This window comes from Anomaloglossus baeobatrachus, chromosome 12, assembly GCF_048569485.1.
Source record: "Anomaloglossus baeobatrachus isolate aAnoBae1 chromosome 12, aAnoBae1.hap1, whole genome shotgun sequence".
NCBI classification, from domain to species: domain Eukaryota; kingdom Metazoa; phylum Chordata; class Amphibia; order Anura; family Aromobatidae; genus Anomaloglossus; species Anomaloglossus baeobatrachus.
Genome location: NC_134364.1, coordinates 28,071,196 through 28,215,374, shown reverse-complemented (window position 1 = coordinate 28,215,374; position 144,179 = coordinate 28,071,196). Strand labels below are relative to the sequence as shown.

At 45.9% G+C, this 144,179-nt stretch overlaps 1 protein-coding gene across 1 annotated transcript; it reads left to right on the top strand.

Moving 5' to 3' along the window:
* The first annotated feature begins 33,642 nt into the window (after window positions 1-33,642).
* Window positions 33,643-140,706, top strand: GPR176 (G protein-coupled receptor 176). Its single transcript, XM_075330134.1, has 3 exons — window positions 33,643-34,399; window positions 119,267-119,519; window positions 139,097-140,706. The coding sequence occupies exons 1-3, from the start codon at window positions 34,204-34,206 to the stop codon at window positions 140,205-140,207; spliced, it is 1,560 nt and encodes a 519-aa protein (XP_075186249.1). The 5' UTR covers window positions 33,643-34,203; the 3' UTR covers window positions 140,208-140,706.
* Window positions 140,707-144,179: the final 3,473 nt, after the last annotated feature.

Sequence of the window (144,179 nt, the reverse complement as noted above, 5' to 3'; positions counted from 1 at the left end):
TACCCAAACTTCATCAGAGCATTGTGCATATAGAAAGATTGGAACAATCTCACCGGTTCTGGTGCATTCAGTTTCCACAGTTTCCCATCATTATAGGCATCTCCACAGTCCCTTTCACTCTGGATCTGGGATCCCTTTAGATTGGGATCACTGTCTTTCCCAAATTCTCCTTCTCCCGACGCGTTTCATATGTCCCATAATCATCAGGGAAGTTAGAATGAGGAGATACAGGTTCCTGTTATGAAACCTTTCATGGGTTCACAGACGGTGACAGCACGCATCATCCAGGCTGCACTAGATCCAGAGTAAAAGGGACTGTGGAGATGCCTATAATGATGGGAAACTGTCTGTGTGGAAACTGAATGCACCAGAACCGGTGAGATTGTTCCAATCTTTCTATATGCATAATGCTCTGATGAAGTTTGGGTATTTGTGAGCATTGTCACGTTTGTTCTGAACCACTGGTGCTTGTTGGTCAGAAATGTTATGTGATATTCAAACAACTGGTCACTTATTAATCTGCATTAGTCCCTCACAATTGTCTGAAAGGACTACTGCATAATTGTGTAGACAACTCATTAGTGGGGACATTTACCTAATTTCTCCCCGGTGTGTTGTCAATTTATGATTCTGCACCGAATGTTTCGGCCTGGTGGTCAGTTTTATATATTCTGTGACAGAGTGCATTGATCCCTTATAAAAAGAAGTGGGTACCATAGCACGGCAGTCTTTGTGACAGATATTTGTTTTAACAGAGGTAAAGTGAACCTCTATTTTTTTTTTTAAGAGACTTATTAAAGGTTATGTTTTAGGTATTTTTTTTGCTGTATACGGTCCTAACCGAGGCTCCACAGACTTTTTTGACTTGCTTTACATAATTACACTGAGCAACATGCCCTTGTAAAGACCATGAAAATTGGAAATAAAGGCCAATATCTTTTGGGTTTTTTTCTTTCTTTCTTATTTTTTTATTTTTTTTTTTATCTAACTTTTGATTCCAAATACCCTGGGGGGCAGTGGGAATAAAATAAGAGCAAAAACTGGACACATCCCCTGGTGACAGGTCAAGTCCTATTTGAGACCATCAGCAAAGCCCAGAAAATCTATATTTCTGTCTTGTATGCAACTCCATACATAGTACTACAGTATATTACATTACAATATAACGTTTAAAATTCATCAGAAGTATGTATTTCCTTCAATAAATCAAATTGAAAACAGTATGCCATGTGCGTAGTTATCGAAGCCCTAAGTAAAATTAAGTGTTGCTGTCAATCTCAATTGTGGGGTGCCTACCGAATGCCAAAATCCTCATACATCTATGATGTCCACTTAACAACGAGCTGTTGGGGTACCTGGAGAGGAGATTAGATGATCTGGCTACCATACGTTATGACTTTGCCACAATCCCAGGAGTAGGACCGGTTTTATGTTGCCTTGTGAGGGCCTCTTCAGGGCGTTGTTCATGTGATCTTTAGCGATCATTGTGTCCAAGATTAAAGCGGGAATGTCACTGAAGACAAGAGGACCTCCATATCGGCCTCTGGTCTCAATTTGGAGACCACATGGGTAACTCCATAATATGGCCTTCAAGGTGGGTGTCACAAAGGTCCTGCTACCGTGATTGTGTTGACTTTCGTAATAACTCTGTTCAGTATGCCAGCCATATGTTGCTCATGGTACTTTGAGCAGCCTGCACGGTCAAATTGTGTTGCCATAGCCTGCAATGTCTTCGGACTTAAAAATAAACCAAAGATGAAAATAATATAAACATATATGCTGTTGTAACTAATTAAAAGCATAATGCATATAAATAAACAGGGTACTTAGTAAACACTGTTTTTGATCAAAAAAGCGTAAAGCCATCTCACCGCAACAAAATGTACCCAATCGGTGAAGTACCTACACTCTCTAATATTAAAACCGCACCATGTGTCAACAGACCTCAATCTGAATAAGGGCAGAGAGTGGCTGGATCCCAACTGACGTCTTCAGACTTGTCTCACGTCGATCTCACCTCACATGTCATTGTTGGTAATTGCAAAGGGAGTAGAGATGAGCTGACCCGACCCGTTGAAGTTCAGGTTCAGCCAGACTTTAGATATAGTTCAGTTTGGGACCCAGACTTAACCTGAACCCCATTGGAAGTCACTGATTGGACAGTTCGGCACTCTACCCAAATGCAGCCAGCCATAAACGGAACACTCTGCGGGATATTTGTATGTTTTGGACACACTACATCCAAAAACGCTAATTTTACCCCAGTGTGAGACATTCAAACACTTGCAAGTGGCTCTCACTGGGCCAAGCATCGAGCGTATCTGAGCCCACCGATGCTCGGTCGAGTGGTCAACATACGTAAAGCATCCGAACTCAAACACTTATTTTTTTTATTTATTATTATTTTCTTTTTTATATAGAATTTTTGTATTCAGTACAAACCCTAAACTTTCAAGTTTGCTCTAACAAGGAGCTGCATGCAGTGGATCCTGATGATTAAGGCTGCTTTCACACATCAGCTTTTTCGCCGTGCGGCACAATCCGGTAAAAACCGTATTCCGTTCTTTCCCCCATAGACTTGTATTAGCGCCGGATTGTAACGCACGGCCTTGTGTTGCATCCGGCTTTTGCCGGATCCAGCGGTCGAATGGAACGCTGCTTGCAACGTTTTTTGTCTCTGGCGAAAAACCGTATGGCGCCGGATTCGGCGCCGTGCGGCGTGAGTTACATAGATTCGGCCCCCATAGGCTTTCAATCATAATCCGGCATATGACGGAATCCAACGACGGATCAGTTTTTTGAACTGCACATGCTCAGTAGCACAACGGATCCATCAAAAAACTGAAGGAACACATGGCAAAAACTGATGCAACGGATCCGTTTTTACGCCGGATCCGTTGCATCAGTTTTTTTGCCGGATTGTGCCACACGGCAAAAAACGGATGTGTGAAAGCAGCCTTAGCAATTTGACTTGTACTTTAATACCTTTCATCAAGAACAAAAAACTTTTTAATTGTTCTTCAATCACGACACTTGTGTCAAAGAATGCAGTACAAGGTGATAAAATTTTTAAATGTTCTCCATATTGGCACCAATAAAACCGTCAACACTAAGAACAAAGAAGCTCTGATACAGCGCCAAGGATGGAATAATAAGGTTATGGGTCTTAGACAAAAGTGATGCAAAGTAAATTTATATTTTCTGTTCAAAGTTCATATTCTTTTAGCCACTGAATAATAAAAAAAATTACAACAGTAGGTTTTGTGTCTTATCATAATGACCTGAAGAATCATTGGCAGGTCATCTTTACAGTACAATAAACGCAATAAAAAAGGAAATATAACAGCCTTGTTCAGAGCGCCGTAACATCCTGGTGCAAGGTTCCCAAACCGTTTGGTGCGCAGTGCCCTAACAGCCTTGTTCAGTGTCATAACAGCCTGGTACACATTGCCCTAACCACAGCCTCTTCTCTACTGGTATTTTTTTTTAAGGGGAAAACCAAAAACAATACAGCATCACAGCCCCCACATGAATCCAACACCGGAAGTGCCATCAATAGATCAATTCATGACAAGAATCAGTGCAGGAATACAGCACCAGAAGCACACTCAGTACAGGAATACATCACCAGAAACACACTCAGTACAGGAATACATCAGCAGCATAGTATAGCGATCAATTATAATGTCAGGTCAACCCCCTATATAATTTTATCCCCTGAATCTACAACTCTCAGTATGTCCTTATCAAGGATATTTAGGAAAAAAAAAAAAAAAAAAAACTGTGGAAGAAACAAGCGCAGAAATAGGGTCTTATCTGGTAGACAAGGGTATGCAAAAGTAAAGACAGGTACTCACCTGCTTCAGTTGTGACTGGCACAACTCCAATGTAAGCATATAAGCTGATGATGCAGCAGTGGTCAGCAGCAGCCCCGATGCAGAATTGGCAGATAACAGATGGCTGGGAGAAAAACGGGTTAAATGCTGCGCTAGAAACCACGATTCCGATGGATAAAATAAATCCTTTCCTTTATTGGCACAAGTCAACGCGTTTCGAAAGCATATCCACTTTCTTCATCAGGACAAGACAGTACAAGAAAAGAATGACATGTGCTGCTGCACGGCGAGAGATATAAAGCCTTGAACAAAGTGAGTGAACACGTCATCCGGATTGACGTCAAAGAACCAGTGACTCATTGCCACGTGGAGTTTTTCAGTTGAAAGAAAAAAGATGCAGCAGAGAAAGGTAGGGGAGAGAGAAAAAAAAGGGTTTATGACTGTGATTAAATATAGGGTGTGACCGATTGCACTTGCTGAAGTGTTAAATATATATGAACAAATTTAATATAACTAGGACAAAGAAAAAACAGTGACACTGAAAAAATGACATAAACTATCATGAAATATAAAAATATATAAATATGTATAAATGTAAGTGTACAAACTAAAATATAAGTGTACAATTCTTTTGCTGTGGAAAAATGTAAATAAATATGCAAATAAAATGTTGTGATGTATTAAAATAATGTGATATATTAAAAAGATGTGATAAAAAATTGTTGCGATGTAATAAAATTAATAAAGATGAAAAAGATGTATGTCAGTTAATTTATACATATATAAATATACCTATGTGGACAAAAAATTTTTTTCTTTATATGTATTACATGTGTAAAAATCAGAATTGTGTAGATATAAAAATTTATATATGTAAAAACGTTATAGAGTGTAGAAAACAATAATGCAAATGGACAAAATTGCAAAACTCCATATAGACTAGTATATTGAGTGTATATGAGAAAAAATTAATTAAATTTTCGTGTTCTCATCCATTACTTATGAGGAATAGTGAACAAAAATTCTTTTGCTTCGCTGGAAGTGTAAAACAGTGTATTAAGAGAAGCAGAACCGCTGCAATAGAGAACGTGTTAGGCAGGGGTGAAGAAAGTTCAAGCCACACCGTGAGAAAAAATGTACCGAGCATGCGTAGGCAGGCACCGCTCAATACACTACAATAGTAAGTATGGGAGGCAAGGGTGAAAAGAGTTCAAGCTCGATCGTGGGAAAAAATGTACTGAGCATGCGCAGGCAGGCACCGCTCAATATTATCTGAACCCACTGTCAGAGGTGATGCTAGGGCAAAACGTGGGAAAAAGTGAAAAAACACATACGTGAATGGAAAAGAAAGTCTGAATGAAACATTCGGATAGGTGAATCTGAAATATCAGAAAGAACAATTTAAAACAACTGTCTATAACAAATACATTAGTGCAGATGGTTGCACGCTAGCGAAACAAAGAAAGGTAGCAAGATGCAAACATGAAAAAAGAGCCGATTAAGTGCGCTCCCGACAAAATGAAAAAAAGGGGGATACATGCGTATATATATGCCTTATGATCGCGTTACACAATTTAAAAATATGCACACCCCAAACAGAAAAAAGTACATGTATAAAAAAACATGTATAATAAAAGGGCGATTTTGCAGATAAATTACCAACATGCACATGTCCATGTGCACACGCATATTGGAAAAGAGTACATTTAGAACATAGGAATTAGGGGCTATAATCATGGTGCAGCTTGCATTGCAAGCTTATTAAATGAAATATAGAGTGTACACATATAAAAACTCGCTATAAAAAGAAATATTGGCTTATAAAATTGGCTTATAAAATGGGCTGCATGCTGATATTTAAAAACAACGGTAACTAGTAAAAGATTTATTAACCAATAAGAAAATATATACATAAAAATATATAAGAGTGGACAAAATTTTGATAAAAAAATTAATTAATTAAATACAATGATAATGAAAAAAAAAAAAAAAAAAAAAAAATTTTTTTTGATAGCTGTAAAGATTCGTAATTAATAATTAATAAAAAAGATCCACAATCTCATTAAGACCATGGGGTTTTAGAGTACCAAGCTTATGTATCCAGTACGTTTCCTTTTTGCTCAATAATTCCATTCTATTTAACGCATCTGATGCGTTAAATAGAATGGAATTATTGAGCAAAAAGGAAACCCCATGGTCTTAATGAGATTGTGGATCTTTTTTATTAATTATTAATTACGAATCTTTACAGCTATCAAAAAAAAAAAAAAAAAAAAAATTTTTTTTTTTTTTTTTATTTTTTTTTTTTTTTTTTTTTTTTTTCATTATCATTGTATTTAATTAATTAATTTTTTTATCAAAATTTTGTCCACTCTTATATATTTTTATGTATATATTTTCTTATTGGTTAATAAATCTTTTACTAGTTACCGTTGTTTTTAAATATCAGCATGCAGCCCATTTTATAAGCCAATTTTATAAGCCAATATTTCTTTTTATAGCGAGTTTTTATATGTGTACACTCTATATTTCATTTAATAAGCTTGCAATGCAAGCTGCACCATGATTATAGCCCCTAATTCCTATGTTCTAAATGTACTCTTTTCCAATATGCGTGTGCACATGGACATGTGCATGTTGGTAATTTATCTGCAAAATCGCCCTTTTATTATACATGTTTTTTTATACATGTACTTTTTTCTGTTTGGGGTGTGCATATTTTTAAATTGTGTAACGCGATCATAAGGCATATATATACGCATGTATCCCCCTTTTTTTCATTTTGTCGGGAGCGCACTTAATCGGCTCTTTTTTCATGTTTGCATCTTGCTACCTTTCTTTGTTTCGCTAGCGTGCAACCATCTGCACTAATGTATTTGTTATAGACAGTTGTTTTAAATTGTTCTTTCTGATATTTCAGATTCACCTATCCGAATGTTTCATTCAGACTTTCTTTTCCATTCACGTATGTGTTTTTTCACTTTTTCCCACGTTTTGCCCTAGCATCACCTCTGACAGTGGGTTCAGATAATATTGAGCGGTGCCTGCCTGCGCATGCTCAGTACATTTTTTCCCACGATCGAGCTTGAACTCTTTTCACCCTTGCCTCGCATACTTACTATTGTAGTGTATTGAGCGGTGCCTGCCTACGCATGCTCGGTACATTTTTTCTCACGGTGTGGCTTGAACTTTCTTCACCCCTGCCTAACACGTTCTCTATTGCAGCGGTTCTGCTTCTCTTAATACACTGTTTTACACTTCCAGCGAAGCAAAAGAATTTTTGTTCACTATTCCTCATAAGTAATGGATGAGAACACGAAAATTTAATTAATTTTTTCTCATATACACTCAATATACTAGTCTATATGGAGTTTTGCAATTTTGTCCATTTGCATTATTGTTTTCTACACTCTATAACGTTTTTACATATATAAATTTTTATATCTACACAATTCTGATTTTTACACATGTAATACATATAAAGAAAAAAATTTTTTGTCCACATAGGTATATTTATATATGTATAAATTAACTGACATACATCTTTTTCATCTTTATTAATTTTATTACATCGCAACAATTTTTTATCACATCTTTTTAATATATCACATTATTTTAATACATCACAACATTTTATTTGCATATTTATTTACATTTTTCCACAGCAAAAGAATTGTACACTTATATTTTAGTTTGTACACTTACATTTATACATATTTATATATTTTTATATTTCATGATAGTTTATGTCATTTTTTCAGTGTCACTGTTTTTTCTTTGTCCTAGTTATATTAAATTTGTTCATATATATTTAACACTTCAGCAAGTGCAATCGGTCACACCCTATATTTAATCACAGTCATAAACCCTTTTTTTTCTCTCTCCCCTACCTTTCTCTGCTGCATCTTTTTTCTTTCAACTGAAAAACTCCACGTGGCAATGAGTCACTGGTTCTTTGACGTCAATCCGGATGACGTGTTCACTCACTTTGTTCAAGGCTTTATATCTCTCGCCGTGCAGCAGCACATGTCATTCTTTTCTTGTACTGTCTTGTCCTGATGAAGAAAGTGGATATGCTTTCGAAACGCGTTGACTTGTGCCAATAAAGGAAAGGATTTATTTTATCCATCGGAATCGTGGTTTCTAGCGCAGCATTTAACCCGTTTTTCTCCCAGCCATCTGTTATCTTATCAAGGATAAGGAGATACTGGGTTTTGTTATTCAAAGCCATCATCAGACTGCTGACCTTACAGGAAACCTAGTACAGATGAGACGTAGTCTGGGTCACAACCAACCATTTACATCTAGTTACATTATAGGCGACTTTGTAACAGTGTGTGACACCCCCCCCCTCCATTCTGCCTTCATGGAACTGTTCTGTATTTGGTGGGGGATCTGCGTCTTTGTTCCTCTCTGTAGGGGACCTCCCTAATTCACACATTTTCAGACTGGCCGGAGACATAACTTTAGTGACCTTCTTCATACTTTGAATTATTTGTAACTGATGTTCAAGTGGGTGGGGTGTGATCACCTCTGCCAAATAAGGGCTCATCCCAAGAAGAAGGTAGAAAGCAAGAAGCCACGTTTGGGTTTGTTTCTTTTGAGGGGAGGCGCGGTGTCTTGGACCTTTCGAGACTGGGCTAATTTCCTACGTGGTATTGTGTTGTCTTGCTCACATAGCTGGATTTTGGCAACTAGTTTAAGGACCACCAGTGTTTTATTTTATTTGGCTTTGGATTACTGAGTGGCGCCACCACATTGGTTCTTTTTGTTGTGGCTGCCTTACAGACTCACTCTGGGGAATCATACATCTGTTCAGTGAAACAAACTTCCAGTCACACAGTTTTGTTTTTTTGTTTTTTTTTGGATTGTTCACCAATCTTCTGTCCTTTGTCTGTTCTGTCACACCCCTTCGTAACATCATCTCTGATTGGAACCGTTTTTTTCTTTTCTTCTCATCTTGTTCAGATGTCTGATGACTTTTTACATCGACAGCTCATCTCTGCAGACTTCCTTTTTCTCTATTCTACTGCACACACCAGACACTATCTCCATAAAAAAAGTCTTTACAATGCTCCTGCATGAAAATATCTGCCCATGCTATGCCTCTGAAAAATAGCCCCTCACTGTACTACACAAAGTAGGACCTCCACATTGTCCCTTTTATGGCACATTGCCATCATGCTGTCCTCTCCTCTTCAAATTGGGCTACCTTTTGACACTATCCCCTCATATGATTTCCTCCCTAACCTGTCCAGTCTCTATACAGTGGCCCTCTTCACACTCCACTCCATACTGTGCCCCCACACACTACCCAATTTTTAAACTGTGCCTTCTCACACTTTTCTTCCACATACTGTAACCTCACACTATTCCTCCAGTCATACTGTCTCCTATTGAATGCATATACACAGTGAGGGAAACACAGACTGCTGTATACAGATTCCATAGGATTTACTGAGGACCTTGTATAAATGTCATATAGGAGTCAATTAAAATGTATACAGTACATCACAAAGGAAACCCTGAGACTGCTGTGTACACAGCATAAGATACACAGAATTTGCAGTATAATGTCACATAGCATCTGTAGACTGCTGTATACACATCACATAGTATACAATGAGAATCTTGTATACACATCACACAGAATGCCCTGAGAATCTGCTGTATAAACATCATAGGATACACAAACTGTTGTATACATCACATAGGGTACACTGAGATAGTTATGTTATATGCACCGTGTTAGCTTTTAGTACTGAATGCTGCTTGTGTGAATTAAATGTTCGACAGGCAGAAATCTAGGAGTAGTAAAAGTGGCATGGCCTCCACAGAGCCCTGAACTCAACATGATCGAGCCTGTGTGAGGTTACATGAAAACACAGAAGGATTTGGGGAAGCTTACATCTGGGGTACCCAGTGAATATTATAGATAAAGCATATAGAAACGCCTTTCAGAGCAATCGTAAGGACCTGCTAGCCACCGCCCCTAAAAAAGATGATGATCAAATTACACGGCTGATTGGGATGTATGATGACCAGCATTTGAAGGTAATGGCCATACTGAGGAGACATTGGGGCATTTTAAAAAGTGACCCTGATATTGGTGGGAGCATATCTGCATACCCCTCAGTAACTTTTAAGAGAGGGAAGACAATAAAAGATGAGGTTGTTCATAGCTTTTATGCTCCCCCAAGAAGAAGTGGTACCTGGTTAGACAGAAGAGATGTTGGCACCTTCAAATGCGGCTCATGTATGTATTGCAAACACATTACACCCTCGAAGGAGTTCTGTAGTGCAGTAACTGGACGTGTCTATAAAAATCGGAATTTTGCAAATTGCAAAACAGAGGGAGTAATTTACCTCTGTACTTGTACTTGTCCGAAGGACTATGTAGGAAAGACTAGAAGACAACTGAAAGTGCGGATAGGAGAACATCTGGGTGATGTGAGAAATAAGCGTGACACACCCTTGGCCCGACATGTGAATGCATATCACAACGGCGACTTGGGGTCTTTCTCCTTTAGGACCATTGAAGTGATTCCCCCATCGATTCGCCTGGGGGACTGGGATAAAAAATTGCTTCAGAGGGAGACACGCTGGATCTTCTGGTTGGAATCTACCAATCCGGGAGGCCTGAATGAACAATTAACTTTCTCCAGCTTCATTTGATCTAAAAAGGCATTCTATTTAATGGGGATATAAATTCTCTCCTGGATACATGGTAGACAGTGTTAAATCAGCCAACCTGTATATGTCAGCTTGACTACGGGGTTTTTTTTTGTGATCTTGGATTGCAAGATCATGCAGTATATATGTATATGGATGCATTCGTCCATATATACAGTATCTCTTGAATATCCCTATTGAAGTGTAACTATAGGATTGTACTTATGGGGCGTTCTATGAGAAGCTTCTATAGCCTGATCTTTGGTGGTCTGGGCCATCCAGACTTAATGGAAGTGTTGCGGAATGGTGCTGTGGAGCGCATTAAGTGTTTAACTAACATATGACCCATAGCTGACGTTACATCAATGAACGTCTATGTTGCGACTGGGGACGATTTGCGGCGGCACACACAGTGTGGTCCACCCGGATATTAATCCCTCCTCTGGGCAACAGAAGGGCCATGGAGCAGTGGAGCGCATATAGCGTTCCACGGTCAGGTGACGGCCGGCTTACGTCACATTGGAGGACGTCCTGGCTGGTGCGGCGGTGGGCCGCGGTGGAGCGCATGATGCGTTCCACCTGTGTGCTACTTCCGCTCCGGCGGACGTCACTTCCGGTGACGTGGGCGAAGGCAGGCACGGCGTCTGACCGCTGGGGGATTCCCCACCTGTACGTCATTTCCGCTCCGGCAGACGGCGTTTCCGGTGACGTAGGTATAGCGCCATTTTTAAAGAACGTTCCTTCCCCACATGTAGAGGCGGGGATTAAGAACCGAGGCAGGACGGCAGATTGTGGCTAGCTGCACATACCCCACTGTGGGAGCTCCTGAGGAACCCTGGCGGGACTTGATGCCAGGGGGAAACGCGTCGAGCAGAATAAGCGGTTCCTGTACCAAGCCTGTATACATATAGGCGTTCGGTGATTATACCTAAAGTACATGGCTGTCTGGCGATTGGTCCAAGTCTGAATAAGCTAAGTACTTGACTATATCATTGTTACGTTTACCTACAGTGATTGGGTGTTAGTGGAGTATTTGATCCATGTAATAAGAATTTTTATGCGGCTATTATTACGTGGTTGCCTTTTTGTATAATGTATTTGGGGAGCCATTGGTTGTTACCAGTGTAATACAATCTGACACTGGTGGAAGCAGGTTGCTGTTGGGCCTGAGGGAAGCCCCCTCCTGCTTTCTGGTTATTATATGCACAGCACTTTAATACATGTTCACCCTTATGCTGCTATTGAGTGAAATGTTTACATCTTAAAGCCAAACATTTGTGCATAAATCCTGGAAATTGTTTTTTAAAAACCATGGCACCCTGTTCTTATGTGATAGAGCCTGTTGTTTGACACCACACCCCTTCCCTGCAGAGTCATACTCACATATATGACAATTGAAAATAGGTTTTTATCCTTTAATCAATATTTTGCATTGTGTGGTATCATTTTTTTGACAGTGCAGAAAAAAACCCCCCTGTTTTGAGCACTCCTATACTCCCAGACTAGCTGCACGTATAAATTAGTGGAGGGAGAGGAGGGTGAGCCGACGTCTGAGCGGGGGCGCCATTACGTGATCTAGGGTGCCGACCTCCGCAGGCTAGGCAGGGAAAAGTGGTAGGGTATTGACCACTCCCATTCTGCACTGCAGCACTTTTTTTCATGTGTTTATATGTGTACATATATGTGTTTGTATGTTTTTCAAGTTGGGATATCTATTTTAAGCTAAATTAATTAAAAGTGATTTTTTAATAAGGGTTTTTCTACGGTTTACAGAAGCTTACATCCACAGAAAATCAGTGGCTCCTCTGTGCACCTATTTGTTGGTATTTTTTGGCAATGTTGTTTTACAAATGTTGTGTCATTTTTAAAGAATAATATTAAAGGTTAATTTTTCATTTTCTTTCTGGAGGCGAATTTGTTCCCTTGGGGGGCATTGCAACTTTTATCCGTCTAGGGGAAAACTTGTTCCTTTGGGGGAGGTATTCCAACTTGTATTCTTATGTAGGCAAATTTGTTCCTTTTGGGGGTTATTTGAAGTTTTGTCTGTTTTGAATTTATTCTTTTGGGGGCATTGCAACTTTTGTCGTCTAGGGGTGAATTTCTTCCTTTGGGTTGGTATTGGAACTTTTTTCCATTTGGGCTGATTTTGCTCCTCTGGAGGCAAACTTGTTCCTTTGGGAGCTATTGCAACTTTTGTTGTTCTGGGGGCAAATTTGTTACTTTGGTGGGGTATTTGAAGTTTTGTCTGTCTAGAGGCGAATTTGTTCCTTTTTGGGGGGGTATTGGAACTTTTGTCCATTTGGGGAGATTTTGCTCCTTTGGGGGGTTTTGCAGCGTTTGTTTGTCTTAAGGCGATTCTGTTCCTTTGTCCGTCTGGGGGCGAATTTGATCCTTTGGGGAGTATTGCACCTCTTGTCTGTTTGGGGGCGATTTTGCTCCTTTGAAGAGGTATTGCAACTTTTCTCCCTCTAGAGGCAAATTTGCTGCTTTGGGGGCTATTGCAGCTTTTATTTTTCTAGGGGCAAATTTGCTCCTTTGAGGGGTATTTAAAGTTTTGTCTGTCTAGGGGCAAATTTGTTCCTTTGGGGGGGTATTGCAACTTTTGTCCATCTGGGGGCGAATTTGTTCCTTTGGGGGGGCTTTTGGAAATTTTGTCCATTTGGGGGTGATTTTGCTCCTTTTGGGGGAAGGGGTATTGCAACTTTTGTCCGTCTGAATGCCAACTTGTTCCTTTGGGGGCTAGCTATTGCAACTTTTGTCCTTCTGGGGGCAAATTTGTTGCTTTTGGGGGGGGGATTTGCAACTTTTGCCTGTCTGAAGGCAAATTGTTTCTTTGGGGGGTTATTGCAACTTTTGTCTGATTGGAGGTGAATTTGCTCCCTTGGGAGGGATATTGCAACTTCTCTCCTCCTAGAGGTAAAGAAATAATAAGATTGTTTTGTTTTTATAAAATTACTACAAAATTATAAAAAAACTGCAAAAGCCTCAATTTCCTTTTAATTGCATAAAAAAATAAATAATTTTCTCTTTGAGCGTCACTGTGAATTGAACTCACAACCTCTAATTGCAGACACGAGCTAAACATATATGCTACAAACTGGAGATGTCACTGGGAGAATTTTGTATAATTGCAGCTACAGTGCAGCCTCTGACTCCACAGGTAGACTATACTGGTACATAGAAATTAATTTCTATGTGCAATGTATCTGTATGTCCCTGTATTCTAGAGGGAGATTAAAATAATTTTTTTTCCTATAAAATAATTAAAAAAAATATAAAAAGCAACTAAAATAATTATATTTTTAATGTGCTTTTAAAAAATAAACAGCAAAAATCAGAAAATAATATGGACATAATTGGTGTCCCTGTAATCGCAGCAACCTACACAACACAGCGATCAGATTAGTGTTCAGTAAATGGCATAAAAACATGACATGATTACTTTTCTCTATTAAATCCATAAAAAATGTAATGCTGAGGTCATGTTCACACGTAGCCTAAATACTGCATTTTTTTCTACTGCTTTTTTTCCTGGACATATTCCCTAGATGTCTACACCATGCAATGCAATAGCAATCTTCTCTGATTATTGCATGTTTGCTATGTTTCTTTTATGCGTGTTCCCTTTAGTGGGTTCAGCTGTGAATCCACGTTTTTAATGCTTATTTAATACTACTGAAAAGCTTTGATTCTGCGATTAAAATTGTGCTGTTTTTTTTTACCTCCTAGTCCTATATAATCAAAAGCTGCACAGGGGACGCCAGAATATAAGACATTCGCAGCCTGCTGCCAGGATCCACTGACCTGGATGCATTGGTGTCCTGCGAATCGATCAGTTCCTCTCTAGGCCCAACCATCCTGGACACAGTGGACAGGTCCAGATTTGGATCTACTCCCTACAGTCTCAGGTTTCTGCTGAATGGCTGTTACGCTTGTCTGTTGTAGTTAGCGTGGCGCGTTCACACCTACATGCATCTGATGCACAACAAAAAACACAAGAAAAAGGGGGCATCGGGGACACAAACATTGGGAGGCCCTGGAGCTAGTGAGAGGGATAGGTGGGCACCTCCTAACCTCACCTGCAGCTGTCCCTCCTTTCCTGGCTAGTCCCTATACAGTCTCCACAACTGTCTCTGGACAGGAACCAGGGACTCTCAGAAAACTCTGTAGTAATCCTGACTAGTGAGGGGCAGGTGGGGCTCACTAGACCCCACCGCTGCACTACCAACACACCAGATAGGTAAAGACAAACAGGTGGGAAAACAACCAAAAGGATATAGCCTGAGCACAGAGAACTACAACTACAAACCCTTTCTCAAAGGCCGTCAGAGACCAAATGACTTTGTATCTTCAGCAGGGATTGCTGGGATACACCACTATTTAAAGCTGAAGGGCGTGAGTACTTAGTAAGTGCAGCTGATCACTCAGCAAGGAACTGCTTTGGAAAAGCTGCAATAGCAAAACTGGCACTTAACCATTTCAGTGCCAAGTGAAATTAAATCTATTTCATTGAAGAGAGCCAGATGAAAGGCTCCAGTCCAAAGGCTGTCACTGGTCTCAACATGCAGGGAGACAAATGTGACAATGATGCTGTGCATGAACCGGAAACAGGAGTTGGAAGACAGACCCACACAGATTATAGTCACCAACCGCGAATGGCTCCGACGCTGAAAGAAGATTCACATGTAGTCCTGGCGGGCTCCACAGTGATTGGCTGGTCCCCGCAGCGACATCATTCTTTTTCCAAAAAGGTCCTGTTTGTACTGCGCATGACAGCCTCTTTTAGCACATGCACATTACAAACCTTGGAAGAAAAGTAAAAAAAAATCACAGACACTAAGGACGACAGAGAAAAACAGAACGGTTGGCAACCCAGGTGGGATCGGATGGTATTCAGAAGCCTCCAGAATAAGCCACCGTTCTTACACCAATTTCTTATGTTTTTGGACTGTGGAGAAAACCCACAGAAAAACATGGAGAACATGAAAACGTCTTTGCAGATGTTGTGAATTTTAGGGATTAATCTTCAACATACAAATTTGTTTGGCAATTTCTGGAATATCACGACTTACTAACTCAGGCCAGGGACAAGGAGGGTGCAAAATATTTAGTCTACGTATTGCCACTATATTTAGGACGTGCACCTTTCAATAGATAGGCATATTTTTAAAGTCTCTAATCAGTTACATTTACGTCTTCCCAATATCCTCTACTGAAATATTTTTCAAAATAAAAGATTATTAATTCATAGAATTTAGACACACTATCTATAGTCATTTTGCTTCTATTTTAATACAACTACTTGAAAATGTGATCAAGATTGCCACCTAGTGGGTTCTCTGCCATTTCTGTTCATAGTCATGTTGGCGATCCCATGTCTTACATGATTCATTGCTTTTAGCTATACCCAAAAGATTACCTTTCTCTTTTATTCTTCAAACTAACCTACAAAGCAAGTTTCTGAGGATGGGGTCCCACCGAGCAGTTGACGCACAGATAGCACTTTTCTGACAAGTGGCTGCCAATTAGCCAAATCATAACAGCTACTGTGGCTTTGTGCAGTATTATTAGAAATTCATTACAAATGTGTCATGCTTGCCGGGTGTAGCAAGCGTGGTGAGGTGCGTTGAGACCTACATACGTCTGAAGCACAACAAAAAACACATAAAAAGGGGAGCACAGGGGAGACAAAAACAATGGGAGGCCCTAGAACTAGTGAGACGAGTAGGTGGGCACCTCCTAACCTCACCTGCATCTGTCCCTTTTCTCCTCACCAGTCCCTATACAGTCTCCGCAACTGTCGCCGAGCAGGAATCTGAGAGCCTATAAAGTTTCTATAGTAACCCAAACTAGTGAGGGGCAGGTGGGGTTCACTAAACCTCACTGCTGCACTAACAACACACCAGGGGAACAAAGACACAAAGACAAACGGGGAAAATTAACAACCAAAAGGATGTAGCCTGAGCAGGAACTTGACTTTCAGAACCTTCCTCATCGGCGGCCAGGACACAAATGGCTTTGTATCTTCAGCAAGGAATGCTGGGATACCCTATTTGAAGCTGAAGGGCATGACTACTCAGTAAGTGCAGCTGATCACTAAGCAAGGAACTGCTTAGGAAGAGTTGCAGTAGAAAAACTGGCACTTAACCACTTCAGTGCCAAAAAAAAAATGAAACCCATTTAAATGAAAAAAGCCCTATGAGAACTCCAGACTAAAGGCTGTCACTGGTCTCACCATGCAAAGAGATGATCATGACAAAATGGCTTACTTATTTTTAAGTCGCCATTAGCAATACGGAAGCAATTTACATTGATTTGTAATACAGCGGAAAGCCTTTTATATAGTAACTGATTGTCAGTCATTTAGAAGACATACACTAGCCCTCTTTGACCTCTATATGTGATCCCAGAAAATCGATATATTAAAAATAAATGCTCTCAAAATCTGGAGACTATAACATAGCAATAAATAGCCCATGTTACACCAAGGCGACCACAATCTCAGTGTAAATTTGGACAGTATATCCAATGGAGTGGTGAAGCCACATTTAGTACTACAGCCTTGTCTCTTTTTGTGTGGGGAGTCATAACGCTCTACCAATTATCCAAAGTAGGTCCCTACCAAGGCCGCTTTCACCATAAAGCATCTCAGTCTACAGTTTCTCTGAGCGATCTGACTAGCCCTGCCCCTTCGATCAGCCCTGGGAGGAAACCGCCAAGCTCTCTCAGCCCCCTAGGAGCAACGAAGGAGCTGACCAATATGAAAAATGCAGTGAGACCGTAAATAGGAGGGACGTTAAGATGATACAGCAGTGGAATACAGAGGAAGAAAAAGAAGGAAGGAGGAACTGATGTTTTGGATCTTGATTGCGTTATTCAAAAGCCTTAAGGCCCCGTTACACACAGAGATAAATCTTTGGCAGATCTGTGGTTGCAGTGAAATCATCGACACATTGTTCCATTTGTACACAGCCACAAACCTGCCACTGATTGTCCACAATTTCACTGCAACCACAGATCTGCCACAGATTTATCTCTGTGTGTGACAGGGCCTTTACTGTTATTCGATAGCTTTACCATGGCTTATTCCCTAATGTTCTCTACTGATGTGTGCTGCCTATTCACTACATGAAAATATTTATAGGCTTTATTCACTGCTGTACAAAACAAAATTGGTTTATTTACTGTTGTTATCTATGTATGCAGTTTATTCGGTGTTGGCTTATATTTTACATGTGTGGTTCATTAGCTGCTGGTCTTGTCAGGGGATGCTAATCTGGCCCTAAGACTGTGGGCCCTGTGTTCACCCTGACCTTGGAGGTATCCTTGATGGTAGGGAGGTTTAGGTCACCACCCTGACCCTAGCTCCAGTCTGGCCCTGTCCTAATACCTCTCCCCAGACCACCAACCCAGGGCTGGGCAGGACACAAAGTAACAACCTCCTAAAGACACAGACGAGGGGATAAAACTGAAACACACTCACACCGCAAATAACCACAGAGGAGAGACAGAACGACACCGGAGGGAATAAACCAAAAGGGTAGGAGCAATTCACACCAGGGTACTCTCAAGCAGTGCAAACAATGAGCTCTGTGAGCTCCAAATAGAGCAATGCCTCGGACGCTGGGATTTGGTAACTGCAAGCAGAAACTATCTATGGTAATGGTATAGAAAACGCTCCAGAGTTAAGTAGGAGGAGACCAGGTGGAAAAGGTGATTAGCAAATCTGGTTCACTGAGAATCCAGCCACTGCTCCAGGAGCCATTAACTCCTAGTGTGCCAGAAGCAGTGGTAAATAAAACAACCGACGCCCGACAGAACAGAGACACTTGCAGAAACTAGGTTCCTTGCTGGAAGTGTGTACAGAGTCCAAACAAGTAGTGATCCGTAAACGTGGATCCGCACCATGCATGACTGTATGGTGGATTCACTGCTCATATATTTTGTGTGTGTGGTTTACTAATGCTTGTATATATCCACATACAGGCCATTAAAATTTTCAATCAAAGCTACGGAAACACAACTCTAGATTTTCTTTACTGGCAATGTTGGAAGATCCCATGGTTCCCTGTAAATAGGATTATCGTGGGCCCAGAAATTTGTGATGGCAGCCATGTTAGTACCAAAAATAAGTCAGCAAAACCGTGAATAATCGTTTGCAGAGAAGCAAGAAAGCGTACGCTCCATGTAAATTATTGCAATAATATGTGCTGTAGTATCAAGAACATCATGCTATTTGGAGGAGGTCTTTTAGACTCTTCATTGACCATGTTTTTTTATCATTTTTTTCTAAGCTCTTTAGAGCTCCCTCCTTAGTTTTCTTTGGTCCATGCTTTGTGTAGAACACACCATGATACCAGTGGCGTAACTAGAGTTTGATGGGCCCCGGTGCAAAGTTCGGACTTGGGCCCCCCCCTTCCACGTACACCGACACTTGGGGTACGGGACAATGACGCTGACACTTGGCTCTTACCCTCAGCACCCAGATTTCCCATGATTTGAAATCCCTCTATTAGCCCCCAGCTTTCCCATGTTCTGATATCCATCTTGTCCTCGGCACCCAGCTTTCCCATATCAGCGCATGGGAAACCTGGGTACTGAGATGCATATCAGAGCATGGGAAAGCTGGGTGCTGAGAGATGCATATCAGAGCATGGGAAAGCTGGGTGCTGAGAGATGCATATCAGAGCATGGGAAAGCTGGGTGCTGAGAGATGCATATCAGAGCATGGGAAAGCTGGGTGCTGAGAGATGCATAGCAGAGCATGGAAAAGCTGGGTGCTGAGGGAAAGAGCCTTTTCCCTCAGCACAAAACGTTCCCATCCCCTGCTTGTATCTTTGTCCCCCCTTGTATATAGTTCTCCAAACAGAATAATGGCCCCCCACATAGCCTTTCATATAGTATAAAGGTTCCCACATAACCCTTCATATATTAGAATGCACCTCCATAGTCCTCCATGTATTATAGTGCATTTCCCATAGTTCTCCATGTATTATAATTCACCCCACAGTTCTCCATATATTATACTGTGCCCAATAGTCCTCCATATATTATAATGCACCCCATAGTCCTCTATGTAAAAAGTAGCCCTCATAGCCCTCCAATTATTATAATTAATTGACCATAGTTCTCCATATATTATAATTCACCCCATAGTTCTCCATATATTATAATTCACCCCATAGTTCTCCATATATTATAATTTACTCCATAGTTCTCCATATATTAGAATGCACCCCATATTACTTCATATATTATACTGCACCACATAGTCCTCCATGTTTTATAATGCACCCCCATAGTCCATGTATAAGGTAGCCTTCATAGTCCTCCATATATTAGGATGTAGCCCACATAATCATATATGTATTATAATGCATTATAATGTCCCATAAAACCTTCATATTGTGTTATGCAGCCCCACACTCCTCCATGTATAATGCACCCATATAGTCCAGGTATAAGGTATCCGTCATGTTGTATAATGCAGCCCTATAGACCTCCATGTATAATGCAGGCAGCCCCCCATGCTCCATGTATAATGCAGGCAGCCCCCCATGCTCCATGTATAATGCAGGCAGCCCCCTATGCTCCATGTATAATGCAGACAGCCCCCAATGCGCCATGTATAATGCAGTCAGCCCCCATGCTCCATGTATAATGCAGCCAGCCCGCCATGCTCAGTGTATAATGCAGGCAGCCCCCCATGTACCATGTATAATGCAGACAGCCCCCAATGCGCCATGTATAATGCAGTCAGCCCCCATGCTCCATGTATAATGCAGCCAGCCCGCCATGCTCAGTGTATAATGCAGGCAGCCCCCCATGCACCATGTATAATGCAGCCAGCCCCCCATGCTCCATTTATAATTTAGCCAGCCCCCCATGCTGCATGTATAATGCAGGCAGCCCACCATGCTCCATGTGTAATGCAGGCTGCCCCCCATGTTCCATGTGTAATGCAGCCAGCCCCCCATGCTCCATGTATAATGTAGTCAGCCCCCCATGCTCCATGTATAATGCAGGCAGCTCCATGTATAATGCAGGCAGCCCCCCATGCTCTATGTATAATGCATAACAATCAAAATAAGAGATTACCGTGAAGTTGGTTATGGGGCAGTAATGAATTGATCAATACATTAGCTAAATATCTCTTTTTTTCAAAATAATCCTCAGCAGTTATGCAATATCACAAAAAATGTTTTTTCCATTTTTCATATGGCTAGTTGTGTTTTTCATTCTTTATGTATCATAAAGCAGTTATGTTTGTTTATATTTCTCTGAATTTGGTGTGCAGCTTTCACTTCATATAGACCATGTATAATGCAGGCAGCCCCCCATGCTCCATGTATAATGCAGGCAGCCCCCCCATGCTCCATGTATAATGCAGGCAGCCCTCCATGCTCCATGTATAATGCAGGCTGCCCCCCATGGCCTCTGGCCACCATGTACACATTAATTTAACACCCCCCCAAAAAAAACAAGTTCTTACCTCTCCTCGTTCCAGCACTGCTTTGTCCTCATCTGTCCCCTCCATTCCCCTGCTGTTGCGGAGGTGTCCTCCCATCCTGCGCTTTTCAGCAAAGCAGTCGCACAGGAGTGACATCAACGCGCAGGCACAGGGAGGGAGAATGATAGAGCGTGGAGCTGCACTGGCCGCTGACACCGGGCAGGCGGGACCGGGTTATATAGCGGCCGCGTGGTATGCGCCAGATCTGTGCAGCTCCTCTCACAGAAAGGAGCTAGCTGCTGATCTGCCAGGCGACCGCGGGCCCCTAAGCTGCGGGGCCCAGTCGCAGTCGCGACCTCTGCGACAGCGGTAGATACGCCCCTGCATGATACCAAACAGCACAGTGACTACTTTTCACCCTTAAAATAAGCACAATTGACTGATTACAAGTTTGTAGACACCTGTAATGCTAATTAGAGGACACACCAATGTTTAAAATGTTCCTATGCTCACATTATTTTAAATCTTTTATAAGAGTAACATGATTTTTGTCTAGGCCATTTTTATTAGTAGCTTTTTTTTTTTTTTTAATTTTCTGCTGAACCATAATTCAAACGCAATATCTGATTTTCATTAGTTAATATTTAGTCAATTTTAACTGAAAAATACAAGCAATTTTAGTGATCATTATGGGTTTTCCTCACCTTAATGCCCCCCTCACACGTCAGTGATTCTGGTACGTATGTTGCTGCTTTTATACGTACTGCAATCATGGACGCACACAGACCCATTAAAATCAATGGGTCTGCGCACACATCAATAATTTCTCACTGACCGTATTTCCGTGCGGTGCACACGTGTGTCTGTGTGTTCCGCATGGAGACAAGTCCGTTTTTCTCCAGTGTCACTGATGTCACACGGACCACACAGTGGTGTAATCTGTATGACATGTACCAAAGAAACACGTATCTTCGAAATACAATTATTTTTATACTCACCTGTCTCCAGCGATGCTGTCTCTGGCCACTGCTGTTTCCTGCTTCCAGGCCGGTTAATTATGTTCATGAATATTCACTGTACTGCGACCCGGAAGTAACAGCAGAAGGGAGACAGCAGCGGCCGGAGACATCAGCACCACGGAGAGCAGTGGCGGGGCAGGTGAGTATAGGAGTGGCTGATCTCTGTGTGCTGTCACGGATAGCACATGGAAAACACATGTGGCAAAATCACGGCACACGGAGGGACAAATGCATCTTTAACACATCAATGAAAAATGTGTGTGTTTTTTGACTGACGTGTTAAAGAGGCCTAACAGAAGGGTACCAACAAGTTTGTCCACATTTGTAACTATGTGGATCCCACAAATCCAGCTGCTTTCCTCTGCTCAGTGATTTACATTTTCTTAGCTGTGGAGCAGATGCATGGGTTGTTATAGATAGAATTGTACTCGGATTTTTTTTTATGATTTTTTTCCTACAGTAATATATTTTGCAATAGATACATAAATATAAAGCATTTGTTAAGCCTCTCCAATCCAATAATCACACTAAAATGTCAGAGGCTAAACAGATAATTTTAGTCTAGCATTATATTTCTTTGAAAATTGCACTAGCAGCTAATAGCCACTAATGCGATTACAGCAGTCACAAATACTTTAGGCTATATTTATAGCATACTGTAACGTCTACCAGGGACCACAGTCTCAGGATGGTTGTCATGGACAGGCTAGAGGCTAGCCACCAACTCAGCAGGATCCCAAGAACCCCGAAAAGCTTTAACCCCTGTACAGGGGTCTGGAATTAGGCAGCGTTCTCCTGGAACATGTGGTAAGGAAGGCTGAAGTCCAGAAAAGAGTAGTCTCAGGCACAGTCAAAACCAGGAGGTACAAAAAGGGACAAAACCAGCAGGCAAGAGCGTAGTCAAGAAATCAGGCTAAGGTCAAACTGGAGATGGTGGCGAAATACAAAACACGTCAGGCAGGAGAGTCATCAGTGAACAGGCAAAGGTCAAAAACACAGAGATCAAAAGTTCAAGAGCAGGGTGTGAACCAGACGCACAGCAGTATACTGCAAGACTATATCTGGTTGTGACCAGCAGACAGGAGGAGGTATAAGAAGGGTGTGGTGCCTTCCCATTGACCCTGGCTGAAAGGTGATAACTTAAGCTGGAAGGCACATGCCACTACAGTCAGCCAGTGGTACTGCAGGTCCCAGCGAAACTCAGCTTATTGGATGGGCGGAGCCTTTGTCCCCAGAGCCACTGGTACTGACTTCTCCTTTATCACTAGCACTGCCCACAGCAGGAATATGGCGGCGCCTTCTGATCGAAGCAGAAGTCGCAAAGCTTTTGTGATGACTACCATAAGGTGGTGCTAGAAATTACTTGTATGCAGTAGATGGAGAGGTAGTCAGGCAGGCAGAGATCATAAAGCAGGAGGGAACGACAGTACACAGGGACAGACAGAGATGTGGTCAGGATACAAGTCGAAGGTCAGGGTTCCAGGAGAGTACGTACAAGATACAGGTAGCAGGCAAGGACGTGGTCAGGAGGAAGTCCAAGGTCAAAAGCCGGGAAGTAACAACAAACAGGGGAGGACAGGCAGAGTTGGGTAAACAGCAGTCCAGAGTCGAGAAACCAGGATCTGAACACTGAGCACCACGGGAGCCAACAGCACAACTGTAAACAGGAAGTACGACTGGTGGCGTCCTGGGCTAACATGCTCCCTAATGAAGCAGAGCAATCACTGGGAACAAGAAGCATCTGCGAGAACGCCTCCCAGGATCAGCATGAAACTCAGTGCTGTGAAACAACCAGCAGAGCATTCATCCTGCAAAACACTTTACACCATAGCCAACATATACTCTGCAGGAGAGCATGGCAGAACAATACAGAATGTTCTGCACAAGGAATTGTGACAGTTGTGTAATTTTTTTTTCCCAGCCCAGGGATCAGATATCTCTAACCTAGGCCTTGACAAATGAAAATATCCAGCCATTCAAACAAGCACTCACCCACAGACCCAAACACTAAACAGACATATTTACAGACTGGTTGCCCTGGAAATGTTTCTGTTTAGGATTGTGGACAATGAGGCTTGCCACAATGTCATGGTCGCTGGCCTTCGGTACTCACTCCCCAGCCGCCAATGTTTTTTTGACCTACACGAGCATGTGTCTTATAACATCACCCGTGCCCTCACCAACACAGTTAATCAAAATGTCCACCCAAATACTAATATGTGGACAAGTGCTTGTGTCCATGGATGTTATGTTTCTTACAAGGATGGATCAAGGGCAGAGGGTCAGCTAAAAGGCAATCTGTCACCAGATTTGGCCCCTATAAACTGCGGCCACCACCGGTAAACCCTTATACAGTGTGTCCACCCATATCCTGTCCACCTCCATTAACTTGAGAACGGCGGCAGCTATAGGCATAGAAGTGGTGTCTAACTGAATAGGATAACTGAAGTGAGCACTAATATATATATTATGAGTGCAAGCCAAAAAATACATACTATACAAGGATAAGGCTGCACATCAAACTTGGATAATAGCATAATACCTCAAGCATATGGAAAAATATTGGAAAATACAATGAAAAATGCTAATTGCTAACTTGAACATGTGAATAATTCCTTAATAACAGGGTCGGTACCGCAGGACTGGCGCATAGCAAATGTGGTGCCAATATTCAAAAAGGGGACAAAAACTGAGCCGGGAAATTATAGGCCGGTAAGTTTAACCTCTACGGTTGGTAAAATCCTTGAGGGTTTCTTGAGAGATGCTATACTGGAGTATCTCAAGAAAAATAACCTTATGACAGAGTATCAACATGGGTTTATGAGGGATCGATCCTGTCAAACTAATTTGATCAGCTTCTATGAAGAGGTAAGTTCAAGCCTGGACCAGGGAAATGCAGTGGATGTTGTGTATATGGACTTTTCAAAAGCTTTTGATACGGTGCCACACAAAAGGTTGGTACATAAAATGAGAATAATGGGGATAGGGGAAAATATGTGTAACTGGGTTAAAAACTGGCTCAGTGATAGGAAACAAAGGGTGGTTATTAATGGTACGTACACGGACTGGGTCTCAGTTCATAGTGGGGTACCACAGGGGTCAGTATTGGGCCCGCTTCTTTTCAACATATTTATAAATGACCTTGTTGGGGGCATGCGGAGTAGAATTTCAATATTTGCAGATGATACTAAACTCTGCAGGGTAATCAATACAGAGGAGGATAATTTTATATTACAGGGAGATTTATGTAAATTGGAGGATTGGGCTGAGAAGTGGCAATTGAAGTTTAATGTAGATACATGTAAGGTCATGCACTTGGGTAGAGGAAATAACATTTATGATTATGTACTTAATTGTAGAACACTGGGTAAAACAGACACAGAAAAAGACGTGGTGTATGGGTGGATGGTAAACTTCACTTTAGTGGCCAGTGTCAGGCAGCTGCTGCCAGGGCTAATAAAATAATGGGATGTAATAAAAGAGGTATAAGTGTTCATGAAAAAAATATAGTTCTACCTCTGTACAAGTCACTAGTGCGACCGCACTTAGAATACTGTGTACAATTCTGGTCACCGATATATAAGAAGGACATAGCTGAACTGGAGAGGGTGCAGAGAAGAGCGACCAAGATTATTAGAGGAATGGGTGGGCTGCAATACCAAGACAGGTTATTAAACTTGGGGTTATTTAGTCTGGAAAAACGAAGGCTTAGGGGGGATCTAATCACAATGTATAAATATATGAGGGAACAGTACAGAGACCTTTCCAAAGATCTTTTTACACCTAGGCCTGCGACTGGAACACGGGGGCATCCGCTACGTCTTGAGGAAAGAAGGTTTAATCATAATCACAGACGAGGATTCTTTACTGTGCGAGCAGTGAGACTGGAACTCTCTGCTGCATGATGTTGTAATGAGTGATTCACTACTAACATTTAAGCAGAGCCTGGACGCCTTTCTTGAAAAATTTAATATTACCAGTTATGTATATTAGATTTTATGACAGGGTATTGATCCAGGGAACTAGTCTGATTGCCAGATGTGGAGTCAGGAAGGAAATTTTTTCCCCATTGGAACTTGTTTGCCACATTGGGGTTTTCTTGCCTTCCTCTGGATCAACATGTTAGGCTACAGGTTGAACTAGATTGTCTTAGAGTCTCCCTTCAACCTTAAAAACTATGATACTATGATACTATGAATAATGAATTGCATACCTGCCATGAATATTAGGAAAAAGGAGATATTTAGCAATCGCATTGATCAATGTAACTGAGCCCCAAAACCTCGTCAAGGTATATCTCTATATTGGGGTCCCTAGCTTTGTGACCCTAACTATGTGTCATCTCATTGCAATTAAAAACTGCTGTGGGTGGAGAGGGGTAACTAAGGACTTTCTTATATAGGAGATGCAATTCATTATTCACATGTTCAAGTTAGCAAGTAGCATTTTTCATTGTATTTTCCAATATTTTTCCATATGCTTGAGGCATTATACTATTATCCAAGTTTGATGTGCAGCCTTATCCTTATATAGTATGTATTTTTTGGCTTGCACTCATAATATATATATTAGTGCTCACTTCAGTTATCCTATTCAGTTATATGTATTTTTTTCTGAATGTGAACACAGCTCCGCCCCTTTCGGCCATGTTTTTTTCCATCTCTTATATAAGAAAGTCCTTAGTTACCCCTCTCCACCCACAGCAGTTTTTAATTGCAGTGAGATAACACATAGTTAGGGTCACAGTGCTAGGGACCCCAATATAGAGATATACCTTGACGAGGTTTTGGGGCTCAGTTACATTGATCAATGCGATTGCTAAATATCTCCTTTTTCCTAATATTCATGGCAGGTATGCAATTCATTATTCACATGTTCAAGTTAGCAAGTAGCATTTTTCATTGTATTTTCCAATATTTTTCCATATGCTTGAGGCATTATACTATTATCCAAGTTTGATGTGCAGCCTTATCCTTATATAGAAGTGGTGTCTAGGTATAGTAAAGTAGCCATGTGTTACGCAAGAAACCACCTATAGCGCCACCTGGTGGAAAACAATGGAGTTAGCATTTTTATTTCGAAAACGGAAAGAGATAGAGAAAAAAGTGAATTACAAAGTTGTAGGGCATCATCCATTCAATACGAATCGACACCTTACATACAGAAATGCTATGATTAGAACGTGTAAAACTCACAAGACTGCGGACGTGAAGTGATACCTCATGGAGACCTTCTTACAAGTCATTGGGTATGGTGGCTGCGTGGGGTGGCCTCCACGCTCACCTGACCTGACCCCATTGGACTTCTTTCTGTGAGACCACATCAAACAGCAGGTGTATGCGACCTCTCCACCAACATTGCAGGACCTACGACGACGTATCACAGATGCTTGTGCAAATGTGTCGCCTACCATATTGCACAACGTGCAGCAAGATACAGTATGCTGTCCAGAGTCCAGATGTGCATTGCAGCTGATGGTGGCCACTTTGAGCATCAAAGTTAAATGAGCGCCATATGCGTGACCAGCTTTCAATATTTTGGGGGGGTCATGGGTTTCATATCATAGCATTTCTGTATCCAAGGTGTCGATTCGTATTGAATTGATAATACCCTGTAACTTTGTAATTCACTTTCTTTCTCTATCTCATTCCGTTTTCGAGATAAAAAATGCTAACTCCGTTGTTTTCCACCAGGTGGCGCAATAGGTGATTTCATTGCGTTGCGCATGGCTACTTTACTATGCCTAGACACCACTTCTGTGCCTATAGCTGCCGCCGTTCTCAAGTTAATGGCGGTGGACAGGATATGGGTGGACACGCTGTATATAGTATTCTAGAATACTGTATATAAATTCCCAAGCCGACCTGTATAACATATAAAAGAGATTTTATTATACTCACCTGCGGGGTGGTCCGGTCCGATGGGCAACGTTGATCTTCATCCAACGCCACTTATCTTCTTGCGATTGCTGTCTTCCTTCCCTGCTTCATGTGGATGATGCATCCTACATCATCCACACAGCATCCTTTATTGCGCTCAAGTGCACTTCTCTCTGCCTTGCTGAGGGCAGATCAAAAAATTGTAGTCCGCAAGTGCCGGCATTCTTTGACCTTTCTTGTAATTTCACACAATGAACTCTGCCGTAATGGCTTTTTTTAAACACTCTGAAGCCCTAATCAAGAAGCAACTCTCCCTGCACTACCAAGGACAGATAGTAGAGGTACTAGAATTATCCCTATAAAGTAGTGTTTGGTTTGGTCTTGCAGCAGGTAATTTAATGCTATCAACCCTGCCTAAATGCCTTTTTTAAACACTCTGTTCCTTCCTCCAGAAACTCATCCTACCCTGACAATGAAAGATAGCAGAGGTATTAGAATTATTTCTTTAAAATGGCATTTGGTTTGGTTTTGCAGTAGGTCATTTAACACAATCAACCCTACCTAAATGCCTTTTTATAGACACGCTGTACCATGCTCCAAAAACGTGCCCTGCACTATGCTCAGCTAGCATCAGTCATGAGATTTAGCCCTAAAAAGGGCTGTTTGATTAATCTTCCAGTAGGCCCTGGCATGCACAAACACTGCCTCTTCTCCAACAGCAGCTCTCTGGATCAAATGCACCTAAGATGGCGTTGGTGCGTCTCATATAGACCCGGTGACGTGATCTGGCCAGCCAATCACGGTAATGTAGCAAAACTGGCTATGGCATTACTGTGATTGGCAAGCAATCGTAGCATGTTTAGTGGCTGAAAATCCAATGCCAAACATGCGGGACGGGGGACTTGAATGTCACGAGGCGAGGACCAAAATACTCGTCGAGTAACGAATATCTTGAATACTGGTTGTGGTTGTAGCAGCAAAGATGGTTCTGCTCCCTACAGGTGGAGCAGGCCTGGGGAGGATGATGAGGGGAGTAATGGCCGTCAGCGCTGAAGCACGGGGCGGCGCTGCTGGCAATCAAAAGGCGGACACAGTCTCTGTGGTTCCAGATGTTTTACTCATTGTCTTTAGATTGCCCGGGAGGTACCTGTCATCGCCATGGTAGGCTCCAGCCAATCCCGGTTAAGTCAGAGGGAGCCACTGGTATTTTGAAAGTGTCTTTTCTAAGACTTGCCCCTCTAGGAGTGAGGAACCCAGGTTGAGCGTCCCGCTCCAAGCCTCAGGCCTCGCAAGAAGAAGAGAAGGAGAAGTGTTGTCGTGCCGCCAGAACTGAAGTCCTGACTTGACTGAAGACTGTGTAAAGGTTGTGTGAAAAACAAAATGTTTTCAGCTTACCTGAAGTGGGTGCCACAGGACTTCAAAGAAGGTGCACGGAAAACTTCCAGACTGGCCAGGTCTGGTATGGCAATTGAGCAGGAGGAAAGAGGAAAATAGATCCAGCAAAAAACAATTATGTATAAAAATAGGAAAATTAAATTTTTTCCTATTTTTATACATAATTGTTGGTGATGGATCCATTTTCCTCTTTCCTCCTGTGTTGCTCCTACTTCTAGCTCAAGTGGTGTCCGCCCCCCAGGTGGTTGTCCTAGTGACTGGGAAAATCCCATGCTTTGTGAAGGCCACCTCCCGCCTACCCTAGTCCAGTCCCCAGTGGGAAAGCACCTAATTCTATGTAAAGTGTAAATGTGGAAACACCAGTGATTAACACCGTGGGTGGCATCACAAACTTATTACGGCCTAGCCCGTACATCTATGCCCCCCCATTTATTTGGCATGTCCGCGAGACCCCCGGGTCCGGAGACCCTCGAGCCACCACCCCCAGAAGGCTCGGACCCGAGCAGCGGCGGCTGCTGGCACGGGGGCGGCACACTTACCCTTGGTGGTGTGGGGGTGGACAATTGGAGTGTGTGTTTGTCTTTTACATATAATTCATGACAGCGCAGTTGGCGCTAGAGACCAAGACAGAAAATTTTGGTTTGTGGACAATGAAGCAGGAGTCAGCATATTGGACGCTCTGTTTGTTAAGATTCATGGGTTTACCTGCAGTATGTTGGCTAACCCCATCTCCATCTATATCATCAACTCAATGCCGCTTACTCAGGGATGTCTGACACAGATGGTACATGATATAAGGCTGAGGGTAGGACCCCTGCATTGTGAAGTAATTTCCTGTTATGTCTTGGAGGGCCTTCCCACTCCTATCATACTGGGTCTACTCTGGTTGGTGAAGCATAATCCTGAGGTGGATTGTCAATCCAGAGAAATTGCGGAGACCCATATCCTCTTCCTCCGATTCTGGATTTATTCAACCAATCTGGCTGTCAGTGGTGATCGAAGATTGAACGCACTTTGGACTTTTTCGTGCGGCCCCCAGGCCCATGCCCCTGTTGACTATCGCGGCCGGTGCATGGGCTGCAGCCCCTTTTTGCGCTTTATGTCAGATAAATGTTTTGCCAGCGCTGCGCTCTGTGCACAACTATTCCTCCAATGGAAACTGGATCACTTCAGCTGCTTACCTCTGATTGGCGGATGGCTAGCAACCTATGACGTACTGGTTACATCATGGCTCCCTGGTACTTAAGGACCCATGACGTACCCAGCACGTCATGGCGAAATCGCAGCCCCGGTGGCTGCGATCGCTTTGCAAATACCTTAGATTCGGGGAGGAGGGGACCTCTGCCTGACCTCAGGAGGGGTGGTGTCTTTGTGAAGGCCACCTCCCGCCTACCCTAGTCCAGTCCCCAGTGGGAAAGCACCTAATTCTATGTAAAGTGTAAATGTGGAAACACCAGTGATTAACACCGTGGGTGGCATCACAAACTTATTACGGCCTAGCCCGTACATCTATGCCCCCCCATTTATTTGGCATGTCCGCGAGACCCCCGGGTCCGGAGACCCTCGAGCCACCACCCCCAGAAGGCTCGGACCCGAGCAGCGGCGGCTGCTGGCACGGGGGCGGCACACTTACCCTTGGTGGTGTGGGGGTGGACAATTGGAGTGTGTGTTTGTCTTTTACATATAATTCATGACAGCGCAGTTGGCGCTAGAGACCAAGACAGAAAATTTTGGTTTGTGGACAATGAAGCAGGAGTCAGCATATTGGACGCTCTGTTTGTTAAGATTCATGGGTTTACCTGCAGTATGTTGGCTAACCCCATCTCCATCTATATCATCAACTCAATGCCGCTTACTCAGGGATGTCTGACACAGATGGTACATGATATAAGGCTGAGGGTAGGACCCCTGCATTGTGAAGTAATTTCCTGTTATGTCTTGGAGGGCCTTCCCACTCCTATCATACTGGGTCTACTCTGGTTGGTGAAGCATAATCCTGAGGTGGATTGTCAATCCAGAGAAATTGCGGAGACCCATATCCTCTTCCTCCGATTCTGGATTTATTCAACCAATCTGGCTGTCAGTGGTGATCGAAGATTGAACGCACTTTGGACTTTTTCGTGCGGCCCCCAGGCCCATGCCCCTGTTGACTATCGCGGCCGGTGCATGGGCTGCAGCCCCTTTTTGCGCTTTATGTCAGATAAATGTTTTGCCAGCGCTGCGCTCTGTGCACAACTATTCCTCCAATGGAAACTGGATCACTTCAGCTGCTTACCTCTGATTGGCGGATGGCTAGCAACCTATGACGTACTGGTTACATCATGGCTCCCTGGTACTTAAGGACCCATGACGTACCCAGCACGTCATGGCGAAATCGCAGCCCCGGTGGCTGCGATCGCTTTGCAAATACCTTAGATTCGGGGAGGAGGGGACCTCTGCCTGACCTCAGGAGGGGTGGTGTCTCCTCCCCGGACTTACGGAGGCTGTGATTGGCTGATGAACACTGCTCAGCCAATCACAGCCACTGTAATGTTTCAGCCATTGAAAATGGCTGAAACATTGAAATCCAGTCATGATCAGTGCAGCTATAGCACTGATCATCGGCTGTAGCTGGGTGACCTCTGTTTCACCCGCCCCCAGCTCTGATTGGAGAGACCGGCCTTGTGACCGATCTCTCCAATCACTGTGGATCTGGGGCCGGAGACCGCTCCCGTCAGCTTCACTCCGGCGTCTGTGGAAGCTGAGGAGAGCGATCGGTAAGTTATAGCGCCACTGCCCCCTTTCAGCCACCGCCACATTACTATAGGATGGGGACAAGGTGGGCAAATTACTATAGAATAGGGACAAGGTGGGCACAATACTATAGGATAGGGACAAGGTGGGCACATTACTATAGGATAGGGACAAGGTGGGCACATGACTATAGGATGAGGACAAGGCTGGGGACATTACAAGGATGGGCACAATACTATTGGATGGGGACATTACTATAGAATGGGAACAAGGCTGGGGACATTACTATAGGATGGGGACAAGGTGGGCACATTACTATAGAATGGGAAATTACTATGGGATGGGGACAAGGCTGAGGACATTACTATAGGATGGGAATAAGGTGGGCACATTACTATAGGATGGGAACATTACTATAGGATGGGGACAAGGTTGGCACATTACTATAGGATGGGGACATTACTGTAGGATGGACACATTACTATAGAATGGGATAACTATATGATGGGGACAGTACTACAGGATAGGGAGATTGCTACAAGGGGACAAGGATGGGGAACATTACTACAGGATGGCACATTACTATAGGTTGGGGACATTACTATAGGATGGGGACAAGGATGAACACATTACTACAGGATTTGCACATTACGATAAGATGTGGACAAAGATAGGGCACATTACTATAGGATGGGGACAAGGATGACCACATTACTGTAGGATGGGGAGTAGGATGGGGCACAATACTACATGGAGACAAGGAAGGGCACATTACAACAAGATAGGGAACATTACTAAAAGATGTTGGCCAAAATTTCTATATAGTGCTAATTGTAACACTATTAGTTACAAGAAAGAGATAAAATGTAAAAAAAAAAACCTCAAAATAAGGCATGACATTTTTTTTTTAACCATCAAATTTTTTTTTTTATATTTAAACAAAGAATGTGCACATTTGTTATAAGAAACAAGTGAAAAATGTTCAAAATCAATGATCCAAAGGTGTTTAAAAAAATATATGGTACCAATAAAAATATCACTTTGTCCTGCAAAGAATGTGGCCCCCCAAATTATTTTTTTCCTCTGTGCGGCCCATACACCCAGCCGAGTTTGAGACCCCTGCTATAGAGGAAATACAAATAAGGATCAATGAAGGATTTAACATAGATCGAAGATCCTAATGTATCAGGTAGGTGGAGGCAGATATTTTAAAATATTGCAAAAATAAATGGACATACACAATTATTCTATCAAATATGGTTTCCCTAAAAAACGGGTTATTTCACTCTTTTTTGACCCAAAATATATTTTTGCAGACAGTGGTATTACCGTGTCCAATTTTACATGATGTATTCTCCACTATGACACAGACAAGTATGTATGTATAGGGAGCCGGTATAATCACGCACCCATATAGCTACGTTTTATTATAATGCAATTATTTGTATGACTGGAGGCAATTTTCCTACACATATGGGCCATTAGTAGAATATGTAGGTGACACAAAATGAATGAGAGCAGGAAAACTAAAGCTAATAGGTGACATCCATGAGCCTTACAATAGGATACAAGGTTATTATTTCATCATTCTGCTTTCGCTGTCTGACACATTGGATTTCTCGTGACTCCCAAGGCATTTTGGGATTGCAGCCTCCTCTTCACAGAGGGGAAAACAAAAATCTGGAATGGAAGCATCAATGCCCATGATTTGGATGTAGCCATAGGCAGTCTGCATACTGTGTGTGATCACTGCCTTGCTTTTCTAGGTGGGAAGAGACATCTCATCTAGAGGATTCTCTGCCTTTGTTCCTCAGGATCTGTCTTCGTGACCGATTCTGGATTTTCGCCTTTCCAATCAGTATCACAGACTGTAAGGACAAGAGAGAGGAGAGCTGGAGATTCACAGAGACTACAGAAGCAATGAGATTCAGGGTCAGCTCCTTCTCCCCCCCTTCTTTTTCACAGGCGTCTGACATGTTCTTGTATTGGAGATGTTTGCTGGGGCTGAGAAGCAGAGAAAGAGGCTTGTGTTCTTCTTGCCATGCAAAGAGCCAGACAGGCTAAAGCAAAGATGCATTTTATGTGGACATGTCAGCTAATTATTCTGAGATGGGCACACAGAGCCAGGGAACCTACAGAGCTATGGGCTTCAGACCCGTGATTCCTGGACCAACATCTAGAGGAGAACAAGTGCAGCAAATGCAATAGGTGACGGAAGAATGGCCATGGGTTACAATGGCAGCTTGATCTTTAGAAATAAGAGCGAAATTGGCTATTTCCAGGCTGAAGCCTTTGAAATCAGGAACATATCTCATTCCCAAGTCCTGTGGAGCAACCTCAGCAACAGTGATGGGCTGAGCTACAGACATTTTACCATAAGCGTCCAAGTAATCATCTTCATTGGGTCTCTGTTGGGTAAGTTCTGTATTCGAGTTACATAAATTGGTTTCTCTAGATCATAAATGTTCTGAACATCTAAATCCATACGGATTATGTAAGGCTTCCAAAAGACAAAAATGAATCCGCTGTTTTGACCGTGATTTACGTTAAACTTTGTATTTCCATTGACGCTTGATATACATAAAAATCAAAGCATTAAACTCGTTGTTGTCAAATTTTACACCTTGTTTTACACAATATGGTGCCAGAGAGACAAACGTTTGATATTGTATAATTATAGGATGATTCAGCTGATGGAACGGAACGTTATTTTTTTTTTATACCTGTTTTCCTTCCATTCCGCACCATGTTTTCATAAATCCACTAAATATTTATGGATTATTATACAACCATACCCACCTCCATCAATATGTTGCTGCAGTTTTACGAACCTTTGGTCTAGAGATTGGTGTACAAGATTTTGGACAAGATTGTATTCAGTCCGCAATGGGCTACAATATCTTTTGAGTTGTCAACTGTCGACAATTTCACGGGATCTTTATCACACCCATCAAAAAGACTTTCTATAGCTACAGAATTAAACCTTTCCAGCATTAAGAGGTGATCATCCCCTTCTGGTTTTATGTCTGGAGCCACTCATGCACATTATTATCCACCGATCAGGCCAATTTTTTAATGGAATGGCAACAGTTGAATGTTATCAGGGCAATCCAACTTTTCTGTTGGAGAAAACAAGGTTGAACATGTTGAATGCCAACTTACAAGAGTGTTCCTCAGGGAGATGGACTTATCCCTCAAACTCCTCGTAACAAACATTTTTGACCAGTCTGAACATGCATGTTTATGGGGAGTTGGAAAGAAAAGCTGTCGGCCAAATAGGCATTCAGCCAACAGTTATCTTGAATGTAGGGCCTAATATTCAACCCCTTGGCATTTTACCTATTTTGTTACATTACACCCTGTTTCAAAATTTTTGTAATCTGATTTGTGTGTGATGTATTAGCCCTAAATAGTTTAAGTTGATAAGTGAAATGAGAAAAATATAGGTAAAAATTAAATTTATGGGATAAAATAAAATTGCTATGTGCAAATGTATTCACCCCTTTTACTATGAAGACCCCAAAGGTTTCTGGTGCAAGCAATTCCCTTCACAACCCACATGGTTAGGTAAAAGAAGTCCACCTGTGTGTAATCTAAGGGGCACTTTGCACACTACGACATCGCAAGCCGATGCTGCGATGCCGAGCGCAATAGTCCCCGCCCCCGTCGCAACTGCGATATCCTTGTGATAGCTGCCGTAGCGAACATTATCGCTACGGCAGCTTCACATGGACTCACCTGTCCTGCGACTGTCGCTCTGGCCGGCGACCCGCCTCCTTATTAAGGGGGCGGGTCGTATAGCGTCACTGCGACGTCACATGGCAGGCGGCCAATAGGAGCGGAGGGGTGGAGATGAGCGGGATGTAAACATCCAGCCCACCTCCTTCTTTCCGCATATCCTACGGATGCCGCAGTGACGCCGGTAGGAGATGTTCCTCGCTCCTGCGGCTTCACACACAGCGATGTGTGCTGCCGCAGGAATGAGGAACAACATCGGACCGTCGCGTCAGCGTAATCATGGATTACACCGACACTGCACCGATGATACGATTATGACGCTTTTGCGCTCGTTAATCGTATCATCGAGCCTTTACACACTACGATGTCGCATGCGATGCCGGAAGTACGTAATTTTCAATTTGACCCCACCGACATCGCACCTGCGATGTCGTAGTGTGCAAAGCCCGCCTAAGTGTCCTGGGGTCTGTCAGTATATACACACCATTTCTGAAAGGCCACAAAACCATTAAGCAAGAAGCACCACAAACCAAACAACACCACAAAGACCAAGGAGGTCTCCAAACAAGTCAGACAGAAAGTAGTCAGCAAGAACAAGTCAGGGTTGGGTTCTAAAAAAATATCCCAATCTCTGATGATCCCCTGGAGCATCATCAAATCCATTATCATCAAATGGAAAGAACATCATACCACCACAAACCTGCCAATTGAGGGTAGCCCAACAAAACTGTCAGCCCATGCAAGGACGGTATTACTCAGAGAGGCAGCATAGAGACCAAAGGTAACCCTGAAGGAGCTGCTGAGTTCCCAAGCAGAAACTGTAGTATCTGTCCATACAACCACAATAAGCCATATATACCTTAAAGCTTGCATTTATGGAAAAGTGGCCAAAAAAAAGTCTTTACTTACAGTAAAATAATTAAGCCTTGCTTTGATTTTGCCAAAAGACATGTTGGAGACTCTCCAAATGTATGGAAGAAGGTGCTGTGGTCAAATGAGACCAAAATTGAACTTTTTGGCCACCAAGGTAAACACTATGACTGGTGCCAAATCTACACAGCTCATCACCCCAAGAACACCATCCCTGCAGTGAAACATGGTGGTGGCAGCATCATATTCTGGGGAAGTTTTTCCACAACAGGCAGTGAAAAAGGTGCAAGTCGAGGGGAAGATGTATTTTGAAACATACAAGGATTCAGTCTGTTTCAGTCTGTCAGTGATTGGAGACTGGAACGGAGGTTCACCTTCCAACAAGACAATGACCCAAAGTATACTACTAAACCAACACTGGAGTGGTTTAAGGGGAAATTAGTAAATGCATTGGAGTGGCCTAGTCAAAGCCTTCATCCAATTGAAAATCTCTGGTCAGACTTGAAGATTGCTATTCACCAGAAGAAACCATCTAACTTGTAGTTGGAGCAGTTTTGCTTTGAGGAATTGGCAAAAATCCCAGTGGTAAGATGTGGAAAGCTCAAGGAGACTTACCCAAAGCGACTTACAATTGTAATTGCTACAAAAGAAGATTTAGAAAATACTGACTTTAGGGGGTGAATAGTTATGCACACTAAAGTTTTAAGTTATTTTGTCCTATTTGTTGTTTGCTTCACAATAACATGAAAATGAAATGTTCACAGTTGTAGCATGTTCTTTGCATGAACTGATGCAAACCCTAACCAACCAGTGAAATTCCAGGTTGTGAGGTAGCAAAACAAAAAATACCAAGTGGGTGAATACTTTTGCACGACACTGTAAATGGGAAGCCAAGCTTTTGGCCTGCATGTTACTCCCTTTGGTAGGCATATTGGAATTTTAGCACATCAAGATACAGTTGAAACCAGAAGTTTCGATCCACTATCTATAAAGACACATCTGCATGTTTTTGTCACTATCTGACATGAAATCAGAAAAAACTTTTCCAGTTTTAGTTCAATCAGAAACCAAAATTATTTATATTTGCCAAATGGCAGAATAATGAGAGAGAGAGAGCTTTCAAGAATGCAAAATTATTTCCAGGACAAACTTTCACTCCAATTTTGTTGAAATGGAATAGTCAATATTTTCTGTATAAAGTTATGTGTATGTAAAGTGTTTGGATCCAGTTGGATGAAAACACACTAGGTGGGCTGAGCTGCTGCAGTAAATGGATTCTTCCACAATGATAACAAGGTTTTTTATTCACAATGCATTCCAACACTATACCGTTAACTTTATTTGTCACGGATGTGTCAAGGCCGGCTGACAATCCTGTGGCAGCGAGTATAAGAAAATCCAAGGGATTGGCAGCACGTGTTGTTATCTGTCAGTTCTTTTTTCTGCAGCAGCGGACTCTAGGACCCTGGGAACATGTCAATTTTTTCTCTCAGTTGCTATCCTCTGACTCTCTTTATAAACCTCACTCTGGGGATATTTGGCTGTGGTTTATAGTTTGTTCCTTACTGAGATGTGGGGAAGTCATGTTCTGATGCGCCAGACTCCTGTGGTTACTGCAGCACCGATAAGTGTTGCCTTTGCTATCAACCAGGGCTCTGGTGATAGCTGTTGTGTTTCCCCTGTATTGTTTTTCCATTGTGTCCTCCTTTAGTGATAGTGGTGTTGATGAAGAGCTCATACCCTCCCCTCTTACTTAGGGCCTATTTGCTAGGGTGAAATAGGGCCCAGGTATTCCAGCTCGGCGACAGTTGTGGAACATGTATAGGATCTGTGAGGGCAGTGAGGGTGAGCGACAGGTTGTTGTCAGGGGTCACCACTTTATAGTATAGTTTCTATCCCCAGCCATGACATTATCAAGTGAAAAAAAATGGCCTGGACTATTTTTTGATCGTCGAGGTCCTGCTGGGCAGGATGCATCGGTGTGTTTGACGCCTTACCAACGACGTCATTGACGACTCAGAGCTCAGACACGTACCTCTGAGATCGTTATACAGGTCGCTACAGTCGTAGTATCGTTGCTGTGTTGTTGGGAAGATCTGACTGTTTGACATCTCACCAGCGACCACGTAGCAACTTACCAGCGATCCTTATCAGGTCGTATCGTTGTCGGGATCGCTGGAAAGTCATTAAATGTGACGGGGGCTTAAGGCGACTAATGGCCACTCTAGAACCTTCAAGTAGTTCTCCTGAAACCAAGTCTTAATGGACTTTGAGGTATGCTTGGGATCATTGTCCTCTTGAAAGATACAATACCACATAGAATTTCAGCTTCCTCACAGAAGGCATGACATTTTACTCCACGATTTCCTGATACTTAATTGTATCCATCTTGCCTTCCACATGCTACATGTTTCCAGTGCCAGAGGAAGCAAATATGCCCCAGAGGATAACCGAGCCAACGCCATGTTTCACTGTAGGCAGGGAGTTTTTTTCAGCGTATGCTTCATTCTTCCTCCTCCAGACATTCTGCTGATCTGTAGGTTAGACAAGTTACAGTTTTGTTGCATCGCTCCACAGAACAGAATTCCAAAACGTCTCTGTCCTATTTCTTTGCTATTGAGTATTGACGACCTTATGCTTTTGGAAGTGTACATCTTGAAGCAGGGCCGGCTCCAGGTTTTTGTGGGCCCCGGGTGAAAGAGTCTGAGTGGGCCCCATCTACACGCAGACATACACATACACAGATACGTACACATACAGGCATACGTACATATACATATTTAAAGAGAAATTCACAAAAATACATCTAAATAAACATAAATCTATACACAGTCATACACACTGACATACATAGATACACATCATACATGCACACACGGGACACATTATTAATATGGGGAAGCTGGTAGGAGCCTCACTCACCTTCCCTGCTTGTCGCCCATCCAGCTCCTCCCGGGCATGTGGCTGTGCCATGCTTATTGGTGACCATGACTAACAGACATGGCCACGCACAGTGCACACTGACACTGCTGTAATGTACATTACAGGAGACGCTGGGGTATACAATAGGGGGACATAAAGCTCTAGAGGGGGACATTCAGCTCTGGGGGGGTATACAGCTCTGGAGGGGTATACAGAATTGGGGTGGCGGACATACAGCTCTAGGGGGGTATACCGCACTGGGATGAGGGCAGATACAGCTCTGGTGGGTATATGACGCGCCTGCGGGGCCTTGGGAATGTACTTGTCGCCGGGCCGGTGTAGGTGTGGGATGTCACAGCAGCCTGACCCAATTCTGTGACCCCGGCGGTGTCAATAAAGATGGGGATAGGGATGTGGAGTATGGCTTCATGTTGCCACCTATGGTGTGCGGCCAGTATTAGCCGCCGCTGCGGGAGGTCTTCTCTGGGGCGGAAGATAACTCAGCTCAGATGGTACAGCTCTCCACAGGCAGAGCTCAGGCCCTAGGGAGGATGTTGGGAGTAGTAGTTGCCTATCGCGTAGGGGCGTGATAATGGGAGCACCGGCAATGATGGGACGACACAGAGGGTGAAGTTCAAGTTCTTCACTCACTGAAGTCACACTGCCTTTGGCGTGCCGTGCTCCGCTGTTATGGGCTTCAGCCGATCCCGGATAGTTCGGAGGTCAAGACCAGTGTTTCCTTCTGTGTGTCCTTTCTGGTGGTCTTCCCTCCACCCCAGCTCCTGGGCCGTGGAACGGGTCAGTGGTGCCTGCTGCACTCCCCATGGACCCTGGGATCCCTCTTCTTCCTAAGGACCCGGGTCGAGCCTCCAGCTCCAGACCATGGGCCTCTTTCTGTTCTTGTCACCTCTGACTGATGTCTGTTCCTGAGTCCGACCTGGTGCTTACCGCACCTGGAGCTAACTGAATTGTGTGTGAGATGGCTCTTAACTTCCCCTGCAGGTGCCCCGCCTGCCGGGTTGCTGGACTAGTGGGTAAGAGGTCCCATACTTTATGATGGCTACCCTTGGCTTCTACTCTGGCCCAGTGCGAGTGACAGAACTCCCGTGTTATGTGTTGGATGTGTTGTGGTGGTTTACCGGCAATGACCCCCTCTGTATCCGAGATGAATACTGCACCTCGGATGAGGTGCAGTACCCTGTGGTGCCTGAAGTCACAGGGGTGCCACATATACAGCATTGGGGTGGGGAGACATATTGTGACACCCCACAGAGCAGAAGATAGGAGTTTACCTCCATACCTTGTATACACGTTGCTGGGCCAGTGGTTTGTAGAAGTTATGGCCTGACCAAATTCCGTGGCCCCGTGGTGCACAGTAAAAGGGGGTTAGCAAGGATTGTCCCTGAAGAGGTCATCACTGGTTACAATGGTGACTGCAGACCCTTCCTCCGACCTTTCCCCCTCCAGGAGTGTAACAGATGATGTCGACTACACCACCTGTGGTGTGTGGCCAGGGATAAGGCCGCCGCTGCAGGGTACCTTACCGGGGAAGATGTTGGGGTGCAGCCGGGATGATATTGCTCCCCACAGGAGGAGAGGCCCCCGGAGGAAGAACTGGGAATCGATGGATCGCAAGGCGATGACAAACAGAGTCACTGGGTTGTGGGTTTCAGGTTTATTTACTCACAAGTCTTGGTGTCACACCCAGAATGCTGGTCTTTACTGTGCTGACTCCGTTCATTTCCAGGCAGGGCAGAGGTCAAAGTCTGGTAGGGCAGCCTGTGGGCTTTCTCCTTTTTGTGCACTCGTGTGGTGGTCCCCTCCTAGTTTTTGGAGCTCTTGGGACGCAGGGCAGAGGTCAAAGTCTGGTAGGGCAGCCTGTGGGCTTTCTCCTTTTTGTGCACTCATGTGGTGGTCCCCTCCTAGTTTCTGGAGCATTTGGGACCCGCTACTCTGCCACCCAAAGCTGCACTGGTTCCAGGGGGCAACGGAATCCTCCCCTCTGTAACCCTCTTCTCTTCCATGCCACACGACTACCGGTCCCAGGCTCTCAACTCCTTCCCGGCTAGCCACCTCTAACATTCCAAGACTCTGCCGGCTAATGGACTGGCATCTCTCTCAGCTTAGGGGTCCTCAGTCATCCACTCGCCCAGTCCCAGGTAAGGAAAGGGTGTATGAATCGGTCTGCAACTGGTAGTTCCTCTGATCTGCCTCCTTGAGAGAGAGAGCCCCAAGAGAGCTGGTCACTGTGAGTCCACTCTCACTACTCTCCCAAGCATAGAGTTTAAAGTGAAACCAAGCTCTCTGCTCTACAAGTCCCTCCCTGCACATGCCCCCACCTAAGGAATGGTCCCTCTGTTTGTGTGTGTGAGGCTGTGTGAAGCAGAAACCAAACTTACCAGGCTTTAACCCCTTCCTGCTCAGGGTGGACGGACATTATAAAATACATAACAATACATAAAATACAATACCACACACAGTCTCAGGGGCGCTACACATATAGCTCTAGAGGAGGGTGTAGAGCACTTGGGTGGTGGGACATACAGTTCTGGTGGGGTAAACAGTTCTGGGCATATACAGCTATGGAGTCAGTGGACAGACAGCTCTGGGTAGGTATGCAGCACTGGGTTCAGGAGACACACGTCGGGAGGGTACACAGCACTGTGGTGGGGGGAAGACAGTTCTGAAGGATATACAGCACTGGGGTCAGGGAACACACAGTTCTGGAGGGTATACAGCACTGTGGTGGGGTCAGGGGACAGTTCTGGATGGTATACAGCACTGTGGTGAGGTCTGGGGGGGATATATAGCTCGGCAGGATGTTGGTGCTGCGGCTCCTCTCTTCATGATAGATGCTATAGTGTATGGCAGGGGTGGGGAACCTTTTTTCTGCCAAAGGCCAACTGGAAATTTCTGCCAACCTTCAGGGGCACAAAATTATCAATTCGAAAGTGAACCGGCTATATTTGGTCTAAAAGTTAATTCATTCACCCCTATAGTGGTGGTTGGAGCTGCTTCTCTTTGGTGTGGCGGTGATGGTCGGAGATACTTATTATGTTGCTTCTCACAACTGCTTTTCCAGGTTTGTCTCTGTCTGGAGCGCAGTCAACTCTTTGTGATAATAAGATTGGTAGACCATATACATCACATACCAGATGCAGGGACTGCTGTATATAAATCACAGGAGAGACATACATGACTGGAGTAGCTGGGGGCATATGCATCACATAGGAGATGCTGGGACTGCTGTATATACATCACACAGGAGACACTGGGACTGCTGTGTATACATCACAGGAGACACATACATCACACGTGGGGCTCCTGTGATGTATACACTTCCAGCCCCTCCTGTAAGGTATATGCACCCAGCCCTCCTGTGATGTATATGTCCACAGCCTCTCCTGTGGTATGTATGCCCCTAGCGTCTCCAATGTGATATATATATATATATATATATATATATCACAGGAGGAGTTGGGGTATACACATCACAGGAGATGCTGGGTGCATACACATATCAGGAGACGCTGGGGCATATACATGACAGGAGAGGCTAGGGGCATATGACAGGTGGGGCTGGGGGTATATACATGACAGGAGGGGCTGGGGGCATACACATTACAGGAAACGCTGGGGGCATATACTGTACATGACAAGAGGTCTGGGGAACAGACATCATTAGGTCACTGGGGGGCATAAGCATTGCTGTGGGGCACAGACATCACTCGGGGAGCAGACATCTCTAGGGCGGCATGGACAGCAATAGGGGGGCACAGACATCACTAGGTGGGCACAGACAGCTCTAGCCAACCACAAGCATCACTGAGGGGGGTCACAGCCATCACTGGGGGGGCACAGATATCACTGGGGGGGCACAGACATCCCTGGGGGGGCACAGACAGTACTGGCAGCTACAGGCATCACTAGGGGGCACATACATTACTGGGGGAGCACAGACATCTTTAGAGGGGCACAGACATTACTAGGGGGCACATACATCACTAGGGGGGCACATACATCACTAGGGGGGACACAGGCATCACTAGGGGGGCAAAGACAGTACTGAGCAGTCACAGGCATCACTAGGGAGGGCACACAGACATCACTAGGGGGCACACAGACATCACTGGGGGGCACGGACATCACTGGAGGGGCAAAGATAGTACTGGGCAGCCACAGGCATCACTAGGGGGGCACATACATTAGGGGGCACAGACATCTTTAGAGGGGCACAGACATCACTAGGTGGGCACAGGCAGCACTGGGTAGCCACAGGCATTACTAGGGGGAACACATATCACTAGGGGGGCACAGACAGTACTCGGCAGCTACAGGCATCACTAAGGGGTTTGACACACAGACATCATTAGGGGGGCACATAGACATCACTAGGGGGCACAGACATCACTAAGAGGGGCACATACATCACTAAGAGGGGCACATACATCACTGGGAGGAGACTGGGTGGGTCAGCACTGCAGGTGGTACATAGCATTAAAGGGAACACAACACTGGGGGTGATACACATCACTGGAGAGGCTGCACACAGCACTGTAAGGGGCACACTGCACCGGAGAGCGGGCACACAGCATCGGAAAGCAGGCACACAGCATCGGAGAGCGGGCACACAATGTTGGAAGCGGTGAAGCTGCTGTGGGATGGAAGCGCAGAGCGCTAAACCCGCCCACAAAGTAAGTCCTGAGCATGCTGCCACTTGCCAGCGAGACCGCCCATTGGTGCACGCAAGCAGCGCATTTGTGGATTTAAAGGGCCGGCAGCCAGTAAAACCGCGGGCCGCATGCGGAGGTTCCCCACCTCTGATGTATGGGCTCTTTCCAGGTACCTTCTCTTCATCTGTGGACGGGAGTTCAGCACATTGCGCGCTAGCTCCATCGACACATGAACTTCAATGCCCTTGACGCAGTGCTCAGCTGTGACACGCTGCATGCAGGAAAGTGAGGTTTCTGCCCAAGCACTGCGGTCCCCGGAATTCGGCCCGGGGGCCTCGGGATACATCACCGACACTACCAACAGTGAGTGGGCCCCCCCTGCGGTCCAGAGCTCTGGCGTGTGCCAGGTGCTGATGCCGGCCCTGTCTTGAAGTTCAGACATGGAGACCTTCAGCATTTAGTATACATCTTACTGTGGAAACTCAAACCTAAGTGTCTGTTGCCATTAAAGCTTACTGACGGACTTTTGCAATGATTTTGTGCGGTTTTATTCCACTGCCTTCTCAGAAGTCTGGTGGCAGATGGCTTTCAGCATCTCCTTTTAATCACATTAAAGGCCCCGTCACACTAAGCAACATCGCTAGCAACATCGCTGGTAACGAACAACTTTTGTGACGTTGCTAGCGATGTTGCTGTGTGTGACATCCAGCAACAACCTGGCCCCTGCTGTGAGGTCGCTGGTTGTTGCTGAATGTCCTGGGCCATTTTTTAGTTGTTGCTGTCCTGCTGTGAAGCACAGATCGCTGTGTGTGACAGCGAGACAGCAACAACTAATGTGCAGTGAGCAGGGAGCCAGCTTCTGCTGAGGCTGGTAACTAATGTAAACATCGGGTAACCAAGAAGCCCTGTCCTTGGTTACCCGATATTTACCTTTGATACCAGGCTCCTCCGCTCTCACTGTCAGTGACGGCTCCTGCTCTGTGCACAGATAGCTGCAGCACACATCAGGCAATTAACCCGATGTGTGCTGTAACTAGGAGAGCAAGGAGCCAGCGCTCAGTGTGCGCTGCTCCCTGCTCTGTGCACATTTAGCTGCAGCACACATCGGGTTAATTAACCTGATGTGTGCTGTAACTAGGAGACTGGGGGCTGGTCACTGGTTGCTGGTGAGCTCACCAGCAACTCGTGTAGCCACGCTCCAGCGATCCCTGCCAGGTCAGGTTGCTGGTGGGATCGCTGGAGCGTCGCAGTGTGACAGCTCACCAGCAACCTCCTAGCAACTTACCAGCGATCCCTATCGTTGTTGGGATCGCTGGTAAGTTGCTTAGTGTGACTGGACCTTTAGGTAGTGAAGTCTTTGTTCGTGTAACCTATGCAACTGTATCTCTAGGAACATTCAAAGCCTTTGTTATCTTTTTTGTATTCTTTTTTTTTTATGCGCAGGGCAATTATCTCTTTTTTTTAACATTTTGGACTACTCTCTTGACAACCCAAGAATATTAGTGAACTGTAGGGTATTGCCCATAAAGGGCTGGGCTCAAATTCATCAGGAACACTACCAGAAGCTGGTATTTGGCTGTTAATCAAGTTTGCAGCAAGTCAAAACTCCCAAAGTGGCTACATTAAAGACGCACTTCTAATAAAGTTTTTATCGACTTTATGTGTTGTAATCATCATATTCTATAACTGTATACTTACAATTGCCCATTTTGCCTTTGTACTCAATAAATTCTTCTCTTTTTTTTGCTCTATGTAGAAAAAGGAAGTCTCTTTTCCCTGCATGAATTATTACCCTGTTCAACTACTGACAAAGCTAATCAGTCCTCCCTCCTGACATTCACTTTTGCAGTGACACATGCAAGGAAAAGAGACTTCCTGTTTCTACATAGAGCTTAGAAGGATTCTGCTAGTCAGTTTTTCATCACATGATCATAGACCTAATGGAAAAGAGAAGAATTAACTAGGTAGAAAGGCAAACTGAACAATTGTAAGTAAACAGTGATTTATAAAATGATGATTGCAATTTATTAAGGGGATAAAAACTTTGATGGGAGTGCCTCTAAGTACTAAAAATGCTTTTCACGAAGGGGAGAATAATTTGGAGCTTGCAGTTGACATTAAAAGTGGTATTTTGTGTTGAATGTGGAGAAACCACATGTTATATTACTTCTGCTGAGGCATTTAAATTGTTCTTGTTTGATGTTGATTGTAAAGAGTAGAAAGTTTGTTCATTTTGTTACTAAACCTAATTTGCAATGAGAGGTGTTTGAATAATTTTGATTGCATCTGTAGGGTCAAGAGAACACATGGTAGTGGGTGGGTGACTTTTCCTCCATGGGTATGACAAACATTAACTACCGCATACCAAACAATGAACTAATTGTAAAGTATTATTTGGGTTTCAATATTTTCACCTAACAATGTTATTTGCCAGACTCAATGTAAAATAAAACTATGATCAACTTATAATTAACAATCGCAGCACATGTGATTGGCTGAAAGACCAACTCAATCATTGTGTGAATGTTCCTTGTAAATTACTGGGTATATCAGCCAGAGTGAAGAGCTAATTATTCGATAAAATTGTGGGCCATCTCTAAAATACAGTACAGCCGCGCTGCGTGCTCCGTGACATTCTCCACTTTGTTTAGATGCTAGATCGAGAATTGCTTGATTTGGCTGAACTGTACAGGAGAAACTTCAGTGTTCAACATAAAAAGTGAGTCACCAGCTTTCATCAGCTCGGTCTGCGATTATACACAACTGCATGAAAAGACCAAAGGTTCCCCAAGAAAATTAGAGCGAGTCAACACCAAAGTACATCCAGAATATCACAGAAAACTCAGGCTATGAAAAGCGATGGGGGATGAATGATTTAATGTAGTAATAAAATGGCAACATACAGATAAGGCTGAAAAGAAAATTAAAAAAACGACATTTTAAGGAAATCAAAGCAAGACTCACTCAGTCATCTTATCCAAACATAACTATTGATGTCTGTGATTTTTCACAATATTTAAGTCTGGCGTTTATTATATATATATTTTTTGTTTATTTTAAATATTACTAGTTGTAGTACCCGGCGTTGCCCGGGATAGTAACTATCTCTCTGTCTCTCTCCCAGTCTGTGTCTGTGTGTTGCTGTCTGTCTGTCTCTGTCTGTCTCATATCTTGTCTGTCTGTCTCTATCTTTGTCTGTCTCTATGTGTGTGTCTGTCTTTTTCTCTCTTTCCCCGTCTGTCTCTTTGCCCATCTGTCTCTTTGCCCATCTGTCTCTTTGCCCCTCTGTCTCTTTGCCTGGCTGTCTCTTTGCTCGGCTGTCTCTTTCCCCATCTGTCTCTGTCTGTGCCTCTGTCTGTCTGTCTTTTTCTGTCTCTCTCTATCCGTCTCTCCACCGACATCTTATTACCTCACACATAAGCTTCTTATACTAACAGTTTATTTTGTTCCTATAGCAACCACTGACAGTTGCTATTTATAGCCTGCAGCTCCCACCTCCATTCAGTTTAATAGAGGCAGGATTTTTGGAGAGTAAGTGTAAAGCGCGGGTTTAAATTTCACAGCCCAAATATAGTCTATGACGTTCCCTGAGTCACATGGGTTGTCTGTGTAAAATTTCGTGATTTTAAATGCGACGGTGCGGATTCCTTTAGCGGACACACACACACACACACATACACACACACTCAGCTTTATATATTAGATTTGCTGACACGGCGTTTTGCACAAACTTCACCGACTGTCATGGTGGCATTGGGCTTTGTTCAGATTGCAGATTCTGACACTCCACCCTATGGTTTCTCTGGTGTCTGGGATCAACACAGGCAGACTCGGGCATCAACCTGCTGTGTGATGATTCATAGGCAGGCAAACGAGAGCTAATATCTGCTCATCTGCTTGCTCATTTGAACACATGTTGTGGGAGGCCTATTATTACATGTGCACCCCTCCTGTTTATGCTGGTTGAACTTTCTATACATGCCAGCTATAGTTTATTCTATGTTGATATGTGAGGTGTGGTGCCCAAGACTCTCTGGTGAAAATTGTGCTTATCTCTTGGAGCAGTTGTGGAGTTTACCCCTGTTTTATACTTCCGTCATGCTCTTGTTTTTCCTGAAGAATCTCTTATTGTCTTTACCTTTGGGTGTGCGTGCTGTGTGACAAAGATTTTGTTTTCTCTTGTCTGTCATTATCTTGGGGTTTCTACTCACTCTTGTCCCGTACCTCCTTGGGGGGAGGGGGGAATCAGATCAGGACTTGTAAGCAGCAGGGCCAGGAAGGAGACTCCAGCCTCTCCACCGTTAGGAGTATCCTACAGATTAGGGGTGGCATAGGGTCCCCTAGCTTGAGGGACAGCTTAGGAGCCCCAGTTACCTGGCATCCCTAACCACAGCTTAGAGTAGGTTTCTCAGTGTGAGATGCAAAGACAAGCAGTCCTGATCTCCTGGACTAACCTAATGCATGATCTGAAAGTAGAGCACAGATAATTAAGGCTGTGTGCACACAGCACATTTTTATCTGTTTTTTTTTTATGCGTTTTTAGTGCAGTTTTGCCACAAAACTGGAAGCAAATCCGATTGAGGTGCTGTGACATGACCTTAAAGAGGCAGTTCATGCTCGGAAACCCTCCAATTTAGCTGATTATGCAACAATTCTGTAAAGAGTGGGCCAAAATTCCTCAAGAACTTTGTAAAAGACTCATTGCCAGTTATCACAAATGCTTGATTGTTGTTGTTGCTGCTGAGGGTGGCCCAACCAGTTGTTGGATTGCCCCCTAAACCTCTTTTTCACACAGGATCCTGTAGGTTTGGATTTCCTTTTCCCTTAATAATAAAGACCTTCATTTAGAAACTGCATTTTGTATTTACTTTTGTGGGTTTTTTTTGTCTAATATTTAAATTTGTTTGGTGATCTGAAACCTTTAAGAGTGCAAAACATGGAAAAGAATAAGAAATCAGAGAGGGGCAAACACTTTTCACACCAGTGTAAAGCGGGCTTTACACTCAGCGACATCGCTAGCGATGTCGCTGGTAATAGCACCCGCCCCCGTCGGTTGTGCGTCACAGGCAAATCGCTGCCCGTGGCGCACAACATCGCTTACACCCGTCACACATACTTACCTGCCTAGCGACGTCGCTGTGGCCGGCGAACCGCCTCCTTTCTAAGGGGGCGGTTCGTTCGGCGTCACTAAGCGGCCGCCCAATAGAAGCGGAGGGGCGGAGATGAGCGGGCTGAACATCCCGCTCACCTCCTTCCTTCCTCATTGCGAGCGGCCGCAGGTACGGTGTTGTTCCTCGTTCCTGCGATGTCACACATAGCGATGTGTGCTGCCGCAGGAACGACGAACAACCAGCGTCCTGCAACAGCAACGATAATCGGGGTTACAACGACTGGTCAACGATCAATGATTTGGTAAGTAATTTTGATCGTTAACGGTCGTTCCTGCATTTCACACGCAACAACATCGCTAGCGAGGCTGGATGTGCTTCACGAATTCCGTGACCCCAACGACATCTTGTTAGCGATGTCGTTGCGTGTAAAGCCCGCTTAAGTGTGCTTACTGAAACATCTTTGGACAAGCAAAGTTTAGAGAGGAGCAGTACAGCAGAGCTGACAATGCTGTGAGGGGAGATGAGCTTATAGAAGGGTTTGTATTGTGACACAGCTATACTCCGCTGTATTATCCCTATCTTCAAAAGGGACCTTATCTGAAAGGTGTCACTCATCTGTATCCTACTCCCAGCACTTTCTAATCATGCACTAAGTTAGGCCAAGAGATCAGGGCTGTCTTTCATATGTCTCACACTGGGAAACCTGCACTAAGCTATGGTGGGGGTGTGTTCTTTTTCATCTGTGTTGCTGCTGTCTGCTTCTTATTAGACAACATCATATAGGTAAAAAAAAAAAAAAGTACACGCAAACACACTCCTAGTGAAAACTATCTGATAACTCATTAGGTGCCAAACACTTTGATTGGTAATATCCCTGCACCACAGTGGCAAAATATAAAAAAAGTTTTATTCCACTTTGCAACCACTGCTACATAGTGTTTCCAGTTTAACATGAAAAATTTGGTGAACCTCTTTAACCCTGTAAGAACTTACACAACCCCTTTAACAAGCTAAAATCTCTATATTCATGTCATTTATGGTACTGGTTTCCTAATATCAGGGCTGTGGATCCTCCTGGTTCTTCACAAGCACCAGAACCTAGATGTGACCCCTGCTTCTGCCTCCCTATATAACTGTTACTAGTGGTGAAAATCACAGTAAAGCGATAATAAACACAGCGATATCACAGTAGAGGTAGAATTATCACACAGAGCTTTGTGCAAACTTTGCCGACTGTCATGGTGGAGTTTGGCTCTGTTCACATTGCAGATTCTGACACTCTGCCCGACGGTTTCTCTGGTGTCTGGGATCAACGCAGGCAGACTCGGGCATTGATTTGCTGTGTGCTGATTCATAGGCAGGCTAGCAAAAGTTAATCTCTGCTAGTCTGCTTGTTGATCTCCTTTGATCACATGTGGTGGGGAATCCAATCACATCTGCTCCCTTCCTATTTATGCTGGTTTAAATCTTCTACCAATGTCAGCTATAGTTTATTCTGTGTTAGTCTGTGAGCTTTGGTGTCCCAAACTTTCTGCTGAAAGTGTTGCTTTTTTCTTGGAGCAGTTGTGGAATTTACCCTCTGTTGTCTTGTTGCTTTCTTCCTGCTCTTGTTTTCCTCCTAATGTTTGTCTTATAACTCCTTATGTGAGCGCTGAATGACAGAGTTTTGGTTTCCCCTGTCTGTCTGTTTCTATGTGTTTCAGCTCACTCCTGTCTCATCCCTCCCTGGGGAAGGGCGTATTAGATCAGGACTGGTCCGGAGCAGGGACAGGAGAGAGACTCAGGCATCTCCACCATACGGACTATCACAGGGATAGCTTAAGGCCCCCTAGCTTGATGGTCAGCTTAGGAGCCCCGGTTTGCTGCTATCCCAAGACAAGACTAAATAGTTATGTTATGATAAACAGAGAAATAAACCAATATTTCTGCACAGGACTAATACAGACAGTGATGTAACCGCATTGCAGTAATTACCAAAGTAAAATAACAGCACAAGAGTAATAGTCACTGATGTCATAGTGCAGAAATCATGGAAACAAATTGTCATGATTGTCCTGCATCACTAAATAGGAAGACTACACAAAACAGGAATTACACACAGAGCAATACTGTCACATTTGTGTTGTGCAAAACATTCTGTATTGTTCTGCCATGCTCTCCTGTAGAGCCGGTATATGTTGCTTATGTGACGTCGTGGCCTATCAGTTCGTCACAGGGTATTGTGCAATCTGCCCTTCTGCACAGTATCCACTCCTCCTTGGTTCCGGATCCTGGTCCATTGGTGTTGCTAATAGCTTAGCCAGTCAAAATCCTAGGAACACTTTGCACCGAACCCACCAGACTCACCATTGGGGGGCCTGAAGGGAATAGGGCCGCCCACATGGGGGTTGGTAGGGGAAAGTGAGAAAGTGACAGAGAAGTGAAACAGGAGTGAAAGGAGTAGGAGGTGGAAGGTGACTCTCCGAGAGGGAGAGGTCACCGGTCCGGAGCAGGGCTCTTGAAGTTTATTAGGTGGCAGACGTTGGTCTGGGCCTGGTAGGAGCTGGAACCCCGGTCACGGGATCGCGTCAAGGGGCATGGACTGCCGAGGAGGGCGGCCGGCAGCCTTGAGCCATCACTGGGCAGGGGCCAGAGCACAACGGGGTACGTGGACCCTAGTCCGGGAAGTAGCTTCACGCGTCCCAGTAATTTACCCGACGGGGGTGAAGACTTCAAGATTCATCCCCAACCCGCTCCAAAATCGGAGTACTAGTGCACCGATGGGATAGGACTTTCCCAAATACAGTCCAAAGAAATCCTACGCGTGAACCCTGAGAGCAAGCTCACTCCTTTAGCCATATGGGTGAGTGGGACCCAAAAAGTTTCAAGCTTGAGGGTCCAACTAGTAAGAAGGTGCCACGGAAAAGGCCACAGGCTAACAGCAGCACCAAGGGCACGGATCCACACGTGCTCCCTCCATGCTGCAGAGGTGCTCAGAATTCTGGTTTACAATCTGTCGGAGTTGTTCTTCTTGGACTGAGTGAGTACGCTGAAAAGCCACCTTTTCCTCTACCCAACGGCACCCCAGTCACCAACACCCAACGGGCCCTGGGGCACAAACCCCCTTCCCTTGGAGGGGTTAAACATCCTGCTGCTACACCATCGTCACCGGGCTCCCCAACAGCAGCGGTGGTCTCCTACATTACCACGCACTGTGGGTGGCGTCATGAACTTACACATCCCCTGTACATACCTATCCCCTCTCTTTTGAATTTGAGTGTCCTCGCGAACCCTCGGGTCCGGAGACCCCTCGAGCCACCGCGGCTCCAAATCCGAGCGGTTCGGCCGCTGGCACGGGGGCGGTACACTTATGGTGCAGAGCGTTTAGCAGGATGAATGCTCTGCTGGTTGTTTCACAAGCACTGGGTTTCACGTTGTCCTGGAAGTTGCTCTTGCAGATGCTTTCATTCCCGGTGATTGGTCTGCCTCTTTAGGGAGCATGTTAGCTAAGGACGTCACCAGTCATACTTTTGCTTTACAGTTGTGCTGTTGGCTCCGGTGGTGCTCAGTGTTCAGATCTTAGCCTCTCAACTCTGGACTGCTGTTTACCCATCTCTGCCTGTCCTCTCCTGTTTCTGTTGTGACTTTCTGGCTTCTGACCTTGGACTTCCTCCTGACCGTGTCCTCTCCTGCTCCCTGTATCTTGTATATACTCTCCTGGAATCCTGCCCTTCGGCTTGGACCTCGACTACGTCTCTGTCTGCCCCATGTACTGTTGTGCCCTCCTGGTTTATGATCCTGACCTGTCTGACTACCTCTCCATTTACAGCATACTAGTAGTGTCTAGCGCCAGCTTGTGACAGTCATCTCAAATACACAGAGATAATATTTAAAGTGTTTTAATACAAGGATGAGGCACACAGTAATGCCATATGGCAGAGATAACATGCATATCACAATCTATGGATACTAAAAGCATAACTAAAGGGTTTTTCGAGTGTTTCAAAAAGCTCTTTGAAGACCATTTCTTATAACAAAGTCAGTTAAAGCTGTTTTTATGAAAATTTTCACTTTGTACTTTTCTTTTCATTTTCTTGGTGCTATTAGTGTTAGTAATTTTAATATGCTGCTGAAAATGACAGTTCCCAGCATGCACTTGTTCTGCACAGCACACTCCTCATTCCCTGCTGTGCTGTACATGCTGTGCCGCTCCTGCACAGAAGACACAACATTCACTGTAGTTGGCCTGCAAATGCAATTCCTATATGAACAGAGCAGAGTATTTGAAGCATGCACTCATTAGTGTAATTAAATAATTCAGCCTTTATCGTATAATTAGTCACTGATGATGCCCAGGAGCAGTGGTTTGCAGGAAAAGAACCTAAGGACTAATCTATGGGGCATCACGAAAGGAGCAAATAAACATCATGAAACCTGTTCCCAAAACCAGGAATTGCAGCAGCTTTGGAAAATCAAGTAAATTACTCATTGCCCGGAAGAAGAAAAAAAATAAGTGTTGTAGAACCCTTTTAAAGGGATTCTCTGGGAATAGAAAAAAAAATAACTGAAGGAAATGTCATATTAATTAAATTACGAAATACAGTTAATTAGCAAAATCGCAATTGTTTTGTCACTATAGAATTAGCATGGCCGTCACCTTATAACACGGACAGAAACCTCTCTAGAATTTTAGGACAGATGCCTGTGAGCATGTAGCTATTTTGTGACTAAGGCGGGCTTTGCACGTTGCGACATCGCAAGCCGATGCTGCGATGTCGCACGCGATAGTCCCCGCCCCCGTCGGAGGTACGATATCGTGTGATAGCTGGCGTAGCGAAAATTATCGCTACGCCAGCTTCACATGCACTCACCTGCCCTGCGATCGTCGCTCTGGCCGGCGACCCGCCTCCTTCCTAAGGGGGCGGGTCGTGCGGCATCATGGCGACATCACACGGCAGGCGGCCAGGAGGGGCGGAGATGAGCAGGATGTAAACATCCCGCCCACCTCCTTCCTTCCGTAGAGCCGCCGGCGGCAAGTAAGGTGAAGTTCCTCGCTCCTGCGGCGTAACACACAGCGATGTGTGCTGCCGCAGGAACGAGGAACAGCATCGTACCATCGCTGCAGCACAATTATGGAAAAGTCGGAGCTTGGAACGATGATACGATAACGACGCTTTTGCGCTCGTTTATCGTATCATCTAGGATTTACACACTACGACATTGCAAGTGACGCCAGATGTGCGTCACTTTCGATTTGACCCCACCGACATCGCACCTGCGATGTCGTAGTGTGCAAAGCTGCCCTAAGGGGCACTTTGCACACTACGACATCGCAGGTGCGATGTCGGAGGGGTCATGTCGAAAGTGACGCACTTCCTGCGTCGCTCTCGACATCGTAGTGTGTAAATCCTAGATGATACGATAACGAACGCAAAATCATCGTAATCGTATCATCGGTGCAGCGTCGGCGAATTCCATAATTACGCTGATGCGACGGTCCGATGTTGTTCCTCTCTCCTGCGGCAGCACACATCACTGTGTGTGAAGTCGCAGGAGCGAGGAACATCTCCTACCTGCGTCACCGCGGCTCCCCTCGGCTATGCGGAAGGAAGGAGGTGGGCGGGATGTTTAAATCCCGCTCATCTCCGCCCCTCCGCTCCTATTGGCCGCATGCCGTGTGACGTCGCAGTAAGGGGGTGCCCTTAATAAGGAGGCGGTTCGCCGACAAGAGCGACGTCGGACGGCAGGTGAGTGCATGTGAAGCTGCTGTAGCGATAATATTCGCAACGGCAGCTATCACAAAGATATCGCAACTGCGACGGGGGCGGGGACTATCGCGCTCGGCATCGCATCATCGACTTGCGATTTGTCTATGGGGCTGTGTACTTCTTTCCCTGTATGAGGTGGCAGCAATACACAGGGAAAACTTAGCTCACTGATCTCTGCAGCTACTGTATAGAGATACTCCACAGTTATGTAATGTTACAATTACAAACACTTCCCGATCTCATTTGATGGCAGTCAGTGTGGGGGAAGGAGGGGGAGCTGACAGAACTGCGTAATGAGATCCAGAATTATTTTCTACAGCTTATGTGTAGTTTTCATTGGTGCCATATTCGGGTATACAGGACTTATTATTTAACTTTTCTACTTTTCTGGAAGAATTAATACTAAAAATAAAATGCTAGAAAACAATATTTTTTATATATCCTTTACATCATTCAGCTTATGGGATAAATAACACATTTGTTTTATTCTTTTAGTCAGTATAGTAGTGGTAATATATGTACCTGATTGCTACTTAATTTAAAGCACCACTCCTGTGTTTTGTTTTTGTTTTTTTTTAGGTTTCAGCAGTAGTATTACTTAGGTCACTTCCCATCATGTAGTAAAATACTGACCAGCTACTGTCTTCTGTCGCCACTCCGGTCCCACTCCAGCATCTTGTTACCACAGTTCCTGACTGACTGTCAGAGGTAACGGTCACAAGCTCTCAGTGTAAGGGGTACTTTACACGTTGCGACATCGCTATCACTGTATCGTTGGGGTCACGTCGTTAGTGACGCACATCCGGCGCCGGTAGCGAAATCGCAACGTGTAAATCCTAGATGGAACAATGAACAAGCACAGAAGCGTACAAATTCGCTGATCTGTGTAGCGTCGTTCATTTCCATAATGTCGGTTCGACCGCAGGTACAATGTTGTTTGTCACTCCTGCAGCTCCAAACATCGCTGTGTGTAAACCCGCAGGAGCGACAAACATCTCCTTACCTGCGTCCCGAAGGCAATGCGGAAGGGAGAAGGTGGGCGGGATGTTTTGTCCCACTTATCTCCGCCCCTCTGTTTCTATTGGTCGGCCGATTAGTGACTTCGCGGTGACGTCGCTGTGACGCCGAACGCACCTCCCCCTTGAAGGAGGGATTGTTCGACAGTCACAGCGATGTCGCCGAGCAGGTATGTGCGTGTAAAGCTGCCGTAGCGATAATGTTCGCTACGGCAGCAATCAACACATATCGCATGTGCGACGGGAGAGGTACTATCGCGCTGGACACCGCTAGCGTGTAAAGTACCCCTTAGTCTATGAGTGCCTCTTTCTGGCTCTCATAGACTTACATTTAGAAGATTCTTCCAGTCCACCCTGCAAGACTGGACCAATCCGGAAGGTCATACATAGCAAGTGACAACCGGAGTGGCGCTGGGAGTAGTAGAAGATGGTGGCTGATGAGTATTCTACTACGGGCAGTGAACATTTATTAGTGATACCACTCTGAGGGTGAAATTAAAAGAAAAAAGAATGGTGTTTTAATATCATATATATATATATATACTTTGGATTTTGTAAAACTTTTTTCTTTAACGTTTTATTATGTCCTATAGGGAAACAAATCGCATAAATACTTGAATATTCGTGTTTTATATTCTTTGTACCCTGTCGTGTCTTTGTTCATACAGCAGGTTACTGCATTTACTCCTGGAACTCGCTTCATTCTACAGTGCAGACATTGCAGTTCTGAAATATATTCAGCTGACATTTTCTTCGAAGGTAATAGACTGAGAGGTAATATTTGCCTTTCAAAGAGTACCAAAATTGCATAGTAGAGTATTTAATTCTAAAGGGTATTCTTTTAACTCTTTAATGGTTAGATATTATTTCGGAATTTATTACTTTTGTTTGTTAAACTGTCGACCAACTACAAAGTACCCTAGTTGGTGAATACTTTTCTTTTTATGTGTCATTTATTGAACCATAAACCCTTGAAGATGCGGCCATTTTTCAATTTTGTGCTTTTATTGTTTCTTCATCCCCTTTCATAAAACGTGTTTATTTCTTTATTGGCAGAGCTATTTAGGGCTTGTTTTTTGTGGGAAAAGTTGTACTGTTCATTTACACCTTTTATTATACTATATAATTTACTAAAAAAAAGGTCTGGCTGCTCCATTCTGGATACATTGGAAAGCTGTCTTGCTGGTGACTATGATGTGACTAGGATAGGGACCCCTAAGCTGGTCCTCAGACTAGGTAGGACCCTGAGCTGACCTTCAACCCAGAGGTACATTTGATGGTAGTGAGGTCTGGGCCCCCAGCGTGTCCCTATCTCCTTTCTGAGACCCTGATCCCTGATTTAACACCCTCCACATCCACCACCTAAAGGTCGGGCCGGGACAGTAGTCACAAAACCCACCAACAAACAACACAGACTGGGGGAACAACAAAACTCACACACCCCAAAAACAAACACCATGGGAACTAAAAGAAGGTGTATAGGGGGTAAATAAGGTAAGGGGAAGGTAACTAAACAACAGGGTACATCCACACCAACAAAGAGAAGACTACAGCTGCAGCAGCAGCAGCAAACACCTCCTTTTTGCTGAAGACCAAGTTCCAGAATGAATTCTGAATAACCAGCACCCTTTGCTGAGCAGAGGGCATTTATCCAGGTTGGGAGTGGTCATCAGTGGAAACAGCTGAGCAGGGGTAATGAGCTTGTTGCTAGCAAGAAAACTTTAACATTAACTCCGTGCATGCCAAAAGGAAAAAACACAATGTGAAGAGTCTCAGATGGTAATAAGAGACTCAGAGCCTGAGTCTGTCGAAGGGAGACGACTGTGACAAAATCGGAGAGTTCAATCTGGGGTCTAAACCAATTAGTGGCAAGTTGCAGTAGTCAAACAAAGAATGAATCAGACCAACAATAAGACTTTCTGCAGTTTCAAAAACAAGAACAAGTTGGATTTTGGAGATATTCTTGAGGTGCAGGTGATATGAGCAAGTGAGTCAAATAGGAGGTACCAGGTTTAGGGAAATTAGGGGATGGAAACGCAAAAAGTTCAGTTTTCGAATAATCAGTTTCCGATAGAGAGAGGACATAATGTTAAAGATACTAGACAGACAATCATTTTTATTTTGTAGTAATGTGGGGGTGATTTTAGGAGATGTGTGTACTTGGGTGTCATTCGCATAGATATTGTATTGACTAATAGGAATGGTATTTAGAGAAAAGAGGAGGGGCCTAGGACTGAACCCCGAGGAACCCCAACAGTCGGGTGTAGAGGAGAGGAAACTTAGTCTGATTTTAATATCAGCACAACAACAGTGTGCCAGGACCTTCATGCCATAGCCATTGCCGAACAGCTGCATGCAAGTCTGATATCATCAAGCACAAGCATTGGATGGAGTGGTGTAAAGCAGTGGAGACAGTGTTTTGTGGAGTGATGAATCACAACTGTCCATCTGGCATCTGATGGATGAGTCTGTGTATGATGAATACTAAGGAAACATCACCTGCCTAAATATAAAGTTTGGTGGAGTAGTAGTAAGGTTATGGAGCTGTTTTTTTAGGGGTTCATATTGGCACCTTAGTGCCCATTAAGAGATCCCATCTTAATGTGATTTTGGTGTAGAAGAACGTGACTTATCTTCACAGATTCCAGACCTTAACGCCATCTAATACCAACAGAGACTGCAAACTAAAGGCCGCTTTACAAGCTACGATTTGTCGTGCGATCGCATGTGCGATCGCACCCGCCCCCATCGTTTGTGCGTCACGGGCAATTTGTTGCCCATGTCGCACAAAGTCGGTAACCCCCGTCACACGTACTTACCTCCCAAATGACCACGCTGTGGTCGGCGAACATCCACTTCCTGAAGGGGGAGGGACATTCGGTGTCACAGCGACGTCACACAGCGGCCGCCCAATAGAAGCGGAGGGGCAGAGATGAGCGGGACATAACATCCCGCCCACCTCCTTCCTTCCTCGTTGCCGGCGGGACGCAGGTAAGCTGTGTTCGTCGTTCCCGGGGTGTCACACGGAGCGATGTGTGCAGCCTCGGGAACGACGAACAACCTGCATTCAGGAAATTGATCGATATTTTGAAAATGAGTGAAGTGTCAACGAGCAACGATAAGGTATTTTTGCTCGTTCACAGTCGCTTGTAGCTGTCACACGCTACGATATGTCAAACGATGCTGGATGTGCGTAACTATCGACGTGACCCCGAAGACATATCATTAGATATATCGTAGCGTGTAACGCCGCCTTAAGCCCTCTCGACTGTCATCATCTGACCTCACAAATGCTCCTCTGGGTGAATGGGCAAAACTCCCAGAAAAGCTACAAAATCTTGTAGAAAGACTTCCCAGAAGAAACCAATCTGTTTTAAAGGGGGTTTACCACAAGCATAGTTAATTTTAAAGTTGATTTTAATCAATAGATCTTGGAATAATAATAATTTCCAAAATTGGATGTGTTTAAAAAATGTCCCTGTGCTGAGATAATCATATATATGTGTCCCTGCTATATACTGTGTAATGGCCGTGTCAGACCGTACAGGGACATGATCTGATCACACCACAGCTCCTGGGCAGGGAAGGACTCAAAAGAGTATACAGACATGAGAGAATGTGATTGCAGCTGATTCTTTTTGTGAGGTAAAACATTTCCCTATCTGTTCATAAAAGATATTTTACCTCACAGAAAGAATTATTTGTAATCCTGTGCTGTAATGTCTGTATAAACTTCGGCATCCTCCCCAGCCTAGAAGATGTGGTATGATCAGAACATGTCCCGGTATGGTCAGACATGGCCATTACACATTACACAGCAGGGACACATATATAAGATTATGTCTGCACAGAAACATTTTTTTTAAACATATTAAATTGTGGAAGTTATTCCAAGATCTATAGATCAAAATGAACTTTGTTAGTGGGTAAAACCCTTTAACTGCAATGGAGGGGTCTAACTCAATATTAATGTCTATGGATTAAAGGGGTTGTCCACTACTTTAACATTGATGGCCTATCCTTAGGATAGGCCATCAATTTCTGGTCAACCGGGGGGCCCGACAACCTGCACCCTTGTTGATCAGCTGTCGCTGGACCCGCTGGCAGCAGCAGGCAGCCAGAAATGCTCAGGTCCGGAGCTGCTCCATCTTCTTATAGCGGCCGCGGACGGAAACTGCAAATCCGCCTCCTATTTATTAGAATGAGAGGCAGATGAACAGTTGTGATACCAATGTGATATGACTGAAGAATGAGTGTGATTAGATAGGGATCATAATCAAAAGATATAGTGATCCCAGATATTATTTGATCCATCCAAAATTCAGAGAGAGATGTCCTCTGGTTGACCCATTTTTTTACCATGATGAAGAATACGTGTCAGACAGGTCTTGCACAAACCACGATTATGAGGAAGGAACGTTTACAGTTCAACGGCAGGAAAGTCATGGTTAGCTAGAAACGTGCAGGAAACAGACGATGTAAAATTCATGGCTCATTGCAATATATGCAGGAAATTTGTGGTCGGCCAGTGGTCAACTAACAAAATGTGCAGGAAGCTACTGGTGCCCACAGCCGCGTGTGGTCAGATTACATGACCATGACTCAGCAATCACATGCTGGTCACAATTGCAATACTGCATTTGCACAGGACTACAAATTTTGTATAAAAAGACAGGACTCGCTTAGTGAGATTGGGGACATTTCCAGGATGCTAAAGTGGACGCACCGCTCCTGTGATGCAAAAGGCCGGGTTGTTTTCCTTTTCACTAATCGAGTCCCTCCGATGAGAAAGAATTGCTACAACATAACGGTAATGTTGATGCATATTTCTGTTATTGTATAAGATTCTATGACTATAAAGTAGTTCTAATGCCTATGTACCATTGACTATTCATGTGCTATTAAAATAAATAGTATCTTGCTATAAAGAATCTTAGTATTCGTGCCTGATTAGGATATCAGTGAGCGCTTCATAAGTACGGGCTTTCATCCCCCTTTTTAGGAGAATTTAGCAAGACATAAATTGGCGTAGTTGGCAGGATTACTTCTATAAGAAGTAATTAACAAATTTTTGTAATTTAGAACATATATGTTACGGTTGCTGTGAGCACTGGAGACTATGTCCAGATTTCTTGCTACTGCACATGTGCGAGCGCTGGAGACTAAGTCCAGATTTCTTGCTACTGCACATGTGCGAGCGCTGGAGACTAAGTCCAGATTTCTTGCTACTGCACATGTGCGAGCGCTGGAGACTAAGTCCAGATTTCTTGCTACTGCACATGTGCGAGCGCTGGAGACTAAGTCCAGATTTCTTGCTACTGCACATGTGCGAGCGCCGGAGACTAAGTCCAATCTTGGAGCCATTGCACATGTGCGGGTGACATCATCGCTGACACGAGGTCACATGTCTCTGACACCTTCTATGCCGATTGGTCGTTGGTCATGTGCTTGTGACGTCTTGCTCGGTGATAGGCCAGCATGACGTCACTCCTGTCGTTCTGGCAGCGGATTGGCTCTGGTGTCCTCCATCTTGGATGAGGCACAGAGTCTATATAAGACCCTGACACACGCCGCATGGTGCTCAGTCCTCTTGGTTCATGCATATGAGTAGACGCTCTGTGCGCGTTCCTCTAGGCATTCCTCTGTCTATGCTAGGTGAGCGCTACCGGCAGGGTAGCGTTCTTATACCTTACAGCTTCGGCTGCTGTCCGTATCCTTACCTCTTAGGGGAGCGGACATAGGCAGGTGCCTGAGGCACATGGTCTGGCTGGGCCTTGTGATTCTACTCGTAGGTGGACGTTGCCGCTAGGGTAACGTTCCTTATACTGCGTCTGGCAGTTGTTCGTATCCTCGCACACTAGGGGAGCGAACAGAGGTAGGAGCTTTGTGCGGCTTACGCTGCTGTTCGTCTCTTTTGCACCACTAGAAGAGCGGACCTAGGCAGGTGCCATATCTAGTGGTTCGTGTCCTCGCACACTAGTGGAGCGAACGCAGGTAGGAGCTTTGTGCGGCTTACGCTGCTGTTCGTCTCTTTTGCACCACTAGAAGAGCGGACCTAGGTAGGTGCCATTTCGCACACATTGCTTTTGTCTCTGTGATTATTAACAGAGATCATTCCACACACCCTCCAAGTAAGGGAGGAATTGCTTTACTTACTTATTATATCCTTCTGTGAGTTAACAGAGGTATTGCACTCTGCCATAGTCTGCAGCAAAGTCTTTGCACGGTGGACCCTGACTGTCTGATACTCCTTTAGGTTATTATCAGACAGCTCCCCGTAACAATATATTTGGCAAATTTCCAAATTTTTCCTCAATCTTTTTGCATAGTGTCAAAATGTTTAGAAAACATAAGGATAATGTTAAGGAGGTTGTTGTGGAGATCCCCGGCTGGACTGAGGCTCCCTACAATCTTATAGCACATGAATTGGTCAATTGTGGATTGGCAGAACAATGGCAGGATAAGCTCAAGGGTAGTGAGCCTACTGATGTTGTGAATGTACTCAGTAGTGTCCCTATGAAAGCAGGTGATGTAGTGGCTTGTGGATTGGCAGAAAAATGGCAGGATAAGCTCAAGGGTAGTGAGCCTACTGATGTTGTGAATGTACACAGTAGTGTCCCTGTGAAAGCAGGTGATGTAGTGTCTTTAGGACGGCGCATCTGGATTTTGGCAAGTGCATATCGCGCGATGCATGAGCGTAATCTAAAGATGCAGAAGAAATGTTCCCAGATGGAACAAAAGATGATAGAATTAGGTGGCCAGAAAACAGTTCTGGAATGTAATACCTGAATGTTGAAGGAAGAATCCCTGGTGAAGTGGGGGAAAGCATATGAAGATTTAACCAAACAACAACAAACACATGCATTGATTCCAGACGGATCGGCTTGTTATGTGAGTGGAAAAAGGTTGTGGAAAAGTGTTGCATATAATCCCAGATTAGAAAAATTTCTGTCAGTAGAAGGGGACGGCAAAAGTAGCCAATATGCAGAACTCTATGCCATATTCTTGGCATTATCTTTTGAACAGGGAAAAGAGTGTCATCTTTATATCGATTCTTGGTCAGTAGCAAATGGATTAGCTACATGGATGATGGGATGGAAGAAACACAAATGGTTAATTCATGGAAAAGAGCTTTGAGGCAAGGAAGTGTGGCAAGACATGGAAGAGATTATTCAATCTACCAAGACCTCTGTATTTCATGTCGATGCTCATGTCCCTACTAACTCACTTGAACGTTTGTTGAATTCAGAAGCAGATAAAGCAGCAGCCATCAGACAAGTCAGTCCAACAGTTGACAAGGCAAGGTACAGCTGTTTGGGCACACCAGAAAGACTGACACCTTATTCAGTAGGTTTAGACCTCAGTACATTGGAAACTGTCGTAGTACCCGCAGATGGTGTTGTAAATAAGCGGAATCCATGGTATTGGTTACTGGGAAGAGCTCAATAGTGATGAGATGGAGAAATTCCTGTGTTTGATGTTCGCCTCTTTGGTCGTTGGATGGACAAGTCTACATCAGGAGGAACCTATGGTGAATACATTGCTGATGCACCATCACATATTAACTGATGCGCTGAACAGTAGCCAACATACAGATTGCTGGATCTGTACACATACTCCGGTTACAGCCACCAGTATCCCTTATCTGGCTTTTAAGGGAGGAATTTGGGTACCAAGAAATAAGACTGGACTGACTAACCTGGGATTCCTCCCTATGGGGAATATAAAAATAAGTTTTGGAACAGCTATAAATACTGTAGATGCTTTTAAACCCAGCTTAGTGGAAAGTACAATTCATGATATGTTATGGCCTTAAGGCTACTTTACACACTGCGATATCGGTCCCGATATCGCTAGTGTGGGTAGCCGCCCCCATCTGTTGCGCGACACGGGCAAATCGCTGCCCGTGCCGCACAACATCGCCCAGACCGGTCACACATACATACCTGTCCGGCGACGTCGCTGTGACGGGCGAACCGCCTCCTTTCTAAGGGGGCGGTCCGTGCGGCGTCACAGCGATGTCACTGAACCGCCGCCCAATAGCAGCGGAGGGGCGGAGCTGAGCGGGACGTAACATCCCGCCCACCTCCTTCCTTCCTCATAGCGGCCGGGAGGCAGGTAAGGGGAGCTTCCTCGTTCCTGCGGCGTCACACGGAGCGATGTGTGCTGCCGCAGGAACGAGGAACAACCTCGTTACTGCTGCAGTAATGAGATTTGAGAATGGACCCCCGTGTCGCTGATTAGCGATTTTGCACGTTTTTGCAACGATGCAAAATCGCTTATCAGTGTCACACGCAACGGCATCGCTAATGTGGCCGGATGTGCGTCACGAATTCCGTGACCCCAACGAGTTCGCATTAGCGATGTCGCAGCGTGTAAAGCCCGCTTTATGCCAATATGTTCATAAATGGGACTAGTGAAACTTGTAGTAACATATCGGGAAATTTAATGTGTAATGATTTCTCTGAATATTGAGCAAATGCCAAAACACATGATATTCAAGGGAGCTTTTCAGATAATATTGCTTTTAGTTTTAATATACATAGTAGTGACAGTGATTATATTTGTGATTCAACGTTTATTTAAACAAACCAAGTAAACAAAATTTGTGGCAAACGATGCCTCTTTGTCATGGTATGGTGTTTTCCAAGTGATCTTCCTCTAGTGGAATACTGATGATGGAAAATAATCCCTGGGATCAAGGACCGATTGTGATACCAATGTGATATGACTGAAGAATGAGTGTGATTAGATAGGGATCATAATCAAAAGATATAGTGATCCCAGATATTATTTGATCCATCCAAAATTCAGTATCAGAGAGAGATGTCTTCTGGTTGACCCATTTTTGGTGCCCACAGCCGCATGTGGTCAGATTACATGACCATGACTCAGCAATCACATGCTGGTCACAATTGCAATACTGCATTTGCACACGACTACAAATTTTGTATAAAAAGACAGGACTCGCTTAGTGAGATTGGGGACATTTCCAGGACGCTAAAGTGGACGTACCGCTTCTGTGATGCAAAAGGCTGGGTTGTTTTCCTTCTCACTAATTGAGTCCCTCCGATGAGAAAGGATTGCTACAACATAACGGTAATGTTGATGCATATTTCTGTTATTGTATAAGATTCTATGACTATAAAGTAGTTCTAATGCCTATGTACCATTGACTATTCATGTGCTATTAAAATAAATAATATCTTGCTATAAAGAATCTTAGTATTCATGCCTGATTAGGATATCAGTGAGCGCTTCATAAGTACGGGCTTTCATCCCCCTTTTTAAGAGAATTTAGCAAGACAGCAGTAGCTGGCCATGGCCAGTATCAGAAGATGGAGCAGCTCCGTAGCTGAGCATTTCCGTCTGCCTGCTGCTACCGCCAGGACCGAAATCAGTTGATCAACAGTGGTGCGGGGTGTCAGACCCAGACCAATTAGACATCGATGACCAATCCTAAGGATAAGCCATCAATGTAAAAGTAGTGGACAACCCCTTTATTAATGGGGCATCATAAAAACATTCTTAGATATATTGATACCACAATACGTTTATTCTTAATTTTTAAAGCACTATTAAATACTTTTGTCTATATAATGTACTGTAGAACAAGTAAAAGGGCAGCAGAGGTATTTGATTACTTTTAAAGTAATTAATTATTTACGGTAATTAATTCTTGAATTTCCAGCAAAAAAATTGATGCTGCTAAATTGGCCTCTCAGCATGTTCAACCCTTGATACAAACTTATTGGTTGCATTCATGGTTCTGATCAATGTATGTATTAATACTTTGACCTTGAACTTTTCCCAGATCAGATCTTGGTCATTTTTCAGGTATATTACTCTTGTCAATTATAACTCCATGTGCATAATAGCATAATCACAATGAGTGATGTTTCATAACACAATCTCACAGTTTGATAATGTTCTACAAAAAGTACCCACTTTTAGTGTAATACTTAGAAGAGAAGGGGCTCCACAGGGCAGAGCAACCTAAGCCTTCCTTTATGTTGCAGTAGCAAACATGGATGAAACTAGAGGCACAACCATAGGGGATTCAGATAATTGGGGAAAAAAGAGGTAGCATTGCATGGCCTATAAGTCTCCCTACACCCACTTGGCGCGCCCCACAAGGAGAAACATTCCCCCTTATACCTCACAAAGCTAAACCAGTTCTCCAGCTTTCCACTGATGAGGGGTAAAAACCGAGAAACAAGTGTCTGCAAATAGAGTGTCTGGTTTGGCTTCTTATCCTAATTCATGTGGCAAGACACTTTAAAGGGTCGATATTGACTTTTAGATTTCTCACTTCCGATATGTGACACTAGGGTTCCTGCCCTTTTCCTCTCTGAAGAGATTACTCACACAGCAGATGTACATATACGTGACAGAGATTGGAGTCTTTTTATAGACCAGTAAATGACCCCTGGATAGCACTAAATAGATCCACAAAAACATTCCAATATTGGAAATCGGAAACTTTATTGTACAAAATACGTTAATTACACAACAAAATATTAATTAACCCCTTCAGCCCCGGGGCACTTTCCGTTTTTGCGTTGTTGTTTTTTGCTCCCCTTCTTCCGAGAGCCGTAACGTTTTTATTTTTCTGTCAATCTTGCCATTTGAGGGATTGTTTTTTGCGGGACAAGTTGTACTTTTAAATGAAACCATAAGTTTTACCATATGGTGTACTGGAAAACAGCAATAAAAATTCCAAGTGTGGAAAAACTGCAAAAAAAGTGTGATGACTCAATAGTTTTTGGGATGTTTTATTCACGGTGTTCACTATATGGTAAAACTGATGTGTGGGTATGGTGCCTGAGGTTGGTGCGAGTTTGTAGACACCAAACATGTATATGTTTACTTGTATCTAAGGGGTTAAAAAACATTCACAAGCTTGTCCAATAAAAGTGGCGCACGTTTTGCGCCATTTTCTGAAACATGTATCGTTCTCATTTTTTGGGATCTATGGCTCAGTCACGGCTTATTTTTTGCATCTCTAGCTGTTGTTTCTAATGGTACCATTTTTGCGCAGATGCTACGTTTTGATCGCCTATTATTGCATTTTGCGTAAAACTTGCGGCGACCAAAAAACGTAATTTTGGCGTTTGGAATTTTTTTGCCACTACGCCGTTTACCAATCAGATTAATTTATTTTATATTTTGATAGATCGGGCATTTCTGAACGCGGCGATACCAAATATGTGTATATTTATTTATTTTTTAACCCTTTAATTTTCAATGGGGGGAAAGGGGGGTGATTTGAACTTTTGGGTTTTTTTTTTTTTTTTATTTTTTAAAACTTTTTTTTATTTTATTTTATTTTACTAGTCCCCCTAGGGGGCTATAGCGATCAGCAATCCGATCGCTCTTATCTATCTGCTGATCACAGCTATACAGCTGTAAACAGCAGATTCAGTCACTTTCTGTTTCTCTCTGCTCACGGCCGAGGGAAAACGAAAGTAAAACTTCATAGCTGCAGGCGTCATCACATGACCCTGTGCTATGATGGCAACCACCGAAAGTCACGTGATCACTCATGTAACTTCCGGTGGGGGCGGCGGTAAGTAAAAAACATGACCGCGCGCATATAGATCTTGCTGCCAGACTTTGGCAGCGAGATTTAAGGGGTTAAATGTTCGAGTGGAAGCGATTCCACTCGCAACATGCAGGCACGCATGTTAGCTGTTGAAAACAGCTGATATGTGTGCCGACTGACGCCGCCTGCCCGCGGCAGGGGGAGGGGCTTAATGGGACACGCTCCATGACAGATATATCCGTCCATGGTCGTGAAGGGGTTAAAAATATATACTCCATTAAAAAAAAAACAGCAAAACAAAAGGGGTACTGAAAAGTGTGGTCTGAACAGTGGCTTATAAATACTGGCATAATGTGGTGGGTACAAGCCCCTTGACATAGGTGTAGATTTTTTTCTGATGGGGATCAGAGATTTATCCTCAAGGTGAACAGATATTTCCCCTTATAAAACCACTTTTAGCACTAGCACGTTTTTAGGTTAATTGCTTGGCTATGCAGGGCTGTATTTTGCCTTCGTGCTGCCCTAGGCACTTTAAGTGGTCGCGCCCCTTAGTGACAACGTAAAACTGAGTTTTCGCACACGACATCTGTTTAAGGCAGATCTACTCTGTAGCACACTTTAAAAAGTATCAATAAGAAACGAACCCCCCCCCAATGGGAATCACCACAGGCACATCAAAACATAGCATGAGTATAAAATATTCCCACCACACCGTCCCCACTTATATACTGTGACTGTGACACTACCCCTAATAAACACCACACTGCCCTCCCTTATAAACTACTGTATATCCACCACACCTTCCTCGATTATGAAATATGATCTGTACATTGTGAGGAGGGAGCAGCATGATGTGAGGACAATGTCCCATGCATGCTGCCCCCTCCTCACAATGTCCCATGCATGCTGCCCCCTCCTCACAATGTCCCATGCATGCTGCCCCCTCCTCACAATGTCCCATGCATGGTGCTCCCTCGTCACAATGTCCCATGCATGCTGCTCCCTCCTCACAATGTCCCATGCTTGCTGCCCCCTCCTCACAATGTCCCATGCATGCTGCCCCCTCCTCACAATGTCCCATGAATGCTGCCCCCTCCTCACAATGTCCCTTGCATGCTGCCCCCTCCTCACAATGTCCCATGCATGCTGCCCCCTCCTCACAATGTCCCATGCATGCTGCTCCCTCCTCACAATGTCCCTTGCATGCTGCCCCCTCCTCACAATGTCCCTTGCATGCTGCCCCCTCCTCACAATGTCCCATGCATGCTGCCCCCTCCTCACAATGTCCCATGCATGCTGCCCCCTCCTCACAATGTCCCATGCATGCTGCCCCCTCCTCACAATGTCCCATGCATGCTGCTCTCTCCTCACAATGTCCCATGCATGCTGCCCCCTCTTCACAATGTCCCATGCATGCTGCTCCCTCCTCACAATGTCCCATGCATGCTGCCCCTCCTCACAATGTCCCATGCATGCTGCTCCCTCCTCACAATGTCTCATGCATGTTGCCCCCTCCTCACAATGTCTCATGTATGCTGCTCCCTCCTCACAATGTCCCATGAATGCTGCTCCCTCCTCACAATGTCTCATGCATGCTGCCCCCTCCTCACAATGTCTCATGTATGCTGCTCCCGCCTCACAATGTCCCATGCATGCTGCTCCCTCCTCACAATGTCCCATGCATGCTGCTCCCTCCGCACAATGTCTCATGCTTGATGCTCCCTCCTCACAATGTCCCATGCATGCTGCTCCTTCCTCACAATGTCCCATGCATGCTGCTCCCTCCTCACAATGTCTCATGCATGCTGCCCCCTCCTCAGTGTCCCATGCATGCTGCCCCCTTCTCACAATGTCCCATGCATGCTGCCCCCTCCTCACAATGTCTCATGCATGCTGCCCCCTCCTCAGTGTCCCATGCATGCTGCCCCCTTCTCACAATGTCCCATGCATGCTGTCCCTCTCCATGAGCTCCTAATGCTGCCTTCCTCTTTTCCATAATGAGACCTTCATGTTGCCCCACTCATGCTAAGACCACCACACTAACGCTTATGCTGAGACCCCCCACACACACACTACCCCACTCTTGATATTGACTCCCCTACATTGCTCCACTCCATACTGATCCCACACATGCTGCCCCTTCTTCACAATGAGCTCCCAATGCTGCCCCCTCTTATTCTGAGTCCTTACACTCCCCCCACCCAATCGATTTTGTCATTGCACTATCCCTCATCCCTTGTCCTCTGTCTCTAGCATTAGCCCCTCTCTCCCACTCCCCCAGCATCAGCCTCTCTCCCCCAGCATCAGCCTCTATCTTCCCTCAGCATCAGCCTCTCTTCCCCAGTCTCAGCCTTTGCCTCCCCCCAGCCTCAGCCTGCCCCAGTCTCCGCCTCAGCCTCCCTCCAGCCTCCCTCCAGTCTCAGCCTCAGCCTCCCTCAAGTCTCAGCCTCAGCCTCCCTCCAGTCTCAGCCTCAGCCTCCCTCCAGCCTCCCCCCAGTCTCTGCCTCTGCCTCCCTCCAGCCTCCCCACAGTCTCAGCCTCTGCCTCCCTCCAGTCTCAGCCTCTGCCTCCCTCCAGCCTCCCCCCAGTCTCTGCCTCTGCCTCCCTCCAGCCTCCCCCCAGTCTCTGCCTCTGCCTCCCTCCAGCCTCCCCCAGTCTCAGCCTCTGCCTCCCTCCAGCCTCCCCACAGTCTCAGCCTCTGCCTCCCTCCAGTCTCAGCCTCTGCCTCCCTCCAACCTCCCCCCCAGTCTCAGCCTCTGCCTCCCTCCAGCCTCCCCCCCAGTCTCTGCCTCTGCCTCCCTCCAGCCTCCCCCCAGTCTCTGCCTCAGCCTCCCTCCAGCCTCCCCCCAGTCTCTGCCTCTGCCTCCCTCCAGCCTCCCCCCAGTCTCTGCCTCTGCCTCCCTCCAGCCTCCCCCCAGTCTCAGCCTCAGCCTCCCTCCAGCCTCCCCCCAGTCTCAGCCTCAGTCTCCCTCCAGCCTCCCCCCAGTCTCAGCCTCCCTCCAGTCTCAGCCTCTGCCTCCCTCCAGCCTCCCCCAGTCTCTGCCTCTGCCTCCCTCCAGCCTCCCCCCAGTCTCTGACTCTGCCTCCCTCCAGCCTCCCCCCAGTCTCTGCCTCTGCCTCCCTCCAGCCTCCCCCCCAGTCTCTGCCTCTGCCTCCCTCCAGCCTCCCCCCAGTCTCTGCCTCTGCCTCCCTCCAGCCTCCCCCCAGTCTCAGCCTCTGCCTCTCTCCAGCCTCCCCCCAATCTCAGCCTCTGCCTCCCTCCAGCCTCCCCCCAGTCTCTGCCTCTGCCTCCCTCCAGCCTCCCCCCAGTCTCTGCCTCTGCCTCCCTCCAGCCTCCCCCAGTCTCAGCCTCTGCCTCCCTCCAGCCTCCCCACAGTCTCAGCCTCTGCCTCCCTCCAGTCTCAGCCTCTGCCTCCCTCCAACCTCCCCCCAGTCTCAGCCTCTGCCTCCCTCCAGCCTCCCCCCCAGTCTCTGCCTCTGCCTCCCTCCAGCCTCCCCCCAGTCTCTGCCTCTGCCTCCCTCCAGCCTCCCCCCAGTCTCTGCCTCTGCCTCCCTCCAGCCTCCCCCCAGTCTCTGCCTCTGCCTCCCTCCAGCCTCCCCCCAGTCTCAGCCTCTGCCTCTCTCCAGCCTCCCCCAGTCTCAGCCTCTGCCTCCCTCCAGCCTCTTCCCAGTCTCTGCCTCTGCCTCCCTCCAGCCTCCCCCCAGTCTCTGCCTCTGCCTCCCTCCAGCCTCCCCCAGTCTCAGCCTCTGCCTCCCTCCAGTCTCAGCCTCTGCCTCCCTCCAGTCTCAGCCTCTGCCTCTCTCCAGTCTCAGCCTCTGCCTCCCTCCAGCCTCCCCCCAGTCTCAGCCTCTGCCTCCCTCCAGTCTCAGCCTCTGCCTCCCTGCAGTCTCTGCCTCTGCCTCCCTCCAGCCTCCCCCCAGCCTCTGCCTCCCTCCAGCCTCCCCCCAGTCTCAGCCTCTGCCTCCCTCCAGCCTCTTCCCAGTCTCTGCCTCTGCCTCCCTCCAGCCTCCCCCCAGTCTCTGCCTCTGCCTCCCTCCAGCCTCCCCACAGTCTCTCCCTCTGCCTCCCTCCAGTCTCCCCCCAGTCTCAGCCTCTGCCTCCCTCCAGCCTCCCCCCAGTCTCTGCCTCTGCCTCCCTCCAGCCTCCCCCAGTCTCAGCCTCTGCCTCTCTCCAGCCTCCCCCAGTCTCAGCCTCTGCCTCCCTCCAGCCTCCCCCAGTCTCTGCCTCTGCCTCCCTCCAGCCTCCCCCCCAGTCTCTGCCTCTGCCTCCCTCCAGCCTCCCCCAGTCTCAGCCTCTGCCTCCCTCCAGCCTCCCCACAGTCTCAGCCTCTGCCTCCCTCCAGTCTCAGCCTCTGCCTCCCTCCAGCCTCCCCCCAGTCTCAGCCTCTGCCTCTCTCCAGTCTCAGCCTCTGCCTCCCTCCAGCCTCCCCCCAGTCTCAGCCACTGCCTCCCTCCAGTCTCAGCCTCTGCCTACCTCCAGCCTCCCCCCAGTCTCAGCCTCTGCCTTCCTCCAGCCTCCCCCCAGTCTCAGCCTCTGCCTCCCTCCAGCCTCCCCCCAGTCTCAGCCTCTGCCTCCCTCCAGTATCTGCCTTTGCCGCCTCCCCCCCCGCATGCGCAGATCTCTGGTCTGCATTAGAGACACTCCCACGCTCCTTATGAATCCACTTACCTGCTCCAGTGCCCGCCGCCATCTTCCTGGCTCACGTGAGTATCCTCTTCTGACACCGGCTTCCATCACGGCGTCCTCCACGGCGTCCTGCTGTGAGCTCTGCATGTGACGTCCACACAGCAGTGGACGCAGCACAGAGGAAGGAGCTGATTGGCGCGCGCCTGTGACCCCGGAAGTGCAGGCGCCGGCAGTTCCGGGGTCAATCAGCTCCCTGTGCTCGGCGGCCACAAAAAAAAAATGTAAAAAAAAAAAAAAAAAAAATTTTTTTTTTTTTTTTTTTTTTTTGCTGCCAGAAGGTGCCGCCCCTCACAATCTGCCGCCCTAGGCACCGGACCACGGGTGCCTAATGGTAAATACGGCCCTGTGGCTATGCACACTTTGGAGTTTTTTGTTAGGGATGATAGTTTTATTGATTGGTAAACAACTGATATATTATTTTTTTCCTATAATATTTAATTGAATTTCATAATATATTGATATAACTTTTGGCTCTCTTTGCATCATAGAGGTGTAATTTACTGGTACATGTCTATGGATGCATTTATCATTCTCATGCTTTGATAGCATTTATTATGTATTTTTTTTGCATATAAAATCGCTACCTAATTTTTATGCTTAGTTTTGTGAATTTTGCTAAAATGCATATCAGACGTTAATTTTTGTATAATATGCCACAATGTGACTTTTTCTGTGACCATACTCACTTTTGTTTTGCTATGTTTTAATGGGGTATATATTTTTAAATTTATTTTTTGTTGTGAATATATTGTATTTTATGCAATACAGCTTACAATTTCCAAGTTGGAATGTATTTGTGGATCTACCGTATTTTCCGTATTGTAAGATGCACTTTTTTTCCCCAAAAAAACTGGGGGGCAAAATGGGGGTGCATCTTATCGGGACGGTGGTGGTGAGCAGAGTCATAGGAGGCAGGGTCGGCGATACTGATTGTGTCACTGCAGTGTTGCAGCAGGTGCCTGATCGGACTGCGGGCTCCATTGAATTGCCCATGGTTGACGCGATAAGCTTCAAGAAAATTGCTGCAGAGGCGTCGTGTGCGCTGATTGACTCAATGGACTTCAAGAAAATGCCGCGGAGACCTTTCATGCACCCGTCGCCTCCGTGGCCTTTATTTTTAGTCCATTACGTCAATTTCGGGCGATTCAATGGGATCCACAGTCAGATCAGGTTCCCACTGCCACAGCAACACCCCGTCCTGTGACCCTCCTGAGTCCTAAACTGCAGTGACACTCCGCAGCACGCCAGCAGATCAATGGCACCTGCCGCGACACCCCCTGACGCCGCAGTATCGCTGATCCTCTTCAGATGCAACACCCCCTCCTCCTAGCCCGCCGCATCACTGACCCTGCCTCCTGTGACCTTCCTGAGCAGCTCCACCACCGCTGCTTCTCCCTGATGAGCATTGCATTTAGGCACACTAGGATTATAAAACGGACCCTCATATTAACATTAAAAATTATTTTTTCCTATTTTCCTCCTCTAATTTTGGGGTGTGTCTTATAATCTGGGACATCTTATAAACTAAAAAATATGGTACTTGTCATTTATTAGTGAACATATTCTTTTTGGGACTTTGTTAGTGATAGGCAGGCTTTACACGCTGCGATCTCGCTAGCAAGATCGCAAGCGATCGTACCCGCCCCCGTCGGTTGTGCGACACGGGCAAATCGCTGCCCGTCATGCACAACCTCGCTTACCCCCGTCACACGGACTTACCTGTCCTGCGACGTCGCTCTGGCCGGCGATCCGCCTCCTTTCTAAGGGGGCAGGTCGTGCGGCGTCACAGCGACGTCACACAGCAGCCGTCCAATAGAAGCGGAGGGGCGGAGATGAGCAGGACGTAAACATCCCGCCCACCTCCTTCCATCCGCATTGGCGGTGGAGGCAGGTAAGGAGACGTTCCTCCCTCCTGCGGTGTCACACATAGCGATGTGTGCTGCCGCAGGAACGAGGGACAACATCGCTAATTAGAAGAGAACGATTTTTTGTTTCAGGACGACCTCTCCGCAGCAAACGATTTTGTCCACTTTTGCGATCGTTTTAGGTCGCACATAAGTGTCACACACTGCGATATCGTTAATGACGCCGGATGTGTGTCACAAACACCGTGACCCCGACGATAATTCATTAACGATATCGTAGCGCGTAAAGCCCGCTTTACAGTCATTGTTTTAATCAGAATATGGGCCTTTTTGTTCAATATTGGCTAAAGATTGCAGCCTTTTGTAGGAAGCCATGTTCTACATGTCACAACCGGTAGGACATGGAGATTGTGGAACCGCATTGTGACCTGAATGTGCTATTGACAAGAAGTTTTGTAGCATCAATGTAATGAGGTGGACGAAGGGAAAAGCACTTCCCAAGTATACACGACACAAGGAGGGATGTGTGGAAAGACATGGTTACCAAGGCAACTGAGCCAGGGATAGTGACAGACTCGAGGGAGAGGAGTGTGAGGCGAGCAAGAGTGAATTTATATTTAGCTGTTGGAATATGTGGCAATTAGACAAAGCAGAGGGTTATATTTAGAAAGAGCCATGTTAATGCATGATTATAGGAAAAGCACAGAGGAAGGAAGCGAAATCATTATTTACCATATTGATCCATGAGAGTCCCACGCTGTAATTCATTCCCTTCCTTTTTCTACTATCTGCTTTTACAGTAGATCCTCATACTATCGTCCTCAGAGCCCCAATTAAGAATGGCTTCCCTGTGCAGTCACTTATTTTCTGTTTTATTGCTTTGTAACATGTATTTAAGGGCGGCTTTGCACGTTGCGACATTGCACGTGCGATGTCGATGGGGTCAAATCGAAAGTGACGCACATCCGGCGTCGCAGTCGATATCGCAACGTGCAAATCCTTTTTGATACGATGAACGAGAGCAAAAGCGTCGTTATCGTATCATTGCTGCAGCCTCCGAAATTTCCATAATGCCGGTGCAGCGACAGGTGCGATGTTGTTCCTCGCTCCTGCGGCAGCACACATCGCTGTGTGTAAAGCCGCAGGAGCGAGGAACTTCACCTTACCTGCCGCCGGCTGCAATGAGGACGGAGGTGGGCGGGATGTTTACATCCTGCTCATCTCCGCCCCTCCACTTCAATTAGCCGCCTGCCGTGTGACGTCGCTGTGACGCCGCACGACCCGCCCCCTTAGGAAGGAGGCGGGTCGCCGGCCAGAGGGACGTCGCACGGCAGGTATGTGCGTGTGAAACTGCTGTAGCGATAATAATCGCTACGGCAGCTTTCACTAGATATTGCACGTGCGACGGGGGCGGGACTATTGCTGCAGCATCGGTAACACATTGTTACCGATGTCGCAGCGTGCAAAGCCCGCCTATGGCTGCTTTCACACTTCTATCTTTTTCCATCAGTCACAATCCGTCGCTTAGAGAAACAACCGAATCCTGCAAAATAATTTGCAGGATTCAGTTGTTTCCCATAGACTTGTATTAAGGACGGATTGCGACTGATGGCCTTGCGTTGCATCCGCTATGCGACTGATCAGTTATGGAATGACTGACCGCCGGGCGGAAGCAACGGAGAATGTAACGTTTTTTTGTAGCATCGAAAAAACGCAGTGCGTAGGATTCTGTCGGCGTCCGTCGTTGGTTATACTGGAAGCCCATGGGCATCTGAATCCTTCCAATGCGTCAAATGACGGATTCCGGTGACTGTTCCGTCTTTTAGCAACAGAGCATGCTCAGATGTGTAAATTCCTTCCTGGTTAGAAAATCTCTCTCTCTCTCTGTCTGTCTCTCGGTCTCTCTCTCTCTCTATGTCGGTCGGTCGGTCTCTCTCTGTCGATGTCAGTCTCTCTCTCGATCTGTCGGTCGGTCTCTCCCTCTCCCCCCTCTCTCATTCTCACCGATCACTGGCATCCATTAGATGCGACAGTCCCAGGACTCTACCCGGCTCATCTCGATTGCCCTGATGTGGTGGCAATTGGGGTAATAAAAAGTTAATGGCAGCTTATAGCTGCTACTAAGTCCTAGCTTAGTAATGGCAGGTGTCTATGAGAAACCCCCCATCACTAAACTGTAGTGAAAGTAAATAAGCACAAACACCAGAAAATCCTTTATTTGAAATAAAAGACAAAAAAAATCACCCTCTTTCACCACTTTATTAATCCTCAAATACCCCTCCAGGTCCAACGCAATCCACATGAGGTCCCATGATGCTTTCAGCTCTGCTACATCGGAAGTTGACAGGAGCGGCTATAGAGCAAACCGCTAGCTGTGAGCTCCCCGGAGCAACTGAAGTGAGTCACACTGTCAGCGGTGACGTCATTTAGGTTACCCGTGGCCACAGCTGGATTCTCTTTGCCAGGAACAAACTGCTACAACGGATCCGTTTTTTTAATGAATCCGTACTACTACTACTGCTACTACTACTACTACTACTACTACTACTCCTCAAAGCCAACACAAAGAGAGAGACAAACAGATGGAAATACAACACCAAACAGATTTCCACAAAGACAACTTCTGCAGGAAGGTCAGTATAAAAGAACTATAATTGCCATGAGTGAGTTTAAATCATGAAAGGGAGTGACATAAAGGTGCAGCAGCTGAGAATAGACCCATATGGAATCTCAGCAAACTCAAAAAGAAACTTTTAGCCCTTTCAACACCAAATGAAGTTTAAACTACTTAACTAATGTTAAAGAGAACCTATGATCTGCAAATCGCCATGACCTATTCACAGATACTGCAAAGGTCTCAGCTGAACACAACACACTTGTGACACAACTCCCCTTTTAAGAGAGTCCTTCGGACCCTCAGGACCAGGTTTATTCGAATGAGATGCATGGAAGGAATGTACCAATCTCCTGACATTTACTTGAGATGCTGGTGCCCACATTCTGTCCTCAGGACCATAACCCTTTCAGTGTACCAGATACTGAAGAGAGCGGCGAACAAAACAATAATCAAAAATTCCCGACACCTGAAACTCCAAGCCACCATCAATAATGACTGGAGGAGGTGGCAAGAGTGACGGATCGTAAGACACAACATATTTTTTAAACAATGACCTATGAAATATATTATGGATTTTAAATGCTTGGGTAACTCAGTGCGAAAGGCCACAGAGTTAATGACAGTGATAACTTTGTAGAGACCAATGAACTTAGGACCTAGTTTCCAAGAAGGAAGTTTTAACCTAATATTTTTGGTAGATAACCACACAGTCATTCTCACACAGGTCTGGACCTGGTAAATATTTTTTTTCAGCCATGCATTTCGAATGGAGGTGCAACCCGGACGGATGAGTATACGGAGTATTAGAACGCGCACAAATATTGCAGGTACACATAAAATCAACCACATCCTGATTCAACCCACCAAAAACTACGAGAAAGGAGGCCTAAAGTTTCTATACTTTTTGAGTGACCTGCAAGAATCGAGTTATGATGTTCACCATATGTTTTAAGATGCAAATTTAAAGACAAATAGTTTACCTGCTGGACAGGCAGCAGGAGCATCTGTGGCTCCCCTGAATACATCAGGGTGCCACAGGGAACTGCATCCTTACCCAGGGTGCAGGGCCCACCCCCATGGTTCCAGGTACCCAAGAAACAGATGTCATTCCCATCTGCACCACAAAACCCAATCACCTCACATCAAACACTGTCAGACACACCAGGGGGTTTGGACTAACTGGAAAATGGGCCAGCCACTTGGGGGAAACTGGGCAGACTTTGAGAGGAAAAGAAGAGAAGTAGGCTCCAGAAAGAGGAGCTGGGAGAGTGAGCTCCTGGGGAGCTAGGGAAAACTGGTAGGGTCGCAAGCGGTGATTCGGGTCCAGAGGAGTCGGGGACTGGTAGCAGGGACATTGGACAAGGGTGTGACGGACGTAATCTTGGAGGACTGTCGACACCAGAAGGGCCCAACAGGACTGACCGGTACCGAGCACGACGGGGTACAGGACCCTAGGTCAGGAGCCGATTCAACGTCCTGACAATTCACCTGAAAGGGAGAGGTTCTTCAAGGACTTCCCTAGATGCTCAGAGGTTGAGGGCATCAGCACAACTAGGGGGACAGGGGTGTTTCCAGACACAGTAACCCACTGAAGTCCCAAGTGCCAGCCCTCAAGAGCACGGCTACACTACACATAGTGAGCAGGGCCCCCAACAGCTTCAAGCCATGGGGTCCCCAAGCTGACAATAAATTGTGAATGGAGGCAGGCTCCGAAACACTAAGTGACACCGGTGGGACCGGCAGCGGCAGCTGTATACAGAGACTTTGGTTTACCTACAGTGTGTGTGTCTCCTTTCTAAACCTCATCCAGCACCATGACTACCCACAGTGAGTACTCTGCTCCCTGCACCCTGTCCTCCCAAATCTACCAACACCCTGAGCCCGGGGCCTTCCCTACCTGCGGAGGGAATGACACCTTGCTGCTTCACACCATGTGCTCCGGTACTCCTTCCAGCAGTGACAGTACTCCCATTACCGCAACCCACAGGTGGCGTCATGAACTTCTCCCCTGTAAATATCCCCTTTTTCGGATCAAAGTGTCTGCCAAGCCGGGTCCGGGCCCCTCGAGCCACAACGATCCCAGATCCAACCAGCCTGACTAACACCTGCGCGGTACAGATCCCTATGAACTTGTCAGCAGGGGCATTCCCCTGAATGTTTAACACCTCGCCCTCAAGATATGAGCACACGATGGAGCCGACCACCACTTTTTGCAAAGTAGGGACAGTGTCATCAGAACTTCCTTCCCCAGGAAGACTCCAGGGATGCAACCTCTATGAAGCAAAGCGGGTCTTATCATGGTCCATCCAGAAACCTGAAGATGACTTCTGGTACCCCATAACTTGCACATACACATTTTTCAAGTTTAGCATGCAGTTTATTAGTTCGTAATATCTGTAAATACCTGCCTGACGTGAACCTGTTGTGACTCCAAATCGGGCTAGTAAATCAAAATATCGTCAAAATAAATTACTACAGATCTGCCCAACCGAGGGTGAAAAATGTTGCAAAATAGCAGGAGCATTAGACAGACCAAATGGCATGACCAGATTTTCATAATGCCCTTCACCCCTGGGCAATCTTCCATTTTTAGTTTTCGCCTTTTCCTCCCCTTCTTCCAAACCCATAACTTTTTTATTTTTCAGACAGCGGAAATACATGAGGGGTTGTGTTTTTGCGGGATGAGTTGTACTTTAAATGACATCATTCATTGTGCTAATTAATGTACTGGAAAACAAGTACAAGTGCGGTGAAATTGCACAATAGTTTTTTTTTTTTTTTATTTACCATGTTCACTTTATGTTAAAATTGACCTGGGAATATGATTCCCTAGGTCAGTACAAGTACGTAGATACCAAACGTGTAGTTTTTTTTAAGAAATTTCAGTGGCTTTTGTTGCTATTTTCCGAGACCCATAATGTTCTCATTTTTCGAAATCTGAGGCTGTTTGAGGGCTTATTTTTTGTCATGCCATGAGCTTGATGTTTTTTCTGATACAATTTGGGCTACATGTGATGTGTTGATCACATCTTATTTCAAATTTTTGCAATGTTGCAGTGACCAAAAAACGGAATTCAGGCATTTTAATTTTTTCATCAGGACAGACACAGCGGTCATCAGCTGACCCCCGGCTATCATGACAACCCATCGGTGCCCCACAATCATGTTATGGGGCCTTTGATGGGAGCAGAGAATGGCACCTTTCCCTCTGGTGTGTGTCAAATCCCGCCGTCAGAGAGTGACAGAGGGATGTAATTGGTTAACAGCCGCGGGCAGATCTCAGATCCACCCGTGGCCTTTAGAAGCACATGTCAGCTGATCAGATCAGCCAACATGTGCAGGGAAAGATGCGGGCTGAACGTGTGACCCCGCATCAAAGTCAGGGACAAGACCGATGACTTAAATATAAGTCATTGGTCTTATAGGGGTTAAAGGCCAATTTTCACAGATCCCCGTCCCTAATTGTTATCATATTATAAGCCCGCTCACAGTCCAACTTGGGGAACCAATTAGCAACAGCAATCTGATTACATAAATCAGGAAAGAGGGTAGGATTCTGGTGGAGACAAAAGTATTCAGACATTTATTCTTAGAGAAATAACTCAACTTAATAATCTCCCTGGAGTGCCAATAAAACTACCGGATTGTGTCTAACCAGCCAGGGGAGGCCCAATATGATTAGTTTAGGGAGGCCTTCAAGAACATAGCATTACGTCTTATGTTTGAGTAATATGTTGACAGTGTAATGTAAAGTATAACAATATTAGCTAGATGAGGATTAGAGCAATTGAAGTTTTTTTTATGTATGGTGTGACAGATGGTGAGGGTACTGAGGGCAAAGAATAGAGGAGTGACAGTGAGCCAGAGGATTGCCTGAAGAGACAGCCCTGAGGGGAGTCAGTTCTGCAGTAGGGTTCAGGGTGTGCAGACTTTGTTTGATACCTTGGGCCCGTCGTGGAACCTGGAGGTATCGTCCAAGTGTCCAGAGCCTACGGCTCACCTTGAGACGGGCCTAGAAAAGCTGTTTCAGGTAGCGTTTGGAAATGGGTAGCCGCGGAGACAAGAACGGGGTTAGGTAGAGTTTTAGGCTTGACAGCTGGAGGACTAGATCCCAGGCAGTGGATTTGGCAAGAAGGAGTACCCCAGGAAACAGCAGCAGCATTGCGGGATAGGAATGGCCATGTCTGTCGAAAATGTTGAAGAGCAAATAAATCGTTCCATGTTGTGTTGTAAAGAGACTTTCTGTGTGATGTGTTGCTCTGACACTTCTATGACGGTAACAGGCTGTTGAGTGGTGGACATTCCCCTGAAGACTGAAGTAAGAGTTGCACCACCAGTCTGGGGTGGATCACACACACATCCTGTCCGGAGAAGGAATGTTGCAGCCCTGTTGGCCCATTGTTTGCTCCTCACTTCAATTATAAAAAAATGTCATCAAGCAATGAAAATGAAATTTGGGGAGCTGTCCCTGGAGCTTGGGGGTAGGTTGTAACATCAACTGTAACCATGCCCTCTGAACTCTGAACTGATACTATTAGGCAGAATAGTGGTGCAGGCAACCGTCAGCTTCCTGCTCCATCATTCTGTCTAAGTACAGACTGAAAGACCTACAGATCATGTGACAGGTCAGTGGAGACAAGCTCAGAAGCAGAGGAGCAGGGATGTGACAGAACATAAAGAGAAGTTGAATGCTTGTCTCAAAGCTACAGTGGGGACATCATACTGTGTGTGGGAGACTATGAGGGAATCATACAAGTTGGGGTCCCTATCAGTTGTGTGACTGGGCAGCATAGACCAGCTGAGTAGCAGTACAAGACAGACAAGTTGGAAGCTTGTCAGCAGGCTACAATGAGGACATCATATTGGGTGTGTTGAGATATCATACTGTATGTAAGTGGGGCACAGTGGGGGCTTCATAAGCTGTAACAGTAAAGTGTGTGAAAATGAGAGGATAAAAGGTAAGCCATAATATGACACATTTAGATGTCTATGGTTACATAAGAAAATATTGCTAAATTACTGTAGATAGTTAAATTCACAAGCAGTGCATTGGACATTATGCATAATAAAATGTCAAATACCCTGTCCCCATCTTTCTGTTCTAAATATCTGGAAAAACAAACATTGGAATTCGACCATTCCCAATGAAGCAGAAATAGAAAAACACAAAACCACCAACAAAACTTGTATGAATAGATTAGAAGTTCAGTGTAGTACAAAGAGAATAAAGTATTGGTACCCTTGAAATTGTTCCAGAAAATGAAGTATTTCCCTCAGAAAATTATTGCAACTACACATCTTTTGTTGTACACATGTTTATTTGCTTTGTGTGTAATGGAACAACACAAAAAAACTGAAAAAAAAAGGCAAATTGGACATAATTTCACACAAAGCCCCCAAAATGGGCTGGGAAAAAAAATTGTTGGTACCTTTTCAAAATTATGCGTATACAACTTTGTTTCAAGCATGTGACGCTCGTACAAACTCACCTGTGGCAAATGTCAGGTGTGAGCAACATGAAAATCATATGAAACCAGATAAAAAAGGAAGAAGTTGACTCAATTATTGCATTGTGCATCTGTGTGTGCCATACTAAGCATGAAAGAGGAGAAGGGAACTGTCTGAGGAGTTGAGAACCAAAATTGTTGAAAAATATCAACAATCTCAAGGTTACACGTTCGTCTCCAGAGATCTTGATGTTCCTTTGTCCAACATAATCAAGAACTTTACAATCTATGACACTGTACCTAATCTCCCCGGACGGGGATGGCAGACAAAAATTGATGAAGAGTTGCAATGCAGCATAGTCCGAATGGTGGATAAGCAGCCCCAGTCAAGTTCCAAAGAAATTCAAGCTGTCCTACAGGCTCAAGGTGCATTAGTGTCAGCATGAACTATTCCTCATCATTTGAATGAAATGAAACACTATGCCAGGTTTTGCAGGAGGACTCCACTGCTGACACAAACACGTAAAGAAGCCAGACTGCAGTTTGTCAAAATATATGCAAGTCAAAACCCTTTTGTGAAAGTGTCTTATTGACAGATGAGACCAAGATAGAGTATTTTGGTAAAGCACATCATTTTACTGAAAATGGAATGAGGCCTACAAAGAAAAGAACACAGTGCCTACAATCAAGTATGGTGGAGGTTCAAAGAAGTTTTGGGGTTGTTTTGCTGCCTCTGACACTGGATGCCTTGATTGTGTGCAAGACATCGTGAAATCTGAAGATTACCATAGGATTTTGAACACAATGTAGTGCCCAGTGTCAGAAAGCTGGGTTTGTGTCTTAGGTTATGAGTCTTCCATCAAGAAAATGACCACAAACATAATTCAAGAAGCCCCCAGAAATGGATAGAAACAAAAGTGCTGGAGAGTTCTGAAATAGCAGCAATGAGTCCGGATCTAAATCCCATTGAACACCTGTGGACAGATCTTAAAATTGCAGTTGGGAGAAGACGCCTTCAAATATGAGGGACCTGAAGCAGTTTCAAAACTAAGAGTCAAACATTCCAGTTGAGAGGAGTAAGAAGCTTGTGGATGGTTATAGGAAGCGATTGTTTGTAGTTATTTATTCCAAAAGGTATGCAACCAAAGATTAACTTGAGGGTGCCAATATTTTTGTCCAGATCATTTTGGGGGTTTTGTGTGAAATTAAGGAAATAAACATGTACTGTATATAACAAAACATGTAATTGCAATAATTTTTTTGGAAAAAAATATTCATTTTCTGTAACAATTTCAAGGGTGTCAACACTTTCGTCCATGACTGTATGTTGTGGTAACCAGAGGGTATTGGGTAACCTTGTGAAAACATAAAGGCTATATGTACAGTACAGACAAAAAGTTTGGACACACCTTTTCATTCAGGAGTTTTCTTTATTTTCACGACTCTGAAAATGGTAGATTCACATTGAAGGCATCAAAACTATGAATTAACACATGTGGAATGAAATACTTAAAGTGTGAAACAAATGAAAATATGTCTTATATTCTAGGTTCTTCAAAGTAGCCACCTTTTGCTTTGCACACTCTTGGCATTCTCTTGATGAGCTTCAAGAGATAGTCACCGGAAATGGTTCTCACTTCACAGGTGTGCCCTGTCAGGTTTAATAAGTGGGATTTCTTGCCTTATAAATGGGGTTGGGACCATCAGTTGTGTTGTGCAGAAGTCTGGTGGATACACAGCTGATAGTCCTACTGAATAGACTTAGAATTTGTATTATGGCAAGAAAAAAGCAGCTAAGTAAATAAAAACGAGTGTCCATCATTACTTTAAAAAATGAAGGTCAGTCAGTCGGTTGTACTCTGGTCCCCCACCCGGGCTGGTGGTCGCCGTCTTTTCCCTCTGCACTGTTTTTGTTTGTGTTGGACTTCCTGGTAGGAAACACGGGAGTCTGCTCCCGGCTTGTTGTGCACCTGAGGAGCCGTGCCCGCTGACGCTGACCTGTGGGATCTATCGGGCCTTGGTGGTTGCCATATCCCTCTCTGTGGGTGCTTGTCTGTTTTTTGTTTTTGGAACTTTGGTTGGGACAGGACCTAAAATCCTGCCCTCAATTGGTTAATTAGCTAGGCCGTTGGTTCCGGTCCTGGCTTCAGGGTCCAAGTACCCCCTCTGTGCACGGTTTCCGGGTCGGTTCTCCGATGTCGGTACAGGCAGGCTCCAACCCTTTCCCGGTCCACCTCGGATCTCCGGCTGCCCTCTTCCCGTTGCCTGCTGACGGAGACCACCGTCTGCCATGTAGCCAAGGCATTAGGGCTCCGACCCTGGCGCCTGTCAACTTGAGCTTCACCTTCGCTGGATCTACACCTAGCCCCAGCCTCCACTCCTTTCAACTTGAACTCTCAACTTGATCTGATCTGAACTGTACTACACTATACTGCCTGTTTTCCTGCCCCGGGCTGTCTAGACCCCTAGGTGGGCGTTTCCTAACCACCTGGTCCCGTCCACTGGTGTGCCTGTCTTGCCCTGAGGGGGGTGGCTAGGGTTTCAGGTCCGCTGTATGTAACCCTGTGACAGATGGTGTTATGCGGGGGCCTCTTGTGTGACTACCTGGTTTTGCCAGGGCGTCACAGATATATCATAACATTTTTAAGTCCTTTTTGTATTACAGTTAATTCTGTGGGTCTGTGTTGAATTGAGCCCTCTCTCCATTTGCACTTTGCCAGAGAAGATGGGGTACACAAAGACTTGCACATTTTCATAGGGGATAGAGCTTTTCTCATGGTTTGGGTACTAGATTGCATCTCTGTCAAGGTAGTTTAGAAATATGGCTATGGATACTGGAGGTTAAGGATTAGGCAGAATTCAGTGGGTTCTCTCTACCACAAACATCACTGGTTCAGATATCTCCTCTATATTTTACTTTACAAGGTTCACATGGAGCAGAGAGATAGCGACAAGAAGATGCAACCTGTCACGAACAGCCGGGGGAGTCACTCAGATATCCCGCAGTTGTTCACTAATTTGACTTTCTACAGGTAGCTGGGGACCCGTCTCAGATAGCAGTAGGCTTTTCGGACGGATTTGGGTTCGTATATAGAACAGAAGGAAACGAACTATTAAATTTTATATATTTAATCCGAAAAGAGGCAGTGTTTAAAAAAATATACAAGAATTTACAAAAGGGAACAATACAAATACAGTATAGACAGTTACATAAAAGTAAAAGGTATAACCGTGAGACTTACTAAACTCGTGCCATAGATGTGACATCCGAATTTAGGGAGGGAGGGGCTCCAAGAGAAGAAGATGGTAGAAAGACGGCCAGCATCACCACTTACTGATGCCCTCCAGTACTGACTCCCCCCAGCATTGAGCTAATCGCTCTTATCCCCTCAGGTAACCCCCCTCTCTGTGACCTCATTTTACAGTCTCTTGTGGGCTGTGCCAAGAGTGTCACAAAGTTCTTTAATTCTAGCTTTTCACATATCTTTGCCCCTGGGCCACACAGGTAAAAGATATTAACGTGATATTTTATATCTCAATTTTACATTTACATAGATACCAAACACAACGCATCTAGCATGATTTTACTGGCCAATACTAATTTGTCGTGATACCAGCGATCTCCCAGTCAAGCTAAACGGTGCGCTGGGTTCAGCGCTCCGCGGGGTTTCTGGCTGTATGTTTTTCATTTTTCTAGCATTAACGGGACACGTAAAAAACTGTATTAGAAGTTTTCCCTCCAACAGAACAAAGGATTGTCAAGGATTGTCTTTTCTGTGCATCTTTTGGCTGTAGCTCTACCATCCCCGAGTCGTAAATTCCTAAATTTTCAGGCCAATCATATAATCGTCATGACGATCTGTGGCCGATGGTGGGGAGGGGGGTAAGGACCTTTCAAGAGTTTTATATGACACAACCGAAGAATCATTCGAACTTCAAAAGAGCGTGACCAACCTTCCACACAGACTAATCAGGCTCTGTAGGCCACGTCCAGCAGGAGTCTCAGTGATAGCACCACACTTCTGTCCTGGCTTGTGATAAGAGGCAGGGTGAAGCAAAGTACTTGCACAGTCATGGTACCAAGGTGGTCACACCGTTTCACAAAGCAGGAGAGCTCACTTCTTTAGGTGTCACAAGAGCCGATCTGCAGCGCATAACAGAAGGTATCTCACACCGTGGCGGAGAAATCGGTAGAAAAGACATGCTGTCACAAAGTGACTAATGGGGTTCCACCAGATACACGGGAACCCCTGGCGAACATCGCAACACTCAGGGTACACATTACAATGGTGGACCCTGGCACTAGGGAAAGGGGAGCAGGGTCACCTCCTAAACTCACCTGAGACTGATCCCTGCACTCCCTAACATCCCTATACGGGTTATTTCACCCCGTTGCCGATCATGTGCCTATCCCTGTCTTTCACTGGGCTCCTCCCTGTATAGTGTAGAGCAGCGGAAACGCTAGTCTTGCACTAAGTTAAAGACATAGAAGGAATTAGACAGACAGAGGTAAAATAAACAGCAATCATACCAACCAATCAAAACAACAAGAGGTAATAATGAGGAATGGACCAAAAGGGAAAACCAAAGAGGAAAAATCAAGGGAAAACAACACAACTTTCACTCAGCAAACGTTCTCTGAATGACTTCCTGGTCCTCAGCTCACAGGTTCCCTCTAGAATAAAGTATAGCTCAAACTATCACCAGCAGTTACCTGGACTAGCAGAGAAGTCTTTATATCAGAGCTGATTAGCAACAGAGAACAGCTGAATATTGCTCACACAGAGTTTCAGGAAATCAGAGTGTGGCGCCCCTGAATATATCAGGGTGCCACAGGGTACTGCAATCCTTACCCAGGGTGCAGGGCCTACCCCCCATGGTTCCAGGTTCCTAAGAAACCAGTGTCACTACCATCAGCACAAATCCCAATCACACCTCACATCATGACCTGTCAGACACACCAGTGGGTTGGTTAAGCGGAATAAGGCCACCCACCTAGGGGGTCAGGCAGAGTGGTGGGAGGGAAGTAGGAGTTGAGTGAGAGCCCTCAAAGAGTGAGGAGCTGGAGTAGTAGCTCTTGGGGAGCTAGACCAAGGTTGGTTCGCAGACGGCGGTCTGGGACCAGAGGAGTCAGGGACCGGTGGCAGTGACATTGGAAGGGTGCGACGGACATAGTCTAGGAGGACTGCCGGCATCAGAAACCCAAAAGAACTGAACGGTACCGAGCACGACGGGGTACAGGACCCTAGGTCAGGAGCCGGTTCAACGTCCTGATAATTAACCTGGGAGTGAGAGTCTCTTTATGAACTTCCTTTGGAGCTCAGAGATGGAAGGCGACAGCACACCGCAGGGGATATGGCTTTCCAGTAAAGTGGCCCATTAAAATCCCAAGTGCCAGCCATCAAGAGCACAGCTACACTAGAAATATAGTAAGCGAGGCCCCAACAGAGTGAAGCCGAGGGGCCACACAGAGAACTAACTTGTGCATGGAGGCGGCTCCGGATTACCAAGTGACACCGGTGGGAGCGGACACCTGGACGAAGTCTTTGGTTTATCTTCAGTGTGAGTGTCTGCTTTGTGGTCCTTATCCAGTGCCACGACTGCCCACGGTGGGTGCCCTTGTTCCCCTGCACCCTGCGCTCCCAATCATCTCACCGAGGACCCCAGAGACCGGGGCCTTCCCTACCTGCGGAGGGACTGACACCCTGCTGCTCCCCACCATCTGCCCCGGTACTCCTTCTGGCAGCGGCTGTACTCCCATTACCGCAACCCGCAGGTAGCGTCACGAACTTCTCCCCTGTAAATAATCCCCTTTCAAGGATCGGAGCGAGTGCCGAGCCCGGGTCCAGATCCCTCGAGCCACGACCGCCCCAGATCCGAGCACCCCAGTCTGCGCCGGGGCGGCACAAGAGGATCTACTTAACCCTAGCAGCGCTGGATAAAGGAGAATCTGCCAGCCAGCAGTATTAACCTGAGCGTGTATGAAGCCCTGCGCTGTGATCTCTTGACACCAGACTCTCCGTCGTGGTACCCTCGTGACACATGCCCAATGTGGGTCTGCGTAGTGCGGGATGTCGGTAGTTTCCTTTAGATTGAGCTCAGAGAATGTGTGGTCTTCCTCAGTGCTGCACAGGCCGTGCCCCCCGTTTTTTTTTACGTAAGTTAATTGCAGTTCTCATTTGAAAGTCGTTCATCGATGTAATGTAATGTGTACTTAAGAATTCAAGTACGTCCTTGCAATCGAATGTGACAAGGGAAAGGAATAATCCAGGTTTTACAGAGAGAAATGGAGTCATGATATGCTCAGCGAGATCATGCCACATGTCCAGAGCACAGCTGTGTGTCTGCATTTATTCCTGCAATTGACAGCTAAAGTATCATTGAAGTAACAGCTGCGTTTAGAAACAGAACATCATGTAATGAAGTCAGGAGAGCAGGAACAGGCTGCGAGTTACAATGATGGGATTTTTTTTTCTTCCTCGGTAAGGAACACTTATGTCTGCCAGTCAGGGGATTCTAGAGGCGGCTTCTAATCAAGGGTACAAATAATAGAGCATATGTAAGTGGGGTACTTATAGGTAGGGGTTTATACAAGACATGGAAGAGAGCTCTGTTGACGGTGTATCCAAAAAGAGCAGACCATAAAGGATTTACAGACCTTGTAGGCAGGAGCGTTTAATAGAAATCACGTAGCCCCAGAATTAAACTCTTAATTAGGAACTATTTCCCCTCAAAAGAAGTAGTCGGTCGGGTAAGCTTGGTCACGAAATATAGGACATATGGTATGCCCTATGTGTCTTGACTAGAGTTGAGCGATGTTCGATTCGAACGGTTCGCCAATTTCAAATTCGAGTGATTTTGGGCGGCGTTCGAGTCGTTCGACGAACTCGAACGATTTGCTTCAAGTTCGGCAGTTCGAGTTACGTTTGATAACGGTTTGATCACCAAAAGTGTGGCTTTTCAGAGTAAGGCTATGTATGTTCTGCATCCCCAGCACAATCCCTCTCTCTTTCCTACTCACCGATCACGGGCACCGCGCTGCACAGCTGTCACAAAGCTCCGGCGGCTTTTCCTCTTTTGAAAATGGCTGCCGCTTCATTATTCAATCAGGTATTCCCTGCCTTCCCCGCCCACCGGCACCCATGATTGGTTGCAGTCAGACATGCCCCCACGATGAGTGACAGCTGTCTCACTGCAACCAATCACAGCCGCCGGCTGGCGGATCTATATCGTGCAGTAAAATAAATAAATAAATTTAAAAAAAAAAATGCGGTTCCCCCCAATTTTGATACCAGCCAGGATAAAGCCACATGGCTAGAGGCTATGGGGAGCCCACCACCCTAACAATATCAGCAGGCAGCCGCCCAGAATTGCCACATCCATTAGATGTGACAGTCTCGGGACTCTACCCGGGTTATTCGGAATTGCCCTGGTGCGGTGGCAATCGGGGTGATAATGGGGTTAATCATGGCAGGCTTCTCCCCTAGATACCTTCCATGATTAACCTGTAAGTGAAAGTAAATAAACACACAAAACGAAAAATCCTTTATTTGGAATAAAAGACAAAAAAACACCCTCTTTCACCATTTTATTAAAATCCCCAAATACCCCTCCAGGTCCGACGTAATCCACAGAGGTCCCTCGACGCATCCAGCTCTGCTACATCAGAAGCTGACAAGAGCGCCGTAGAACACGAGCGCTCTGTGTCAGATCCACGGAGCAATGAAGTGAGCCGCGCTGTCAGCGGGGACGTCACTGAGGTAATGCCTGCGTGTGCGGTGATGATAGGGGTTGTAGTGCCTGCGTGTGCTGTGATGATGGGGGTTGTAGTGCCTGCTTGTGTGCGAGGATGAGTGCGGTACTGCCGGCCGGTGTTTGCTCGTCCATCCATCCGCCCATCTATCCATCCATCTGCCCATCCGTCCATCCATCCGTCCGCCCATCTGTCCGTCCATCTGTCCGTCCATCCGTCTATCTGCCCATCCGTCCGTCCGTCCATCCATCCGTCCATCCGTCCATCCGCTCATCAATCCATCCATCCATCCATCCTTTCCATGTGAAAAGAGACGGAAAGCACTCACCAAATATGCGGTAAAAAAAGCTGTTTTATTCGACCATCAGGTCAGGGGTGTCCTTTCATTAGAATGAGCACCGTGGCCCGAATGCAAGGAAATTTACAAGCCGTATAATGCGTGTATAAACCTGAAATAAGAAGATTGAGCGGTTAGCTCGCTGAATGATGCCAGTGTTTCCTCCTTTCACCATCCATCCATCCATCCTTGCAGCTGAACAACCTGCTTTTGGATTCTCTACTGCAGTATAGAGGTCAAGATTACCAAATCTTCCTATGCTTTTCATTAGAGGCAGTGGCTCAGTGGATAGAGCTACTGCCTAAGGAGAGCGAGTTCGCGTCTCGGTAAAGAATTTATTTTAAATTATAATTATTATTTATTTATAATTATAATTTAATTTAATTATGCATTATGAGGGGAGGAGCCGGACATCAGCTGTGAGCCACGGGACACACCTCTAAAATCGGAGCAGTTCACGGAATGAGGCTGCATTGCTCTCTCCTCTCTCCTCTCTCTCCTCTCTCTCTCTCCCTCTCTCTCTCTCTTTTTCCCTCTCTCTCTCTTTTTCTCTCTTTTTCTCTCTTTTTCCCTCTCTCTCTTTTTCTCTCTCTCTATTTCTCTCTCTTTTTCTCTCTTTTTCTCTCTCTCTCTTTTTCTTTTTCTCTCTCTTTTCTCTCTCTTTTTCTCAGTCTCTCTTTTGCTCTTTTTCCCTGTCTCTCTCGCCTCTCTTCTCTCTCTTCTCTTGCTCTTCTCTCCTCTTCTCTCTCTCTTCTCTCTCCACTCTCTCTCTCTTCTCTCTCTCTCCCTCTCTCTTCTCTCTCCTCTCTCTTCTCTCTCTTCTCTGTCTTCTCTCTCTCCTCTCTCTCTTCTCTGTTCTCTCTCTCTTCTCTGTCTCTCTTCTCTCTCTCTCCTCTCTCTTCTCTCCTCTTCTCTCTCTCTTCTCTCTCTCCCTCTCTTCTCTCCTCTTCTCTCTCTCTTCTCTCTCTCTCCCTCTCTTCTCTTTTCTCTCTTTTTTCTCTCTCTCAGACCTGGTGATCATCAGCTGACGCGGTCACCTGATGGAATCAGCTGACACTATACGTTGAGCGGTGAGGCCGGCTTTTTACCGCCTGGCCGGCTAAACTATCAGCTGCTGCTGTCAGATAGGAGTCTGCGCAGAAGTGTGTAGTTTGGTTGTAGTTGATAATATACAGCTAGCCCTAACCCCATTATTATCCAGCAAGCCACCCGTCACAAGGGCAGCTGGAAGAGTTGGATACAGCACCAGAAGATGGCGCTTCTATGAAAGTGCCATTTTCTGGGGCGGCTGCGGACTGCAATTCTCAGCAGGGGTGCCCAGAAAGCTTGGGTACCCTGCTCTGTGGATTCCAATCCCCAGCTGCCTAGTTGTTCCTGGGTGGACACAAAAATTGGGCGAAGCCCACGTCATTTTTTTTAAATTATTTCATGAAATTCATGAAATAATTAAAAAAAAGGGCTTTCCTATATGATGATGGACCACAGTCCCCCCAGCCCAGTATGATGGACCACAGTCCCCCCAGCCCAATATGATAGACCACAGTCCCCCCGGCCCAGTATGATAGACCACAGTCCTCCTGGCGCAGTATGATGGACCATAGTCCCCCCGGCACATTATTATGAACCACACACAGAGCATGATGGACCCATACCATACCCATACCACGGGCGGCATGGTGGCTCAGTGGTTAGCACTGCAGTCTTATGGTGGCTCAGTGGTTAGCACTGCAGTCTTGCAGTGCTGGGGTCCTGCGTTCAAATCCCACCAAGGACACCATCTGCAAGGAGTTTGTATGTTCTCCCCGTGTTTGCGTGGGTTTCCTCCGGGTTCTCCGGTTTCCTCCCACACTTCAAAGACATACAGAAAGGGAATTTAGAGTGTGAGCCCCAATGGGACAGTGTTGCTGATGTACTGTATGTAAAACGCTGCGGAATATGTTAGCGCTATATAAAAATAAAAATGATTATATTTATATAATGGCCCCATCATGCCCATTAAAGTCATTGGGAATATAGAGAAGTTCACTCTTGATCTTATTTGCGAATCATACATGCCAATATCAGTGAACCGATCCATGAAAAAAAAATGTCTGATATTCACTGAGCAATTGACAGGAGAAGCTTTGAAAACAATCTGTGATTTGTTTTCATACAAGAAAGAGTAAAAACACATGGATTATAAAAAGTGACCAAAAATTGACTGAAAAAAAAAATTCCAAACCTATAGACATTTGAATAAAGTCTAAAGCCTCATCCAGACGTCTGCGTTTCAACAGTGTCTTGGTTGAGTTACATCAGTGATTCTCTTGTATGCAAAAGAAATTAAAATTGCAAAGCTTCTCCTTCCCACTGAAATGTTAACTCTTTCACCCCCAGGCGGCTTTCCATTTTTCGTTTTTTGTTTTTTTTTCCCCTTTCTTCCCAGAGTCATATTTTTTTTATTTTTCCATCAATATGAGGGCTTGTTTTTTGCGAAACAAGTTGTACTTTTAAACGACACCATTCATTCTGCCCCATATTGTACTAGAAAAAAAAACGGGGAAAAAAAGTGCGATCAAATTGCAAAAAAAAGCACAATTCCACAATTTTTTTTTTTTATTTTATTTTCATTGTTTACTATAGGGAAGAAAAACTGACCAGACAGTATGATTCCCCAGGTCAGTATGAGTTCATAGATACAAAACATGTATAGTTTTAGTTTTATCTAAGGGGTGAAAAGAAATTCAGAACTTTGTAACAACAACAATAAAAAAAAATGAAGAATTGCGTTCTTGTGTTCTTGTTGACATCTTCTAGCATTCACATTTTTCGGAATCTGGGGCTCAGTGATGGATTATTTTTTACATCTTGAGCTGATATTTTTAGTTATACCATTTTTGTGTAGATGTGATCTTTTGATCGCCTTTTATTGCATTTTAATGCAATGTTGCGGTGATCAAAAAACCTGTAATTCTGGAGTTTTGATTTTTTTCTTGTTACTCCCTTTACTGATCAGATTAATTGATTTTAGATTTTGAAAGATCGGGCATTTCTGAACTTGACAATACCGAATATGTTTATGTTTTGGTTGATCTTTTTTTTATATTTGTTTTATTTTTAATGGGGCAAAAGGGGGTGATTTAAACATTTAGATTTTTCTTCATATTTTTAAGAAAAAAAAAAATTTTTTTTATTGATTTTACTAGACGCCTTAGGGGACTATATGACTGTACTGTCCGATCTCTTCTACTGATTTCAGCGATGCTTCAGTACCGCTCTGATCAGCAGAAATGCTAATCTCCTGTGAGTGCCGCGCGGTGCACAATCCAAAATTTGTGTTTCATTTGGAGCTAGATGGCAATTTAGGCTGCACATTTCTAATCTCAGGTCCTAGTACATAAAACTGAATGGTGTTTCATAATTAATAGGACATGTATTGACTATCGTGCCTAGTTGTCATTGACTCATTGCCAACGGCAATAATTAATTACCGTGGACGCTGTACCAGCTGCATCAACATTGGTGAAGACTTCTTGGCCAAACATTAGATGGGAAGACTTTTCTTTTTTTTGTAAGGTATAATAAAAGGTGTTTTTTACGTTATACAGAGCGGCCTAAGCACTTTATTACAGTATTCTAGAATGCTGTATATAAAAGCTCTGTGGTGGTGGCCACAGCTTATAGTCACCAAATCTGGTAACAGGTTCTCTTTAATGTATAGAGCCAACCGGGGACAGCTGACGTAGAGCGGGGGCACCAAGAACATAATTAGGGAGCTAACCTCCATTGATAGGTAGGAAGAGGTTAGGACTTTAATAGTGTCTCTATTGCCCATTATACTTTGGTATGTATGGGCTGTGTGTAATGGCAGTCCGGGACCACAAACACAAAATGGTTAACCCAAACCGACTAGGGCAAGTCACCCACTAAGCAGGATTCTGAGGTACCCTGAAACCCTTTAACCACTATACAGGGATCTGGATTTACTGCAAGGTCCAGGAGTTCGCCGCCTATGGAAGGTCTGCAGTTCAGAGACGGAGATAGTTAGAAAGACAGGGTTAAAACCAGGAAGTCGGCAAGGTACAAAATTGGAAGGCAGGAGGAATGTCAGGAAAACAGGCCGAGGTCAAACAGGGGACAAAACAACAAGTTGTGCACAGTACCAGTGAAGGGTGTAGCTCTAGTGAAACACAGGGCTATATGTGGCAAAGAACAGCAGACCACTGAAGATATAAAAATGGTGTGGTGCCTTCCCTATGGCTGGAGTGGGAGTTGATAAGGCTGGAGTGGGAGTTGATAACTTCAGCTGGAAGGCACACACCACCATAGTCAGCCAGTGGTGCTGCAAGTCCCAGCCAAACCAATGTTGGTGGATGGGCGGCAACTGCGCCCACCAGAGCAACTGGTACTTACTCCTCCCCTAGTACCAGCACTGTGCGCAGTGGGAATACAGTGGTACCTGGTGCAGAAGTCGCAGGAGCAGATTCTGGTGGAGATGTGACACTGTTAAACCTGGAGTTTAAAAAGTCGCTACAATATATATAATCTAAGCCACCTTGACAAAACATTTTTGAAAACTTTTTTCCCTTTCATCTTCACTCTAAATTGGATGATTTGGGTTTGAGTCTAAGAGGCCCTTTGCACACTACGACATCGCAAGCCGATGCTGCGATGCCGAGCGCGATAGTCCCCGCCCCCGTCGCAGCTGCGATATCTTGTGATAGCAGCCGTAGCGAATATTATCGCTACGGCAGCTTCACATGCACTTACCTGCCCTGCGACGTCGCTCTGGCCGGCGACCCGCCTCCTTCCTAAGGGGGCGGGTCGTGTGGCATCACAGCGATGTCACACGGCAGGCGGCCAATAGAAGCGAAGGGGTGGAACGTAAACATCCCACCCACCTCCTTCCTTCCGCATTGCAGACGGGACGCAGGTAGGAGATGTTCCTCGCTCCTGTGACTTCATACACAGCGATGTGTGCTGCCGCAGGAACGAGGAACAACATATTACCATCACTGCAGCCAAAATAATGAAAATGACCAACACTACACCGATCATACGATACCGACGCTTTTGCGCTCAGTAATCGTAGTTAAATCGATTTACACACTACGATGTCGAGAGTGACGCCCGAAGTGGGTCACTTTCGATTTGACCCCACCGACATCGCACCTGTGATGTCGTAGTGTGCAAAGGGCCCCTAAATCTCCAAAAACCATGCAATGTTCAGCTCTGCACACACCGGCTGGCACTGTGGCATCAGACACTGTTCACAGTGCGGAGTAACAAGCAATCTGAGGCTGGTGGAGTGTTCAGCCAGAGCTGGACGTCGGCTGCTTCAGGTTCACTGGTCTACAGCTCTGCAGCAGTTAATCCCTGCAGACTGGTGAGCAGGACCTAAATGCTCAGGTTTCTGATTGCCAGCTGCAGCGGTCTCCTTCCTATATTAAGCCCACATTTCCTCCTTTTTGTGCAGATGATCGCTTATACAAATCCAGTCGTTGTTGCTCCTGTTAATGGTGATTCATGCTGCGCTTCTGAGTGGTGTGAGTGTTCCCCTGTTGGACGTTACTTCCCTCCCCTTTTTCGTTACTACCCTGTACACATATTGTATCTCCTGTGTGTTTTGAGTGCTGTGTGTACGAGTTTCTCTTCTCCCTAATCTGTGTCGTTTTGTAGGGTTTTGTCTTTGTGTCTCCCAGCCCGTCCTGAGGGTGTTGGGGGAGGGGGAGTAAGAGCAGGGTCCGGACAGGAGCCAGGGTCATGTTGGGGGCTCAAACCTGGTTACCATTAAACCTACCTTCAAAATTAGAGACAGGGCAAGGTCACAAGTCTTAGGACCAAATTACGGGCCCCTGTCCTGTCTCCAGATACCCTGTGACACCCATTCATTCATGATTTTTAAAATTTATAATTGTTCGGAATGCTTTGTTGGACATTTCACAAGAAAATGTTTTGAGAAATTGAATGATTGCCTGTAGCTTTAATCATTTCTGTACATCTTTCCAAAATGTAGCCAGAAGATTGATGATATTAATAGACTCTAAAATAAAATTTTTTAGGAAGATAGTGTATGAAATCCCATTTGTACCCGTTTCTAATTATGTCCTGCACCCAAGGTTTTTTTGTTATTTTTGCCATCCTTGATGAAACCTTACAAGTTTTCCATCAACAGATGATGTCGATGTCATTGTTTACTTTTGTTCGCATTGTTCAGATTAAAGATTACATTTCTACCCCTCCCTGATTTTGGGAAACGTGATCTATCAATCTTGCCATATCTTTTCCTTTATCTTTAGATATTGGCCAATGGGCAATGGGCGAGAATTACCGAAAGAGGGAATTTTCTTTGGTTTATCCTCTGGAAACCATTCTTTTTGTTAGCTGTCTTCTCTAAGATTGTATTCAAAACTGATTCAAAGACATCATTTCCCAAAAAGGGTATGGAACAAGGTTTTTTCATTGATAGGATAACATGCAGCCTGGTTTTTAACCAAAGGGGACATTTGGCCACATTAGTTAAAACCACATTTCTTGCAGTGAACCCAACTGACTCGGCAGAAGCATCTGCCAAGAACCTTGTTGCCATCAAAAATGGAAAGAACGTTAATATTTCTTCTTTAGAGTTCTTCATTTTCAGATCTTCACATTTCAAATTTACCATTATAGATTCTCGAGTACTGACCTCTAAAGAAGCATAGAACAAACCTCAGATGTTGTTGTGATGTTAGTTTTAATAAGGGTACTCTTCTATCCATCGCATCTCTACGATTTGAGGAATCTTCAAAAAGAATACCTTTTGCTAGTATAATATTTATTTATCTTTACTATTTTATAATCTTAGTTCATTCCAAGTGAAAGTGTAAATTGTCTATATATTCTTTAGCGACAGTAAATATTTTTTTCTATGTCTTTCAAAAATATGTTTTTTTTAAGGTTTTCATTGATGGGAAAAATCACAAGTCCTTCTATCTCTTAGTCAAACATCTTGTCCTGGACTGTCCTCAGATGTTTTATGTCTGTCACATTCATAATAATTCTTATGTCAAGAAGAAGTAAAGCCACAGCTTTGGAAGTGAAGTCATTTGTTTTTTTATCTTCATCACTAGTCTTCAAAAATATAGTGACGATTGTCTTCTGGATCCGGGTCCAAATCTTGACACAAGAGGGTTTTTTTTTTTAATACAGTAAGCTTTTTGGAACAAGTAGCTCATCTTCTAAACCTTTTCTTAGGATCAGAAGAAGATTTGTGAATACAGATAGGTGAACCTGCAAATATTCGGGTTCGGAGGGGGCAGCCAGACTTAAAAAACAAATCCAGTTTGAGATCATGCTTGACCCAAGACACCAAACCCTATATAAATCTAAGGGACCCAAACTTAAGCGTTATATAATGGTGTAAGTAAGGGCTAGGGGTCTGTAAAAGGAAGCAAAATGGGCATTAAAACAGGACAATTATACTTACCGAGTTTCCACACAGCTGTCACACTGCTTCCTGGTCTGCTCATTAAATCTCATGAACATTAAACCTTCCCACCCTCTGTGACAGTGTCTGTCATTAGTTGCAGTCAGAAAAAGCAATGATGGCGGTCAGGTGGAGCACTAGGGAACAAAACGGTGCGGTGACGCACTTCCGGTCCTTCCCGGGCACGTGTTCCACCCGGAAGCAAGATCCAAGCGGTGTTCGCATGGTTTGTGCAGCCAGTGCAGAGCTCCACCAGCTCCCACGGACTGTCCCTTTGATCTAACCGGGGTTGTGCAGGGGTGCGCAACCCAAATAGGTGAGCAGCCCCTGGCATAATTAATTCCGCCATTACCACCAGGTGCTACGCAGCACATCCCTCTTCTTTTTTCTTATTGGTTGCAGTCAGACTGCTGGCATCTGTGATTGGTTGCATTCACACTATCTGTCTGGTTCCCCGAAGTGGAGTGCAAAAATAAATAATTGGAAAAAATGGCATAGGCTTCCCCATTTTTTGATACCCAACGCAGATAAGCAGACAACTGAAGCTTGCAACCCCCACCTGTCAGCTTTATCTTGACTGTGTATCAAAATATCAGGGACCTGATGTGTCTTTTTTAAAATTAATTTAAAATAAATCATTTAAAAAAAAACAACGTGGGCTCCCTCCTATTTTGATACTGAGCCAAGATAAAGCAGACAGCTGGGGGCTTGTATTCTCTGTCTGAGAAGGTCCATGGTTATTGGGCCTTTCCCAGCCTAAAAATAGCAGCCCACAGCTGCCACAGAAATGGTGCATCCATTATTTGTGCCACTCCTGGCACTTACCTGGCTCATCCTGATTGCTCTAGAGCGTTGGCAATCATGACTTGTTAAAAAAAAAAAAATCACAGCTGCCACAAAGCCCTGCATTTGTAATGGGATGGGGTCTATGAAACTCCCCATTACTAATCGTGTAAGTAAAAAGAAATAATCACAAAACACAGTGAAAAATCCTTTCTTTAAAAAATCCCCTCTTTCTCCAATTTATTAACCCCCAAAACACTCTCCTGCTGGTCCAACATAATCCATACCACAACATCCCATGACATTCCCAGCTCTGCTACATCCTGAGATCACAGTGTATGGTCACATTAGAAAAGTGACCAATCACTGCAGCCAGTGGGACACACTGATGGAACCGCAGCTTTGAGAGCGGTGATGTCAGTTAGTTCACCTGAGATCACAGCTGGGATACCGTGGAACCAACAGCTGTGACCTCCGGTGAAGTCACCTGAGGTGAATTTATTGAATTCAAATCCAGTAATCCGGCATTGAGTTCAATGGTCCTAGATTACCGGTTTATTCACTGTAATAGTGCTGGATTACCAGTAATCCAGGATTGAGTTTAATGAGTTCACCTGGGGTCACATCTGGGGTAATGTGGAAACCCCAGCTGTGACCTCAGGTGAACTCTATGCTGGATAAGGTTATGTGCGTACATTCAGTATTTGGTTGCAGACATCTCTGCGCCAAATCTGCATCTTCTGGCAGAAAAATGCACTAAAAACACGATGCATTTTGGTACTGTGACCTCAGTTGAACTCATTGAATTCAGTGCCAGTTTATCTATGTGTGGACTTTGAATATTTGATTGCAGACATTTCTGCACCAAATCTGCATCTCCTGGCAGAAAAACGCACCAAAATGCATTACGCTTTTGTTGCTTTTTTCTGCCAGGAGATGCAGATTTGATAGTCTGCGACCTGGGAGTCAGAGATACATCCAGACTTCATTCACATGCTGTTCCCATTGCATTTGAGCACTGTTTATATTAATTTCAGCAATTTTCCCACCATCCCAGCCCTTTGGTTAGGGTTTTCCAGAAAAATGCTTGAGTCTCCCATTGACTTCCATTATACCCGGTACTTGAATTGAGCCCATCCGAGCGTCCAACTTGCTCATTTTGAGTACGGCGCACTCAAACATTTTAGTGCTCCCTCATCGCTATTTACAATGTTAAAGCACCACTCCAGAGTTGTATTTTATTTTACCACTGGAGTGGTGCCACCAATTTACCGTAAGTATCGCCTTTACATAGTCTCATACTTACCAGCTGAAGTAGTCTTCTTCTATCAGTGCTGTTCCGGTCGTTCTCCAGCAGTTTATCTGCTGGATCTCTCCAATGTTTGTTGGCCGATCCGGAAGTCACAACTAAATGTAAGGCCGGCTTCACACTTGCGATTAACTCGCACGAGTGCAATGGGAGAAAATCTCGCCACGTTACTTGCCACGTATGCTATAAACAGTTGCAACAGATCTAGAAAAATCGGATGATCCGTACATCAGATTGTTTTGTGTGCACCCATGGACTAGAATAAGAGAGTCTAATTTCAAATAGGGAAGAGACTAGTCAATGGTGAGATTTATAAGAGCATTTGGAACAAAAAAAAAATGCTTTTGTGTGCTTGTTCTAAAGCTGTTTCTTGATCAGAGCTGTAAGGCCTAAGCCACACGGCGAGAAAAACGGTGCAAGTGGAGTGCGATAAAACATCACATTCTACTCGGACCAATTCTAGCCTGTGTGCCCGCACCCATGAGCGATTATTTTCTCAGCCCTAATCGGACTGAGAAAACAATCGCAGCATACTGCAACTGTAATGCGAGACTCTTTTCTCTTGCACCCATTTAAGTGAATGGGGTGAGAAAAAAAATCGCACTGCACTCGTGGTACACCGGTGTACTCCTCAGAGCCGGCCCGCCCCCCGCAGCTGAGGTTCGGTCGCACAGTTGGACTTCAGGGATACTAGCATAACACTCGGCTCCTGCTGTGCTGCCAGCGCGCGTCGAGTGTCATGCGAGCATTGCACTAGTGCCCCGTGTGGCCCCGGCCTAATGGGAATTCTTCAGAAATACCATCCACCAAATATCACTGACCGTAATCTGAACTGCAATGATGCAGCCAGCATATGTCTATGAGACTGTCTGGACATCTCGGTCCGCACTTGGATTGTGAATGTCGGACGTGTGAGACCAGCGTAATGTACACACATCAAAGTAAATGTTTACTCAGACTCTCTTTAGGGCAGAGACTTGTGAGAACATGACCTAAAAACACACCACATCTGGCCAGAAACAATTCCATATGTTTTCATGGGAAAAATGGCTATGCCCCACTCTGTGCAACCTCTTAATTGTAAGAATTCTATTGAATTCCAGAAATGAAGAACTACGTTGCAGCATTCCGCACTGCAGACGCTGGATTACAGGGCAATACTTCTAGAAGAATAGGTCTATAAGATAGTGCCGGAAGCTTCATTCAGATGTACGTTTTTAGGGGGGGGTTACATATAGGTGAAAAAAAAAACAGATCGATTTTCATCTGGATCCTACTTTCATCAGTGTTTGGTCAGTTTTTACCATCTGTCATTTGCTCTAGAAAAAATAAAACAATCCTCTCCCTCCCATTAAATGTTCAAAACGGACCGCACACAGATCGCACACAGTTGACATTAATATGCTGGCTGGCTGTGATTTTAATCAACCCAGATAGTTGTATAGGTCATTTTTATCTGTGACACAGATCAAAATGGATATGTATATGTGATTTTTCTGGAGACAAAAGGATTGCAATAAACACAATAAGCATGTTCATATGAACACCCATAGGCAATAATGTAAGTGTTCTTGTCCGTAAAAACCATGGATGGAACACAGACGTCTGAATGAGGCTTCAAGTGAACCAACCACCATGATTTTCCTATATAAACTAAAGCCAGGGCTATACTGGCGCTATCAGGCTGATTCTATACATACCTTTAGTTGTCAGATCGGATGTATAGGTTTTGAAATACAGGTAAGTAAAGTTACATAAATGTACAGCTTTTTGATTGGCAGCAGCTGCTGAATAGCTAATATGTGGGTGGGGTATGCTATCTATTCCTGCTCCTGTCTGCTGCCTGGGCTCTGTATGTGGTGGTTGCACGGGGCAGGCATCAGATGTAATCGTGGCAGCTTGGGGAACAATAGGTCACAGCACAACCTGCTGTTAACCCCTCACCTCCCCGTCACCGGACCACTCACAGGAGGCACTCTGATACAGTCTAATGCAGCACACATTCACGGGAAATAAAGTCTAGCAACAGTCTCTTTTTCTTAAACAAGCAAACTTTATTCTCTTCTATCTTCAGCAATACCTTTGTCCACATTTTGCCGATACCGGAATTCTTCTCATAGGGGTTCTTCACAAATTCATTCTCACATTTAATTTAGCAGCAGTCCGTCTCCCTGGCACCTGGGTTCTCTCTGTCACCACTAGGTCTCTCCTTCCATCACTGCACATCACACTGGCACGATGCCGGGTCATGAAGTCCATTGGGCCCATTCACCGCACCCACAGGGGACGCTATCGCGTAAGAAGGACCGCAACCGACAGGGCTCTCCAGCCATACCCAGGTCATCCAGTCATACTCTATAACCTGAGGGCGCACTGACATTTCAGTGACTGTGGAATTCTTTGAGTATGAGCAGGTGAAACGGCAGAGCTCCGACTGTTAGACTACACCCCTCTCCTGGGGGACGCAGCTGATCAATCCAAATCCGGATCCCGCGTATCACAGTCGCAGGGGTGACCCATAGGGTCAGAATCATCATGGTAGGCTTGTTACTCATGCATCTTCCTGGGGACTCTCCTGCAGTCTACTTCCTGTACCTCCCTTATATACTCCTATCCTCCTCCTACTACTGCTTTCTCTCTGCCTCTCTGCCCACCCAGGTGCTAGGAGAAATGTGTTGCAACCCTGCCACCTGGTAGCGAAATCACATAAAACAAGACATTTGCAGACAGTACATAGGACAGTGGTGTGCCGAGTACAAATGCAGGGGTGGGCCTAACCCTCAACGCCCTTACATGTAGATGCTAGACTGTATGGGCTAAAAAATAAAACAAATAAAGTCTAGTTGTTAGCCCTGTCAATGGTAACATTTGTGTATCAATGAAACAAGCACGAAAGGCATATGTGTGGCCAAATACTATTTTTACAATACACATAAATCGGCATACATGGCAAGTAATTGCATAGAATTTTTAGTTTAATAGTTAATTATATATTTTAACTGTCTTTTGCAACAGTCACACTAAATGTACTGTATAGCCAAATGTATTCAACCATAATGCTAAAATGCAGACATAATAAAGTTGTTTGAAACAGCCCTTAGGATATGTTCACACATAGATTATTTGATGCCCATTTTTCAGCATGAAAAACACGCTATGGTTAGAAAACTGCAGCGGAAACTTTATGCATTTTTTGCGCGTTTTTCTTGTTGTTAACCTGAGGTTTGGTGTTCGTACCAAACTAAGGCTATGTGCGCACTTTGCGTTGAGTTAGTTGCAGTTCTAAACGCATCCTCTAGCAGAAATTGTCTTTGTCAAATTTGGTTTTGACCACAAAAACGCTAAAAATACGCTTGCGTTTTTACCACGTTTTGGCCGCGTTTTACATGCTTTTTCATAGCTGATGTGGCGCCCCTGACCTGATCAGGCACCACTGAGTACTGCACCCATGCTGGGACAGTACTTCCAGGTAATCCTAAAGGCCAGAATTAGGTGTGTACGTGTGGCGCCCTGGACAAGCCAGGGGCCACAGAGAACAACACCAACACACCCCACACTCCCGGTCAGGCACATCAAAGTCAGACACAAAAACCTTGTTGCCTTCCTCCAGGGGCTGATGATCACACCAGTGGGTGGGCCAGATGGTTGGCCCCGCCCACCGAGGAGTTCACAGTCCTGGAGGCGGGAAAAGCAGGCAGAGGAGTTGAGGAGTGGAGAGATTAGAGTTGGAAGTGGAAGTGAGAGGAAGTGAAGTGGCAGTTAAGCAGCCTGAAAATGGTCCGGGTGTGGGGCCCGGACGGATCAGCAAGGTTGGCAGACGGTGGTGACCGTCTGCAGGAGTGGCCTATCCGAGTTTACCGTAAGGGCCGTGGACGGGCAGTGGCCCGGCGGTACCGGATCGGTACACGAAGAGAAGTCAGCACCATCTGGCAGGGGCTTGCGGACCCCGGCAAGGCTAGGAGTTGCGGTGAATTTGCCAAATCCGTTAGCGAAGGGAACCTCCTGGGTTTCCCAGCAGCCAAGTCCCGAAAGAAGGCAACCGTCCAACCAAGAGGGGGAGACACCACCACCGCCAAGGCAACCGTTTCTCAGGGCCAGAGCCTGCGGGCAAAAGGGGCTCCTCCAGCCCATATCCAAGCTGGGGAGCGGGTTACCGGTGGGAACCCATCGGAACCATCTACCGTACATAGGTGCAGGGAAAGGCAGTCACCATCAACCTGCCGGGAGAAACAACACCGCAGCCGTCTGTGGGACCTGTCCATCCAGCCGTGTGTTTTACCGAGAACTGTGTCCTCATCATTGGCTGAGTGAGTACCAATGTGCCGTGCGGCACAGCCCTGCCCCCGCGACCCTGCACCTCACCAGGCCCCATAACCCGCCTGCCGTCCATCCCTACCCCATCACCGGGGCCCGGGACAACCAACCCCCTACCCACGGAGGGGAGAACTAACATCCTGGCTGCTCCCTGTCATCGCCCCCGGGATCCCCGTCCAGAGCAGCGGTGGTGTCACCAATATCACCACAACCGTGGGTGGCGTCACGGACAATAACCAAACATCCCCATAATCAATCCCATCCCTTTTCACTCACGGGCGAGGAACGCCGCTTGAGTCCTCGGGATCTGGCCTACTGCTCGAGCCACCACCGAGCAGCAGCAGCAGCAGCCGGACCCGAGCAGTGGGAGAGCGCAGTGTCCCCTCCTCCGCCCGCGACAACTTGGCATCACGAACAGGATCCTACCGCTCTGCCGTTGGGTAGAGGTGCGCCTTGTTATTGCCGGAGGTGTCCGGCTGAAAATTTGCCGAAGCCGCCATCTTGGGCGCGAAAAATTCCCGCTCGAGCGTCTCCTCGAGTAGTGGAGGCGCGAAGGCCAAAACCCCGCCCCTATAGAGGAGGAGCTGGAAAGAGACTAAGGGGGACTGATGGCGTCTGGCCGCATGTAGCCCGTGGCTGTGGAAGCAGGGACGCCAGGACCCTGCGGCCATTTACTGGTTCCTGGAAGAGGCCGCTGCTAAAGATGCTGAGTCCGACCGACAACACCGCGGTCCCCGCGCCTGGCACCGCAGCATGGGTGGAAGTCCGGACCGTCCAGCTAAGCAGCTGTCTGCAGGTCCGCATGCAGCTCCTCCTGGAGGAGTGGGAGGCCGACATGACGGAAGTGGTGGCGGCCATACGGAGACGCGAGGTGGAGGGAGTCTTGGAAGGGAGGGTAAGTGACCCACGCCCCTGTACCCCTAGAGGGTCGGTCATCGCGGCCGAGGGACCCGGTCCATACCCGCTCGCCCTGCTACCTCCCCCGCTACCCGTGTTGGCTGCTGCCCCGCCACTAGGCCCGCTACCACCACCACCGGTAGCGGCACCCTGCCAATCCGCCCCGGCGGACCGACCTGCAGCGGAAGCCCGTGACCGCCCTGATCCGTTTCCATGGAAGAAGCCGAAAGCTGAGCTCGTCAGCAAAGATGCACCGAAGGCACGGCGGGGATGCAGCTGCCAGGAGGCAGAGCAGGCCATGCCACAGCGGGGTCCCTCATTACCGAAGGTACCGGTCGTAGCCGGCACGGAGGGACTCTGGCTGGGCCCATCCCCCACACCGCCTCAACCGGAGCAAGCAGAAAGTGCTCCGCACCGGGAGCGGCAGCAAAGGCAGCTGTGCCGCGGGATTGCTGATTAAGTAAGAAAAGTTAAAGCATGGTAGCGGTTCCCGGTTACCTTGCTGTCGGTCCCCATTGGGACTCTGCTGACGTTCCAGACAGCGCTCAAGGCTAAGGAGTCCGGTTGGAGGAGCAGTCGTACCCGCATCATCGGCAGCTGAAAATGGAGTCCTGTGGGACAGTATCACCCCTGTGTGAGGGTGGCGTGGGGGGCTCGTGCTGTTCGGTGGTGGACTGTGGGAAAGCTGCAGGAGGAGGCTGTACCGGAGCCAGACGTTGTGGAAGGCCCCTAGGACCCAGCTGACGGTCCCCATCGGGACCCTACGGCAAGTCTCTGTTGGGACCCTACAGTTTTGTTTGTGGTAGCCCGTTGGCTACAAAGAACCGTTGTCCCCATGGGGACTGTTTACAAGTAGTTGCATAAGGAACTCCTTATGGACAAGCCTGAGAACTTGCAAGGCAACCACAAACTAGTGGCATGTAAATAAAATGTTGTTCATGGCTTCCACCGTTACCGCCTCCGGAGAGGCAGATTGGAGGAAGGGCCCGCAATGGAGCAGGCTGGGGCCCAGCCACCACCTGAACCGGTGGCGATCCTCTGGGGGTTTCAGGGGTTCCCCATGGACGTGGGTCCCCTGAAAAGGACATAACCCGCTCGGGCAACTTGTGCTGGACTGGGGTCAAGGGGTGCTGCCTGTTTGCTTGGGGGCAGCATCAGGGCCAGGTTGCTTGGGTGGGAGAGAGCGGAAGCCGTAACCGTTACGCAACGTTTTAAGTAAGAGTACCTCCCGATGTGGGAAGATGTTATTTTACTTGTAATCACTGTTTTACTGTTTTTCATATTTTCCAGTTTGTGAAAATAAAACCGGTGATGGATGGGCAGCCCGCGGACGGTCTGCATTTAACTAAGGGGGAATGTGGCACCCTGGACAAGCCAGGGGCCACAGAGAACAACACCAACACACCCCACACTCCCGGTCAGGCACATCAAAGTCAGACACAAAACCCTTGTTGCCTTCCTCCAGGGGCTGATGATCACACCAGGGGGTGGGCCAGGCGGTTGGCCCCGCCCACCGAGGAGTTCACAGTCCTGGAGGCGGGAAAAGCAGGCAGAGGAGTTGAGGAGTGGAGAGATTAGAGTTGGAAGTGGAAGTGAGAGGAAGTGAAGTGGCAGTTAAGCAGCCTGAAGTTGGTCCGGGTGTGTGGCCCGGATGGATCAGAAAGGTTGGCAGACGGTGGTCACCATCTGCAGGAGTGGCCTATCCGAGTTTACCGTAAGGACCGTGGATGGGCGGTGGCCCGGCGGTACCGGACCGGTACACGAAGAGAAGTCAGCACCATCTGGCAGGGGCTTGCGGACCCCGGCAAGGCTAGGAGTCGCGGTGAATTTGCCAAATCCGTTAGCAAAGGGAACCTCCTGGGTTTCCCCGCAGCCAAGTCCCGAAAGAAGGCAACCGTCCAACCAAGAGGGGGAGACACCGCCACCGCCAAGGCAACCGTTTCTCAGGGCCAGAGCCTGCGGGCAAAAGGGGCTCCTCCAGCCCATATCCAAGCTGGGGAGCGGGTTACCGGTGGGAACCCATCGGAACCATCTACCGTACATAGGTGCAGGGAAAGGCAGTCACCATCAACCTGCCGGGAGAAACAACACCGCAGCCGTCTGTGGGACCCGTCCATCCAGCCGTGTGTTTTACCGAGAACTGTGTCCTCATCATTGGCTGAGTGAGTACCAACGTGCCGTGCGGCACAGCGCTGCCCCCGTGACCCTGCACCTCACCAGGCCCCATAACCCGCCTGCCGTCCATCCCTACCCCATCACCGGGGCCCGGGACAACCAACCCCCTACCCACGGAGGGGAGAACTAACATGCTGGCTGCTCCCTGTCATCGCCCCCGGGATCCCCGTCCAGCGCAGCGGTGGTGTCACCAATATCACCACAACCGTGGGTGGCATCACGGACAATAACCAAACATCCCCATAATCAATCCCATCCCTTTTCACTCACGGGCGAGGAATGCCGCTCGAGTCCCCGGGATCCGGCCTACCGCTCGAGCCACCACCGAGCAGCAGCAGCAGCAACCGGACCCGAGCAATGGGAGAGCGCAGCGTCCCCTCCTCCGCCCGCGACATACGCACAGACACATAGCAACCAGGTCTCCAACACCATTAGATGGGACCCTTGGGCAGTCCCTAGAGGGGTCTGGCCTTCAATTCTTGTCAAGAGGTGTAGTGGAGGGGCTGGGAGCTAAAGTGCAGAGGATGTCAGGAAAGGAGTGGAGTGAGCCAGTCTGGTAGTGGTGAGCAGCGGTTGCTAGGAAACGCAGACGCGCGCTCACACTAGTCAGACCCTGCGCGGTGTAGTGACAGTTAGTGGGGGAGAACGGTCATCGAGTGAGGACGCTGAAAAGGTGCTCTGATGACTAGGCATGTACGTGAAACAGGTCCCCAGAGCAGACCCGTTTTAACGACCTGCTAATCCTGCCGGTGAGGGGAATTACAAGGACCTCACCAACCACACAGAGTCCGAGCCTCAGCAGCAACGCAGGGAACCATAAGGAGACAGAGCCAGAAGCAATCTCACCTGGTCCACACTGCCAGCAAACAGTCCAAAAAGGGGAGAAAAGGCAGTTGCGACTCCCTGGGTAGACCCCCATGGTACTTCAAGTCACCGTCGTCCTCATGCTTCTTCTCCCTCTGCTCCCTCATGTTTGTCTCACCCGTCTGCAAGAGAAAATAAAGCAAGATTTTTGACACTGCCAACCTCTCTTTCCTTGACTTCAAGTCAGGGGGTTATCCGAAAACAGAAGTGCTAGGAAGGCGAGCTAAGTGTCACCCTCAGACTGGCTTGAAGGATACCTGGTTTCACTTGGTTATTGAAGCATAGCCTGGGTCAGCTCACAGAAACATCTCGAAGTAAGTAAAAAGTAGTTGAAAGGCTTTTGGACTGAGACTGAATTATTCTGAGACCCGTGATTCTACACACCCGAGCCCCTGGGGCCAGCCTCACTCACTGACTGCAGACCCCATCAGCCCCAGACGCTCGTTAAATTTGCAGTGGCGGTCACCCATATCCCTGACCGCAAGCCGTGAGTGGCGTCACGACACATATATACAAAAAACGACATACCTGTTGCCATATACAGAAGACCCTGTGGTGTCCCTGAAGCTGGATTGATGTCCCTGGGGCGACACACTAAAAGTCAGATGCGTTTTGAATAAAATACGCTACTAAATAAAGTTTAAACATTCAAACACTATGAAAAAAAAGGAAAAAAATGATAACAAATATCATGATTAATATCACAAACAAAATAGCTAATTTTATTAAAATAATAACCGTGTTCTAATATTTATGTATAAAATAACATTAAATTAATGATTTTCATTAATTTTATTGTTGGACTATGTGTGTCTGTAAAGGGACATATCATGCCCTTAATATAATGTCAAAAACGCAGGCGTTTATTTTGTCAAAAACGCATGTTTTCTGCATCAAAAAAGCATGTTAAACGCTAGGATTTTGATTTAGGATGCGTTTGGAAAATTCTCATTGACTCTAATGTTAGCAAATCGCTGCCAAAATGGCAAAAACAATTGACATGTTGCTTCTTTAAAGGCAAAGATTTCGACAAATTTTCTGCAACTGAAACGCTGCTTTTTTAACAGCATTGTGCGCACAAGAAATCCCAATTTCCCATAGACTTTCTTGAAAATCAAAACGCATGCATTTTGGCATTAAAACGCTGCAGTTCATAACGCTGCGGAAACACATGAAAAAACGCAAAGTGCGCACATAGCCTTAGACTTTACAAAAAACAGAGCTCGGGTTCTGAGTTCGGTGTTTTATGTTTGCAAACCACTCGCATGAGCATCACTGTGCTCGGGTATGCTCGGCGCTCAGCCCAGTACGAGCCGCTTGTGGTGTTTGAATGGCTCACAGTGGAGTTAACAACAGCGTGATCGGATGTAGTGTGCACCAAATAGAAAAAATACAGAAAAAGCCCGCGCACCTGCCCCTGAAAGTGATCTGTTTATGGCGGGTTCCATGTGGGCGGAGACCTGAACTGCCCAAATAGTGACTCCCATTGGGGTTCAGGTCAAGTCGGGTCCCAAACCGAACTTTAAATTCTTGCTGAACCCACTGAACCGAACTTCCACGTGTCCGCTCATCTCTACTGCTAACCCATTTTTAGCTCAATAGGAAAAACTGAAGTAAAACATTGAAAGAATGGAAATGCCGTGTTTAAAAACAAAAACACATAATAGATAAAAAAAAACAATGAAAAAAAACACACCATGTGAGAACAGAAAGTTCTCTAGTCACTCTATGTGACTTCAGATTACCAAATGGTGACAGTGTGCACACAGTCAGGATTTTCCTCTTTTTCCAGTGCAAGTGTGTGGTCATGTGCTGACAAGATTATCAATGGCATGTTTCAGTGCTCTATTGAGAGAAGCAGATGGCAATCTAGTCTGCAGCAAGTATGTAAATCGTATACCTGCATTCACGTGACTTCTCACTTGCAAAGCAAATAAAAGGGAATCCAGACAGTGTGTGTAGCGGGCGGGGAGGAGGGTGTTAGCACCGCGCTCACCCCTCTGCTCGGGTCCGGCTGCTGCTGCCCAGTGGTGGCTCGAGCGGTGGGCCGGATCCCGGGGGTTCTCGAGCGGCGCTCCTCGCCCGTGAGTGAAAGGGGATTGGGTGTTGGGATAAAGTCTATTGTCCATGACGCCACCCACGGTTGTGGTGATTTGTTAGCACCACCGCTGCTCGGTGTGGGGATCCCGGGAGTGAGGGTGTGAAGTAGCAAGTTGTTGTGTTGCCCCTCCGTGGGTAGGGGTTGGTGATCCCGGGGCCCAGTGGTGAGGTGGGAGATGCAGGGCTTGGTGGGCGCAGGGACGCGGGGGCAGCGCTGTGCCTTGCGGCACTGTGGTACTCACTCAGCCTGAGACGTTGACACAGTTCTCGGTAAAACACACACGGCTGGAAAGACGGTTCCCACGGACGGCTGCACTTGCTTTCCCCAGTAGGTGACGGTGATGTCCCTTTTCCTGCACCTGATGTTGTTTATGGTCTCGATGGGTTCCCACCGGTAACCCGCTCCCCGGCTTCAAGCTGGACCGGAGGAGCTCTACTCTTTGCCTGCAGGCGCTGGCCCTTAGAAACTGGTGCCCTGGCGGTGGCGGTGTCTCTACTGTAATGGTTGGGCTGTTGCCTTCAATCGGGACTTGGTTGTTGGGGGATCGACATCCCCTTCACTGACGGATTTGGCAAATTATGGCGACTCCTAGCCTTGCCGGGGTCCGAGAGGCCCCTGCCCTGGTGCTGACTGTCCTTTGTGCACTGCTCCAGACCGCCGGGCCACTACCCGTCCGCGGTCCTTCCAGGAACTTCCAAACGGTCACCCCTCCGGACAATCACCGCCGTTGCTGACCTTGCTGACTCTGGCCTGCACACAGCTGGACCACTTCAGGCTTTTCACACTCTTTCTTTTCTGTCACCACTCTTACTGTCCTCCTTTACACTTTACTTCCTTCACTTCACTACTTGTTTACTCCTCACTCTAGCTCGTCCCTGAGCTCACTGCCTGGTTCTTCCCGCCTCCAGAGCTGTGAACTCCTCGGTGGGCGGAGCCAACCTCCTGGCCCACCCCCTGGTGTGAACATCAGCCCCTGGAGGAAGGCAACAAGGATTTTGGGTTAGCTTTGGTGTTCCTAACTGGGGTGTAGGGTGTGGTGGTGTGATGACCTGTGACCCCTGGCTTGCCCAGGGCGTCACATTTGCACAGTGCACGCCGTCACATTTCGGCAATCTGAACTCATATATAGTGACTGTAGAATATTCTCTTGAGCATTTTGTAAGAAAAAGGCAGAAGACAGATCGTACTTATAAGCATAACTTTCCATTCATGTAGGCATTAGTATACCGTTAGTTCTCCAATCTGCAAAAATGCAGATTCGACCCTTAAGTAGCTTTGGCATATTCTCTTGCATTTATCACCATCAATCATGCAATAAGACAGAGGAGTCTTTTATATAAAAGGTTACCCTGTTCCCTCTCACTTTCACATCAGGATGTCAAAGTTGCTGAAGACACAGGTACCTGGCACGTACATATATATTCATTAAGGGATACTGATAATACCTGCCGGCTGTACACAGGTCTTGGCAGACCGCTGTTGATTCACTGCTTCCTATTTCCAGAAGCAGATATGAGGGGCTCCTTTAAGCACCTTCAAAATAATACGCCATTCAGAGAATAACAAACACATGTACATTTCCACAAATGCACAAAGTATTGTCATCCCCAATCCAATGACCCATTGGAAAAAGGCAGATGGCATAAAAGACTTATTTTATAAAAACATTTAGCCATACCTCCCAACTGTCCCGGATTCAGTGGGACTGTCCAGATCTGAGGGCTCTCTCCCACAGTACCACTGTTCACTGGTCTTGTCCCAGCTCCTACCCTCAGTGCAGTGAATAAATTAACTCAAGAAGAGCAGTACATAAATTAAATTCTCAGGCTCCTCCCCTCAGTGCAGTGAATAAATTAACTCAAGAAGAGCAGTGCATAAATTAAATTCTCAAGCTCCTCCCCTCAGTGCAGTGAATAAATAAACTCAAGAAGAGCAGTGCTTAAATTAAATTCTCAGGCTCCTCCCCTCTGTGGAGTGAATAAATTAACTCAAGAAGAGCAGTGCATAAATTATATTCTCATCTGCTCTGATTTCCCAGCACAGGGATAGAACTCATCAGATTGTGAGCGCTTTGTCCATAGGCAGCAGAGCTACCATTGAGCTACTGCCTGTATCAGGATGCCAAGGCGTATTTGGTAACCTTGACTTGTATTACAAGCAGAGAAGCCAGAAGCAAATTAATCAGCTACATAGAGATATAGATAGATATACACTACATCTCCATGTAGCTGAATCAAGACGTCAGATTCTCTTGTTTCCATAAAACTACTATAAAGAAATTAGGAAAAAAAATGACAAAAATATAATTTTATTTTTCATCACCCCCCCAACCAGCAACTATCAAACACATAACAGCCTAAGCTGTCCTAGCTGTTGAGCCACCAACTTTAATGAGGTTAGAGGAAGGATTTTACATTGATGAACCTGCAGTACAGCCTCCGATTACACAGGACACAGAGCTCCATTGCACAGTGCAGGATCTCCGTGTTCTAGAAGTGCAAAAAATGTTGTTTCTTCTAAGAAATTTACTAACAATAATTAAAAAAAAAAAAAAAAATGTAATTTTTAATGCGTTTTTTAAAAAACTAATAAACATCACAAATCAGCAAATAACATGGACATATTTAATGTCCCTGTAATCGTAATGACCCAAACAACACAGCGCTCATATTATTTATGGGAATCGGTAAGTGTCGAAAAAAAATAATTAAACCTGTCTCTTCGGTTCCTCCATGGAGCGCTTACCGCTGGCTTATGCATTCAGTGTGGCACCCACAGCACTGTGATGACATTAGCAAGGTGCTGATCTCATCATGTTGCTGCACGTCGGGGGCGGGGCCCAATCCCGACACAATTTTCAAATGTATTTACGTCTGAAAGACGCAAATACATTTGAATAGGAAGGAGGAAGCTGCGGTCACCGGAAACACCACTGCCGGGCTCCTCAGCAGTGTGTGCATGCCGGGCACACTATCACACAGCAGAGGCGGCACAGCGCAGCGCGCTGCCTCCTGGTCCTCTGCAGCTAGTGTGCCGAACATGCACACACTGCTGAGGAGCGCGACGGTGACTGCAGATACAGTGGCCCACTACAGGCACCAGCCCACTACAGGGACCGGCCCACTACAGGGACCGGCCCATCTGGCATTTGCCAGATTTGCCCTATGGTCGGTCCAGGCCTTGCCCTCCATACACTAACTCCAGTCAGGCGAAGCAAACCCTCTCTTCTCCCAGTGGGTCCCTTCAAAGAGGCTTCATACCTCAATCAAGAGTTTAGCAACCTCCTCAGTCTCTCTCAGAAGCTGCTTCTCTCACAGCCCAGCAATCTCCATACTGAATGCATACTCCTTTAAATTCCTTATGTGACCTGTCAGACCTATGTCAAACAAACCCATGGCTGGGGTATGTAGGTGACCAGACCCATTCATCTCTCCAGCCACCTATGATCCTCACCCTGTGAACACTACAGCAAAACATGTGGCACCAAAAGTGCCAGCACTCCTGAGGATCACACCAGTTATGTGGTACATATTGGCCATTAATAATGTAGCCTGTCACCTTTTCACACAGCACACAAATGTAATCCGTGTTGTCCAATATTTCCACGGACCCTTAAGGGTGCTAGCGATATCGCTGGTTAAAGCACCCGCCCCCGTCATTTGTGCGTCACGGGCAAATCGCTGCCGTGGCGCACAATATCGTTAGGAGCCATCACACGTACTTACCTGCCTAGCGACGTCGCTGTTGCCGGCGAACCGCCTCCTTTCTAAGGGGGTGGTTCGTGCGGCGTCACAGCGGCATCACTAAGCGGCCGCCCAATAGAAGCGGAGGGGCGGAGATGAGCGGCTGCAACATCCCGCCCACCTCCTTCCTTCCTCATTGCCGGCAGCTGCAGGTAAGCTGTAGTTCGTCGTTCCCAAGTTGTCACACATAGCGATGTGTGCTGCCTCGGGAACGATGAACAACCTGCATCCTCTACAATCAACGATATTTTGAAAATGAACGACGTGTCAACGATGGACGATTTGGTATTTTCCATCGTTAACGGTTGTTTGTGCTTGTCACTCGCAACGACGTCGCTACCGATGCCGGATGTGCGTCACCGTGACCCCGGCGATATATCGCTGGACACATCGTTGCGTGTAACGGGGCCTATAGACTTGTAGACTTAGCTCACTTTTCCTGTCTTTTTCATTTGGCCCAGACTGATATGATGAGTTCTTAAAGCTACGATTCATCCTCAGAGTTGCTGCTTTCTCTCATTTCTTTAGCTGTAGCTGCCTTAGTTGCCGCTAACATGGCTCCTAGTGGAATAGTGCAAGAACGAAGGTCATCGCTCCTATTACTCCTAAAATATAGTACCTAAAATATAGTGGTAAACAATACCCTAAATTGTGTACAATAATGGAAGCTATTGTGCCCCTTAAAAAGGAATTATGATGCCTTTGTGGCCTCTTATATCTCTATGTAGTTACAGTTTTGAGATTTCACAATTTTATATTACAAGGTTCTGAATTTTATTTAAACCACTAAAATATAAAGTTTGGTATCGCCGTAACCATACAGTCCTGAATAATGATGTTATCAGGTCATTTTTACAGCATTATGAACGTCGTAAAAACAAAATTGTGGGTTTTTTTCACAAATTTACCCCAAAACGTTTTTTTGTCTCCGTTTTGCAATACATTGTAAGGTAAAGTGAATGGTTTATAACTCATCGCAAAAAAACAAGTCCTCATATGTAAAGTTGGTGCAAATCGATTGGCAATACCTAGTCCATTGGCCACATCAGTAACCTTTTGGCACTGGATAGTAGCCGGACCACCTCCAACCTCTCAGCATGTGCAGATTTTCTTTTGATTAGCCGGCCTGGTTCTGCTTCTCTCCCCAATAATGACATTTGGCAGGCTGACAAATCAAAAGAAGAGCTGCAAATGCCGTGAGGTAAGGGGATGTTCTCACGGCTGTTGCTCCGTAGCCGAAGATTACTGTCATGGCCGATGGACTAGGTCGTGTGAATTGATTCACATCAAGTCTACTCATTTGCCTATGATTTAATATAAAAGTAATGTCTCTTAATAGAATATGTGGAAAATAACAGAAAGCAAAAAATAAAAATTTCCAGTTCAAAAAACAATTAAAGGGGTTGTCCTCTTTCAGAAAAGTTTTTTTCCTACCAGCTCCATTAGTAGTAAAAAAAAACCTGTGTTCTTCTAACCATGCTTCTTGAGTCTAGTACCAAGTATCCACCGTTGCCTTGGTATGTGATGTTTTCTGCACCGCTGGCATCCCATCGACAACGCAGACAATCATTGAACTCATCTAGTCCGATTGGCTTAAGCCATTACATTGTCAGAGCCACTGAGTTCAGTTATTGTCCTCAGCAGTGTCGCATGATATCAGCGCTGCAGACAACCAAAGACAATGGAAACTAGGAAGGCAAGCGCATCTTTACATAGGAAACAGACACACTCTATTTAAAAATTAAAGGGGTATTCACAAGTTCTTAAATTGCTTTAATTACATAGCATGAAAATAAGCGGGTTTACAATTGACTTGCTTTTTTGATCTCCTGTCATTCTCCTGCAATGAGAACAATTTAACTTTTATAGTTCAGAACGCATTACCATGAAGAACAACCTCCATGCCCTGACCGAGAGAGCGCCGTAGCTATATTCCAGGAGAGAGGTTAACTCCTAATATTCCAACCATATCTCTCCAGACCATTAATTTCTATACCGCAGTTGTCTTCTTACCTTCCTTCCCCTTTCACCCCCCTATCCCTCTCTTGCAAAATCACCAGACCACAGCTTTCAGGGCAGGTGTAAAGCTTACGGCCGGTGTAGTGGCAGCGAGCGGGATTAGTGGACCCACTGGACCACAGGGGAACCCAGGCTTACCCTTTAGTGGGAGAGGCTTAACTAAGCACCCACCACGAGGTGGACGCCAGGTACTACTCTCAGGGCAGTGACCAGGACTGTGGCAGCTGAAGGACTCCGGTATAAACAGGTACTGGCAAGGTGACTGAGGCAGATTGGACAGGCGGGTATGGACAGGAATTGCGGGCACAGCAGGGATAGACAGGTATGGGAAGGCATGTACGGGCACAGGGATAACAGGACAGGAGCTCAGGACCTGACAAATAGCTAGGTAGCAGACAGACTGACTGACTAACTACCTGAAGGTGTGGCTCAGGCACCTCCCATAATGGGAAGATGCCTTAAATATATTGTCGCTGTCAGCCATAGCCTGAGAGGCATTTCCTGGAAATAGCATGCCGGCCCTTTAAGAGGAGGGCTGGTGTGCACACGCCATCTTAGGTGCACTCCCGGGAACCCTGTGCGGCATGTAAAGGGCCCGGGAGGAGAAGGAGGCAGCAGCACACATGGATGGCGTCCTGGCTGGTGAGTAAGTCGACATCTCTGCAGAGACATCGGCGCTACAGAAGATCTAATGACAATTCTCTGTTCTTGCTGTCCAGAGCTGTGAGCTTGTTCAAATAACTTTTTATTTCCATGTACACCGGGTGCAGAATTATTAGGCAAGTTGTATTTTTGAGGATTTTTTTATTATTGATCAACAACTATGTTCTCAATCAACCCAAAAGACTCAAATATAAAAGCTTAATATTTTTGGAAGTTGGAATGGTTTTTTTTTTTAGATTTGGCTATCTTAGGAGGATATCTGTTTTTGCAGGTAACTATTACTGTGCAGAAATATTAGGCAACTTAATAAAAACCAAATATATTCCCATCTCACTTGTTTATTTTCACCAGGCAAACCAATATAACTGCACAAAATTTTGAAATAAACATTTCTGACATGCAAAATCAAAACCCCAAAAAATTAGCGACCAATATAGCCACTTTTCTTTATGATGACACTCAGCAGCCTACTACCCATAGATTCTGTCATTGCTTGATCTGTTTACGATCAACATTGCATGCAGCAGCCACCACAGCCTCCAGACACTGTTCCGAGAGGTGGACTGTTTTCTCTCCCTGTAGATCTCACATTTTATAAGGGACCACAGGTTCTCTATGGGGTTCAGATCAGGTGAACAAGGGGGCCATGTCATTATTTTTCATCTTTTAGAACTTTACTGGCCAGCCACGCTGTGGAGTAGTTGGATGCATGTGATGGAGCATTGTCCTGCATGAAAATCATGTTTTTCTTCAACGATACCAACTTCTTCCTGCACCACTGCTTGAAGAAGTTGTCTTCCACAAACTAAAAAGTAGAAAAACCCGAGCACTCAATAAGGAGGGAGAGAGGTATTTGGATGCAAGTGTTTTTTTATTTACAATCGACAAACTGCAGAAAGTGAACCCTGACACATAGCAACAACCAATGTTGGTTGTTGCTATGTGTCAGGGTTCACTTTCTGCAGTTTGTCGATTGTAAATAAAAAACACTTGCATCCAAATACGTCTCTCCCTCCTTATTGAGTGCTCGGGTTTTTCTACTTTTTGACTATTACATTACCCGCAAGCACCTAGACTAGTAGCAGTTGCAGCCAGACTTTCTCCTTGTATTCCAGAAACTGGCAGTAAGTCTGGGAGTTGAGCTTCACTCCATCCTCAACCCAAAAAGGTCCCACAAGTTGATCTTTGATGATACCAGCAATACCAGTACCCCACCTCCACCTTGCTGGCGTCTGAGTCGGAGTGGAGCTCCCTGCCCTTTACTGATCCAGCCTCTGGCCCATCCATCTGGCCCAGCAAGAGTCACTCTCATTTCATCAGTCCATAAGACCTTTGAAAAATCAGTCTTAAGATATTTCTTGGCCCAGTCTTGACGTTTTATCTTATGTTTCTTGTTCAAAGGTGGTGGTTTTTCAGACTTCCTTACCTTGGCCATGTCCCTGACTATGGCACATCTTGTGCTTTCTGATACTCCAGTAACGTTGCAGCTCTGAAATATGGCCAAACTGGTGACAAATGGCATCTTGGCAGCTTCACGCTTGATTTTCTTCAATTCATGGGCAGTTATTTTGCACCATTTTTGCCCAACACGCTTCTTGCGACCCTGTTGGCTATTTGCCATGAAACGCTTGATTGTTCGGTGATCACGCTTCAAAAGTTTGGCAATTTCAAGACTGCTGCATCCCTGTGCAAGACATCTCACAATTTTGGACTTTTCAGAGCCCGTTAAATCTCTCTTCTGACCCATTTTGCCAAAGGAAAGGAAGTTGCCTAATAATTATGCACACCTTATATAGGGTGTTGATGTCATTACACCGCACCCCTCCTCATTACAGAGATGCACATCACCTGATTTACTTAATTGGTAGTTGGCTCTCAGTCTATACAGCTTGGAGTAGGACGACATGTATAACAAGTATCATGTGATCAAAATACTTATTTGCCTAATAATTCTCCACACGGTGTATAAATGTAGTAATAGCAGTGTAGACTTAAAACAACGCAATGGTAGCCAAATGTATCACAGCAGAAGTTGTGATGAGGTTTATATTTCTATTAATACTATAGTTTTATTCTTCACCATTATCTGCCACTCAAGGAGAAGAGTCCACCCTGCCAGAAATTAGGAAGTAAGGAGCCTGCACTTCTCTTAGCTGCTCAAGAGATATCTTAAGAATACCGCTATTATTATTATTATTATTTATTTATAGAGCACCATTGATTCCATGGTGCTGTACATGAGAAGGGGTTACATATAGAATACATACACAAGTTACAGTAGACAGACTAGTACAGAGGGAAGAGTGCCCTGCCCTTGCGGGCTTACGTTCTATAGGATTTTGGGGAGGAGACAGTAGGTGGAGTGAAGATTGGGCGGCAGCTCCGCACGGTAGTCGGGCGGCAGCTCCGCGCGGTGGTCGGGCGGCAGCTCCACACGGTAGTGAAGCAGTGAGGTCCTAGTTATAGGCCGCTATAATGAGGGTCCTAGTTGACCGACCCCTCCAGTGATACTTTTGTGATGCACTGACATATCATAGAACAATTTAATATCAAAACCTCTTTAATTGTAAACTTTTTATGATACGTAGTTCACATTTGTGTTTTTTAGTCTTTTTTCACTTTTCTCTTTTTTTTTTTTCTAGGGAACATCATCGTACTTTGGTCGACCTGTAGAACAACTGTCCTGAAATCTGTGACCAACCGCTTTATGAAGAATCTCGCTTGCTCTGGTATCTGTGCCAGTTTGGTGTGTGTGCCTTTTGACATTGTGCTCAGTGCCAGCCCACAGTGTTGCTGGTGGATTTACACGATACTTTTCTGTAAGATCATCAAATTCTTGCACAAAGTTTTCTGTTCTGTGACCATCCTCAGCTTCGCTGTCATTGCTCTGGATAGGTAAGTGCCATACTTTGTAAAATGTATAATCTGCACAGTAACTTTCATAGACCATTTATATGTTAATGATGTTTGATTTGTTAACTTATTAATAAAAAAATATGTAAATTGAAATTCAAAGTTGGATAATAAATTGTGATATCTTTTGTCCATTCTGTACCATTAGTCACTAACAATACTTGAACAAGTTGACCTGATTTACTATGTCTTTGGGTTATTCCACTTAATGCCTTCGTAAAATCAGCCTGAGAACAATGCTAAACTTCTGCATGATACATTTAGGTGGAATTCTTTAAAATTACCATATTTTTCGTTTTATAAGACGCACTGGATTATAAGACGCACCCCAAATTTGAAGGAGGAAAATAGGAAAAAAATAATTTTTAATGTTAAAATGAGGGCCCGTCTTATAATCCTAGTGCCTCTTATATTAGCTCACCAGGGAGGAGTGGAGGCGGTGGAATAGCTCAAGAAGGTCACAGGAGGCAGAGGTGTCGTGGCTGAGAAGGGTCAGTGTGTGGAGAGTCGGCGATACTACGCGCTTGCGGGGTGTCATGGCGGCGAGCACTATTGATCTGTCGGCAAGCTCGGAGGAGGGGGTGTTCTGGCTCAAGGGGGTCAGTGTGTGGTTGCGGAGGGTCGGCGATACTGCAGGCTCATGGGGTTTTGCAGGTGACTGTGACTGCAAGCTCCATTAAATCGCCGGCCGTTGACGCCGTTGGACTTCAAGAAGATGGCCATGGAGGTGGCGCATGTGCAGATTGGCCACTGCTGCCATTTTCTTGAAGAGTTAAAGGACTGTGGAAAAAGAGACAGGCACATAGGATCTTAACTGATAAAAACAGTGAAGGATTATTAGGGTGCACTCACCTAAAGATGTTGTGAAAGGTCACAACACCTAATGAAGCAAAAACGCTGGTGGAGACAGCTGCGGACCCGTAAATTGGAAACAGACTTCTACAGGAAATCGTGGATCATCGCCGCGCTTGTCACCATTCAATCCAAAGGTTATTATTCCAAGTCATTTATTTAAGGAACATGAAACAAAGTCTACGCGTTTCAGGGGTCTCTGCCCCCTTCCTCAGGACAATACAATGATAATGACAAAGGAGATCTCCTCCGCGATGACACCCCATGAGCCCACAGTATCGCCGAGCCTCCGCTGTCGCACACTGACCCTCCTGAACTCTGAACTGCTCCACTGCAGTGACACCCCCTCCAAGTCCTCCGTGTCGCAAACCCTGCACCACCACTGCCGCCCCGGTAAGCCATATGCGGTTTGTAAGACGCACCCCCACTTTTCCCCCCGTTTTGGGGGGGGGGGGATTCGTCACACAAACCGGAAAATACAGTACTTCTGGAAGCAGAATAAGAGAGAAATAAAGATTCTGATTCAAGCAATATGTCACTTATTGGGTAGCTTCCAGTTGTTTGCAGTTGTTCAGATCTATATGGTAAATCTGCAGCAGAAAAAAATTATTTAATCAAAACTGCACAAGTAGCGCAGTAAGTGATACATCAGTGGAATCAGGGTCTCTGCCCGTACATCATGCTGCTTTCAATTGGGGTAGACAGATTCCCTTTAATAGAATTCTTCCTTTAACAAATGGATGATTTAATCTGGCTAAAGCTTTTTACATTTTTCAGGAACTGCCCTGGTGGTAGGTGCCAATTGCAGTAACCTGTATTATGTAGGCTAATCAAAGAACCCATCATCACAGTCACAGTAAACACATTAATTAAAATGCATCCAACTGTTATAATTATATCTTCCTGCAGTGATGAAGAATTTGAAATGGCACTTTATAGCTATTATGTGATCAGCCCTGATAGTTAAAGAAGTGATTACAATAATACTATTATAAAAAAAAGGAATTTCTTATCATTCAGTGCTGTTGCATAATGTTTCAAGCTGCTTTAAAGAGGACCTATCACCTACTGGGAAACTTCATGAAAAGAAAGAAGACAATAACATACAAAACACATTCTCAAATATATAGTATATTATTAGGAAAAGTGAAATATTTCTTCCATCATTTAGTAATTAAGACGAGAGCTAAGAGAATGAGTTTGGCAATGGCTGAAGTGGGGCTCTCCACTGTCTCACTATTTTGCTAGCTTTGTAAGATTTCCTGCTTCTGAGCTTGGATATTTAAGGGTATTTTCACACTTGCGTTCAGCGGAGTCCGTCACTACGGAGAATAGCGCAGTCCGTTAACGCACTGCGCTATTCTCCATAGACTTGTATGGACGATGCACTGTAACGCAAGTGTCAGAGTTGCATCCGCTGGACGACGCAGCGTCGTTATTTTGGCGCTGCGCTGGGCGGGAGGAACGCAGCATGTAACGTTTTTTTGAGCAGCGCAATCCGTAGGATTTCACTGCACATGCTCTCTCTGGCTCCCTGCACCCGTAACCAAGGTAAATATCGGGTAACCAAGCAAAGTGCTTTGCCAATATTTACCCTCGCTACGTGTGCAGGGAGCCCGACACTTCCCCGCTTGGCTCCGCCCCCTCCCGCACTCCACTCCGCATGTATGTACACACACACACACACACACACACTCACCTGTTCTCAGCGCCATGGCCCGCTCGGCTCCACCCACTCCACACTCCGCCCCCCGCACACATTCTCAGCGGCCGGACGATCAGCTGATCGACCGGCCGCCGGCATGTGAGAACGCTCAGCTGAGCACCCGGCCGCCGGCATGTGAGAGCGCTCAGCTGAGCGCCCGGCCGCCAGCATGTGAGAGCGCTCAGCTGAGCGCCCGGCAGCCGGCTATTGAGAGCGATCAGCTGATCGTTCACAATAGTCTGCTGCCGGTAAAACTGTAAAGAATAAAAAAAAAAGCTTTCCGTTGTTTTGTATGATCCGTTGCATCTGTTGTGCCACTATATGCAACGCATCCATTGCATCCGTCACACAACGCAATGCAACGGATGCCGTTCAACGCAAGTGTGAAACTAGCCTAACTGTGTGAAAAGGAGTCAGCGTGCAGTTTGTAAACATATGGGATATATTTTCTAATGTCTTCATGCTGAATGTAGTAATATATAAAGCAATATCAGATGGATTTTTCTGAATGGGTTGAACTAGATGGACCTAGGTCTTTTTTCAACCTAAGTAACTATGTAATACTATCTAATGATGTAGCATCAAGGAGAAGGGGGCTAATACAGACATCCAAAAGCGTTTTTCCCTGTCAGTCTTCTCCTCATTCTAGTTGAATGGTGTGGGCATGTGGTCAGAGAATCAATTTAACCCTGGACAAGTAGCTATGTCCTTGAACCAGTAAATTATTCTCTTACAAGCATGGTATGATACATTAATCCTTAAGAAGCAGATCTATCCATCTGCTTTATCTAGGCTGTATGTGTGGTGCCCCTGACCCGGTCAGGCACCGCTGAGTACTGCACCCATGCTGGGACAGTACTTCTAGGTAATCCTAAAGGCCAGAAAGAGATGTGTATGTGGCGCCCCTGAGGCTTCCGTCGCCACAGGAACATTGCACCCCATCCAGCGGTGTGATGTCCCATTCTGGGTAAGGAAAGGAGTGAACGCCGGTCCCCAGGCGAATCTACACTACACCCATTGTTAGGTACACACTGGGACCAGGGACAGTGGCAGCAACCCTCCCATGCTGCATGCTGGGAGGGGCCGTAAGACCCATCCCTGCTCCTATAGGGTAGATCATAGCAACTGGGGAGGTGGGAGGAGCCACCAGAGAGCAGACAGAGAAAGGAAGGTCAAGTTTGAGCAGTCTGAGAGAGAAGGGAGAAGGAGGAGTAGGTCTGCGGGAGGCAGAGGAGAAGGAGAGAGAGTAAGAAAGCTCTAGTCAGTCAGGAGCTAAAGAGAAGAAAGTGACGTTTCCTGGTGAAGAACCTGGGACTCACAGGGTCCAGGTGACACCAAGTAGAGAGAAGAAGAGAAGAAGAAGGGATTCCAGGGCCACAGATAGCTTTTGAGCTGGTGGCCTGTTCCACAGGAACATCGGTGGAGGGATCAAGCTGCAAACAGGGGACGGTCCCTAGAAACCGAAGGAGTGAAAAATCATCTCCAACAGTAAAAACCGAGGCCCAGGGAAAGTTGCAAACTCCCCGGGCCACAGCCCACAGCAGAACCTCTAGAAAAGGGGCAAATAACCGACAGGCGAGCTCCCAGCCCGGAGGCTGTAGTGGAGGCCGAGCCAGGTTCATCCTACACGGGCAAGGCTTAAGGAGACAGCTGAAGACAGAGACACTTTAGAGAAGGGTACCGGCTTTCATTCCAGGATCTACCCAGGATCGACGGAGGTCCCGGACAGTGGGTTCCAGCCGCCCAAAGGCACCAGTGTGCTGCAGCCCAGGAAATGTGAGTAAAGACCTTGGAATTGCACCCTCTGGTGTTGTCTCAGTTATTGTCGCCTGCATAGACTTCCATCACACCATAGACTCTCACGAGCACCAACTGTGCCCCGGGGTACCGCTCCACCTGTGGGGAGCAGTACCATCTTTGCTGCCATTCCATCACCCTGGAGGCCTCATACAGCAGCGGCGGCTTAATAGCCGCATACCACAGGTGGCGTCACGAACACAAACTTTATTAACCCCAAGTCACCAGCCATATTTAATTGACACCCACCAGGGCCACGGAGTCGGGCCCCGCCACCACTGACGACCTCCGTACTAGTCCGGCCCGGCACCGGGTGTCCCATAGCCCTGGGGTGGGCGAGTCATGTACGCACAGACACATAGCAACCAGGTCTCCCACACCTTTAGAGGGGACCCTTGGGTAGACCTCCAAAGAGGGCTAGCTTTCAAATCTTTTCGAGAGGTGTAGCGGAGGGGCTGGGAGCTAGAGTGCAGAGGTGTCAGGAAGAGAGGAGAGCCAATCTAGTAGTGGAGCGCGGCGGTCGCAAGGCGGACACCCGCGCGGACACTAGTCAGACCCTGCGCGGTGTAGTGACAGTTGGCAGGGGAGATTGGTCACCGAGGAGTCAGAGAAAGAGGTGCTCCTGGTGACTAGGCACGTACGGGGTACAGGTCCCTAGAGCAGACTCCAGTTTAACTATCTGCTAAACCTGCCGGTGAGGGGAACTACAAGTACCTCACCAACCTACAGAGTCCGAGCCTCAGCAGCAACGCAGGGACCCATAAGGAGACAGAGCCTGAAGCTATCTCACCTGGTCTATGCTGCCGGCAAACGAGCCAAACACAGGGGAGAAAAGGCAGTAGCGTCTCCCTAGATAGATCCCTACGGTACTTCAAGTCAGGGGGTTATCCGAACACAGAAGTGCTAGGAAGGCGAGCTAACCTGTTACCCTCAGACTTGCCTGAAGGAGCCCCTGGTCCTACCTGGTTTATCACAGCAACGCCGTGGGCAGCTGACAGCAACAACAAAGTGAGTAAAAAAAAAAACAGTTAAAAGACTTTTGGACTCAGCCTGTGTTATTCCGGACCTGCTACTCTGTTCACCCGAGCCCCTGGGGCCTGCCTCACTCACGGGAGGCCACATCATCTGACTGCAGACCCCATCAGCCCTAGATGCTCGTAAAATCTGCAGTGGTGGTCATTCCCATCCCTGACCGCAAGCTGTCAGTGGCGTCACGACATACAACAAAAACTGATATACCTGTTGCAATATTGAAGAAGTCCCCTGTGGCGTCCCTGAAGAGGATCAGCATCCCTGGGGCGACACATATGCACAGGAACTTCCTATTACATATCTGATAAATGATAGTATTCTATATTTAGCAAAGTTCAGACCTCTGGTGTCACGCATGGAGTAGGATATGCAACACGTGACACACGCATTCAGACTGACGGGCGTCTAACGCACTACAAAAACACCATAAAAAAAAAATCGGGGCTCACCGGGGTCACAATACAATGGAGGTCCCTGCTTCTAGGGAGCGGGATGAGAGGGCACCTCCTGAACTCACCTCAAACTGAGTCCTGAGCTCCCTAGCGTCCCTATAAAGGTTCTTTCAACCTGTCGGCGAGCAAGATACCTTGGACCCTCAGATGGCCCTAAACCCGCCACTACACTAATAAACATGGAGGGAAGGGCAAAACAGATTGGGGGATAAACAAAAGGATTCAAATTTCACAGCAGCAGACTCTCAAGTAGCAGATGGATGGGCATAGGACAATTCCTCAGCAGTTTCTTCCACCAGGCTGGCCAGAGTAGAATAAATTTTAACAGCAGCAAGGACTGCTGGGAAGGCTCCAGTATTTAAACCTAAATAGGCATGACCTGCTGGCAACAAAACTAAAATTGACTCATTAGACGCCAAAGGAAAAAAAAACTTTGTTTAAGTGAGGAGTCAAGATGGAGATGGGAGGCTCCAGTCTTAAGGCTCAAAACAGCAGGGAGACGACCGTGATACCTGGAGGGAGATGAATAAAATGTTCGTCTCATGCATTTTGTGTATTCCCTGCTTATTGAGATACATTGATGACTACATCATGTTTGAATTTTCCTTTTGGTGACGTTTTGAGAAAAATAGGCAAATGGGTTCCACCATTATATTCTATGGACTAGAGACTACACATAAAAGCAAAACAGGTGAATAGATACAGTTAGGTCCAGAAATATTTGGACAGTGACACAATTTTCGCGAGTTGGGCTCTGCATGCCACCACATTGGATTTGAAATGAAACCTCTACAACAGAATTCAAGTGCAGATTGTAACGTTTAATTTGAAGGTTTGAACAAAAACATCTGATAGAAATTGTAGGAATTGTACACATTTCTTTACAAACACTCCACATTTTAGGAGGTCAAAAGTAATTGGACAAATAAACCAAACCCAAACAAAATATTTTTATTTTCAATATTTTGTTGTGAATCCTTTGGAGGCAATCACTGCCTTAAGTCTGGAACCCATGGACATCACCAAACGCTGGGTTTCCTCCTTCTTAATGCTTTGCCAGGCCTTTACAGCCGCAGCCTTCAGGTCTTGCTTGTTTGTGGGTCTTTCCGTCTTAAGTCTGGATTTGAGCAAGTGAAATGCATGCTCAATTGGGTTAAGATCTGGTGATTGACTTGGCCATTGCAGAATGTTCCACTTTTTTGCACTCATGAACTCCTGGGTAGCTTTGGCTGTATGCTTGGGGTCATTGTCCATCTGTACTATGAAGCGCCGTCCGATCAACTTTGCGGCATTTGGCTGAATCTGGGCTGAAAGTATATCCCTGTACACTTCAGAATTCATCCGGCTACTCTTGTCTGCTGTTATGTCATCAATAAACACAAGTGACCCAGTGCCATTGAAAGCCATGCATGCCCATGCCATCACGTTGCCTCCACCATGTTTTACAGAGGATGTGGTGTGCCTTGGATCATGTGCCGTTCCCTTTCTTCTCCAAACTTTTTTCTTCCCATCATTCTGGTACAGGTTGATCTTTGTCTCATCTGTCCATAGAATACTTTTCCAGAACTGAACTGGCTTCATGAGGTGTTTTTCAGCCAATTTAACTCTGGCCTGTCTATTTTTGGAATTGATGAATGGTTTGCATCTAGATGTGAACCCTTTGTATTTACTTTCATGGAGTCTTCTCTTTACTGTTGACTTAGAGACAGATACACCTACTTCACTGAGAGTGTTCTGGACTTCAGTTGATGTTGTGAACGGGTTCTTCTTCACCAAAGAAAGTATGCGGCGATCATCCACCACTGTTGTCATCCGTGGACGCCCAAGCCTTTTTTTTCTCAGAATGTACCCGACTGTTGATTTTGCTACTCCAAGCATGTCTGCTATCTCTCTGATGGATTTTTTCTTTTTTTTCAGCCTCAGGATGTTCTGCTTCACCTCAATTGAGAGTTCCTTAGACCGCATGTTGTCTGGTCACAGCAACAGCTTCCAAATGCAAAACCACACACCTGTAATCAACCCCAGACCTTTTAACTACTTCATTGATTACAGGTTAACGAGGGAGACACCTTCAGAGTTAATTGCAGCCCTTAGAGTCCCTTGTCCAATTACTTTTGGTCCCTTGAAAAAGAGGAGGCTATGCATTATAGAGCTATGATTCCTAAACCCTTTCTCCGATTTGGATGTGAAAACTCTCATATTGCAGCTGGGAGTGTGCACTTTCAGCCCATATTATATATATAATTGTATTTCTGAACATGTTTTTGTAAACAGCTAAAATAACAAAACTTGTGTCACTTTCCAAATATTTCTGGCCCTGACTGTAAGTCAACCATACATTCTACCAGTTCTGAGCACAAAGTAGCATTCATCTAGATGTTGCCAAGAATTAGCCTTATCTCCCTTTACATCCCATCTAATGCTGTCATTTTTTGTGTTTTTTTCAGAAGTTATACGTACTCTTTCTAGGGAATGCAAAAAGAAACCAAAGTCAGCTCACATGTCCAGTGCTCAGTCAGAAGGTAGAACAACGTATATTCCAAAGGAGATCAGCACTTGTGTTATCCATAAGAAATATGATTTATTGATCCATGTTAAAATCCAAGTAGAATAAATAAGTGAATATGCTCAGTGGTACAGATCAAGGCACAGAGGGAACTAAATCATAAGCAACATGTTTCTGACCTTTACGGTCCTTAATCACTGCTAATACTACTGGCCTCCTTTGAAATACATGCTCTTTTTTAAAGGGAATATATCAGTAGAATCAACCCTCCCATCTATATGGACATATAGGTCATAGAAAGTTGCATAAAATGATACCTTGATATCTGTGGTCTGACGTCTTATTCCAGAGAATTCTACATTTTTCCTAAAATGTAAATAAATTGTTTATTATCTTTGGGCCGGACATAGATCTCCCTGAGAATCTGCCTCCAGAGATTATTATATATGAAAGGCGAGGTTACCAGTGTGAGACATGTAGATCAGGAAAGCAGACTGTCAGTCATTACATGTCTCACACTGGTAATGTCCCTATTTAATGGCCATTAAAATAATCTCTGTAGGCAGATTCTTAACCTCTTCACGACACATAACGTACTGGGTGCATCATGGATTGTGTCAGGTTAATCCCTGCCGGCTGCCGCGGGCAGCCAGCAGCCATCCCTACACATGTCAGCTGATTTGAACAGCTGGCATATGCAGCTATCAGGCACAAGTGGGTCCTGGACCCACTTGCGCATTTTAACTCCTTGCATCTGTAGCGGGCGGAGGGGTCGCGCTCGCTACGCTCGGGTCCAGGGCTTCTGCTGCTGCTCGGTGGCTCGAGCGGTGGGCCGGACCCGGGGACTCGAGCAGCGCTCCTCGCCCACGAGTGAAAAGGGATGGTTTGTTTAGGGAGATAGTTCGTGACGCCACCCACGGGTCGTGGTGATAATGGACACCACCGCTGCTGGTGACGGGGATCCCGGGAGCAATGGCAGGGAGCAGCTAGGATGTTGGTTCCCCCTCCGTGGGTAGGGGTTGGTGATCCCGGGGCCCGGTGGTGGTACGGGGAGGCAGGAAGGCTGGGGTGCACGGTTGCAGTTTCCTTTTTTACGGACGGCAATCAGGTGAGGTATTCGGATAACTGGTGCTCATTCATTCATTCAGTAAAAACTTAAAACAATAACATGGTGCTGATGGTCCCAACGGGGACAACTGGGTTGCAAAGGAGGACCGCTGCCTTTATTGCTCATTTCCGTACTCCTCGCCCGGCTCCAGGCGAAGAAATACAGACTCCATCCCTTCCAGCACATGGCAGGCGCTACGGGGAAGGGCCGGCCGGCATCCATTGTTTCCGCTCCGGGGGATGTAGGTGGCCTCCATATCATACAAGCCGAAGACTCCTTCTTCCTCTGAGACAGGCTCTGTGTCAGCCCCTGAGCCGCTATCATCTGACTCCAGGGGGCTGATGTAAAGGTATATATGGTGTGAACACTGCTCTATTAAGGGTGGTATAGAGGTGCTAGTGAGAGGACCAAGGTCCGGACTATAGAATGTAAATTCAAAACACTGCACTCTCTTCAGCATGAGGTAATAGTAAAAGAAAGTCAACAGATTCGTTTTTATCGTGCAAACCAAGTGTCTTTATTTATGAACAAGGTTAGTGGGAGGGACTAAGGGACGTTTCGGCCCAAGCTGGGCCTTCTTCATACCAAGTCACACTGGGGAAGGGTAAAGAAAAAGAAATAACTATTTACATATATCACAAGAAAAAAGCATATCAACAGATCATATACATATATACATAATTACATGGAAAATCATGTCCTAGTTGATATAAAATGCATCTGGCAGGGAGATTTGGAAAGCCTGCTTTTATTTGATGACCGTATTAATAAAGTGTGGCCTGAGCTCAAGTTTACGCTAAATCATCATCAGGAAGAAATTAGTTTCTTGGACACGTACATCAAAAAAGACACAATGGGCAATCTATCCTCAGACCTATTCCGTAAACCGACCGATCGGAATTGTATGCTCCTATACAGTAGCTGTCATCCTAAATCGACTAAGAATAGTCTACCTAGATCTCAATTTGCAAGAGTTACAAGGATAGTATCGGATGAGAACACAAGAGAGCAGAGACTTGAAGAAATGTCCAATCGGTTCATAGAACGTAATTACCCAATAACATTGCTTAAGACAGAAAGAGAAAGACTATCTTTCACCACCCCCTCAGGGATAGACACAGCAACAGTGGAAAGGATACCATTTGTTCATACGTATCACCCGTCTATGCCTAAGATTTACAATATTATCAATCGCCACTGGCCGCTTCTAAAAAAAGCATATCCAGAGATAGGGCCGTTTATACTTCCACCTATCATGTGTAAGAAAAGACCCCAAAACATAAAAGATTCCCTGGTCAAAGCGGATATTGGCAGCGACAAGAAAAATGTACAAACCTTGTTAGCACCAAAACGTACGGGTACCTTCCCTTGCTTGAATTGTCCATCGTGTTCGAACGTGATCAAAGGAGACCACTTTACGCACCCCAGATCTGGCAAAAGCTTCCCAATAAAAGAATACTTTACCTGCTTGAGCAATTTTGTGGTGTACATCATCAAATGCCCCTGTGGACTATTGTATGTCGGCGAAACAATCCAACATGTCGGTGACCGCATTGCAAGCCATAAATCCACCATTAGGTGTGGAAAATTATGGCTACCCATTCCACACCATTTTCACGAAGCTAAGCATAATGTAGCGCAGTTACGGTTCCAGGTTATTGATAAAGTATATAGGCCCAGGCGCGGAGGAAATCATATTGAGCTTCTCAAAAAAAGAGAGAGCTTTTGGATCCATAAGTTACAAACTCTAGCACCTAAAGGTCTTAATAGAGAGATAGATTGGCTAATATAATGATGGTACTATACCTTTGTATTTGCCCTAAACCGCACTAACTATGTTATGGTACATTTTTTACAGAAAACTTGAGAAATACCATCCTCACCTTTCCTTCTTCCATCGTACACTCACTATTAGATGGTAATGTATAAAATCAGCACTCTCTATTTTAGTCATGTATAGATGGTAATGCTAGTTCACTCTATCAGTATATTGGGACCCTTCCTTTGTTTATGGTTTTTTTCCTAGGTCATACCTTAAAATGATTGGATGTAAACTAATCACTATTGATCTTTGACAGCGATCCAGCAGGTCATGCACCTGGGCGCGGTTGCGACAACACAGCAACATCACTTGGGCATTCAGCCACACCGCTGTCCTGGGCGCAGGCTCCGGGGACTCGGGGCTTTCAGATGGGGGGGACATACTGGTGCGTGTGCTTCCAGGAACCGGATGGATAGTAGAGTCCTGGCGTCCCTGCTCTTTATCCCTTCGGTTACATCAGGCACGCCTTCACCCGCCCCCCCTTGGTTCCTTCCAGCACTTCCTTCTGCTGGGGGCGGGGCTTCACTTTCGCGCCCTCCCTGCTCGGAGAAGACGCTCGAGCGGGAAATCTTCGCGCCCAAGATGGCGGAACTTCAAATTTTTCGGCCGCACACCGCCGGCGGGGACTGCAAGGCGCACTTCTACCAGTAGGTAGATTGGTTCTAATCCTGTTCGTGACGCCAAGTTGTCGCGGGCGGAGGGGCCGCGTTCGCTACGCTCGGGTCCGGGGCTTCTGCTGCTGCTCGGTGGCTTGAGCGGAGGGCCGGACCCGAGGACTCGAGCAGCGCTCCTCGCCCATGAGTGAAAAGGGATGGTCTGTTTGGGGAGATAGTTCATGACGCCACCCACGGGTTGTGGTGATAATGGACACCACCTCTGCTGGTGACGGGGATCCGAGGAGCGATGGCAGGGAGCAGTTAGGATGTTGGTTCCCCCTCCGTGGCTAGGGGTTGGTGATCCCGGGGCCCGGTGGTGGTACGAGGAGGCAAGAAGGCCGGGGTGCACGGATGCAGGGGCAGTGCGGCGCGGTGCCAGATGGCACTGTTGTACTCACTCAGGCACAGATTCACAGAGTCTCTGTTAAACCAAACAGCTGGATGGACTGGTCCCGCAGCCGGCTGCAGTGTCTTTGCTCTCTCCGGACAGGTTGATGGTGGCTGTCTTTCCCTGCACCGCTGTGAATGTATTGACTCCGATGGTTGCCCACTGGTAGTCCGCTCCCCGGCGTGTATGTAACGAACGAGCCCGTTTTGCCCGCAGGTGCTGGCCCTTGGATTTCTAGCCTAAGGCAGGGGCTTTTTATCCTCACTGTGTGGGCGGTTGCCTTCTGTCGGGTCTTGGGTGTGAGGGAAACCCTGGGGTACCGGTCACTATCGGATTTGACCTTTTCGGCGGCTCCTAGCCTGGTCGGGGTCTGATGGCCCTGCCTTTGTGCTTGGTCCAGATCTGCTCCCCGGCTCGGTACTGGCGGGCCACCACCCGTCCCCGGTCCTACGGTTCTGCTGACCTGCACCACTCCTGCAGACGGCCACCATGGTCTGCCGACCTTGCTGTACGTGCCTGGGCTCCTACCCAGACACCAACAGTTTTTCTTCCTGTCACTTTCCACTCCAAACTCCAACTGACTACTTTTCCCACCTCCAGGCCTGTGAACTCCTCGGTGAGCGGGGCCAACCGCCTGGCTCCGCCCCACCTGGTGTGGACATCAAGCCTGGGGGGTAGCAACAAGAATTTTGTTTGACTGTTGTTGCCTAACCAGGGGAGGGGGTGTGTGTGATGTTGTGTTTGTGACTACCTGGCTAGTCCAGGGCGTCACACATCTCACTGTCAAAATGTGACAGTGAGATGAAACAGCGCGCCGCAGAAAGCATTCACTTACTTGGCGTCATCGGAAATCGCATTACATGATCACGTGGATCGGATGGTTGGCATGGTAGCATAGGGTCATGTGATGACTCCTGTAGCTATCATGACTCACTTCCTCTTACCCCCTGCAGACTGCCGTGTGTGAGAGTAAAGCAGCTTTTCTGCAGATCTCAGCTCTGATCTACAGAAATGAACAAGCAATCAGACTGCTGATCCTTATAGTCCCTTAGGAAGCCTACAAAAATTAAAATAAAAAAGTATAAAAAAAAGGTTTTAAAAAATGTAAAAAAAAACCCCTAAAAAGTTCAAAATATACACACATTTGGTATCGCCACGTTCAGTAATGCACGATCTATCAAAATATAAAATCAGTTAATCTAATCGGTAAACAAAATCGGCAAAAAACAATCCAAACACCAAACTTACGCAAGATGCGATAACAGGCGATCAAAACGTAGCATCTACGCAAAAATGGTACCTTTAAAAACGTGAGATGCAAAAAATAAGCCTTCACTGAGCCATAGATCCCGAAAAATGAGAATGCTATGGATAGGGGAAAATGGCGCAAAAAGTGTGTCTTTTTTTTCTTTTACAAACGTGAATTTTTTTAGCCCCTTAGATAACAGTAAACCTATACATGTTTGATGTTTACAAACTCTTACCGACCTGAAGCATCACACCTACACATCAGTTTTACCATATAGTGAACACAGTGAATAAAATATCCCAAAAACAATCATGGAGTCGCACTTTTTTTGCAATTTTTTTGCACTTGGAATTTTTATGCCGTTTTCCAGTATACTATATGATAAAACTTATGGTTTCATTTAAAAGTACAACTCGTCCCGCAAAAAAACAAACACTCATATGGCAAGATGGACGGAAAAATAAAAAAAAATGAAAATACGGCTCTCGGAACAAGGGGAGAAAAAAACGAAAATGAAAAACTGAAAAATTGCCCGAGGGTGAATGGGTTAAATAATCTCTGCAGGCAGATTCTCAGGGAGATTTTTGTCTGGCCCATTAGATCTTTACAGCTCATTACATATTAAGAATAATGTGGAACATTCTGGAATAAGACATCAGATCGCAGATATTAATTTATCATTTTATTCAATTCTCTATGACCTGCATGCCCATATAAACGACTTAGGATGGTTGATCCTTCTGACAGTTTCCATGTAAGTCAGAGCTTAAAAGCGGATATATTACTCTGCATAGTATTTTACAGTGCAATGAAAGATGCAAGAAAAAAATAGGTATACATATAATGGTTGAGGTAGTACCGTATATTTAAATGACAATGACGCAGAAAAAATAACAAAAAACAAAATTATTAAAAAAAAAATGTTTTTATCAGCTACATACATCACATTTAAAAGATACATGTAGGATATCCAGTAAATATGTCATGCTGATACAGAACACTGAGCATGCATTATACTCATCCTCCTCCATGATTGCTTCTAGGGGAGCCTGTGTTCTACTCATTACCACCCCAGGTTTCATCTGAGAGTAGCCTTAACCTCCATATGTGCAGTTCAGTCTACGCTCTATCTGTTTTTGTGTAGCACAAATTTATGGAATGGTCTTGTACTGGTTTACCTTGTTACATACAATTGAATAGTTAAAATCAACTCTTATTATACTAGTAAGATTCCTATACACATTAGAATAATGTTGGCCAACCTTACTGATATCACCATGGTTGAAAACTATTGGAGAAACTAAGGATCCATAATAATAAAACAGCTGCGATGAATGAAACACCAAACTGTCAAGGGAGTGACAGAAATTGGGGGAGGGACTATGTTGGCCCTCAGACTAAGCGTACTCTAGGCTAGCCCTCAATCCAGAAGTATGCTTGAAGGTAGCAAGGTCTGGGCCCTTCGCGTCTCCCTATCTCCTGTCCGTGACCCTGATGGTAAGACCCCCCACCACCCAAGGGGAAAGGCAAGTGTCGCGGGCGGGGAGGAGGGTGTCAGCACACTACGCTCACCCCTTCTGCTCGGGTCCGGCGGTTGCTGCTCAGTGGTGGCTCGAGCTGTGGGCCGGATCCCGGGGGTTTCTCGAGCGGCACTCCTCGCCCGTGAGTGAAAGGGGTTTGTTGGGTGTGGGAATTGTTTATTGTCCGTGACGCCACCCACGGTTGTGGTGATTTCACCACCGCTGCTAAATATGGGGATCCCAGGGATGGTGATGCGGAGCAGCCAGGTGTTGTGTTGCCCCTCCGTGGGTAGGGGTTGGTGATCCCGGGGCCCGGTGATGGTTTGGGAGGTGCAGGGCCTGGTGGGCGCAGGGACGCGGGGGCAGCGCTGTGCCTTGCGGCACTGTGGTACTCACTCAGCCTGAGACGTTGACACAGTTTTACGGTAAACCACACGGCTGGAAAGACGGTTCCCACGGACGGCTGCACTTGCTCTCCCAGTAGGTGACGGTGATGTCCCTTTTCCTTGCACCTTTGTTCTATGTTGGTTGCGATGGGTCCCCACCGGTAACCCGCTCCCCGGCTTCAAGCTGGACCGGAGGAGCTCTACTCTTTGCCCGCAGGCGCTGGCCCTGAGAAACTGGTGCCTTGGCGGTGGCGGTGTCTCTCCTACACTGGTTGGGCTGTTGCCTTCAAACGGGACTTGGTTGTTGAGGGATCTACGTCCCCTTCACTGACGGATTTGGCAAATTCTGGCGACTCCTAGCCTTGCCGGGGTCCGAGAGGCCCCTGCCCTGGTGCTGACTGTCCTTCGGAACACTGCTCCAGACCGCCGGGCCACTACCCGTCCGCGGTCCTTCCAGGAACTTCCAAACGGTCCCACTTCAGACAGTCACCGCCGTTGCTGACCTTGCTGACCTGTCCTGCACACAGCTGGACTCTTCAGGCTTTGCACACTCTTCCTTTCCTGTCACCACTCTTGCTTTCCTCCTTTACCGCTTTTCTTCCTTCACTTTCACTTAGCTGTTTACTCTAGCCCTGCCTGGGCTAATCTTGTTGTTTACTCTCTCATGTCCCTCACTGGACTCTGTTTACTTAGCTCCTCACTCAAGCTCCTCCTGAGCTAATCTGCCTGGTACTTCCTGCCTCCAGAGCTGTGTCCTCCTCGGTGGGCGGAGCCAACCGCCTGGCCCACCCCCTGGTGTGAACATCAGCCTCTAGAGGAAGGCAACAAGGAATTTTGGTTAGCTTTGGTGTTCCTAACTGGGATGTAGGGTGTGGTGGTGTGTGACCTGTGTCCCCTGGCTTGCCCAGGGCGACACACAAGGACAGGAGCCAAAAACCACACCAATAAATACTGACAGGCAGGGGTAAAAACAAAACTCACGCACACCTATAACAAACACCAGGGGACAACAAAAGGTGTACAGGGAGGGGTAAGACCGAAATTAGAAAGTAACAAAACAGGCTACCTTCACACACACCTAAGCAACAGACAGCAACAGACACCTCCTAACAGTTCCAGGTCTAGCTCCAGACTGAACTGAATAACCAGCATCCTCTGACGGGAGCAGAGAGTTTTTTATCCAGGCCGGAAGTTGTCATCAGAGAAGTTGTCGCGGGCGGGGAGGGGACGCTGCGCTCACCACGCTCGGGTCCGGCGCTGCTGCTGCTTTGCCTGCTGCTCGGTGGCTCGAGCGGTGGGCCGGATCCGGGGACTCGAGCGGCGCTCCTCGCCCGTGAGTGAAAAGGGGGGTGGTTTTGGGGATTTATTGTCCGTGACGCTACCCACGGTTGTGGTGAGGTTGTGACACCACCGCTGCTCTGGACGGGGATCCCGGGAGCGATGACGGGGAGCAGCTTGGATGTTGTTCTTCCCCTCCGTGGGTAGGGGGATTGGTTGTCCCGGGGCCCGGTGAGGGAGGAATGGCAGGCGGGCTACGGGGCCTGGTAAAGTGCAGGGTCGCGGGGGCAGCGCGGTGCAGCACGGCACAGTGGTACTCACTCAGCCAATGATGAATGCAAAGTCTCTGGTAAAACAAACGGCTGGATGGACGGGTCCCACAGACGGCTGCGGTTGTTCTTCTCCCGGTAGGTTGGCGGTGACTGCCTTTCCCTGCATCTATGTTATGTTCTGGTGGCTTCCCACCGGTAACCCGCTCCACAGCTTGGATGGAGGCTGAGGGAGCCCCTTTTGCCCGCAGGCTCTGGCCCTGGGAACTGTAGCCTTGGCGGTGACTGTATTTCCCTTCACGGTTTGAGCTGTTGCCTTCAATCGGGTCTTGACTGCTGGGAAACCCCGGAGGTTCCCTTCGCTAACGGATTTGACCGGTTTTACGGCGACTCCTAGCCTGGTCGGGGTCCGTAGGCCCTGCCAAATGGTGCTGGCTTCTCTTCGCTCCCCGATCCGGTACCGGTGGGCCACCGCCCATCCCCGGTCCTTACAGTTCATGTCAATCAGCCCCTCCTGCAGACGGTCACCACCGTCTGCCAACCTTGCTGTATGTGCCCGGCCACGGTCAGTCTCCTCCACTGCCACTTCACTTCTCCACTCCACTGCACTCCTCACTTCAACTGCCTTCCTTTTCCCGCCTCCAGGACTGTGAACTCCTCGGTGGGTGGGGCCAACCGCCTAGCTCCACCCCCTGGTGTGGACATCAGCCCCTGGAGGGAGGCAACAAGGATTTTTGTTTGACCTAGATGTGCCTAGCCGGGGTGTGGGGTGTGTTGTTGCAGTACCTGTGACGTCCTGGCTTGTCCAGGGCGCCACAAAATCTCCTGGGAAGAGTTAATGAGCTTGCTGCTGGCAAAGACAATGGATATTAACTCTGCAACCGCCCAAAGAAAAGCATACGTTTAATATGTAAGGTCTCAGATGATAAGAACCCCTGATCCTGCCTCTATTCTCACAAACAGACGACCGTGACACAGACACTTTCAGTATTTCCAAGAAAACATTGAATATGATTCTGGTTTAGACACAGAGACACCTTTCAACATTACTGCACATTGTAAAGGGCAAAAATATAGAGAAAAAAAAATCACAGATCTTTTTAAACAGACAATAAGACGCTCTTTACTTATGTTTCATGGAACATAATAGCATATAGTTCATCGGCAATGGAAAAAGTGTACACATCCAGGCTGTTTGCAAAGGTTTGAGAAATTGGTCTACAGAGACATCGGTGGAGCTGAGAATAGCGGGTTGACACCCCGTCAATGTTTTGGCATAATCCCCTTTCTCAAGCATGTGTCTGGCACTTTGCATCTCATTAATAAAGCATCAATCACATGACCTTTATGCAAATTATTGCCAAGTAAACTAGATAATGTGTTAAAAAACATAATCCGGTAATACATCGCAAAAATGCTAGACAGAAGAAACTAAATGACTGGGTTTTTTTTCACTGGATGAATAAAAATACAATGAGTTTTGGAACCAATAATTTTCCTTCCTCTTGCCTGAGGAAGGCGTTTGATCAGTTAAAAAAAAGTTATTTTTGTGCATCTTTCATTAATAAATGCATATTGTCACGAGGTATGAAATGACAGAACAGGGGCTTTTAGGCTAGCCCTCAGACTTGAGACCCCATGCTGTCCCTTATCTCAGAGGTTGACTTGATGGTAGCTAGGTCTAAGCCCCCAGCGTGACCCTGACTCCTGTCCGAGCCCTGATCTTACACCCCTCTCCTCCAATCTTGGGGCAGGCCGGAAACACAGTGACAAACCCCCACAGAAAAGATATGGACAAGGGAGAACAAAAACTCATACACATGCATTCAAACACAAAGGAGAGAATATACATGTATAGGGGAATAAAGAAAAAGGAACAGACGTAAACGCACAACAGGGGAACTTCTACACCACTCAAAATAGCAACTACAGATTACCACAAACACAGAAATTACTCAAGCTCTGCTGAAACTATTATTGGCTCTAAGTAGCAAGGTCCAGAATCTTACATAGGAAGGAGACAGCTGTTATTGGTAATAAGCACCCTAAGCTACTAGCAAACTTCCCCAGGTCAGCAGGACTGAGGAACAGAGCACATGAAACAGCTGATACCCGGCTCTGGCTGAACAACTATGAGACGTCAGGTTGCCTGTCAGGCTCTGCAGTGTGAACAGAGCCTGACGCTGCCGAGACACCTAATGAGTCTAGACCTGAACATCGCATGACACATATTTTTCATGTAAACAGTATCTCCTATTGGCAGACCCCCAAACCCCTGTGTGTTTCATGCAGTTTACGTTTGACTTTTGGAAAGTTCAGTCCATTTCTGTAGGTGTGGCAGCCTGGAACTTCCTTCATACATGTGTCTCTCAGCATTGTGCCTGATATTGCACAACTTCATTTGGTCAGTGCAATCCACATTCTTTGTACTCTTTGTGCCACACAGTATTACTCTATGAAGGTCTTCTTGTCATTGCATTGTTATAGACTAATACAACTCATAATCTTTATGACAAGCCTGTGTTTTCTGTCATTGCAGGTATTACTCTGTGCTGTACCCTCTTGAGAGGAAGATATCAGACTCCAAGGCTAGAGACTTGCTTATCTACATTTGGACTCATGCCGTTGTCGCCAGCGTCCCTGTTTTTGCTGTGACTAATGTGACTGACATTTATGCCATGTCCACCTGCTCCCAGTCTTGGGGCTACTCTCTGGGCCACTTGGTATACGTCCTGGTGTACAATGTCACCACTGTTTTAATACCTGTTGCTGTGGTTTTCCTATTTATGTTACTTATACGCAGAGCGCTAAGTGCAAGTCAGAAGAAAAAGGTGGTGATAGCAGCTCTACGAACCCCACAGAACTCTATATCTATCCCATATGTTTCTCAAAAGGAGGCAGAGTTGCATGCTATGCTGCTGTCCATGGTCCTTATATTCATCCTCTGCAGTGTTCCCTACTTGACGATGGTGGTTTATCGCACTGTGCTCAATGTATCTCACATCTCAGACTTTCTAATGCTTACTGCCATTTGGTTGCCTAAAGTTTCGCTCGTCACCAATCCTCTCCTGTTCTTGACCGTCAACAAGTCTGTGCGCAAGTGTGTTTTGGGTACCATAGTGCAACTCCATCGTCGGTACAGCCGAAGGAATGTGGTCAACCTAGGATCGGTGGCAGAGGTAAACTTGGAGCCCAGCGTTCGCTCAGGAAGCCAACTTCTGGAGATGTTCCACATTGGACAACAACAAATATTTAAATCTGTAGAGGAGGAGGAGGATAATGAGATAAAGTTAGAGGCTTCCAAAAGCTACAAACTGAAGGACACAATGGCCTGTACAAGCCAAGAGGTAGAACAAACTTTGGTTCAAAAGTTAATTCCTCAGAGCACAGAATCAGCTTCACAAGTAGCCCCTGTGATGTCTGGTGAAGCCGAACTGCTTAACGATAGGTACTCCATGCAATTTGGATATGGGCCCTTTGAGTTGCCCCCACAATGGCTGTCTGATAAAAGAAATAGCAAGAAACGTCTTTTACCTCCTCTTGGGAATACCCCTGAGGAGCTGATTCAGACCAAACAGCCCAAATGTAAGGCTGAACGCAAAATAAGTCGAAATAATAAAGTTTGCATTTTTCCGAAAGTGGACTCCTAGCACAGCCTAAGCGTAAAATTCTAAAAAGATCCTATGGATCTGAGCTCCAGTCTTGTTACATATACCAAATTGTGTACAACGACGGGAACGAGACGCACAAAGTGTTCCTTATTGATATGGACGGTGTGCTGTAGCGGATTTCCTCTTCTGTGCTCTCTGTGGAACTGTGACATTCTGTGACAAATTAGAGAAGATGGTTTCAGACTCCTACGGTGCTGGAAGAGCGTGCCGGTTACTCAGTAATAGACATGCTGATCCCTCCTGCTCTCATCTCAACAACGCTTGACCTGACAAATAAGAGAACGTGACCCATGTATAAACCGGTCTCACAGCATAGTAGCGCCTCAGGTTAAATTTCATATTGTAAAAAAACAAAAATCTGACTTATGACTGTAGCTTGCGGTGAATCATCTGTGATGTTTCTAATTACTCTCTGTTTTCTGCTTAGGTCCCTCACTTTTCAGTAGATAGGTAGAAATAAATAAGCCATTTCATAGAATTGTTTTCCCCGTTACCTCAATCAACACGTTCTGCAGATTTGTACACAGTTTATAATCATTCCCATCAGTGCCCACCCAGGCGCAGGTTACAATCTAGTTTCCCTTCTGAAAATGAATGTATGTACTAGAGTCTTTTTGGAGTCTTAACACTAGAAGTCCTAGAGAGGGGTCATTTAACATTTCTACCTTTGGAACCCAAAGACAGGTCGAATGACCTGAAGGATTTTAGCTAACATCCTATAATCACCGTCTTTTGTTCTGTAATTAAGGCCATTACTGTCGCACCACAGGAGGTTGTTGTTTTCCAACCTCCTGTGGTGCAACAGTAATGGCCTTAATTACAGTTTGGACTAAGGGTCATTTGACCTTCTTTCGGGACTTCAGGGGGGAGCTCGAAATTTCTGGGACTTCTAGTGTTAACCTCTTATCATCTTTTACTCAAAATTCAATAAATTAAATTAATTAATCATTAATTAATTCATTTAATTTATACATTACATTCATTAATTTTGCTTAAGTTTAATGTTCATTTTTAATTTTTTATTTTTTTTTTCATTAAAAATCTGTCATTTAATTAAAAAAAATGAAAATTTCTAATTTGGCAAGTAATAGGTTAATAGTAACTGGAGGCAGGGAGAACATGGCAGGTTTTGGCACTGTATAAATTCATTCTTTGGACTAGCGTACCGCAAGACAACAGTACTTCTCCGCTTAATCTACTACTTAAGAAATTTAAAGGAATTGTCCATAAAGTTTACTTGATGGACTTTCCTTGGGTTAGAGCCTCAGTTCCTGAGTGCAGTCACATTAATACTGTGTATCCCTGAAAATAAGACAGGGTCTTATATTATTTTTTGGCAAATGAATGAGCTCTCACATACAGATCTGCGTCACTGTCAGGTCCTCATGCGTTCTACAGTGGTTGACTCCTCCTGGTAACTGGAAACAGTATCATTTGCGTGGAGTGATACTGGTATCCAATCTGCTGTGTGAGTGGCAGTGCAATGCAGCAGGAGCGAAGAGGGACCTGACTGCAATGCAGATCTCTTTGTGAGAGCCCATCCACTATCAGCACTTGTTTGGAGGTTTTTTTGGGAGGGGAATCTGCTTTCTTTTGGGGTGTCTGCTTTCTTTTGGGTGGATATCGGCTTTCTTTGATGAAGAATCCTACTGTATTCTTTAACTGTTTGAGTTGCTTGGACACTTCGTTATGGAACTGAAACTAGGTCTTATTTTGGAGTAGGGCTTATATTTTAAGCATACTCAAAAAAGACCCTAAAATCCTATTAGGGCTTATTTTCTAGGTAGGTCTTATTTTCAGGGAAAAAGGGTATATACATTGCGGTTTCAGGATAAATAATGAGGAATCACTGGTGATACAAGTGTTGTGACCGGTTTCACTGATTATTTATTGATTCTTTTTCCTAATGAAAGGCAATTAAAGGGGTTGTCTACTACTTAATAGCTCTAGTCTGGTGCAGAAAATTAAGAAGTGCTTGCTTACTACCTGGACAGGCGCCATTCTTGCCATATTGCCACTGTGTCTTCCAGCGGCCATGTGGCATTGCCATGTGACCGTTACAGACAATCAGCTGCACCCTTTTAGTATTCTGTTAGAGTGGACAATCCCTTTAAGGATTTCATGAACTCATTAAAAGGGTTAAAAAGTGACCTGTTTGCACTTTCTTTTCTAATGCTCAATTAAATATTCAATTTTATTTTCTTTTTTAAATCTGCTATACAGTTCCAGAGATATAGGCCTTTTTATTTAGTACAGACAATATGCTAATTTGTATGATCTTTACCAAGAGGGCAGTGCTTACAGGTTAACAAGGCAAAGCAGTCTAAAGACATGCCCCCAGAGAGTCCTGTGAGCAACGCCCACTTGGTAAAAACCATAAAAGTTATCATATTGGGTGCACTAAATATAAAAGGCCCATATGTCTAAGGCCCCCTTCACACGTCATTGAAAAACACTGACGTTCTTCCCTGACGTTCTTCACTGACGTTCCTCACTGACGTGCCTTCGCTCCTGCTGTCCATGGTGCTGAACTCCTCGGCTCTGCAGCGTCCGCCCACCGCTCTCTGCAGCTACTTCCGGGTCGGCTATTCCTGCTTTCATGAATATTCATGAGCCGGGCAGGAGCTGCAGAGAGCGGAGGGTGCACAGCGAATCGCTGGAAAGGTTAGTTGAAAATGAATAAAATTTAATATGTCAGTGTTTTTCTGGTACGTGTTTCACGGATCACACACGGATCACACCATAGTGTGGTCCGTGGGTCATCAGTGATGCCAGAAAAAAACGAACTTGTCTCTGTGCAGAATCACGGACACACGTGTACGCTGCACGGAGACACGTTCAGTGAAAAATCAATGATGTGTGAGCAGACCCATTGATTATAATGTGTCTGCGTATGTCAGTGATTCTGGTACGTATAAAAAAAGCACATACGTACCAGAATCACTGACGTGTGAAGGGGGCCTAAAGCTGTATGGCAGGTTAAAAAAAAGGGAATATTCAGGAGACCTACAAGGCTAAAATAAAAGCAAAAACAGGTTCTCTTTAATTAAGCCACTGCAAATGAAGAATGTGAACTATAGTGCATATAGGATTAAACGTCTCTTATTGGGAACCTGTCACCAGAATCAGAGCCACGATTGCAGCCACGTATGATTTACTCTGAGACGATGCAGTGTTCTAGATAAACTTGTATAATCGAACAGAATCATTAATTTCTAGCAAGATTCATAAACTAAATATCTTTCAGCACCACAGATTACATATAATGGAAGCCATCTTGGATGGTACATAGTCGTGATGAATAAGTAGCCCCTTCCCTTTTATTACCAGTAATTGTTTTACTATTCTACAAGTGCAGTAAGTTTACCTAGATACAAGCTAATATCTTATTAAAGAGGTTGTCCACTTCTTTAACATTGATAGCCTATCCTTAGGCGGGCTTTACACGTTGCGACATTGGTAACAATGTATCGTCGGGGTGACGTCGTTAGTGACGCACATCCGGCATCCGACATTGCAGCGTGTAAACCCTAGGAGCGACGATCACCGATCGCAAAAACGTCAAAAATCGGTGATCGGTGACACGTCGCTCCATTCCATAATGTCGTTACTGCTGCTGGTACGATGTTGTTTGTCGCTCCTGCAGCACCACACATAGCTGTGTGTGAAGCCGCAGGAACGACAAACATCTCCTTACCTGCGTCCCGCCGGCAATGCGGAAGGAAGGAGGTGGTCGGGATGTTATGTTCCGCTCATCTCCGCCCCTCCGCTTCTATTGGCTGGCCGTTTAGTGACGTTGCGGTGACACCGAACACACCTTCCCCCCTTGAGGGAGAGATTGTTTGGCAGTCACTGCGACGTCGCCGACAAGGTATGTGCGTGTGAAGCTGCCGTAGCGATAATGTTCGCTACGGCAGCTATCACCACATATCGCATGTGCGATGAGGGTGG

Excerpts from the sequence above, each read along its gene's own strand:
- GPR176 (XM_075330134.1), top strand. The coding sequence starts at position 34,204 with ATGGCCATGGGTTACAATGGCAGCTTGATCTTTAGAAATAAGAGCGAA. Across the intron at positions 34,400-119,266 it reads CTTCATTGGGTCTCTGTTGG|GGAACATCATCGTACTTTGG; the intron begins GTAAGTTCTGTA and ends TTTTTTTTCTAG. Across the intron at positions 119,520-139,096 it reads GCTGTCATTGCTCTGGATAG|GTATTACTCTGTGCTGTACC; the intron begins GTAAGTGCCATA and ends CTGTCATTGCAG.